Here is a 124,576-nt window from a genome sequence, read left to right as displayed (position 1 = left end):
ATCTAATGGCCAGGCTTCAGACTCACAGGTGAATCAAATTTTACCTTTCTGCCTCCACCTTTCTAGATCCTAGAGATAGAAAAGTCTGTTTGAACTACCTTAGGTCACATCTTGTCAGGGCAGACGTATCCTACTGGCTTACTTCGAAGTATTTTGTCATACGTCTTAATAACAAGGTTAATACCTCACCTAAAAGTACCCTTTGTAATAGTTACTCCACTCTCCTTTACTATGTCAACCAAAATAAGCCCTTTCTTTGTTTGGTAAATTTACACCATTTAAATATTTGCAGACTTCAGCTGTATCTCTCACTCAGCCATTATTTAGCATAATCTTTCCTTTTGTATATTAATTCCCATGTGCTCCTCTCCTTTTCCTTCTAACAACACCTCTCCAGCAAAGATGCGTCCAGAGCTGGACACAATGTTCCTGTACACACCAAAAATCATGAAGGGCAGGTCTACTGCCTCGTTGCTTTGTTCCACAATACATTTACACACACAAAGACTGCACAGAGCTTTTTCTGAGGCACTGTAACACCACAAACTTGTCATACTTGTCCACTGCCATACCTACGTGTATTTGTTTTTTCAGCCCTACTGCCTTCCCAGTACAATATATTAATTTCAAGTTATTAAATGTATTGTTTGCATTTGGCAGTTTGTTGAAGCTCTGAGCAACTGCTCATGAGATGAAATGGTTTCAAGCTTTGGGCTTTCTTGTGCTTCAAACAGCAGGCAGTTGGAAATACTACAGTCATTAGTCCTTCAAAACATGCTTTCCCGAGTCCTCACACAGATACGCAGTGTTGCTCTGTAGCCAAATCTTTAATACAGTGAATCCAAGCAGCTTCTGGTTTCTTGTTCCAAGTGACCCTTTTCTGTTTTGCAAAATCAAAAAGCCCTGCTGCCATAGAAATTATTGCAGTTATTCATTATGTTTAATGTTAATTTCTTTAGCACCCCTACTAATTGGGAAATAAACCCAATACAGACACTTCATACTGAAAATAGCTTCATTTGAATTACAAGGTTATCTCCTAGATAATCTGGAAATTTAGTGAATAATGTCTTTAACTGCACCAGAAGCCAAGCCATTATATAGCTAGTTAAAATCTTCATGAATGGTAGTGTAGAGCTTGATCTACATCAGGCTTGTACCAGGTGCTCATCTCTGTTTCACTCTTTTGCTTCCTGATAATCTCAACAAAGTAGTTTGATCACAAAAATAAATGTAATTTTGCATCTTGCTGACCTCATAAATATCTTCTCAGCAACACCACTTTTTCCCTTTTTATATCTACAAACCAGACGATTATCATTCTGTATTGATGCTTCTATAAGGAGACGGATCATAAATTTCAGTTAACGCCTACCACAGACAATCACTCCGCTTCAGTTGTACTTCCAGCTCTTGTTTGCATAGGAAAAAACCACAATCTAACAAAAACTACAAAAATAGCACCTTGATTTTGTACGAAACCACTTGAACATATACTGATACACTTTCTAAAACCTGGTTTCAAAGGAGGAACACATTTTGTCATTTGATTACTTGGAGACTATTTGAATTAACTGAAGCACTTCTATTCTGTAATCTGAAGACCATTAACAAACTTTGTCAGTTACTACTTTTTGAGAAACTGAACCCCACGTGCTAGTCATGAAGTCTTAAAAAAATTATTTAAAAAATTATTGTAAGATGACCTCCTTTGGTTTGTTTTTTTTAAATTAGTCAGAAAAACTCATTATTACCATCTGGCCACTGGGTGGCACCTCTACATAGATGCCAGATGTGCCCCAACAAACCCATCTTGCCTGTGATAACCACTCCATTCCTCCCAGAGCCAAGTGTTGACATTACAGCAGCTCTGCATATGCAGCCATGTTTGGGAGAGAGCTGAAGTTTATTACTAAAAATTGACTTTGCAAAGTATTCCTGCAATTTTTCATTGTAATTTTTCCACTCCTGACTTTTGGGAAAAACAAAGTTATGTAAAATAACCTGTCAGTGGAAACCTGATTCTTTGAATATCTGTAAGTATCGGCAGCTTTTCAGAAATGTGACAGAGAAGATACATAACGATCTTTGTTTCTTTGTATTAATATAAAACAAATAATGTCTGACATTGCAGTAGCATCCAGGGAGCCCAAGCAAGGTCAAATTCCAGTTTTGGTGTACAATGAAAAAATATACACCACTAACATGCTTGCCCCCAAAGATAGTTTGTTACTATGCTGCACTGGAGTATCTCACTGAGTGTAGAGCTAATCTTGATATTTATATTCTGGCCTAGCTTTAAAGCACTGTATAAATAATAATCATCACATTGACTTAACCTAACAAAGGTAATATCTCATTTTATATAGTAAGAAGCTCAAAGAACTAGATGAAGCTGTTTGACTGAGGAGATGGAAAGCCAGCATCACTCATTTCTTTAAACACATGATGCTTTTCTCCCTTTGTTCATATTGACTCACCATGACTTGATGAACAGAAATACCATGTTACTGCATAATTTTGCTCCTTTCTGTAGGTACATCGAGAGATACAGAAAGGTGTTTCCAAATTCAGGGACAGGAAAATACTTCAGAACATAGACTCACACTTGCAACATGTTCCCCCCTGCTCTTTTATGTGAGTATTAGCATTTGGTTCAAAGTGATAGTTGGAAAAAATCAGCAAAGTTTGTGCTCTCTGCTCTTTGAAGTTTCTTGTGAGCATCTAGCAATCTGCCTTAGACTAGAGTTCCACTTTGAAAAAGTCCCATTCATCTGGGCATCTCTGAATACAGTGCAATTCCAGCGGCAAATAGGAAAGTCTTCAATTCTTAGAAAAAAGTTTCTACCCACAAGAAGGGATGAAACAGGTGCACATGACACCAAGACAGGCATCTCAAGTTCCCACTGGCCAAATGCGAGAAAGCCCATGCAGGATTTCGATTTTTGGCGAGAAAGCCGTGCAGAGGCAGCAGGGAGGGGTGTGCTACCTAAACACACCTTAACACTAGGTCTTGTGCCAGGGCCACATCTTGTCATACAGAAATGACCACAGCGCCAGACTGCACCTGGGAACCACAGCTTACTGGAAGGTCCCTTTCAGCATGAGATCCCCGAAGATTACAGAGCCTTTGAAAAGCCTAATGCTCTGGCTCTCCCCTGCTCCAGCCTCTCCTGCAGTTATCAGGATGGTGAGGGGACCCCCAGGCAGGTCCCGTGACCCGAGCGGTACGTGTGGGGGGTGGACCCCCGACAGCACCGCCTGAGAGAATGAGGAACAGGCCACATGAATGAGATGCATGCAGGACTTGTGAGGTTTGGCTGGTGCTGCATAAACTCATCCATTTATCTATTCATCAAAATCTTAATAAACCACACCCTGCAATTACAGCAAAGGAACTTGCCTGAAATGAGTTGATTTCATGAGCTAAATTAGCCCACTGTCTAGAACAAAGACAACCAACTAGTGTGGTAGCAGCCATTTTACATTTGCATCAATTATGCTAAGCCTAATTGAATCCTGGGCTTTTGGCAACAAAGCACTGAGCCACCTTTTGCTCAGAAAATAACACAGTGGCTTATATTCAGTGGGGATTTGTGATTACAAATTGCATTAATATAAGAGTTTTTATGTAATTTCTGAGTATCAACAATCTAACTACTGAGGAGACCTACAAAAGAGTTCCAAACATGCTACAGAAAAAAAGCAAATATATTTTTTAAAAAGTGGCCCTATAGAGTTAAGAATGTAGACTTGGAAATTTAGTTTTGAAAATTGGCCATTAAAATTTTAGTGAGCTTGAAGCAGAAAGGAAGAACATTTTATTACAATGATTGATGGCAGGAATAGAAAATTGAATTAAAATTATATATTTGCTAAGAAGTAATAGGAAAACATGAAGTTATACTTATGTAAGTCAGCTCATGTAATATGAGGTGTTTTGTTGCTTCCAGACTTAATAATGGACTGTATAATTTCAGGTTTCAAATAATAACTTCATTGCCAAATATATTAATATGGATTTTCTCCTTTGCCTAAAAACATACACCTGCAGAGAATTTAACAAAAATCCCTCCATTTTACTTTTTGGTTTAAGGAACCACTGATTACTCTCATCCAAATTCTCTGCATATTTCTATATGGAACAACTGAGTGAAGTTTGAATCATGTCTTTAAGTAATAGGATGACAATACCCAATCACTATTTATAAATGTGTTCAGCAGGCCAGGTCCATGGCTGTCACATTTTAGAGCAAACAATCTTCATGTTATATGTGTATTTACAGTTACATTTATGAGGAAAAAAACCCACTAAAAATGCTTTAGCACAGACATATTTCAAGATACAACTTTGAAAAATCTATTTTCCTACTTGTTATGGCTTTTCAAGTCATGAGTCCAGCAGAAAAAGTAGTTCAGGGAAATCTTGGGAATCACTAAGCCAGGGGAACAATGGAGAAGGTAAAAAGGTGACTCACCAGCAATATGCGTCAACTGCAGTCACAGATGCAGCATAAAAAGTGGTTTTGTCACAAACTCTAGCACAGCACCAACACGAGACACCATTTCACAGTACATCCTGTAGCCCTACAGATCATCCACAGCACACTTCATTCTTATATTCTTTTGAGAGCAATGAATACATATATTTAAATTGTCAAAAGTTACACATCAAATTAAATACAGGGATGTGGATGGGCTTTCTTCATACCTCCACAGAGGACAGGCTTTCTGCCAGCTCAAACAGACATCATAACATTGATTTACACTGTGAAGTGCTTCTTTGAAGTCATATTGGCTTTTTAGGAAGGACTAATTCACAGAGCAAGTAGCAGCAGACTTCAGGATTCATCCTGGATACGAGCTCGCTGCAAGGCAGCCTACCTGCATCTCTCCATCTTTACAGAGTGAGAAGACCATGGGCTTCATTTTCAGAGCTTCTTTTGCTTCACCTTTGGAGGAATGAGGAATTGTCTCCTGACAGAATTTTTGCCTCTTGTCAAACCCATTTATCACTCCCCTCTTTCACCTCCTCCTGTTTTCCACAGTTATCAAAAGTGACCTTGCAGGCAGTAAGAGAAGGTAAAAGAAAGGATGTAAAAAAAGAAGAGAGGGGGAAATGAAAAACAAGCATGAGAGGATTCTGAGAAAGGAGGGGCAGGCAAACTAGAGAGAATATTTGTTTAACTGGGACACTGACAGCCCAGTTAATTTTGTGAAAGGCTTTGTTATTTAAAATTACAAGCATTTTGTTACAATTCAGTACACTTAATGCTGCTTCCACTTTGCTCATTAGCAGCTCTCTTCTGGATTACTAAACTACAAGGCCTTCAACTATTGGTTATGAACAGCTCATCTTGAGCCTCAATGCTTGTTCATCCAAGGATGCTTAAATACCTCCTGAGCAGGAAACACCTTCACGTTAATTATATTATGTGTCTGGGATGGAGACTGCCAAGCGGTTCTGACCACAGGAAAGCAGGCGGAGACTCTCTGTAATGAGTAAAAACAATATGCTCCTATAATGAGATCATTAATTCAGAAGAAAAATGCTCAGAAAAAAGCTAAGTAAGTTTTTAACTTTGAGGAAGCTGGTTAAGACAAACTCGTTATTTCTATCTCTTGCACTGATCTGTAGCCACACCTCTATGAAAGAAATTCATTTATCTTGCCTCTTAGATTTAACAAAACAGATATAGCCAGAGCAGAGGTGGCTAATCTCAATGCACATGCACTTCTGAGTGAAAACAAGTTCGATTTGTCCACCACAAGCGCTAACGTTCAGCCACACCTACTCTTCTGATTGGGTCAAGTCTATTATTAACGAAAGCTCCCTCTCCACGTGACAAGCAAATTTAGATATAGCCCTCCTTATCTTTGATTAAAGTTGTCATCTATAAAATTATAAGATTACTACAGTTGTGTTTGAAGCTGAATTAAGAAGAAAAACTTAAGGGAGTGAACTTGCTCTTACTAGCCTGCAGCTATAGCATCACATATTCTTACCATGTCTACCTGACCTGGTCTCTACCTAGCAGGAGTAACCTCCATGCTGTTTGCTGAAGGAATTAATTTTCGTGTCTCAGTGTCATACTTCAGTTCTTTTTCATCAAGAAATGAATTCTTTTGGTACGGCATTAAGTGACAAACCGTATTGTTCAAGCATGATTCTGACGCTTTATATACTTTCAGTGTGTATAAGCTCCTGAAAGCTTCTAGTCTTAAAAAGATCACGTGACCATTTAAAAACAAACGAAGGAAAAAAAACACCACATACAAAGTTTTCTGGTGTTCCTTTGGAGCCAGAGGATTTTATACCATCCTATACCATCAGTATGTTAGGTAGCTCAGTTTGGATCTGGGTCTTACGCAAGACACCTAATTAACAGTTGAGTACAAAGAGTAATTAAGTAAACATCTCAAATCACACAAATAATTCTACTACAATTTCAATCACATTTGAATTTTAAAAAGGTTCACACATTAAACTTTATCCTAAAGCATCATTTGGTACAAATGTATTATGAGTCTTGGACTTTACACATGAAATACAAGTCATTCTGGAGCCAGTTCAAAGACTGACTTAAGTCATCTAGGATGTCCTATTTACAACAGCTTACTACAGAGTCATCTGCCAGCAGCTCTGTAGTTACCTGCTAAAACCTTCTATTTTAATTTCTGCATTTGCCTACTTTCAACCCTCTAAGGACTATAACCAGTTTAACAAGGCATTTATCTTGTCATTTGTGTCCCAGATGGGGCAACTCCTTCATAAGGGACAAAGAAATTAGAACCTCCCACAGATAAATCCTTAGGATTTGGGGCCAAAACATTTTTAGTACTGGGTTTTAGACTGCAGAGTATTTTGTCTTGAGGATTTTTCTAAGTATAGCAGAAACCCCTCCTTTCTTAAAAAACTTTGTTCCAGCTAAAGAAGCATAGCTCCTTTTCAAACAGCTAAGAAATCTCCAAAAACGAGGAAGAGTAAATAACTAATCAGAGCTCTGTTACTAGAATCAGTTATGCAAGGGAAAAGAAAGAAAGCGGTCATGTTCTTGTTGTATTGTATACAGAGTGAAACAAGTGACAATTTCAAAATCTTTGGACTCAAGTCTCCAAACTCAGACCTTCAGGCATTCGGAAAGCCTGCTCTACGCTGCTGTGTACAGTACATGCACATTTGAAAATAAGTTATCCTGGCAGCAGACCTTTAGGGCTGCAAAGGTTCTTCCAGCAAAGATACACACTCTGAAATCTCTGTCAAGGGATATTCATTACCCATAATGCAGAATTGTATTTTCTTCTATCTTCATATGAGATAATACTCACTTCAGAGAAGCCAAGGATCAGAAAGAGGCAACCAAGGATGACAAATAATTGCTAAATACTTGAAGTTTATTTTCAAGATCAATCATAGTTTAAATGTTGTAAATTGCTAAATTATAGATGTAAAAATAAAATGGCATGATTTTGATGAAGCATCGTAAAGAAATTACCTTACTAAGAGACTGGATCTGAACTATATTTCCATCAGAAGGCAACACTGTAGCTAGGTCTGTAAGTCTGTTAATTACAAATCTTTCACATAAAAAAATAAATGAAACATATCATTTTCTATTAATGTTTCCATTAATTAATGGAAAAAAAACCAGGAGCTACAGAAACAAGAGGACACCAAGGCCTTGGTTTCACTGATTAAAGCTAGTTCAATGTCATTTGAGTAACTCAGGTTTCACTAATTATATGCAATAACATTTTTAGGAACTTCAGAACAACAGTGGCTGGACCTGTAAGCAAGGCCCTATCGTTCCAGTTGTACAAAATAACATGCCTAGTGCTCTCCTCCCTTAACGATGTGTCACAAGACTGAGGAAAATGGGGGCACTAAACTGGCCTGCATTAAAAGGAGTGTGGCCAGCAGATCGAGAGAGGTTATCCTCCCCCTCTACTCTGCCCTAGTGAGGCCACATCTGCAGTACTGTGTCCAATTTTGGGTCCCCCAGTTTAAGAAGGATATGGAACTGCTTGAACAAGTCCAGTGGAGAACTACGAAGATGATCAGGGGACTCGAGCATCTCCCTTATGAGGGAAGTCTGAGACACATGGGTTTGTTCAGCCTGGACAAGAGAAGACTCGGGGGATTTCATCAATACCTATAAATATCTAAAGGGCAGGTGTCAGGAAGATAGGACTGCACTCTTTTTAATGGTGCCCAGTGCCAGGACAAGGGGCAATAGGTACAAGTTGGAACACAGAAGTTCCACCTCAATATGAGAAAAAACTTCTTTCCTGTGAGGGTGCCAGAGCAGTGGAACAGGCTGCCCAGAGAGGCTGTAGGGTCTCCTTCCATGGAGACATTCAAAACCTGCCTGGACATGGTCCTGTGCCCCCTGCTCTGGGTGTCCCTGGTCAAGCAGGGGGGTTGGACAAGATGATCTCCAGAGGTCCCTTCCAACCCCTACCATTCTGTGAAACATTAATCAAGGTTTATAAATTTCAGCACAAAAATCTGGAATTAACACTTTCATTTTACACACCCATCTCACTATCAACCCAGCTCATTCATTAAAAGTTTACTTTCCTCCCACATAACTCTGTATAATTTGTTACTCTAAATCCCTTTTTATCCTCTCAGTATTGATGTTTGATCAGGAGTCACAAAATATGTTAAAATGCAGTGTCCGTCTCCTAAAATAAAACATACAGCCAAGGTATAGCCAGTATAGCCAAACACCTGTCTATGTTAATTGGCATAATAAAAATTAATAAAAGCAGTTAGTGTCAGTGATGCAGGAAAAAAGACAGAAGCCCTCAACTGGCAGATAAATATAGGAAGGGGCAAACCAAACTGACTGTGTTACCCTCTGTGCTGGTTTTAGCTTCATTCTATGCCCTTAGTCATCCTTTTTTAATGCTCTACTAGGGAAATATTCAAGAGTTGGCTCAAAAAGTAGTTTTGCTATAGAAACCTTGGCAGACACTTAGAAGACTATTTCTGTTAAAAGGCTCTGGTCGTCCCTAGTAAAAGGCATGCAGTTTTCATTAAAGACAAGCTTCGGTTCCCCTTTGCTTTTGCAAGCTGTATACAGCGGTATTTCTGCGCCTCACTCTGTACACAAGTACAACAAAACAAACGAGCACCCTGAAAAGCCCGAGCAGACTGAGCCATAGACCGCAATAACAGAAGACGCAAGATGACTGAAGGGTTTTGTTTTACAGCTAACTTTTGAAACTTGAGCCACCTCTCTTCCTCAACCCTCACCTTCATTATTAAATTGTAATTTGGGCTAGATTAAAGGACAGTGGAGCAGCATAAAAGGAGGGGTGGAAAGCTAACCAAAATAAGCACGTTTGTAAAGAGACTTAAGGGAGACGAATGATAATTGAGCAGATGAAAATAATGAGACTGTTCCAGGCATATGAGACAGAGAAATCAGAGTGGAAGAAGTAAAACACTTCTGAAAATATGAGAGATGAGAAAGGTGCTTCAGGAAAGGAAAAAGAATGGAGGGTAAGGACTTTTTTAGCATTAATAGGAGAAGGTCTCCTCAAGCCATTTTAACCATGTATTTCTTACTCTTGGAGGAAATGGAAAGTAGTTTTAGGAAAAATGAATTTGTATGAACATTAAAAATTGTCTGTACTGATTCAAGCTTCTGCAATTTGTTATTTTCTGTTGCATCCATGCTATGTAGGTACCATGTAAAAACTCAGACCCAAATATTAGGCAATACAATGTAATCAACAGGTAAACCATATTAAAGACAAAAAAGAAGGCATAAGAAGTAAAATCTAGTGTTATTTGCACTGCAATTATGCTGAGAATCTTCAGAGTCTCACTGTGGTAGATCCTGTTCCAAAAAGTGGGTATGGCCAATAAGTGGGAAGGGAGGAGACACAATTAGGCTGAAACATGTGCAATTATCGTAACAGTTTCAGAACAGCAGCTCCTTCACCACCACCAAGACCCAACATCTGACAAGGAAGACTTGTGGCAGGAGGTATCAACACCAGGTAACAGGAGGCATGAACATCAAAGCCAACTGACAGGATGTGAGCAAGCTCCTAAGAGTCATCCGAGATATACGCAACATATGTACCTCTGTGGTTTTTCAAATCAAGATCACAGGACAATAGTGACAGTCACCCAAACCTGATAGCATTTCTAGTACCCTCCAGGATAACAGATGTATCAATGATAGCACTTCATTACCAGGTAAGTAATGATTCAAGACAGCTGGGAATGTCACATTGTGGTAAAATATATCCAGCTTTTTGTTTGGACATGGATTTGTGTTCAAACTCATGTTTACATGGATTAACAAGCACAACCAGATAAGTTCAACAACAAGGCTTCCAAAAAAAAAAAAAGTCTACAGAGGAACAAAGAAAAATTACACAAGAAGAAGTTAGATCATGAAATTATGCTAGATGTGCAAACCTGCATTTCATTAAAGCATTAAAAAGACCATACATATTTAATTTATTGTGTAAATAAAGTGGGGAAAATTTTCCTCTGATTATGCAACAGAGTTAATACTGGGCAAAAATAGTCTTTCCTGTCTTCCCTTGACAATCTTATTAAGCTCTGAAGTCTAGGATTCATTTTTTCTTACTGTAAGCTTACTAACTACAAATTTTTTAATTTGTAAAACTTATCCAGGACTTTTCTAAAACGAAGCTGCAGCATTTGGCCTCATGTGCACCCCAGGCAATTCATTTCAAGAGCTGTCAAAATGCAATTGTAACTTATTCTTCCTTTTAAAAAAAAATCGGCCTTAGATTTCCTCAACTAATTTGATGATTCTTTCATTAAACATTCTGTGTGGGTTTTAAACAGATATGAAACAATATTTTTAATCATATTTTTTAAAGAATAGATTAATATATTTTCACTTTTTCCTTGGTAACTTGGGTTATTTTGTACAGACCTTTCCGGTCTTCAAGTCGCAGCAATTTTATTTTTCTCAGTCTTCCAGAGTATGTATGTGCATAAAACTCATCACACATCTAACTACCATGGTTCTTCCACCAACCTTTTAGTCCAGTCATGCCTTTAGAAAGACAACCCATGAACTGATAAAATAAATACTTCAGTGGACAACAAATTAACTATGGATAAGCACCTAAGAACATCTACTGCGTCTGGCTGGGATGGAGTTAATTTTCTTCATAGCATCCCATATGGTGCTGTGGTTTAGCTCTCCAGCCAAAACCAGCATTGATAACACATTGATGGTTTAGCTATTGCTGAACAGTGCTTGCACAGTGCCAAGGCTTTATCCATTTCTCACATTGCCCCCCCAGCAAGTAGGCTGGGAGGGAACAGCTGACCCAAACTGACCAAAGCTGACCCAAACTGACCATGTAACATCACATGCAGCAATAAAAACCTGTGTGCATGTGTGCTGGGGCATGTCTTTCCAAAGTAGCTGCTGCTCAGAGACTGCCTGGGCATCAATCTGCTGGTGGGAACTGGTGAGTGATTGACTGTGCATCACTTGTTTTGGTTTTTTTCTTCTCCTTTGCTTGTTAAACTATCCTTATCCTTATCTTGACCCATAAGATTTTCTTGCTTTTGCTTTTCCAGTTGCCTCCCCCATCCCACTGGTGGAGGGGAGTGAGCAAGGCACTAGTGGGTCAACCTGTCACAAATACTCAGACCGGATGAGCGTTCTGTAGCAGTACCTATGCATTTGATCTTCTTCATATGTAGTTTAATGTTCTTTGGACCAATGTCATAAAGGGCAGAGCATGCCCAAGATTTCAGCTTCCTCATAAGCATTGTCATGGTTTTAGCTGGGATAGAGTTAATTTTCTTCACTCTAGCTGGTATAGTGCTGTGCTTTGAAATTAGCATGGAAAAAACAACCCTGTTGAGATAACACACAGATGTTTAGGCTGTTGCTGGGTAGCGCTTATACTAGTCAAGGACATGTCTAGTGTCCCATGCTCTGCTGGGTGCACAAGAAGCTGGGAGGGGAGGGGGCACAGCTAAAAGAGCGGATTCAAACTGACCAAAGGGATATTCCATATCATGTAACGTCATGCCCAGTATGTTACCTGGGAGGGGCTGGCCGGGGGAGGGGGGAAGCAATCGCGGCTCGGGGACGGGCAGCGTCAGTTGGCGGGTGGTGAGCGGTTGTATCATTTGTGTTTCTGTGGTTATTTTTTTCCTGTTTTCCCTTTCCCTTCCTTTTCCCTTTTTATTATATTAACATTATTGTCATTATTATCATAATCATTTATCATTATCATTTTACTGTAATCATTAAACTGTGCTTATCTCAACCCACAAGTTCTTTTGCTCGTCCGATTCTCTTCCCCATCCCACAGGGGTGGGGGGGTGAGCGAGCGGCTGCGTGGTGTTCAGTTGCCAGCTGAGGCTGAACCACGACAGCATTCAACCCCAGGTTGCCTCCTCTGTAGAGAGAGTGGTTGCAGAAGGTGCCTATGGACAATGTATCTTCAGGAAAGTGAAATAACACATTAAAAAAAAAATCCTTTTCTCTATTTGTGATTGTCCACAGACACACACATGAATAATTACAAAGGAGTAATCAGTCAACTCAGAGGTGGGAAGTAGAAGGGAAACTTCAAGGACTGTTTTGCTGAATATACCATCAAATCCAGATGACCTGAGAAACCGTATGGTATTTTATGAATGTGCAACTGTAAAACTGTCCTTTGGAATGCTTAAATAAGATGAATACAGTTTCTAACCATGCTGGAGGTGCTACTTCCAGAGCCCTAGCAGTCTTGGTCAGTTTGGCAAATCTGTTATCCAGAGGTCCCTTGTTTATAGGCACAGACACTGTTCCCAAGGCTGCTGAACTTCCTATAATACTGGCTGGCTCTTTGATGTGGTGATATGTTGCCACTCCATCACATCTTAGACCTTAGCTCTGTGAAATCTTTTCACCTGCAGGGTGCTCATCTACAGACAATCACTCCATCCTGAGAGGATGAGCTGGGAACAGGATCTCCAACACCTGTGAACTCAGTCACTGACTTACAATAATCTTCTTGCCCTGGGAACTGCTCCTGGGTGGATGCAGGGATGAAGGGTCCCTCACTGGGTCACTCCATCCACCACAAACACTGGGCACCCCTAAACTGCCCCAGAAATCATCTTTTTCTTTCCAGGATGCACTCACACTGGCAAAGACGGAGAATATTTACACCCATCACATCCTCCTAGATTCCTGCAAATGGCAGAGTCATACAGAAAGGCAACACCCTTCCTCCACAGTGACAGCCTTGGTGCCAAAGGCAGCAGAGAAATCATGTGAACTGAATGCCGTCAGCAACGCGGTTTCAAGTCCTGGAGCATTAGCCAGTGTTACCTGCTGCTCAGATGCCTTGACATATGCTGGGTTCTCTGTCAAATATAACCTGGCTCTCTGGGTTGTGCCAACACTGGTACTGAATGCCACTGTTTAACAAGGATCAGATAACAAGATACCATAGGGAAGATCAGTGTCTGAACTGGTTTTTTATTGCCATTTGCCTGTGATCCAGCCCTGGGAGAGAAGCAGAAGGCAACAGCTGTAGCACAGCACCCACTCCTCGCCCAGGCACTTTGGAAGCAGGTCACCAACATCAGAAGCTGCATGAGCAGCACTGGAAAATATTCACGCTTCCAGTTTGGGAGGTGCTTGCTACTTCGCCAGATGCCCTGATCACTGCTTTGTTTGTTCCTGTGTCCTTCAGCTCTGTGAAATCTGTAATGTGGGACCTAAACCAATGGACCTATTGAAAACTGAAGTTAAAAGCTCCCCAAGAACAAGAAGCTTGCACTAAGGCTGAGGAGTGACTGAAGCACATGAAGACATTTAGCCCTCTATTTCTCTGATATGAAGCCAAAGCGGCAGCAGCAGATCTGCGGATACCTACGGATACCACTAGATTAGAAAGTCCTTATGTTTGAGCACAGTAACCACACACACATTGACACCTGAACATGAATGAGGACCATTGCTCAAAATCAAACCAGCCAATTTAGAATACACGTGTGGAGAAATAAAAGGTTCTGCCAAACCGTCTTTCTGAGGAGCTGTTCATGGCAACTGTTTCTCTCTTTTTGGCCAGTTTCTAACATCTCCTGTAAAAAACTGACCCTAAAGTTCAGAAAACAGAATAATCAAAAGAGTGTCCAAAGTTTCAGTGTTCACAGGCTAAAATTACAAGGAAAGGAGAGGCAAGCAAGGGCGACCCATGGAAGACAGAAATGCTAAATCAAATAAGTCTGTCCACATTTCAGTACCTACTTAGATAGTATTTAATTTCATGACAGTCAATATCCCTCTTTCACAGCTGTCTCCCCTGACGCTCTTTTCATTATAAAATAAAGTTTAGTGTTAAGAAGTAATTCAGTGTGGGAATTTTTTAGTTTTATAAGTGGCATCCAGACCATCATATAAAGTGAGGGGCTTTTTAAAGCAAGTGATACACTAACACTAACAACAATACTACAATTTACTGAGAGAGACGAGTATGCCCATGGAGTTCAAAAGGAGAGCTGGATGTTGTACTGCCTCAGAAATACAGAAGACGTGACTGGAGAGGTAAAGGCAACTGCGTGTGTTCTTCCCACAAACTGAGTAAGATGCTACTTGGAAGAGGATTCAAAACTCTTTCCAAAGGCAGAAATGACTCAGCCACTAGATGGAATATCCCATCGTGAAACAACAAAATATACCCTTGGAGAATCACACCCTGATTACTTTTGAAAGCCAAAAAGTAAGCACGTGTATTTCACGCAGACCATGGCCTGCTACTGCCAACACGTGGCTGGTCACACCTGCTTCATTAGAAGACATGAACAACTAATTTGTCATCAACAGCAAAATTTATTTACAATCATCTCCAAATGTAATGGACGTCTGTAGGGGAATAGACAGGGATCGGCGACCAGAAGATCACGGGATGTGACGGAAAGGTAGACTCCTCCCCATAGGAGTGGCAGGAACAGGAAGCGCAAGAGCTATATAAGCGTGTGACGCAGCCAAATAAATGGACATTTTGTATCCATCATATTGATGTCTGTGCATCACTGTCCCCAGGGTGGGTAGAGCCCTGTGTCCCGGGGATGCGGCCCAAGATAAGTTCTCCCGTAGAAGCGTACAGCAACAGACGTCCTGCTAGTAAGAACGTGCAGTCAATAAACCAAAATGTATATGTTAGAATGAAACAAGTATTATGTGTTGTATATAAAATTGATTTTTATATTATTCATTTACATCCAATAAATCTACTCTACATACCTATGCTGCCATATAGGCTGTAAATCAGTGAGTCTTCTAGACAAAAATATACTTCAAAATTATGAGATAAATAGATCAGATGGTGGACAGCCCAGGGGACTATTATGTCCAGAAGAAGAACTGTAGGAATTGCATGATGGTAAAAAATAAGCAGTATTACTGATGAGAGAGAAATCCATCTGTCTTAGTTTCAGAGATGCACAACCAGGAAATAAACATTGAACTCTCAACACTTACATTCTGTGGAACAAAGTCAGAGCTGATACCTCTCACTGTGGGAAGAAATGAATGCATGGTAATGGCTCATCTTCTTGGCAGCTGTCCCAGGGGAATGACCGGAGGGTTCAACTTCAACTGGAAAAGCAAATCCAATCCATCATTGGAAACAAAGGAATTCCATGGACCATAATAAAGAACAGTGGGAACTGAGAATTTCTGGACTTTGATAAATCTTATGAACTACAAAGAAATGAATTGTCAAAATGTGGAGCCTTCAGAGCATGAAGGACTTGCTTTAAGGTGGATGCAGGAAAAGCATTACTTCTACAGAAAACAGCATGGGGGGGGGGGGGAACATTAACGGAATTACACCAAGAAAATATGCCAAAGGTTGGCAAATAACTCTGATCTAACTTAGAAGAGATTAGACATGTCCAAACAGGTATACAAAGGTTTCTTTTTATTTTAAAACCAAACAAAACCAAGCAAAACAAAACTGTAGAGTATAGCAAGTTGGTCATTTACAACTGTAGTGCTATTAAGGAATCACCCTGATCATATTTAGTAAAATCACACAAAAAAAGAGGAAACAATGCCAAAGGAAACAACTGCTAAATAAACCTAGGATGACAAATTAGACAAAGAAAACGGGCAAGCAGCAGTGAGAATTGATTTAGATACCTTTCCAACAGTAATAAAACACCCCTCATCGACTAATTATATTTTGTAGTTTTCAAAGAAACTTATATTAAAACCTAAATACCCATCACAAAAAACTGATTCAATCAGGCAACACTACAATGTCATAAAAAATACTGTTGTGCTCAGTATTTGAACTTGCTAGAGCTCAGTTAGACACAGAATTTGGGAATTTAAAGTTGCCAGGTTTTTACCGGATACTTCCTGTTCACTTCATCCTCAGCAGTCACAGCGAGCACCCCTGTAACGTATAATCATCACTCAAATACATCCATGTAAACCCTGAACTATTATTACTCCCTCCAATGCTGCCCCACTGGTTTAGCAGCTAGTGGGACATTCTTCCAGCTCCCGACAGGCTCACGCACAGCTTCTGAGCACTGTACTCTGAAGTGGGAAGGAGAGAGAAATACCCTGCTTAAACAGGGTTCATTCGGGAGGCAGAGCATTCGTAAAAATACTCGGGTCTAAACTACTACGTAGTTTCACATATTAGTAAACATTTATAATGGACGTCACTTTTTGCTCACATTTTCAAATTGGAAGTCTTACTATCACATTGTATTTAGTATTTACAGAAAAAAAGGGACTTTTTGCATAACGAAAAAGGCTAGAGCTTATAATCTGGCTACATTTACTTCCACAAAAAAAGTTACATTATGAAGTACGTACTGATTTTCTACTTTTTAATTTATTTATTTATAAAAAACTCTTAGCACACTGGCACACATGTAAAAGTTGTTCAGGATAAGACTCATTTGTTTTGAACTTAGGTTTGTAAGAGTTAAACATTTGCCAAACTATGCTTTGATCCAAACATAGTATGCTTGCATTAACAAATACCTTGAAAGTCAAGATAGTAAGTCAGGTATCTTGACGGAAAAAGCAACTTTTAAGCTTCAGATTTTTTTTCCTTCACTTTGTTAACGGTAATGAGCCAGCAAAGAGTACTGTCATATCTCTACCCTTTTTTTTTTTCATTTCATAGTGAATTATAGTGAAAATATGAAATCTATCCCACAGAATTCAGCTTACTCAAAAATTCAGCTCATACAAAACACTAAATATCCGATGTTAAAACTATTGGCTCTACCTTACCTCAGAGCCTGTATATAGTAAATATTTCTATTTGTCCCAAGCAAGTAAGATACCATCTACATCTTATTGAAGAACTGGTTAGTTCAATTACCAGTCACTCAAAGCAAAAGATACGTGGCATAAGGTAGTGCTAACAATGAGACAGACCCACATGAGTAATAGTACAACTCTGGCTGTCTTTGGATTTCTACTTTACCAGCAGAGAGGACACAAACCTCCATAATTCAGACTTATCAGAACTTTAAAGATGAGCATTTTCCTGAAAACATCAGCAGGTTTCACCCCAAATACCAAAGAGCCTCCCTGAAGCCCTGGCTATGCTCAGTTTCTGACAAATGTGGCAGCAACGGGTATCAAGCTATTCATCAGGAACCAGGCAGCCCATTTCATGTGAATAGACCTATCACCTGCAGGACTGTCACTTATACTGTACTTAAAATACACCTCTGTGGCATGTTTATAGGCCTCTCAGCCTCTTTTGTAATTCTTCACCTCATACACACCCTTTAAATTACACGAGGACTATAAAGTCTGATGAGTTCTACTCTGAAATTGCGAATGATATGTATTCATTCAGAGCTTTTGAAAGGTGCCAACTTTTTTTTTTGTCTTTTGTGCTGTTATTTACTATTTGCATATAGAAGCCATAGTCAAAAGCAGATTCCATTATTCTAGGCATTTGATAAACACATAGCCCAATCCACCACAGCCTGGGAGAGATTACTCGGTAAACTAATGACACAGACAAAAGGTGTGAGAAAAAGATTCCTTACTGCCTAAACTGAAGGCAGACGAGGTTGCCTCCCACTGAATAAGTTAAGGAAACTTAAATCAGAAGAATTCTATGAGATTAACTCAGAAAATGTCTACACGGTGGGTTGAGGCAGATGTGTGTGTTCAGTATGTCCAAGTTTAAATCAGCCAAGTTTAAATCAGCCAGGTTCTAGCTCGCAAGCCGTGTCGCTGTTAGTTAGGTGCTGTGTCTGCACACTTGTCCTTTCAGGCTGACTATGTGAGCTTATTCTCAGTGCTGTAAAAACCAATCAGTCAGCCCAATGGATCAATAGTGTAAGCTACCTGTGTCTATGCTAGCTATACTAGCCCACCTACGTTGCTTCCACAGAGAAGGTACCTTGCTCCTAGGCAACTTTTAACCCAGGAAGACTGAACATGCATAAATCCATACCTCTTTTTGCGGCCTAGTCTGCACAGGTAAGAATACTGAGCTAACACCAAAGGTAACATGAGGTCTGCCATTTCAGCAGCTCCACTAAATTATCTACAGTGTTACTGTCAAACATATTTAGAAAAAACAAACTCAATAATTTCTTCCTCTTTGCCAAGTACACATATGTTCTTCAAACAGAAAGAGCGTAAGCCAGATATCCTTTCATTTCCATTCCTATTATCTACCCTACGGCTTCAGCTTTTGCACATAGTTAAGGGAGGTCACAAAGATGCTTCGAACAGGGGACCACAGGTAAGTTTCAGCATGTACCTACAGGCGTCCTCCTTCCACCACGGAGTACAAATTGTTTGTACTGTATCTGCAAATTGGTAATCACGGGTGAATCATCAAAACACTCTCCTTGAAGATAGAGATGGCACTATAATGTTATAGACTTTTATTAGTACTCACATGGTTTGGGTTTATGCCAAACGTGCTTATACTGTCCCAAAATTCTAAATATACGTTCTGTCACAGAATTACTGGTTGCTCACTAAATGATTCATAAATGGCACAGGATTCCCAGCCAAGGGTAGGAAAACGTGTCAGCACTGATAATCACAGAGTACCTCTGTGGCTGCTGTGGAATGTCCACCGTGAAATGCCAGCTGGTGGTTTCAAGGAAGTAAAATTATGGAAACCAAAGCAAGTAGATCTGTAAAACTTTCTGGAAGTTGAGGAATAAGAAACTGTAGACACTCCCCGCAAAAATCCACAGGTTCACAATGACACTTTGAATTACCTTGCACTTCTCAGTGCTGAGTCTCTGCAAATCCTTACTTTTCACGTTATGAGACATTATCAGCACTGTGTGCCCTTGTGACAATGAAGGCTACTGGTACATCTCCAGTACAAGAAAAGTGCACAAAATGGCATGAGTACAGAGAAGGGCCAGGAAGATGCTTAGGTTTTGGGGTATGAGGTATAAGAGCACCTGGAAGAGTGGAAACTGGCTACGTAATAGGAAGCAACCTCTCCTTGGAGGTGCACAAGGATGGACCAAGAACAGAAGAACAAAAGTTGCAGCGTGAGAAATTCTGATCAGTCCTGAGAACAAAATTTCAGTCTTCACAAAGAAGTTGTGGAGTCTTTGTCCATGCAGATATTCAACACTTGACTAGACAAAGACCTGAGCAACCCAACTTAATTTTGTGGCAGGATCTAATGTCTTAGTTGGCTCTGCTTTCAGTGGGGAGTTGGCCAAAAAGAGCTCCAGAGGTTTCTTCCGACCTAAATCAACCTATTTTGTAACTATGGTACAATGAGGAGAGCATTCTGCTAGTTGTTAGGGATATGCTAACATACAACCTCCTCACTTCCTAAAAAGCAGCCTCTCCTCACAAGTCCACTGATACTAGAGGTTCTCTGCTGCTTTCTCAGCATTAATTAGAAGTCATCTGTGACTCCACATGAGCCCTGAGAGACTGTGTTGTGGCACCTGCTCCTGGCCACAGAAGAAGGGATAAATGGAACTTGCACCTTTTTCTGCTCAGCTGTTTATAGCCTGATCAATCTCTGCGAGCTTGGGCACAGATCCTCACTGATTTGAATGGCGTCAGACAGCATTCCTGACCTTGCCTCAACAGCAGCACCAGAGCTGTGGCACCAGTGACAGTCCAAAACACTCAAGAGCCAATACAATAGTAGCTTACAAAGGTGAAATAACAACTATAAAAAAAGTTGCTTAAAGGATGCGCTGTGGCCCCTCTGTCTGCCTGAAGTTCTTAAAGTACTTATGGAGTGCCTCTAACAGTAGAAGGAGCACTGTAATCAACATAAGGTAACCCTAAAGAGGAAAAACAGATTATTTTTTTTTGTCAAAATAGCAGTTGTGCTTCTGGTGTTGGGCTCTGCCTGAAACATGGGATTTGGGGAATTCATCAAACATGTCTGTTTTACAAATTTTCATCATTCAGGACATTTTTTTAAAACCTAGTTTGGTTGACTTTATAACTGTAAATTCTAGATGAATAAAGGATTCATGTAGCAAAAAGTACTATTTTAGCCAACTGATTCTTTCATTTTAATTTTAGAATGTCCAAGTACAGTTCCAAAGTGAGGCCGATGAAAGATGACAGTACTTTTGCACACTTGGGAATTAAGGATATGGACAAGATAATTTCTTTTCTTTACATGAATACTATGCCTTTTTGCAGAAGGCACCAAAGGAGACAATTAATCCCTTAGATCGATCAGTCTTTGCCTATCTTTCCTTTCTCATCTTCAAGGAGCACTGAATGATGAAATATTTGATGATAGATTGTGTTAGCTCATAGTATGTGGCTGCATGAACAAACATGTGTGAGAAAGAAAACTGTACAGCAGGAAGTTTTCTAGGTGTAAGAAGTGACTAATACAAAAATAGTATATACAAATATACACTGTTATCAGATACTTTACATGTATGCAAACCATTGATGACATTTGTTTCTGTCTGTTTTGAAATCTGAAGAAGGGATTTTTTTTTCCCTTGCACAGGAACCCCTGATTATAAAACAGCTCATCATGTTTTTATTCTGTTTTAAAATGCAAGCTGCTAAAGGAAGAGCTGCCTAGTGTCAACAGTTCCCCATCTTTCCCACTGTAAGATTCTGTTTCCAGCAGCCTTAAACTTTCCTAAGCGTTGTCATTCTGGCTAAAATTCTTCAAATCAGACCCTCAGTCAAGTAGTCTCCTCTCCCTTTTCTCCTGCTTCCCGTTCTCTCTCTGTAATCATCTGTGAAAGGTTTGTTTTCTGCGACTTTCCTGTGACTTTCTTTCCCTAGGAAACAAAGCAGAAGTAGGGATCAACCCCAGTTCCTTGAAAACTCTTAACCACAATCAACTGAATAACACAGAAATTCTGCAGAAAGCGAGTCTTTAAAAGCAGATTGCTTGTGAACAAAGAAGGTGCCTTAAAGTTGCACATAAAAAAATCAGAACATAGTTTTTGAAGCTCATGACTGACTTTGAACTGTAGCATCTCCTGCATGGAAGTATCAGCCTGTGGACTCCCCACTAACAGGTTACATGGATGGAATTCAGCTGCCAAAACTCAAAGGTTGGAGACGTCACCTTCAGGCAGCTTTTAAAGTGAATGAGGAAAAACTGGCACTTCTAAGATGGAATTAACTTAGCCTGTTGTAGACACTCACCTGAGGGTGAGATGAATTGCACACCAGACATACCTATTTGCCCTCCTTGATTATAAAGGGAATAACTAGTTCAGATGTAGATATCTGAAATTAGAGGATATGGATCCCATCTTGTACTTGTATATGAAGTAAGTCAAACTAATTATATTCACCGTTTAATTTCTATCTATAAATTTTGTCCTGCCTGTGCCCTGAGGCCATCAGAGGTACAATAAAGCCTCACTCTTCTGTTTGCTCCATGCAGACAGGAACCCACTAGAGAATGAAGGCTGAACTGCTTGATGCAAATATCAAGAGGATGAAAAGGGAGGGAAAGATGGGACAGAGAGTTGTAGGAGCAAGGGAACATGACAAGGAGAAAAGGTAGAGACAAGAGATAGCAGTGTTAAGAATGAATAGAGTCAAAACTGCTCTTTGCACTTTTAGACAAGTAGTACTCAGTTAATGCTATGCATTCAATATTTAATATTGGTTTTAGCCTTCCATGCATTATTAAGTGCCAACTGTATGTACCTGCATTCAGTATGAACTTTTTGTTTGTGCGCATTCCTGGGTTGTTTCCCCAATGGTGTTTTATAATAATGATTTCTCAGAACACCTTTGTATTTTTGTTTGTCATCATTTCAAAGTGTGGATTTGACACAGTAAAACCAAAGGTGTCAAGACTGGCACCTAGTTTGAGTAGGCTAAAACCTGCTTATTCACAACAATCCTTGTTTTAATAGACATTTAACTATTCAGTACAGAACTCCTGTCACCTCAATGGTACTCAGCACTACTAGGGATCAGATTCACCCGATTGCAGTAGGGTACACCATCCCTCCAAGATAAACATGCAACAAAGGTAGAAGCACCTGAAAAAAAAAAGAAAAATTCCTTGACTGTGAATGGCATGAGTCCATTGACTGACTTTTTTTTTTAAGATCATTTTTTCTAATTTAAGGGAAAAATGAATAAAGTCAGCAATTCTTCTGCAGCATAGAAGTCAGGAATGAGATCCCACCCTTCTCTACCAGGATCTATCCTTCCGCTCACATCCAAGCAGGCTGATCAGGAAGGCACCAGCAGCCTTACTGGTTCAGAATTTTTGGACTGTCATTTGATTTTTTAAAAGGACAAAATGAAAAGGAAAGCATCCTTCGTACTGAAGTTTCACAGCCACTAAACTTGCAAAATCAGCAATGCAGAAACAGTAGCTGATGTTAAACTCATGCAGGACAGACAGACTACTACTTTCATGGCACAGATGTCATTATGTAGGTTTTCACAGGATGGTACTTTTTACCTCTTAAGAATGCAAAGTAAGTGAATGTTTTAGCATGCCATCCCTCTTATCTTAGTATCTTCTAGAAATGTATTTTTTAATAAGCACTGATTTCTTCACTAGGACACAGTATAGATAAAATTTGAGCAAAAAGCTTTCTGCATTTAATCACTTGATCGTGCTAGTTTAAGAGACCTTCTTTACTCTATAAAACAAAATTAAACTAATAAATCTTCATTCCTAAGTACCAAGATTTACACTGCAAACGTTAATTACCCTTTTCCATTTCCACCTCCCATGAAGTGCAACCAGGAACACTTGTAGACATCCACATTCAGTCTTGCAATGAACACAGGTGAACAATTCCATTTCTTCTTTCAACCAGACGACGCACAAATAAGGTACACATAAGGTACGTTGAATTAAGGGTTCATATTTTACTATTTAACACAGGTGACTATATGACAATTTTCTACATTTTGTTCTTGTCGATCAAGCCACTGATGTTCTGTGTTATTAAAAGCTCTATTTTTCACAGGCTGATTCATTTGTTCTTCATCTTTCTGTAAACTGTGATGTTACAGGTGGGCTGTGAGGCACGGTTCCTTCACCTCCTCTAATACAGAAGTCAAAGGAGAGTACCTCAAAGAATAGGAAAGTAGGGAAGAGAGATGAGGTCTTGGTCTCACCGCTACTTTCTCCACTCGCAACACGTTTCTTCACATTCAACATACCTCCTGAATGCATGTGTTCCTCTCTGAGATAAGATGATATTCCACAGTCTAACTTTCCTTGGATGTAGCCTAATGCTGTTTCCCTTTGCTTATTTTTATGTTATTACTGAACCCTAATTCATTTTTGTTCCCTTGCCACATTGTTGTAGAATAACAGTCACATAGGTTTCTTTGCCTTCACGTATTTATCAGGTTGATGAAAAGGAGCTGAATTAAATTTAATCAGGGGAGAGGAAAGTAGTAAAAACAAGGGGTGTTGCTGATGGTAGCTGTCCTAGCATGCTCAATACAAAGGCCAACACCAAACTATCGGTGTTTCTTTAAACCAAGGAAGTAATAAGCAGCAAAAATCTCCTCTTTTTTCATGGTGATTACACTGACGCATTTTGGGGAACAATCTAGCTTCTGTCATTTATGTGTTATCCAACTCATAACTGGACTGAAGTAACTTGTCTGGTCTTGACTATCAAATACCAAAAGCTCCGGATCCATATGGAGTAGCGCATGTTGTAAGAAAGGCTGCTAAACAATCACACCCCAAAGATACACAATTTTGTTTGTCCTGCTGTAGTCAACTTCCTGCTTCAATGTACAAATCCAAGTCATCATCTTAATTTTTAACATTGTCCTTGGCTGAAGATCAATGTCCAGGACCTGGCAACTTTGTAGGAACATGACTTCCAAGGTATCAAGTAAAAATTGGTTTCTTAATATGGTGCAGTTTTCTATGGCATGGTGACAACCGTCATTCTTTTTCATTCTTCTTTTTCACTGCACTTTCCTCTGTGTAGAGGCACCAATTTGTACCTATGTTCTCTGGGAGGGAGACTCTACAAGCTTTTCCTGGAAAAAGAGACCAGAGGTGTTCATCTGGCTTCCCTGATTTAACCCCCAGACTCCCATGAACAGAGGCAGTACAACACAAACTTCATCGAGGCAGGAGAATGCACAGTTGTAGCCTCAAGCCTAAAGGAGTTGGGCTGCTCGTTTGTTTTTTACGGTAAGGTATTTTTTCATGCCAGATCAGCTACTGCTCTTCAAGACAAGTAACCAACAGCAAGGAAAGGTATTGGCTACCTGACCAAAAAGAAAAAAAAACACCAAAGAAACAGTACTTTGCAACAGGAGTTACAACCCTATAATTTCAGAAGCCTTCCAGTTATTAGACACAGAACTTGATAACAAATTTATGCAGCAAAAACATCTTCCAATTTTTTCAGGTGTAAGAACTGAACCCAAAACCCATACAGAATTTCTGTTTTGGTTTGGCAGTGTAGACCTCACAAGGTATCTAGCAGAAAAAGGAACTCGTAGCTAGATGAAGGACCTATCCCCCTCTTCTTGCCATTCATTCAGCCACATCTAGATATTCTGTTCAGTTTTGGGCCCCCTTAACACAAAGCAGGTGTTTGTAAACTGGTGTGGGTTGAGCGTAGGGCCCCAAGATGCTCAGGGGCTGGAGCACTTGCCCTGAGAGGAGAGACTGGGGGAGCGAGGCAGGTTCAGCCCCAGGAGGAGGTGATCTCGGAGGGGACCCAGCACCTGCCTGCCAATATGCACGTGAGGGTCACCAAGAAGAGCCAAGAGGCTCTTCAGTGGTACACGGCAGGAAGAGAAGAGGCCACATATTGAAAGAAGTAATTCTCCAACCTTGCACCAGGAGAAACCTCCTCACATACAAGCAGTGCCGCAGCTTGCCCACAGAAGTTGTGCGCTCTCAGTTCTTGGAAGATTTTAAAATTCAACCACAGTCCTGAGCAACCGGGGTCTGAACTCAGAGCCGACCATGCTTGGGGCTCCCTACCGACCTGAGCTACACTATGATCCCCTTCTGTTTTATCTGGCTTCTGGAAGGCAGAAGAGGGTCTGCTCCTGGTTTAGCTCACCTGCAGCATCACCCTGAGCTTGGCCACTCAACAGGACTGTGAAATACATCATTTCCTAGCTTAAAAGTTCGGAACAGCAGACTTAATTTTTTTTTCCCTACACATATGTAAACATAAGCTTACTTTTTTTCTCTTTTATGAAAGATGTTGGTGTTTAAAGTTTTCAGTAAAACATTTCAATACCAAATGCACGCATCACTAGACTACAGTTAGTCAAGCCTGCACATCTACATGATGTCTATCCTTAGGCAAGTACTAGCATTTTCTGTATAACTTTTATATATATATGAAGTTATATATAACTTTATATTTATATATATAAAAACACAGAACCACTCCTGTAACTTACAGGTTTCTCAGTCTGAACAAAGCACCTCAAAGACCAACAACTTACAGCTCTATTTTTAAGTCCAGGTAGCACTGACATCTTCTTGTTGCCTGGGTCTTGCTGTTCAAACCTGAGCACTATTAACCAAACCGATTCCTGATGTGACCCCGAGTTCATCATACCCTGCTGTGAATTACCTTCACGTCGAAAGGCTCTGCTGCTCCGCAACCCCACAGTCTCACTGAGCTTCCCCATGCCGCGGCCACAGGCTCTCAACAGCCCCCGGGGAATGCCTGTGTCCTCAGGAACTTAGAAGCCAGCGCGCATTAGATGGTCATTACTCATGGGACACTTCGAACCACACTGGGGACCAACAGCTACGGGGAGCGCTGTAGCAAAGCGGCCTCAAGCCCTTCTCCCCTCTCTCCCTCCTTCACTACGTCCGGGAAGAGCGAGCACAGAGCAAGCTATAGCAAGAGCAAAAGCTATTCACACACGCCAGCCCTGCTTTAGGAGGCTGTTTTGGGGCAGGAAGCCTCCCCCTGCTTCGGGCACCGGGTGACTGTTACTTATTCACACCGGCGCTGGTGTTTGTCAACACCGCTTAGGCGCCGCTCCGCCGGAAGGCTGAGGCAAAGCCTGGACGTGAGGGCGGCTGCGAGGCACCCGCTCCCCTCCTCGGGAGGCGAAAAAACCCTGGCCTCCAGCCGTGCCCAGCCCGCCGGCCACAGGCACCGCCGCTCCCACCGGACACCGTCGCCTCCCTCCCGCCCCCCGCGGGGCCGCGCTTACCGGGGTGCCGGGGAGCCGAGGGGCGAGGCGGGCGGAGGGGCCCAGGCGGGAGCGGCACCGCTGCCCCCCCGGGGGTGCTGCTCCTTCCTCTTCGGGCGCCAGTGGGGGAACGCGGGGCGCCGCTTGGGCCCGGCGGCGGCGGAGGCGCAGCGGCACTGCGGGGGGGCGGCGGCCGCCCCCTCGGGCTCCGAGTCCTCCGACTCGCTGCGGCCGAAGAAGCGCTGGAAGCGGCCGCGCCGCGCCATGCCGGGCTCCGTGCCGCCGCGGCGGGCGGCGGGGCTGTGGGCGGCGGGCGGGCCCTCCCGCCGGTGGCAGCCGGGGCAGGAGCGGCAGCGCGGGGAGCGCGGCGCGGCCGGCGGCAGATGCTCGCAGCGCGGCGCTCCCTGCGGCTTCGGGCTCTCCGCGGGCATGGACGGGGCGGCGGTGGCACGCGCTCGCAGCGGTGTATGCGTTTAATAAGGCGATTCCCTCCCTCCCTCCCTCCCTGCCCACCGCCGGCCGCGTCGGTCCCTCCCCGCCGAGGCAGCCGCGCCGCGGCAGGCTCCCCGCCGGTCGCACAGGAAGGGAGCGGCCGGCGTGTGATCCGTGCCCAGGGTGCGCATTAGGGGCCATTATCTTGTTGTTGTTGTTTTCTGCTAACCCTCAGGTGTGCCCCGCGCCCCGGACACTTGTGCAAGGCGCGGGGAAAGGCTCCCCGCACCGCCCCGGGGCCCCGCGTCCCGGCCCGCCGGCGCCGACCTCCCGGGCAGCCGAGGGGGCTCCTCGGGAGGCAGCACGCCCCAACCCCTGCAGCGCTGCTTTTTATCCCGGTGCCCGCGACATTAATTAATTAGCCGCTTATCCCTCTCCCTGGGAATAAATTGGCCGTAACCGTCCCGCCGGTTCGTTATTCCGCCGAGGCGGGCCGAGCAAGGGATGTCGCGGGAAGAGACGGAGCCGTTCCCGCGGGAAGGGCCAGGCTGGGCATGCACCTCTGCAGGCTTGCAACGGCGAGGGTCGTGTCAGGACGTGTCGTGACCAGCCCCTACTGCGACGCGGTGGTCCCGTGTGTCCCGCGGTGCTCTTAGGAATCTTCTCCGAAATGACCCTGAGGTCTTCTCCAGCTTTCCGTGGGAGATTTATACCATCGGTCCTAAATTAGAGCTAACAAGCATGGGTCTGGTATAAGGAGCTTGTAGGGTGTTTTCTTTGTTCTGATTTTGCTTGTTACTGGTGGAACATGGAGGTTATAATTGCTAAAAATGCTAACATGAGATAATAAAAATGTTGGAAGTCTGTATGCTGGAAAAACTTTAAATTCACTGTTATGAAGTGGTCATAATCTGCCAATAACTGATGTGGACATAAATTAATTAATGCTGGGGGTTTTATGGCGGGAGGACAAGTATGTGAGCAAGGCAGAGGGAGACAAAATGCAGAAGGGGTTTGGTTGAGCAGCTGTGCTGGTTTTGGCTGGGATAGGGTTAATTTTCTCCATAGTAGCTAGTATGGGGCTGTGTTTTGGATTTGTGCTGAAAACAGTGTTGATAATATAGGGATGTTTTAGTTATTGCTGAGCAGGGCTTACACAGAGTCAAGATTTTCTGCCTCTCACCCCACCAGCTGCAGGCTGGGGGTGCACAAGAAGCTGGGAGGGGACGTGGCTGGGACAGCTGACCAAAGGGATATCCCACACCGTATGACAACATCCTCAGTATATAAAGCTGTGGGAAGAAGAGGGAAGGAGGGGACATTCAGAGTGATGGTGTTTGTCTTCCCAAGTAACCATTATGCATGATGGAGCCCTGCTTTCCTGGAGACGGCTGAACACCTGCCTGCCCATGGGAAGGAGTAAATGAATTCCTTGTTTTGCTTTGCTTGTGTGTGCGGCTTTTGCTTTACCTATTAATCTGTCTTTACCTCAACCCATGAGTTTTCTCACTTTTACCCTTCCGATTCGCTCCCTATCCCACCACAGGCAGGGTGGCGAGTGAGCAAGTGGCTGTGTGGTGGTTGCTGGCTGACTGGGGTTAAACCGTGACAGCAGCTCAGCCCTACCTACACTACTGTTTTACCCAAAGCAGTATGTACACCTGTTTGGGGGGCAAATTCAGTTGTTTTCCTGAGTGGTGTGTAATTTACTTGGCTAGCGATTAACTAAACAGACTAACCTATGAAGAAAGTGATTTTTCCCCAAATTAAATTCATGTCATGACGAAATCGGGCAGAACTGGAAAGACAGATGGTTGTACTCTCAGGAAATGCATAAGGGACCAAGAAAAAAATGTCTGTTTTGGTAAAGCAATTTATATAAGCATGGAAATCATAGAATCGCAGAATACTTGAGGTGGGGAGGGACCTCTGAAGGTTATCTAGCTGAGGCAGGGTCAGCAAGAGCAGGTTACTCAGGACCATGTCCAGTTGAGTTTTGAGTATCTCCAAGGACAGAGACAGGAGACCTGATGACAGGTAGCATGCTGTCTTTGATGGATGGCTAGGAACAAAGCAGGGGGTCCTGTTTCCTACATCTGGTAGGATTTTTAGACACTGACTGTACACTGTAAAGAACCAAATAGTTATACCTCTTTTCTTATTTTAGCCTAAGATTATTCCTTTCTATTTCCTTGACTAGAGATCCACAACTGGCATAACCGTGGTATTTTATGACATTCACCATTGAAGAAGCCAGATTAATATATTACTAAGTATGTACGTGTACCACATTTCCATTTAGGTCTCAGTTATAATTGGGATTCTGTTGTGCTGGAGCAAAGGTGAATAAATCGGTGTTGGTGAGCCGCTTCAGCTAAACAGCACTGGGGAGGAAGAGAGTGTGGGCCACTTACAGTCCCAGTGTCTCCTCTCTCTGCCACTGTACCCACTAGGTACCTGCAGTTTTTGGCAGGCCAGATGGCCAAGGGTATGTTCAGCAGACCTGCGCTGCTTCATTCCACACCAAAAAAAGACATGTATGGCCTGAAAACATACAGTTTAAATCACAAAACAGAGAAAAGTGCAAGGCGTGCATATTCTCAAATCCTTTTAGATTATCTTGGCAGGGTCTGGATCAGCATTAGCAGCATAGAGTACCTAGAAAATGTGCAGAGTTAAGTACCTCTCTGGAGTGATACATGTAAGAAATTAACATGCAACATGAGCTTTGAGGTATGCAGCATTTGTGCTTTGATGCTAACACATACTACAATATACGAAAGTAGGTGAAGGGTATTTGGTTCATAATACTTGTTCAAACATTGGCCAAAATTGAACTCTGGGTGTTAAATGTGGCAGTATCAGAACAACACGTGATTGCGATCCAAACAGATCTGTGGAGCCTCAGTACTTGTAGCAATACTTGTTCTTAGGCTTATTTAGAAGATTTGGATGTCTTCTTTCAGGAAAGGCGTTTTTAAGGCCATTAGTTAAGATAGAAATTCATTAGAATTAGCCAGACATTTAGGAAACTTTAAAAGATGGTCGTGTTTACGTCAGCAGCCCTGACACATGCAACAGAACAAGTCAGTCTAGCTTTTATCTGAACCAACACAGTTTTGCAACAGTTTATAGTAATTCATATCATAGAAAGATATTATGCAACAAATTATCCTTCTCCTGTTCGGTTTCATTCCAACATGGTGAAAAAGAAGATGATTGGGTATCTAGATTAGACTAGATGTCATATTCATACATGATACCATATATTCATTCATATATTTGTATATTCAATATCATATTCACTATCCACCTAGCTTAACTGCACACTGTCTGAGATTTTAAAAAAAAAACCTAGAAACATGCTAATTTTGGAATTATGATGAAAATCAGACAAATATAGACTCAAAATCTGTGAAGCTGTTACAGAAACTAATAACACACAAGTTGAGATAACCCTATTTATTCAAATCTTTGATCCTCCCTTTTTATTGTTTCAAAACAGAAACACTGTTCTAATATAAAACTGTTCCAACATATGGCACAATATACGTGAAAAAACATAGCCTGTAAGCAAATTATAGAAAAATAGGGATGGGCTATCATCAGCTTTGTCACCAAATATTTTGGCTTCTTTTCCAATACAAAAGAGGTTTGAAATTTCCTCCAGAAACAGTACATGCACATGAACATTTGAGATTTAGGTAATTCACTGTCAGAACATAGGAAGAGCAGTTTGGATTCCTACACTTTAGAGCTGGCCATAAAAGAGCAGTAGAGTACGCAGGGGCCAAAATCTTCCGTGTCCCACATAAACCACGTAAGATCCAAACCATGGTCCTGAAATCCCACATTCATTTGACACCTAACCCTACGGGCACCTAAATTCCAGAGGTGCCTCCCTGTTTGTCTTGAAAGTGCCCAAGGTATGTAGGGATTCACCTCTCCACATGACCAGAACTGCCTCAGTCTTCACAGGACTGAGTGTTGGGTGCCTGCTTCTTGCCTAAGTCTAACAAGAAGCTAAAAACAAGGTATTGTTTGGCCTAAATCTCTGCTGGGACTCCCTGCGGTTGGCCTATTTGGGTCTTCTTTAACACACACAGTAATAGCAGGCTCTGTACGAAATGCTGTACTGGCTTCCATTTTTTCCCAAGGGTTCAAGGTGTGATGTAGAAATAGTGATGGAAATGGTAGCCTTAATTCAGGAATATACTTACAAGGAGACATTCTACCTCACAGTCATATCACCACTAATGTTTTCTTTCTGGCCCAACAAAACTAGAAGTTCGCTGGCTACACCTGAAAAGAGAAGGAGCAAGTCCCACTCCCTGCCTTGAAAAAAAACCACATGTCCTCAGTAAATTAGCAGACCTGGCGGGATGTGGGTGATCATTCCTGGTGGTTAAAGACAGCCTGGAACCAAAATGGAAAATACAACTCAATATTATGACCAGGGAAAGCCAAGGCTATGAACTAAATTACTCAGGAACATCGCGGCCAGAATTGCAGCCGCAGCAATAGGTAGGAAGCCAGGGAAGCCAAACGACCCTTAAAACAAATAGCAGGACAAACCCCATAAAGGTCAGCAAGTCCCTGTCACAGGGAAGGACTTTGCAAAAATAGCAAGCAGAGATCGAATGAGACTAGGACTAAGGAATCTGGAAGGAAGAGACAGGGATTTCAGCTTCAACCAAGAAGTAAATTTGGAAGCCAAGAAGAATTTGTGGGATTGCCTTATGTAACTAGCAGGTGGGGCAAAACATCAATTCAGCCTCAAAGGGCAATCTTTGCTTAGCCAACGTTATTGATGTGCCAGTTGCCATGGCTTGCCCTGGTCCATCTGGCGGCCATATGGCTGGATTGCCTGCGGAGACACACAGGTGAGCATGCAGGTGCTGAAGCTGAAGTAGATGGAGGCACCTCAGGTTCTGAGGGACATTTTGGAGTGGGGATGAATTTACATAACCTCACACTCTAAATTTCTTCTTACTTGTACACACTGCATGATTACTTCAGGCAGTACTTTAGCTTTGTGTGTTGGGATGCTTTTGGTCTCATTTCGAGGTGTCTTCTTCCCATCATGGTCCAATTTGGGATCTTTGGCATTTAACTCCATCTGTGAGCCTCTGTTGAAAGCATGCAATGACTGTCTCTTAGGTATTAGTTCTTGATCAGATCAAGGCAAAAATGCATGTGACCCTTGTCAGGGTCAAGATTTTCACCTTCATCCTTCTGGTACCTTTGGTTTAATTTGTAATCTGGTTATTCATGGATAGTTCTGCCAAACCTCTTGATAGAATCACAGAATCATGGAATCACTGAAATGGAGTGGTCCACAGTAGATCGGAGTGGATAGAATTTGTAATGGAAAATTAGCATGTTAAATTATTCAGTTCAGTATTAGCATGGTTTCTTATTCTTGCTGTAAAACGCAAACAATTTCTCTGAGCCTTTGAGTCGTATGTTTATTTACACAGATGGAAGGTGTTATATAGATCCCCCTGATACCCACACACCTCCTGTCAGCTACTCAAAGAAGAGTCCTGCAACCCATGTTTGGGCCTTTGAAGAGGCTTTTGGATTAGAATCCCACAGTTCAAGGGAAGGAAACAAAATAACTCATGTATATAGTTCATGGGGTTGTGTAACTTCAGCGCTTACCCATTAAAAGTGTCCCGCAACACGGCCAAGGTGTAGCATGTGATCTTTAAATATAACGTGGAGTTTTACAGTGCTATGCACAGCCATCCTATTTTTTTTAATGTGGAAGTGAACCACTTCTGCCTTAGTTACTACCTCCACAAAATACTCCCATCATGGTGCTAACAGTGAGAGTGCTCTGTTTGATTTTAATGCCAACTAGGTACAGCCCATGATTCCAGGCAGATAGCCAAATAGATTTCAGTTACGAAATGTTCAGGAGTTCCCAGTGTAGGGTATCACTTTTATTCTTGCTAATACAACCTTGGTAGTAGTTTTCATTCCTTCTCCAATCAGTTCACAGAAAAAAAACATCTGTCCCACAGAAAACATTTATTTTGGGGCTTCCTTGTTACCTGCTAAGTGCATTTCTCATTCTGTTAATTGCAATCCGATGTTTCTTTTCTCTTAATGATAACTGCCTTTCATTGAAGTGCAGTGTCAGTACAAAGCCAAGACAACACCTACAACCCACTTCAGTTTTGCTCTGATTATCTAAGTATTGCCTTCTTCTGCCCCCTTGTAAAAGATGGATGCTTCCTCTGTACATTTTTTGTCTCATAGTTTCTTCAAAGCTTTCATTCTTTGGATCTGCCAGTTGGCAAAAAGAGTTTGCATAAAGATTCTGTGCCTAAAATCTGCAGAACACTCTATGTATGCTGTGTTTTTCATATTAGCTCCTTTAACAGTAACGTTGGTTCACTGTGGCATTTGTTTGGTATCTGATGTTTTTCAATAAGTAGTTTTTTCCTTCCTGAAACTGTAACAGTGGAAGATAATAGTTATGAGAAAACTGACTCTAAAACTAGACTGAAACAAATGCTGTGGATGCTACTCAGAAGAGAAAACATTCCACACTGTAGCAAGTTTTCTTTTTCTTTCCCATCTTGGTGATTGTGTAGACTGATAGAAACTGAGTGGGAGGTGCTGCTTCTCATGAGGGCAGGATGCCATTGATTGGCAGCACCGTGCCGCTCTGTGCATCGGGGGCTCCAGGCTCCTCTAGAGTTTGATTTTAAAAAAACCAGTATGCTAATTCTAGCACTCTGTTCTCCTGTAGTCACAATTTAAAGATATAGTAATAAGACTACAAATCAATTCAATTAACAAATACCAAAATTAACATCATAATGAGGCATTAGGAATATAATACTGGCAAACTGTTAATTTACTGCTTAATATCAAGATGTGTTTATGTCTTCCTGAGTAGGTATAGCTTTGCTGAAATGTGTATATTTCCAAGTTAATATTTTATGGCTTTGTTTCACTTGCTTTCCAGTTTTCTGCTAGTTAGCGTGCACAGTTTTATGGTTGCCCAAAAGCTAAGCTATGTCTCCTGTTCTTATTTTGTATCCTGACCTAAATTTCAATTATTCTGCAGGTGCAGGTTGAAATTAATTTGGAAACCTGTCACCTTAGAAAATAATTTTTAATTTAAGTTTGCCTGAATCAGCAATGCTATTCTATTGTATTTTCATCATATTCTCATAGAAATCCATCAGCCAGCATGGCTTAAGTTAGGATGGGATCCTTCTCTTTTAGTTTTTAGAAGGAAGGCAGAAACTACCACAAAATTTAGAATTAATTATTTTACAGAGATTCCAAGTATATTAGTTAATCAGTAGCCCTGGAAATTAAATAAATAAATATTGGTTGTTTGTTATTATTTATACTGACTAACAGATGAGCTGGGAAATGTACGCACATGCAGGAAGGCAGGTCTCTGTTTTCAGCAATTTACAGTCTAAAACTAATATGCTAAAGACTGAAGCGTAAGCACAGCTGGTTAAATTGCTATGGGATATGAGTGTTCTGTGACAAATCCAAGAGCTATCCAGTCTTCTGTAACCTGGTTAGGTGCTAAAGAAACTGCAATTAAATGTTAAGCTGACCAGATGTAATTAAAAGCGTAACTGTTCCTATATATCTGCAGATAATACAGGAGCATTACTGGGCAACTGAAACTGTTCATAGTTATGTTTACCAGTCACTTCTTCCTGTCTTCTGTATATTACAAAGCCCTTTCATGTGCGTGAAGACCCTGTGAAATCCATCAGCCAGCACCTCTCTGTGCAGCCATCAGCTCTGTCCTCTTCTCAGACGAATCTAAACCTTGCACTGTCCCATGAAAAGTTATCCAGAAGAGGAGGTGTTGAAACAGCCTGATGAAGCAAACCAGTTATCGGAAGTCCCAGGGAGTAGAAGCATGAAGCAGCAGAGCTGTTCGTCAGCATTTGCTTTTCCCATGATAATCAGTTACGATCACAGAGAATAACGATGTAATATTTAAAACGAGCAAAGAGAGTGACTGTGAAAATGCAGGTCAGTGAATTTCTACTGTCAATAAACAATAATTAGAGAGTTATCTACTAGCTGGTCTACAAAAAAGTAGATGAAGGAGAATGAGTAAGCTGAAATTTGTTGTCTTTATAACCATGCCCTTACCAATACTTATCCAGGAAACTATATACTTATGGGTTGAGAGGAAAAACAGCTGTCATAGACCAACAGAAAGCGTAAGAGTAATCAATACAAGATGAAACAAGCAATGGACTTCCTTAAACATCTCAAATAAGATTGTTCTTATTTAAAATATTTATTGATGAGCTACGACATGTAGCAAGACACTAAAATTTACGTGGGATAGAAAGTTTTGCAGGGTAGCTAAAATTAGAGGGGTTAATGGGAAATTCCAGGGCTGTCCAACAAAAATCCCAAACTGGCTGGAACCAGCACTGTAAGGATGAAGTACAATTACTATCTATTACTGCCTTTGTACTCTTACTGTCTATTTCTGCTTACCCATCTGGCCACAAATGTTGCTGCCAAAAGAGACCTCGAGTGGATCAAAGATGACTGCTGTGCTCTAAGCTGAGGTAAAAGGGGCCAAGATGGTGTTCCTTTTTGATCCTACCAGTCAAGGAAATGGGCTCAGTAGGAGAGGATGTATCTTGCAGATAAAAGCCAGATGTGGCTGGTGCCACAGGCAGGGCCTTTGGCTTCTATGCCCATGGACTGTCTTCCGGGAGCAAGGGCTGGTGGGGAGTCATGGCACCAATGTGAGAAAGAAGCAACAGCATCCTTCCCACCAGTCTTGCTAATCTATTGAGAAAGGCTTTTAAGCAGGTTTGTCAGAGTATGGAGATCAAAGCTTAAAAATAAATGGAGAAACAGGTTGAATTTAAGATGCTAAAGGAAGTGAGGAAGGTACATAGCAGAGTAAAGACCTGGACTTCAGGAGGGTGAACTTCAGCTTGGTCAGGGAGTGGGTAGGCAGGAATCCCTGGGATTTCTGGGAAGAAGGTGGTCGCATTGGAGCTGATCTTCAAATAAAATCTCCTTGAAGCATAAGAACGGCCCAGCATGATTGCACAAGAAGTTGGGCAGATATGGCAGGAGGCCAGGTTGGCTGAAGAGGGAATTTCTAGCTGAGCTCAGACACCGAAAGGAAGTATGCAGGAAGTGGAAGCAGGGACAGGCTAACAGGGAATCTAGCAGCATCACCCAGGCATGCAAGAGTCAAGTTAGGGAAGCCACACATGGCTGGGGTTGAAACCACCAAGGAAAGCAGAGGGCAACAAGAAGGGCTTCTACAGGTAAGCAGCCTTGAAAGAAAGGTGAAGGAAAATATAAGCTTACTGCTAAATAGAGCAGGCAAGCTAAAAAAGACCTAGTGAAAAACTACATAGAAAAGGCTGTCGTACTTAATGCCCTCTTTGCCTTGTTTTTTACTGTCAAGGCCAGGTCTGTGTGCCTAGTAGCAAACTGGGGGGGCGGGAATGAGGTACTACCCACTGTACAGGAGGATTAAGTTAGGGAGAATTTAAGTAATTCTGGATGTGGGACCAGGTGAGATGCATCCACGGAAGCTGAGATGGCTGATGTCTTTGTGAGGCTCCTCTTTATCATCTTTGAAAGGCTGTGGCAACTAGGGGAACTCCCCAGTTGCTGGTAAAAGGCAAATGTTACATCAATATTTTAAAAAAGCCAAGAAGGAAGACCTACAACCTGGTCAGCTCCTAGGAAAACTAAGGAACAAGTCCTTCCCATTTCAGGCACATGACAGAAAAAAGGATGACTAGAATCAGCCAGGAGAGATTTATCGAGGTTAAATCATCCATGACCAACCTGATTGCCTTCTATGATGAAATAGCTGGCTCTGTGGATGAAAGGAGAGTTACAGATGTAGCTTATCTGAAGTAAGACTATCAACACAGTCTTTCACAGTATACTGGTAGCTAAACTGAGGAGATGTGAACTGGATGAGTAGACTGCAAGGTGGGTGAAAAACTGGCTGGACTGCTGGGCTTAGAGTAGTGGTTAATGGTTCAAGGTTGTATTGGGTTTGCGTGGCAAGGTTTTGGTAGCGGGGCAGCCACAGGGGTAGCTAGAAGAAGCTGCTAGAATCTTCTACATGTCCAAGAGAGCCAGTGTCAGCCAGCTCCAACATGGACCTGCCACTGGCCAAGGCTGAGCTCATCAGCAACGGTGGTAGCACTTCTGTAATAACATATTTAAGAAGGGCAAAAAAACCCCTGTGCAACACTAGCAGCAGTCAGAAGAGAGCAGTGAGAATATGTGAGAGGAACAACCCTGCAGACACCCAGGTCAGTGAAGAAGGAGGGAGAGGAGGTGCTCCAGGCACCAGAGCAGAGATTCCCCTGCAGCTTGTGGTGAAGACCATGGTGAGGCAGGCTGTCCCCCTGCAGCCCATGGAGGTCAATGGTGGAGCAGATATCCACCTGCAGCCCATGTAAGATCCCACACTGGAGCACATGGATGCCTGAAGGAAGCTGTGACCCCATGGGAAGCCTGTGCTGGAGCAGGGCTCCTGGCAGGGCCTGAAGACCCATGGAGGGGAGCCCACCCTAGAGCATATTTGCTGGCAGGGCTTGTGACCCCATGGGGGACCCACACTGGAGCAGTCTGTTCCAGAAGGACTGAACCTCATGGAAAGGACCCACGCTGGAGCAGTTTGTGAAGAACTGCAGCCCATGGGAAGGACTCACATTGGAGAAGTTCATCAGGAACTGTCTCCCATGGGAAGCACCCCATGCTGGAGCAGGGGAAGAGTGTGAGGAGTCCACCCCTGAGGAGGGAGGAGTGGCAGAGACAATGTGTGATGAACTGACGACAACCCCCATTCCCTGTCCCCTAGCGCTGCTCAGGGGGAGGAATTAGAGAAATCAGAAGTAAAGTTAAGCCCGGGAAGAAGGGAGGGGTAGAGCAAAGGTGTTTTAAGTTTTATTTTTTATTTCTCATTATCCTACTCTGTTTTTGATTGGCACTAAGTTAAATTAATTTTCCTCAAGTCGAGTCTGCTTTGCTTATGGTGGTAATTAGTGAATGATCTCTCCCTGTCCTTATCTCAACCCATGAGCCTTTTGTTATATTTTCTCTCCCCTGTCCATCTGAGGAAGGGAGTGATAGAGCAGCTTTGGTGGGCATCTGGTATCCTGCCAGGGTCAACTCACCACAAAGGTGTAACCGGAAGCTGGTTACTGGTGGCGTTCCTACAGCATCATTACTAGGGCCAGTGCCATTTAATATTGTTATGGTTGACCTGGGCAATGAGCTGGAACACACATTTGTTGTGTTTTTGGATGATACAAACTAGGGCTGCGGGGGAGTGGTTGTTATGCTGGAGGGCTGAGCTGCCATCCACAGGGATCCCAGCAAATGTGTGGAACAAGCCAGTGGAAAAATCATGGAGTTCAGCAGAGGCAAATGCAAATGCCCGTGCAGCAGCGAAGGCCAAGCATATATTGGGCTACATTAGACACAGTGTGGCCAGTGAGTCAAGGGAATTGATTGTTTCCCCCCTACTCAGCACTGGTGAGGTCACTTCTTATGGAATCAGATAGACTTCAGGATTTTTACTTTTTCCCTATCAATGCTAACATCCACCCTCCTATTTTATATGCATTGTATGCTTACTTTTTTTCCAGAGAAATCAGTGATTTAACAACTAGCTCATGTAACAAACGTTGTACACATGCAACAAAGAGAAAAAAATTAAGAACTCGCATTCAATATGATTTTTAATTCACTAAAAAGTCTTTGTAAATTTAAACCTCCTCAACACACTTCATTAATGAAGAAACAAAGATACATCAGAGCTTCAGAACTGGCGTTATCAAGACTTTATTACTACAAAATTATCAAAGTGAATTTGGAACCACTGGGGAAAATTCTTTCCCTGAGTAAAACTGCTGAAGATCATCTAGTACTACCACAAAAACAATTTTGACTGGAATAGAGAAAACTTCTATTTTACTACAAATCAGAAGTATCTCGTTCAGAAAGCTGAGAAAGAAACCATGGTCTAGGTCAGATGTAACAGACACAGAGGTTTATGGATTATGGAAAATTACTTTTCTGAAGCCACGGTGACCTGTACGGGCAGGGAATCTGGCTTGTTGTACCTATGCCACACTTAGCACTGTGTTATCCATGAACTCCTATGATATTTGATCCTTTATTGCAATAGTATGTCAGGTTTCATAAGCTAGCCAATAGACTAGCTTGTAATGAGTATCTGTGGATGACTGTGTCTATCTCAGAAGCTTGAAATTATGCAATGTAACACAGAAAAGGAATTCAATCCTTATTGAAAGGATTTTAATACAAAGCTGTACAGCAAGAATTCTTACCAAAGTATAAAAGATTACTTGTTGATAAAGAGCAGTTAGTGCTAGTTTCAGTTCTGGGAGTTCCTGAGTACTGGGTGCCACATGGGAGCTTAGCATCTTCTTGTACTGAGGACTGGACTGCCCTTGTCTCAGAAGCTGACATCCCGACACTGTTAACAGGAGGTTTCCTTTCAGATCAAGGGTGAGATGTCTTCTTGTGTAAAAACAAACCTAAAGGCTGTTCCAAGAGCCAAACAGCACAGGATTATTATAGTATCCTCCTTATATTTTTTGTTTCACTTCCTGGCCATGCTGTGGTTCGTCACTAAGTTAGTGGTGATCCTCGGTCATAAACAGCTAAATTTATATATCAAACATAGATGAAGCCAATCCTGTCACATACTGAGATAGTATTGACAAAGCCATTAACCTTTCTTTCAGTATTCTCAACAGAAAAAATGGGAATCTTTGGGAATCATCATCCTACTGACAGGCACTCCTCTTTGATAAGTGACAATACTTGACAGAATAAGTATTACTTAGTTAACATGCAGAGGGGTAAAAATCTAGCTAAGTGAACAAATGGCTGTTGGCACTGTTAATATATTGAAAAGAAAGCTTATGATCTGATTTATGTTCATAAGAAGTCTCCATACATACATATTGTGAAGTTTTTTAAGATGGCATTTCCCTCCCTCCTTACTAAGATGAAGATGTCTTAATGGGACTACGAAAAAGTAGCAAAGAAGAAATTTTGTTCAACATAAATAATAAGCAACTAGGAACTAGGAGTTCCTAATGTCCAGTCACTTGTTTTAGCAATAGAAGGTTATTCTGATAGTCTGAAATATGACTAGGAATTTTAAGTTAAAATTAAAATAGAAACTCAGCAAAGTAAAACAGAGTTAACTACTGTGAGGGAAATCTAGGACAGCTGTCAGCACACTTCTGTTATTTATACGAGAAAGAGTTTATAAACAGTCTAAAATATTTCCAAACCTATTCACCTGTTATAGAAGGTAAGTATTAGTAGATGAAGAGGGCATGAAAGGAGAAGTATATCCAGGTAAGAGAGATTTTTTTTTGCTTCCACAAACATATACATTAAAATTGTGTCTGGAAAACATTAAGTGCCATCAGACGTGGTATTTGTATCTTGTAATATTTCCAGACAGGTCTCAAATGCATGAATCAGCTTCTCATGTAATTAATCAAATTAATTCTTCACTGGGAGTAGGCAACAATGAACTATTTAGCTAGATATAAATAGCAGCATTATGAGCTTCATTTGACTCTTACTCACTGTTGCATGTTAAAAGGTGTACATTAATGATTCTCACAATCTGGTTTTGTTTGCATACTTCAAAAAACAATAGCTAAAAAATTAAAACAAAATAGGTTTTGCTTTCTATTGAAAACTGTTAGGGAAATGAAGGGAAAACATCAGTAGTGATTGCTGAACAGTTCCTAATAAAGCAACACTGGAATAAGTTAAGTTTCACATATCTTTGTGTATTTTTCCATGGATTTAATGGAGTAAGGATTTTACACAAAGAGGAGCGAGGCCTGAATAAAAGGAAATTTTTGCCCACCTGCCAGGTTTCTTTGTCAAATATATGAATGATCCTTACTTTGTGTCTATGTAGGTGCCATAAAAAAAAAAGGCCTTTCTATGAAAGCAGCATTAAATTAATTCCATGTGATCAAAGCAATGAATATCAGTATCATGGTTATAGAAAAATATGCAGGGAAATACTTTTCCACATTTTGTTTCAGGTAACTTTTCAACAACCAAACACTGGCATTATTTGCCTTCACCAACATGATCTAACCTTGTAGCTACTCCTGCTTTGAGAAGGGGTGTTGGCCTAGAGGTCAGGAAAGGACTCCAAAAGTCCCTTCCAACCTAAATTATACAGTGATTCTGTTTACAAATCTTCATCTCCACTACCATTACACAAAAACATAACTGCCCACAAATATGTAAACCATCTGTTCCATTTCTCTTATTTCTGTTAGAATTAATGCATCTTTAATTATAATCTTGCTCTTTACAAGCATCTTCACATTCCATATGTACTCACTAACAGGTGTTTTGATTCAGGTGCCATGAGGCAATGACTCAGTGTGTGCTGTCTGATGACGATGTTTGAAACGGGGGAATACTGCTGGAGGATCTTTGGAATTGGAAATATGTTTGCTGAGCTCTTCCCCTTCCAATTCAGCCTGGTCCATTCTGCCGAGCGATGATGCAGCTCGAAGCATTAGATAACAATGTGGAAAACAAAATGCCAAAGGTGGTAATGCCTCGTTTTATTCTATGTGTTTTGACATTCCATCCTAGCAAGTATTTTTAATGTTTGGATTCAGATTCATTATTTATAGTCACATTAACAGCAAAGTTGGCATTCATTTCAGGTGTACTTTATTTGTTCACTAGTTACATTATATCTCATGTATTTACCTACAACCAAGTTAATCTCAGTAGCAGAGCCTCATTTGCCTATAGAACTATTGTCTTTATAATCTCACAGATTTTAAAATTTATCTTGCTGCATCTGCATCTGGCAACTACATAAGCAGTTTTCTAGGATGTTTAAATAGGAAGATAATCTAAATAGCAAGTTATGTCACTTTATAACTCACTGCGTTTTATTCTCTACTTAGCACCTTGTGTCTAGATCCAGCGAAAGACTTGGGCACTTGACAGTGTTGAATTTTCAGCCTATGGAGTGGAATCCATATGCCTGAGTCAGGTGCCTATGTTTCTTACACTATACATGAGAGAATAATGCAAAAGCAAATGTTTAATCTGTTTGGCAGTTGTCATTAGTAATCAACAGAATGCTGATTACACAGTCTAGCTGACAAGTGGTGTGCTTCAAGAGCTGTAGCAGCAGAGGTTAAGTAAGACCTCAGGAGCTAAGAACAGGCAGTGTCAAGAATGGGTCATATCCTCACTACGAACACTATCAGTATTATTGCTAATAGTGCTGGCAGACTCCTTCCTGCTTGTGAGAGAAAAAACATGAGTGGGAGCAGTTGTGCCAGTGGACGTTTCTGGGCCATTTTCTTCTCAAGGCAAGCTGGCATTATCTTTAGTGACACTGCTACAATGATCAGCCAAACCCTTCAGCACTACTGAAACAACCCTTTCCTATGGAAGAACTCTGAGGAACTCGTAGGTGGAAAGGGCAAAGAATAAAAGTGTGGTTCTCTTTGATTTCCTGTAAGAAAATCCGTGTGTGTCAAGCTTTCTGAAAGGTTGTATGTCTTGTAACCAGGGCAAACTACTTCTTTTTCTTTGCGGTGGTGCTGGCACCTCACAGCGGCTCCACTAATCAATGCATCCTCATCAGACTGGTTTCACAGGACCTGTAGCAGCATTAAGGGGGTTCCTTGCAGAAATCCATGAAGAAGCCTGTAGCGATGACCAGTGCTTGTGGGTTGGATGCCTTTGTAATTGTGGGATCACTTCTGCTCAGGTCTCTATGGAAGTATCCTGCATCCAGAAGTTTCTGCCATTCCAGGTGCACAAGGCAGTGATTTCCACACCATCCATACTAGTTAAACTGCTGGGAGTGCTCAGGGAATCCTTCTGGCAGAACCCCTCCTCTTCCGTCATCTCTGCGTTAGCATGCCCTTTAGAGGTGCTGCCCAATATGTGCACCCAAGGCAAGTGTAAGTTGCCTACATTTAGCAGCATGAGGGAACTGGTCACTTGAGAGCCTAAACCCCTTGCAATACAGCATGTGTCTTTATACATATGTCTTTCCCTATGCCTTGGAGTAGACCATGACAAATATGAAGTTTGCTCCAGGTTTACACCAGTTTACCTGTTTTTTTTTAATTAATGTGTTACAAAACCCCTTGGAGAGCAGATAGGTAAGGTTTCACTGTGTACATCCCGAATGACCGAAGAGCCACAACAAACTTTTTGCTTTTAGAGCACTAACAAAAAAAGGTTTTTCTTCCAGTAATTTATAATAGGGCTTGTGTTCAGAATATTATGTTTTATCAAAAAGAGGTGATCATGACAAGGTTATTTAAACTGGGAAAAATAAAACAAGCTCTTCAGACTTCTCTAATTTTCAGATGGCTGAAAAAATCCTAAAACTCCCCAAACCATACAGCTGAATCAGCAACATACAAATCCATTAAAATGCCAGTCTTTGGGTAAAACCCACAAAAAGTCAGTAATATCTATAGTTCCTGGATTCCTTAAGACACCTTCAGCAGCAGCGGCCGCTGTGTGACATCTGGTGGCCACAAGCCAGTATAGCAGGAACATCCCACTACTGAAATTGTAGCGTGTGCCATACCCATCAGGTAAAAACATATTTTATCAGTTTTCTTTCAAGATGTTAAGTGCCAAGATACCAGCTGTAATAAATTTGCTACGGTTGAACTCCTTGCCACGGAAGAACACAGCTTCGACAACTGCTAGTGTGTGACACACACTAGCAAGGAAACTATGATAAAGGTATCTTCCTTGGAATTACCGAGTTCCCTCCCACCTGAGAAGTGCTGTCCTTCGTTGTAGGACAGGGAAATGGGGATTTGCAGAGTGACAGAATTGTAGGAGATGTTCTTTAAAACGCAGAGGTGGAATTCACTGTGAACTTGCACCCCTTGGGACGACAAAAAACTGATGCAGAATGATGCTTTGGTAGGTAAGAGATGTCCCTGATGGCAGCACATACTCCTTACCCTCCTGGGATCACAGTATAAGATTGCAGTGTATAAAATCTACTATGTAAAGAACAGGAAAATAGAACAATTGTGTGAGAGAGGAGAGAAAGCTTAATCATAGAATCATAGAATCATTAAGGTTGGAAAAGACCTCTAGGATCAAGTCAAACCATCAACCCCACACCACCATGCCTCTTAAACCATGCCCTGAAGTGCCACTTCTACATGTTTTTTGAACACCTCCAGGGATGGCAACTCCACCACCTCTCTGGGCACCATGTTCCAATGCCTGACCACTCCTCCAGTAAAGAAATTCTTCATAATATCCAATCTAAACCTCCCCTGATGCAGCTTGAGACCATTTCCTCTCATACTGTCGCTAGTAACTTGAGAAAAGAGGCCAACACCCGCCTCGCTACAACCTCCTTTCAGGTAGTTTTAGAGAGCGATAAGGTCTCCCCTCAGCCTCCTCTTCTCCAGGTTAAACAACACCAGTTCCCTCAGCTACTCCTCACAATACTTGTTCTCCAGACCCTCCCAACCTTAAGCGGCTACATTGTGCTCGAAGTCCTCAGGAGAGCGTCTACCCCCACGAGTACCGAACACTTTCCACGCTGAGATTCCCCGGCCCCGCCCACAGGCCGCCCTGAGGCCCCGGCCCCGGCCCCGGCCCCGCCCCGGCCCCGCCCCAGCCCCCTTCCCGCCAGGAGACCCCGCCACGCCCCTCCCGCCGGCTGCCCCCTCCTCCCCGGCCCCGCTTCCGGCTTCCGGCGCCGGCTGGGGGCGGTGCAGCGCCGGAGCCGGGCCCACCAGGAGCCGGGCCCACCCGGAGCCGGGCGGAAGCAGTGCGGCGGACTGCGCGTGCGCCTGGGGGCGGGCCCAAGAGGGCGGGCCCAAAGAGGGGCGGAGCCAGGCCGGGGCGGGGGTGGGGCGGCGGGTCAGTTCCTGCCTGGCGCGCCGCTCCCCCCGCGGGCGGCGACCGACCGAGGTAATGGCTGCTTCCCACCCCCCCCCCTACCCCCACCCTCTCTGCTCCCGCACCCCTCCGCCGAGCTGCCCGGGCCGGGCCTTCCGCCGCTCGCCCCCGGCCGGCTGGGGCTGGGGCTGGGGCGGGGCCGCTGCGGTCCGCCTCCCGGCCTTGCCGTTGCCCGGGGAGAGCATGCTGGGGGCCGCCGCTGAAGCACTGTCCCTCGGTTCGGCCCCGTGCGGCGGAGCGATGCCCCTGGGGGAGGGAGTGGGGGGGACACCGCCGGGCCAGGCCGGGCCCGTCCTGGGGCCTCGGTGACTCTCCTCTCCCGGGCCGGCCCGCGGCCCCGCCGGCGAGAGACCTGCTCCCTCGGTCGGCCCTGTCGCCGCCCGCCCTTCTCCCACCGCTCGTCCGCCGCCGGCCCAGCTGGGTGCCCCCGGCCCCGGGCCGTTTCCCCCGGTAAAGCCGGGCCTCGGTCGGGCGCGGGGTGCGGCAGGCTGCAGGGCGGTGACGGGAGGGGTCCCCTCGCCTCCGCGGTTGGGTCGTGATGCTCGGTTGGAAGATGCCCGTTTGCACGTCGCCCGCCGTGTGTCTGTATTTGGGAAAGTGTTAACGCGGAGGCCTTGGCTCGTCCCGTTCTCTGTGCAAACTGGAGCCGTTTATGCCTCGGTGACAGCGCTGGCCGCGCTCGCGGGAGCGTAGATACGGCAGAACCTTTAACAAGATGTGTTTTGTTTGCTGCCGAGCTGACTTGTTTCTTTCTGGGGGAACGGGGTTGCAGTTGTAGCTGAAGAAGCAAACCCCATCTACATGTGCTTCACTGTCCATTGGAAGAATGACAGATGACAAAGATGTACTTCGAGATGTGTGGTTTGGACGAATACCGACCTGTTTCACTTTGTATCAGGATGAAGTAACCGAAAGGGAAGCTGAGCCTTACTATGTGAGTATAACGAAGGTAGTCACGGATAGTCCAATGCCACAGTTATGTCTGTTTCCTTCATTCTTGTTGTGTGCTATTACACGTTGTGAAAAGTAAAACCCAACTCTTCTTATTCCTGCTATGTTCTGAAAGTGAACCATATGACTACTCTGCCTGATTCACCTCTCTTCACAGTGAGTTCAAAACTTCAAGCTTGTTTCACCAGTGAGATAGACTTATCACAAATAATTAATAACTTAAATTATGAAAAGTCAACAACTAGCTAGCTAAAAGGAGGAGGAGGAAGCTCTGCGTGTACTCATGGTGAGTTTGTATGTTCTTAGATAATAATCAGAAGAAGGGAGAGAATTTGTATGTTACCTTGCTACAGAAATAACTTTAGTCAGAGCTTTCTGCAATATCAGTGTTTAAGATCAGTCGCCTGTGTAACACAGACTCATAATGAACTCTGGTTCCAGTATTTCTGTTCACAGACTTTTTCTGCTCATTTTCTTGTCTTTAAATGCTAGCAGCCATGAGAGATCTAGCTTGGATCTAAGAAAAGCAGCTATAATATCGTAACAGTACAGTGTTACTGAACTGGTTTGCCTGCAAATCCTGAACTGGTTTGCTAGGTGATGATAAAAATGAGGGTGAGATGGATGTATTTGGGTTCTAAACTGGAAGGGCCTTCTGCAGTTGTGTGGTATTTATTTATAGTGTGCTCAGCAGTTTTCATCCTTTAAGCACCCAATAGACACTTGTTTGTTAGGGAATGTTAGCTGATTTGGTGAAACTTAAATTTGAAGTGTAGCAAGTATGTGGGAGGTAAATCTTGCACTATGTGTTTTTACGTGATTCTGAAATCCTTAAATCTCGTCATATCTATTTTACTCTTTTTGAAAATACTACTGGATAAAAATTTTTTCTTCTGTATTTAATAGCATCCTTATTTCATCATTTTCTGGTTTACTTGTGTCTTTAGTGGGTTTTTGAAATCTAATAAAGCGTTAAAGCTTTTCATTCAGTGGTGATAGCACTTATCTCTCTATGCTTCAGTTTCACCACTAAAACAGAAGCACTTTGTGTGGTTGACACACTGCCAAATGCATTTGAGCTACCTAGAAGTCTCAGACTTTAAGTTCTATATAATTTTATATGTAAATTATTTAAAATATATTTATATTGTATAAGATTTACATGAAAGGTATGAGTTTATGTATAGAGACTTGCAGTCTTGATCTATTTTACATCAGCATGGAAGCTCTGAAACCATGTTATTGTCATGGTGCAGCCAGCTTTCTAAACCAAGGAGATAGTTTTAAGCTGGTAGGGTTTCTTTTATTCCGCTTAAAGCGCGCACAGAAATTCTCAAGGCTTAATTATTTCTGCAAAGTGTGATTATTCACAGGTCACAATTCTAAAATTTTTTAGCTTCTTCCTTTTTCAGGTCATGCTGGAGCTGATAATATAGCTTTATTTCTTGAAGGGACAAAGGATTTCTAATAGTAAAAGAAGGAATAGAGATCAAGATTTTAAATCATGATTTAGTTCTCATAGTTTCAGAGTGCATCTATGTTAATGTTTTTGTTCAGATCTGGAGTGCATTTTTGAAACAAGTATTCATTCTTTCCACTTACTGTGCCTAGGTTTGCATCACACAGCGGTCTTGAAGCCCACAGGCTGAATCATTTTCACGTGCAGCTGAAGCAGATGAAGTGCTTCAGCTGCTAATGGGCATTTAGTGTATGGAATCAAATCGGAGCTAAATTTAAGTGTTAAACCAAAATTAACCCCCCCCCAAACTGGAGTTAAAAAAGTGAACGTTCCCAGCCCTTAACACCAGCTGTTCAGCTTTACACGCCTCCTTTTATCACATCTCAGTACTTGTTAATGCAGATATAACCTCTGTATTCCAGATAGCCTTCCATAAATGGGAAGGCTGCATGGCAAGGAAGTACCAGCATCATTATATTAATAGGGAGGGGAAAAAATAGCTTCTGAGAAATTTGCATTATGAAGATGAAGACATAGACTGGGAGGGTGAGGGGTCAGAAAAACAGCCTAGAATCTGTGTGATGGATTTTGGTGTGTGGTGAGTGGTGTGGCAGGAGACGCTTGCCTGTTAGATGTATTAGCACAGGACTGGAGTGGTGCATGTGCATATCGCATTGTGGCACTGCATGGGGCTAGCAGAGCTAATTTAAAATGAGCTTGTCTATCTTCTGGAAAGAGTAGTGATATCAAGACTAAGCAGCTCAGGTAAAACACTGTCCTATTTCTTCCTGTAGTCAAGCCAGGTAGGTTTCTGCAGAGTTACACTGGAAGTGGACATGTCAGTTTCTTTGGAGTGTTTTCCTACAGATACTTGTGTTTTGAGTGGAAGCGTAATTAGGAACAGCTAGGTTGAACTACCTTTGCTGAACTATCTGATTTTTCCCTAGTCCTAAAATTATGAGCTTTATTTTGAAATGGTGTACCATCTGTCTCTTGGTATAAACAGTCTTAGATAAAATGTGTACCGGAAGCAGAGTACTCATTGCCTGAGATTTGTTAGGTGTAAAGAACAAAATTACAGCAGAAGGCAATCTTAGAATGATACTCTGCCCAATGGACTAGCCTTACCTGGGCCATTCTTTGTTGCGTTAATGGTAGGAGCCTGAGGAGTGGCTAGGGAGAGATCCTACTGTTGAGTCATGAGGTTCAGACAGGACCCCCTTGCTTTCTAAACTCCTTCGCCGAGAGTAGTGTAGGTGTGGCTAAGTCCAGTCTTAGCCTCAGACTTGGTCAACGGTTTCTTTTCTAAGGATTGTAGAAGTAACCACTCAACAGAGTATTTGTTGTTAGTAGCTAATGTGGCAGATGCCCAGGCCAATCGCATTCAATGAGAACGATCACGGCTAGATTAATGAATAGTACAATTTATTGAAGCAATGGATACACAGGTTCTTTGGGTTACCAGTGATAAAATTGCTGGTTACATGACACAAACAAATACTAAGAAAATGAGTAACACTGCTAGGCTACAAGTGCGTTAAGCAAATATGAAGCGACTCTAATGCATTGGAGATTTAAAGTGAAGCTATATAGAGGGTTCTAAGTTTCCCTGGGAAAACACTTGGTATAACCAAGTGCTCAAACCTTACCCAAAAGGCGTCTCAATGAGGGGGCAGAGAGGCGCAGCTCATCGACTGGTCCCAGGAGTCAGAGTGGTACATGATGGTATCTTCCCTAACACCCTCTTTCTCTTCACACATTTTATACTTTTTTTTCATCTTTCAGGTGGAGTGTGAGTAACTCTAGTCATACATACCTTTATTATGATTGGTGTAAGATTTCCTCATTTTACTTTTGAAGGTAGAAAAACTCAAAGCACATGCCCAGTGAGGGATGGTTGCACCTTAGAGGCAGGTAGCTTTTGGGATGGAGGTGTGTTTTGATATTATATTGACATTATAATGAGCAAAGTTCACCAAAAGGACAGCATTTTGTCAAAAGTATGATGGACTGTTGGCCCAGGGTGGCAAATAAGCAGCATACCAGTTCATGGTAGCCTGTCCGCGATGCATCCACACCGCTCTGCCCTCCGGACAACTCTTCCTAGAGTCAGTAAGCCAAGTTCTCCTGGCATTGCCAACATCTAAGGTTACTAGGGAACTTCTGTGGAATGGATTCCTCCCATATCAGCTGCATTCCACCCTGAAAGCTTCTTCATTGCTGTGCCTTTTCTAAAAACATAAGTTTAATTCCTAAGTCACCTCCAGTAATTATTCCATACTCCTTGAGCTTTCTTAGTATCAAAAAGGTTGTTTTGTTAAGATGTCTATAGTAGTGAGCAATGTGAAGCCATTTCATGATAGGATGCCTTATTTCTTCATCCTGGATGCATTGGTGGTCAGACCAGTCCAGTTCCTGTTAAATCTAGATTTTTTTTCTGTTTTATAATCTGTTGTATATAAAATGGTGTTTAGCTCTGCAAAAAAACCAACTCTGTGGAGAGTTGCTGCTCTTACACAAAGATAAGCATTTACTTAGACATTAGGAGTTCTTTGCATTTCATTTAACCTGTACAGAAGGCATTCCCGGTTGTTATGATTAAATACTGTAGCAATACACAATATGCAACACGAAGGTGTTGCGGTTTGTGTGATTTTTGGGGATGGCGTGTTCTAGCCTACTAGTATTTATTCTGCCTGGCAATGTAGTTGGAGATTTACTTTTGTTTCATTAATTTAATGAGGAGAACTCCTAATCTTATTTGCTTGCCCTACCCCACCCCTGTCAGTTTTCTATAGCTATTTTGGTTCAAGTTGAGCATATATGAATTGTGTGCGTGTCCTTCACAATTTCTTTCAAAGCTAGGGCTAGAAATCCTATCAAAACCAGTTGATTATTGTTATATCTCATTTTTAATCAAGAGCTAGTGCCTGTTTATTTTAGAAGGATTAAATAATTACATTGGATATGGCTGTTGACCTAAGAATATGAATTTTAGTGGTTTTTTTATGTTCTCAAATGGTATTTTTTTAATTGTTAGTACTGAGTGATTTGTTTATCTTGTCTTCATTACTGTTGCAATGGTCAGTCTGATCCCAACAGGTAGTAAACATCTACTTGGCTTTATACCATGTACTCTTCACTACTTTGAGGGAGTTTATGCCAGCTTTTCGTTTTTATACCAAATGGGAGAAAACTTACACAAGTAGTTGCTGGAGGGAATGGCACCCAGCCTCACTTAACTTTCAGGAATCCTTAATCAGTCTTGACACTTAAAAGCAATTCATCCACTGACTGCTTTAGACTTCTGTCTTCTTACAAGTTGGTCCTTTCTGGGGGACAAGACAGATGTGACTCCTTCCAAGCCACAAACCTCAGCTGCCAGTGGGGTTTTTCATCCAGGTTTCTTTGTTAGGCCGCATAGCGAGCGGCAAGCATTTTGCTCCTATGCCATTGATCTGCAGGCAGCATGGCAAATTCAGTTGCCAGACAACTTGCATCAGAACTGGGATTCTCTTCTGTTTAATTCCTTATGTGTTACATCATGCACTTTCCTAGTAGTTGTTTTCTCTCATACACTGTTTAAATTGGTAACTATTGAATCTATGCTAAATCTGCCTTCAGTCTATTAATCAAAAACTTTGATACTACCTTATCTGAGTGTTTGCCCATGTAGTACTGTAGGTCATTTAATTTATGATGGGCATTCTGTCTTTTAGTGTATTACATTGTGATTTATCAGTCTTATATTCAGGTTGCAGTTGTTATGTTACTTGCATTGGTGAATGTGTTTAATTTTCATAGTGTTGTTTAAACCTTTAGCACAAAGACTGCTGACAAAGTTATTTGTCAAAAAAAGAAAAAAGGGCAATTGAGCAATCTGACCCAGTGGAATGAGTTTAACTTGAATTAGTATGTCTTGTCATATGATCATGTGGGTTTTTTCTTAATTAGGCATTACAGCCCTAAACCAAGAATTACTCTTATCACTGAATCATGGCCATTCATTCCCAGCATCTAGAGGTATAGCTGTAGGGTAACCAAAGGCCTCGCTGGCCTGCACGGACTGGTTTAGGGGCCAGTAGCAAAGCGTTTGTGGGAGAGGTGTCATTCTGGTGAACACAGCTTTGTGTAAAAGGAAGGCTCCTTGCCACGTAGCTGAAGTGTTGGGAGAAGCTTGTCAGTGTCTAATAGTCTGAAGATGGAATGCTGTGTAGAATTCTGGTTTTTATAAAGAGGCCTCTATAAAACAATTAATGTGATTCTGCTGTGAGAGAGAATGACTAAAGCCCAGCATATAGTTAAACACATTAAGGGTCTTTTTTTCCTCCTAAATATTTTATAGTAGCTTTCCTCTGGAAATACTTGGTAATAACATTTAAAAATTAGTGGTTTTGGAGTAAAAATGATTTGTGTCAACTGGTGTCTTTCACTGAGTGTAGACAACTGGTGGAGAAGGGATATTAAAAGGGGTAACAAAATGAAAATGTCCTTAAACTATGCATTTAAAGGTATCACTTAACAGATCTAGTGTACTTGTAAATCTCTAGGATAATTAAAGCTAGAAAAGAGATAGAATTGGATCCTTTCATGTCTCCCATGGAAGGGGAAGACTGTAGCAAGGTAGAAGTGGGAAGACTGAAAAACGAGTTCAGTAGGTGCTACAAATGCTCAGCATCTCTGAAAAACAGGCACTCCCTGTTAACCTGTATAACTGTTGGGCTTTGTACTCAAAAGAGGCTCACTGGGAGTGCTGGCCACATTCTGTTAAATTCAGCTAAATGCTGTTTGGTTATTGTCTGTGATCTCTAACTGTGTTGAAATAGAAACTGCATTGTTCTTGCGCTCTACAAACGGAAGTAGAATATTTTACAAAGTTAGTTAGTTGTGCAGTTTAAAGGGTTATGTTATATACTTGCAATCAATAATGCTTTAATGTATTTATCAATTTCTGCGTGGCTGTGCCACATGCAGCAAATTGGCTTTTGTAGGAATCCAAATGGTTCTCAGATCAGAACACACCAGTGCCAATTTAATTGTAAATATCACACAGAAATAATACGGAATTATTACCAAAAATATTTGGGTTTGATTGGAGTGGCCTGGACTATATTGTGTCAGGAACGTTCGGTGTAGATATATGGGATTAGGTTAATGAAGGATAAGATCATATTGCCATTCAAGTTATTGAGGTAACAAACAATTCTTGAGTGTATATGTGACTTCATTGAACTTGAGTTTATTCACCTTTTAAAACTGAAGGCTGTGTTTAATTACCTTGCTGAATTAGTCTTATGAAAGAAGGTAGACACAATATGATGACGGTAGTAAGAGCAGCAAATGAAAAAACCATGTGGTACATAAAAGATTAAGTGTTAACTGACTTGAGGACTGTGATAGTGTGAGTCTTGACCTTTTCTAGGTTTATATAATCCTCAAATTTAATTGTTTCACAGATGTATGCAGATCAGTAACCTAATGTAGTATTATCTAAAGGAAAAATCCATTCTCTTTCGTAAGAACTTACTCTTGATTTACTTTCCATGTTTCTTTGTGAATCTGATACTTGTAAATAAATGCTACTATCATGGCCAAAATATTATCTAATTTAGGTATCAAGGCATGGTCTAATTGTTGGAGATATCAAGTTTTCTGTCAGGGAAGACATATCCGTATATTATTTGGGATGCCTGTGCCACAGACATTCACTTAAGGCCTAGCATTATCTGTATACTATAAAGCAACTATTTTAAGAAACAACACTGATTACAAGGAACACTGGAAAACAAATGTTTCTCTTTAAATATGCAAAATATAATTTAGTTCTATTTATTCCTTAGACTCATCTACTTTAATAATTAGGAAATGAAAAAAACTTTACAGGATTAATTGTTCATTTAAAATGCCTGCTTCAAAGCTAAATGCCATTTTACAGGGAGGTTAATCTTTTCTCATTGGGATACTGGAAGGCATTTTTTGTTAAAGCTAATGGATTGATTAATCTTAAGTAAATGTGCTATACAGTCATCAGTCAGTACACTGATGCAGTCTGCTTAACCACTCTTACTAGGCATGAGAATTTAAAAATAAAAAAACGGGGGAAGGGGGGCTGCAAATAAAAATAACGCGCATTCTGTTTTGTATAGTGCATAACATTACACTTGAGGAAAAAAAGATGGTGCACCAGAAAGCTGTAAGAAGGTGTCTTGTTTCAACTGATAAAATATTGACAGCTTTTCTTTCTGATTTTAGTAGCTTGGCAAAGGTTAAATAGCAGAAGAATCATAGTAGCCTTTACTAACATGTTGAATTGGCAAACCCAGTGCAAAGAAAATGGAAATTGCCAGCTATTGGAAATATAAAATGCACTTGGAAACCAAACCCTTAGGCAGCTAGTTTTCTTTTTGCTTTAATTTTGTAGGAATTTCCATTTTGAAATAATAGCTGATACGCAGTTGCTCATTATATTCAATAAGTTAGAACATGTTCCTACCTGTTTGAAGGTTTTAGCTTTTTTCATACATTCTTTGGCCTGCTTAAGTACAGAAAAGCATAAATTTATTTCCACTCTTTTCCCTCCCAACACGTTGAAAGAATCAAGAACTTATTTTACTACTTTTTGTGTTAATGTGTTGGATACGGCATCTTCTGAGTACATAATTTTATAGCCTTTCATTGACCATTAATAAGTAAACTGTTTAAAAGACATCTTACCTTAAAGGGTGGGGGGGAAGATTGCTGACTGAATTTTGGTTATAAAAATGCATCCTTGTTACAGATTTTTATTAATTTAGTAAATTTTATGTGTACTTAAGGATTCTATAATCTTTTTCTTTCAGTTGCTTTTGCCAAGGATAAGCTACTTGACACTGGTAACAGACAAAGTGAAGAAACACTTTCAGAAAGTTATGAGACAAGAGGAAGTTAGTGAAATATGGTTTGAATACGAAGGTACACCACTGAAATGGTGAGTTTATTTAACTTAGTACCTTTACTTAATTTATCATGTAAAGAGTTTTCACGTCCAACACAGTGTCTGTACTTTTACTAAACTAATAACTCCATTGGGTTTCAAAGATGGCAAAAGAAGAGGCAGGTAAGAAAAGCGTATTGTTTGGGGAAAACAGAAGAAGGTTCACTGTTGGACATATTTTTGATTATTCTGCTTGTACTTAATGTATAAGCCAGAGGTTGTGCTGCACCTATTGCTTTTGTTCTAGTTACTTTAATACAAAGTGTCTATGTTTTTGGCTTTTACGTTTCATGCAGTAGAATCACCAAATAAATCTTTGTTTAGCTTATTGTACCTTCTGAAAAGATGCCTAATACCACAGATAGCAGTGTGAATGCAAATAGGATCTATGCTTAAAGATAATAGAACATGTGTAACCTTCACTTTTCAGTGATCTGATGTGCTTGCACTGTAAAACAGATAATCTACTACTGATACGCAGGCTTTTGTTGAATTAAATTAGTTCAATTTTATTGAACTAATTGCTGTTGATTCTGTTTTTGTTCTGTCATATTAAAAGGGTTTGGTTTTTTCTGAGAGGTTGGGGAATCTGACATTGTCTCATTTACTTAGATTTCATAAATACTGTTTGTCAGATTTTGTTTTTTTCCTATTTCTGCCATAAAGAGTTTTAAAGAAAACATTTTGAGAGCTGCAATGTTTGCTAGCTCTGTATAGGTAGCATCAGCTCTCCAGAAAATATTTAGTATTGTGAATGCTGAAGAGATTCTTATACCTATTTCATGTATTACAATAAGAAAACAAGAAAACTCCCTGTGGCTGTTTTAGCTTCTTGAACCTAGATTGTCTTGTGATTAGCAAGCATCATATCATGGAATCTCTTTAGACTTGGTTGATGCAGTAGATCTAGTCTTCTGTTTCTGTGAGACCAATCTAGTGTAAACCTTGAAAATGTGTATACAGAAAAGCATAAAAACTAGCTTTTTCCACTTTTTTCAAAACTGGCTGGCAAAACCAGCTTTAGACATCGGTTTAAATTACCTGGAATTTAACAATAATTGGCTTCTTGGTGAGCTATACTGATCCTGATTCATGGATGCTGTTTGTTTAAACATAAGATACCAGGTTTGTCCCAGTGTGTTAGTAATCTTAGGTATATAATGGGAGGAAACTTCCTAAGTTTTCGCTGAAGTTGTAACAACTTTCGTCAACAAAAAATTTCATATTTTCTGTAAGTTTTCAAATACAATGATAATTAAACCAGAATTTTAAAGTTAAATTATAGAGTAAAAATATAAATTATAATACTGAAATTAAGTAAAGAGTTAGTAAACTCATTGAACATTGAAATGAAAATGAATAGTGTAACTATGATCTGCTAATTAAGGTTCTGATCTTTCAGAAAATCTAAGCATATTCTGCCTGGAACAATTCCACTGAGATCAGTGAAGCTGCTTTTCAAAGGAGAATGCTGTCTGCAAACCATTATTTTAGGAGAATGGTAGTCCCCTGAATAGCTGAAACTTCTTCCAGGGAAGACACAAGCACCAGAACTGAGAATTAGATTGAGCTAGTAGTTTGTAGAGAAAGAATATTGAGCACTAACACTTAATCTTTTTAAGTATAACTTCTGTATTCAGAATCAAGATATTGCTTATTCTAATTCTTTACTTTGCACTGTGAGGTCATATTGCTTACAGTCTCTGCAGTTTCATACCTGGTTGGGAGGTAGTATATTTCTTTTGAGCTTTCTTTTTGTTTTTCAGTGAGATTTTGGAGGAAGTTTGAAACATAGTTTCAACTTCATGGTCTGCAGCACTGGGGCCAGGCCCCCGAAGGAGGATGAAGCTCTCCAGGTCTGGAGTTACAGGGCCTGAGGCCTCCCAGTGAGGTTGTTGGGGCAGGGGAAGATGGTCTCCTTGCCTGCAAGAGGTGTGTGCTGGGGGAGGGTCTGGTCTGTTTCACCAAGTTAAGGAGCTGCAGGAAGAGGTCATCAGACTGCAGCATCAGAGACTACAAAAGGAAAAGGATCAAATCATCTCTGAGACACTGCAGCTACAGGAGCCTAAACCTACAACTACATTAAAGGAGATGCAGGCAGACTATGTGATTCTTGGATTGGAATATAGTCTCCTAAGATACGGAAGAGCTGGAAGGTTGTGACTTCGGGCAACAAGAGAAAGGCTCCTTCTCCACCTGTGTTTCTGTAACTACAGGATAGGTTCAGTGCTCTGTCCAACGATGCATTTGAGGTGGCTGAGCCTGAACTGTGCAGGGACACCGGGAGGAAGTGGCAAGTGAAATCAAAGGTCTGTGTTCTGTTTTCTCCCCTTTATCATTCTCTCCAGGATCTTGAACTCTACCATTTCATGGTCACTACAGCCAAAGCTGCTACTGATTATCACATCCAGAACTATTTTGTCCTGTCAGTAACAGATTCAGTTGTGGGACAGCTCTAGCCATTCAATGCCTGTGTCAAGAAATCTTGACTACTTGTGTCCCACCATGCTGCTTTTCCAGCAGATGTCAGAGGTTAACAAGAACCAGGGTCTGTGATGCAGAAAATTTGAGTTGTTTAAAGAAGGCTTTATCTGCTTCTGTGCCTGCATTGCATGATCTAAAACAAACTCACCATGATGCTGCCCCTACTAGTCTCTCCTCTGATCCTGAAGCACAGGATCTCACCCAACCAGTTGTCTGTCCTATTAAGTTTAATACATCTAAGCTGCATGGAAGACAACCGTCTTCCCTCATCTGCCCTGCCTGTCTTTCCAGAGCAGCTTGCATCCATCAATCCACAACAGTATTCCAATTGTGCAAGCTGTCTCACTGTGTCTCAGGTAGCCCAAAACTGTCACAGCTATGTCACTGCATATGGAGCTCCAGTTTCTCCTGCTTGTTTCCCAAGCTGTGTGCATTTATGTACATACACTTGTGGTGGACTCTCTTCTACCCTCTATTATAATTTTGAGATCTCCCTTGTAGCTGTCACCTTTCACTTGCTTTCCACCCATGTCAATTAATTTTTACTTGTCCATGGGTTGTTATTCACACCCCTGTTCTTGTGGTCTGAAGCTCTTCTCACCAGGCTGGCCAACCTGAAGGCAAAGATACTGTTGTCTCACTTAGGTGAATTCCATCTCTCCCTTGCAGTCCTTTATCCCCAGAGAGTGTCCTGTGGCAGTAGAAGCCAAGTCCTTGTTGTCACATCAGTTGCACAGCTAGTTATTGACCTGCAGTTATTGCCTAGCACTCTCTGAGCCTTTCTCCTTCAGCGGTGAAATTGTGGAGATGCCACCTTGCCCTGGCCTGTATAGTCACCCTTGATACACTAAGTGCTGCGAGGGAACCTCAACAGTTTGTCCCCACGTGGTTGAACAGCAGGGCTAATAATCCAAGCATGGGACAAACCTTGCCAGTCTGTCTGCAACTTCTTAACAAGCAGCAAACTTCTGCAGGTAACAAGTGAGATTGGCAGATGGGGGAGCGCTCTATCCCCCGTAGGAAGGAGTCTCCTACTGCTGTGACTGCTTCCTTTTGGTGTGGATGTGCCGTTCACGCTGCTCTGATGCTTCCTTACAACGTCCAGCTCCTTGTCTGCCATTGAGGCATTGACTGCAGGTGAAGGAGGAGCCTGCCTTCTCTTGCCAGAGGTTGCAAGACTCCAGTCTTCCCCATCTTGCGAATCTCCATTCACCACTCCAATGACTGCAGACCCTCTTTCTGTGCAGCTGGGAGTTCAGGCTCTTATCTCTGCAAGGTCTCAGTGAAGATGCTGCACAGCCCTCTGACCTCCTGCAGCTCCTTAACTTGGTGACATAGCTCCTCCCCTAACACACCCCTCCTCAAGCTGCCAGGAGAGCTTGGGACCTCTCCTGAGGTCTAGGGCAAGCAGAGGAAGCATGCTTGCCTAGAGACCTGGAGAGCTGCATCCTCTCTCAGGAGCTCTGCCTGCGTGAAGGCCTCTGATGTGCCAGGAGGGTTTCTTCAGCAGATGCTAGGGGGTGATACCCTATAGCTTGTTGCTGCCCTATTTGAGCACTTGCATGTGGCCTTCAGCACAGTTTCTGTCCCCTTTCTGTGGGCTGTGCTTTAGCCCTGGTAGTTGCATAGGTGTCTCTAGTAGCAACTGGATGGATGCTTGACCCTTCCTAATCCGGAATCAGTGGAAGACAGAAGGTCAAAGCACGATTTGATCAGGCATAACTGGCATATTGTTTGAAAATTGTAGTGTTTGCTTAAAAGATCTAAGAATAATTTATTTCTTCCTGAATACTAAAGGAAAAGGTGGAACTATTTCCTTATGCAACCAAAATTTCCTTCGGTGAGACATTTGTTCATAGAAATACATAAACACCAGATTTTGGCCACTTGATACACTTAGTACCTCAGAGTTCTGGAGCATGGGATTTTTTCGTCCTGGATTTATCAGTTCATGTGACACGTCTTCCTGAATTACCACAGGAAATTATTCTGGTCTGAAAACAGCCTACTGACTAATGCTGTCCTTTTCTGTCCTGGGTTCAGAAAGAAACTGATTTTCCTTACTGTCCATCTGTCACTTTCAAAAGGATTTTAAGTATTTAACCTGGTGTTTTCCAGACTTCTCTCACACTCTGAAACCACCTTCTGTATAATAATAAAAGCACTAATAGATTGACAATGGCTGGAAGTCAGGGTCCTGTTACACTTCTATAGACTGAAGACTTTCCAGAACTAATCATTATTCTAGCAAGTATTCTATTAAAATAAGAGATTTGTGGTCTCTTAGACATCTTTTCTTTGATATTTTCCCCATTATTTCATTTGAGAGAGTTCTGCACAGTCTGCCTGTCCTTGGTTCATACTTCAGTTAAGACTAGTTTGATTTCAACAATCCAAGAATAATTTTTCAGAATTATACCTTTCTGGGCTGGACATTTTCCTTAGCTGTTGTTCTGTTTGTTTTCTCTCTTTGTGGTTTGTTTTTGTTGTTGTGGGTTTTTTTTGTGGTCTTTTTTGGGGGAGGGGGGGGAGGTGAGGCAGGTGGGGCAGATCTTTAAAGTCTCTTGTGTTTGAATTTTTTTAAAAAAAAAGTTCTCCTCGTTACTGTAGGCTCTAGAGAGCATTTGTGTGTTTCTTTAACTGCAGTGTTTATTTTTCAAATAGAAGTTCAGAAACAGCATTGCAGCAGGACCACTGGAAGCAAGATCTTTGAGGGAATACAGGCTTATAGCACAAGGTAGATACATGCTTAAGAATGGAGTTAGGGAATGTTGGTTTTTTTTAATTCCACTTACAGATTGACAAGTCTTCTTTTATTCTTCTGGTTTTGTGCCTCCCTTAATTCTCTTTCCTGGTTAAGAAACCTGGTTTTGTTATGAGGGAAATATAAAGAATAGGTTTAGTATTGTTATATGGAGTGCTATCATTTCCAGACTCTTCAAAAATGTTTGTAACTATATCTCAAATATAAACACAGCATTATGTACAGGCATTACTTAAGGCTTCTATTGGCTTCAGATGAAATGCCAGTGTGAGAGAACTGGAATTTGAAGCAGGACATGTCTTATATCTCAGGATTACTTCATTCCTGTTGTGAACTTTACTCTTAATGGAGGGCTGTGCTTCTGAATAGAAAATGATTTCTGTCATGGTCTACTGTCTCCATTAATTTCATGTGTTCTGTTATGCAACAAAATGAATTTAGGGCTGACCTCTTTCAAAATAAAACCCATCTATTAACTGAGCAAAGCACATGGATTTTACTGAAGAAAGCTTGAGACATGAACTTTATTTGGTAATCTAAACTGCATAGAAAGTATAGAGGCAGGCCAAGAACTAATGCACTTCGTTGCTATTTGTTTTGTTGTATAAATTGAAAGTAACTGAAAGTCATTGTTCGGGTTTATCTAATTATCAAAGGAAATCTGACTTTTGTTACCTAGCTCATCTGGAAAACCACTCTTATTGAACTCTCGATGAATCCCTTTCGAAATACTCAAGACATGATTGGCACTTAGTAAAAAATCTTAGTGGTAAAAACTTGAGCATTAGCAGTGAATCGGGATAAATCTTTATATGTGTTATCTATATTCTTTATTCCATTTGTCAGGAAAACACAGTTCTAGATACTTTCTTGGTATTTCCCCCATTCTTTCTTTTAAGAAGTTACAAATGTAGTAGGTAAGTTCAAGTAGTACTGTGTTGTTTTGGTTTTTATTTTGCTGTTGTGGTGACCTTGTCTTAGCTTTGGGGTTAGCTCACCCATAGAGGGTGCTAAAGCACTGTTGTGTGAGAGTTTAGCTAGCGGGTCAGGATATTGGCTTGGCACAGGTGCTTTTAGAGCAATGCTCCCTGTTATTGCTCTCTGGACTTTCAAAACTTGTGTACGTGCTTGGCTCTGCATCCTGTGATCAGTCCCACTGAATTCAGTGAAGTTACTGAGTTTACAGTTAAGCGTGTGTTTACCTCTTCGTAGAATGAAAAGCTAGTAACGCTCTTTTAGCTAAGATTTTTAAAAGATAAGAGAATGGAGCTTGACATGCCAAATGCAAAAAACCCCAAAATTTTATCAAAAATCTTGCCAGTGTCTGCTGGTGAGAAAATTGCAGAAATACCTTTTTACAGTGCCTATGGAAGTTTTGTGTATATGATATACATATTCCTTATATTGCTGGAGACTGTATCTTCTAATGAATTTAAAGGAGACAAAGCTATAAGACAGAAGTGAATATACGGAGGAAGCAGTTTCTTTGTGTAGCTCCTTTAATCCAGAATACTACTGAAATACAAAGCTCCAGTTGATCTTTTTTCTTCTCCCCTTCCATTCTTCTTAATTTGGTAGTAAAGATATAAAGTTCATCTTGATCTATCTTCTTTCAGCCCTTTAACAGATAAACCATTTTTTTACTTTGCAACTTATTCTCCACTGTAACATCAGGCAGGCTGGAGAGGGAAGAGTTGTTAAGGGTCAATGTGGTATAAACCCATGGCATTTAAATATCTGAAACCATGTATGCTTTCCTGTCAGAGCAGCTATTCCTACTATTATCAAGCTTTTTAACTAAAAATACTGTTTTGAAGGATTCCACAGAGCAGCTCTAGGCCACTTACGCTGTTGCAAAACTAGCAGTGTTTTGTGGGCACGGCTTGGAGATCACTGGTTTAGATATTGGATATGCAAATTCCAGACTTGTTTCTGCCAGAAACTCAGTCATTTGTACCAGCCTGTATAACTTTTCTGAATAAGCAATAATAAATGTTAATTATGGGAGTCAAACGGCTATTTTTTTTCCTGTAAATACAGGTATGTTAACTGTTATATGTAGAATTAAATGCGCAACATTTATGTTCATTTACTATATCTTCATTTTTAGGCATTACCCAATTGGTTTGCTGTTTGATCTCCATGCGTCAAATACAGCCCTTCCTTGGAGCATCACGGTGCATTTCAAGGTAAAATTGAAATACACTTTTAGTTGAGAGCAACTGAGTGTGGGATTACATGAAATCTGGAAGCTAGGAAAAGGTTTCATAATTATTTTATAAGTAAGTGAATGGTATGACTTCAAAGGGAGAATGTTCATTCTTCCAGAATCATCTAAAGTTTTCTGTAAATCTACAGCTGTTTTCCATGAGATGGCACGTGCTTTCAAATTACTTTCCTTTGAAAATGAGCTATTATAATCAGAAAATCCAAAACTGTTTTTCGAGGAAAGTTATAAGGCTATGTCAGTGCAATTGAGTGGTTATGAGGGAAGGACTTTCTCTTATGTCTTTTTAATTCAGTCAGCCTGAGTTGACTGAAGATTTGGAAGATTGAGAAGTGTTCATCCTTTTAGGCACATGGGCATGGATATGAGATACTGTAAAAATCCTTGAAGTCAGGGAAGGCTGTTGTACTTCACGTGGGTCCCCTTTAGAGAACTGAGTGAAATGAGTTTGGTCTTGTGACAGCTTACAAGAGAGACTATTTTGATTAGACACTGTAAAACCATTAGGTATGACTTCATAGTACTGCTGATCTTTGCTCAGAAGAGTACTTGCACAGGGTTAGCTTTGGTGCAGGATTCTTTCATACTCTGAAATGCATTGAGACAGTAATCCCAGGTATGTTTTGAAGTCAAAACCCACAACTAGAAATAATGGCATTTAACGTTGAAACTTTAATTTCTCCATTGTAATAGAAACAATGCAATGGGAAAACTGATCCAAAGGAAAATGCTGAGTTAATAGGCTTGACTTTAGTGTGTGAGATTCAAGATGAAATGAGAAACATACTAGGAAGTGGTTGTGTTCAATGTTTTAATTCGAACAGTTCTTCTCTTGAAGGTGTTTTACAAAAGGTCTTACTAACAGGATTAGTCTGGTTCTTTTTGGAAGTGTGCACTGAAGTCATACATTCTTACGATATGCATTTCCATATGTTGAACTTTTAAAATGATTGACTGACTAAATGAATCTGAAGTTGGGGATATTTTTGAAACCATTGTAATTGCTACACTTCTGTCTGATAGATGTCAGATGCAGCTCGGATGAAGAAACTTCCAGAGTGTTTTGAAGAAACTGTTAGGCGTCTAGTTTCATAAATCATGATTTAATTGTTATATTCTGAGACCTCTGGGAGATTAACAGTGGCAGTATGTAGATGTTGCCGTCCCGAAGTAGAGCCATCTTGAGAAATAAGTTTTAGCACCACTGTGCTTTTCAATTTCATATGGTAGTGTAAACTGACTCTAAAGTCCTTAATTGCTGCTTGCTAAAAGATCAGCTAATTAAAGTTTGTGTCAAAGGTGTACATTAAAGATCAGCAGAAATAATTTACTGCTAAAGCAGTATTATTTTAAAAGATGATGTAATTTAGTTTTTAAAAATATAGCACCTTGGATTAAGCACCTGCTTAATCTCTCTTCCTGTTTTTGATGTAATCTGAAAGTTATTTAAATATTTAAATAAGAAGTTATTTACATATTTAACTTTCAGATTAATCCTTAAAGTCAAAACATAACTGCAATATATCAAAGTGTGTCAAATATTGAAGACATTTTCATGTGTTAGTTTCTTACAGCTAAATAGTTTAGGTGTGGGATTCCTGCCTGGGTTATTCTTCTCATTTGTGTGTAGTTCTTCTTCAAAAAGCCATCATTTCTATTTGGCTTAATGGAACAGTGTTAGATTTTTCTGGGGTTTAACTTTTGCTGTGATGTCTTTCTCCTTTCTTTTACCAAAGCATGCAGTCAACAACAGATACCTCGAATATCTGTAAAGGGAGAAAAGTTAAAATCCACTCATCAGTTTACTTTTTTAAAGTTAAAAGCATTAAAAACTTCTGCTGAACATAAATAAACTTTTGAAAGTGGACAGATACTTGTAACCATCCTCCTACGTTATATATGCAGACCAAACAATAAATACACATTGAGTGCATTGAAGAAACAGTTTATTCATTTGTACTTCTGGTATGCAATAAAATAACATGCATTTATATCTCTAGTAAAGTTGAAATACACTTGCCCTAAATAGTAGAAGGATGAGCTTGAACAGAATACTGAAGTGTGAGAATCGTGAGAAGCCGTAGTCTGGGAAGTTCCTTTTGTTACCCAGGTGTGGCTTTACAGGGAGAAGGGAAACCCTAACCCTTCCTGTTAAACTCATCTCATTCTACCCTGTGGCATGCTTAGCACTATTCATGTTCTTAGTGTGGTAACCAACTCTCCAGATTTTGAGCAGTAGATAGGGGTGGGGAACTGCTCTGGAAATGGTAGCAGGAGAGGAAATCGGGTGAGCCAGGGGAGAGGCTAATGTTTTCCCTCTCCTGAAGCCCTTATGTCTTAGTGTCTGCCTTTCTACCCATGACCTGATGTAGGAGGTTATGCATCTGTTTCTGTATAACAGCAGCTGTTGTCTTGGTCTTTTTAGCTCAAAATTGGGTCAGGTGAAGTGAAAAGGAAGTACTTTTACATGTAGCATGTAGATAAATTGTGGAACTGCTAGGAGACATTGTAGAAGCCAGAAGTATGAATGAGGTGTTTTTTTTAAAAATCTTTTTAAAAAAACAGGAACACTGATAGTAACTAACCACAAATACATGGATGCTCCCCCTGTCACTGGATATGTACCTTATGGGTTTTAATGCCATATTATTGGTGTCATTTTCTGCAAACATGGCCTAATGCAACTAGACTGTCACAGTATAAACATGTTTTGTGAACTGGAACTAATAGATAAATATGGGTGGAATGGTGTTATGAAGCCAGTCTGTTGAACTTATCTGCAATGTTTCTGGAAGTTTTATGTGAGAGGTCATTTAGTGCTCCTGTCTGTACGGATGACACCTGCTTCTTTATGACCAAGTTCATGTTCCAAGTGTCTCCTGGTATGTGAAACAAAACCAGTACTATTGGAGCTTTCTAAGAAAATCAGAATCAACTATTAACTTTTCTTTCAAATGTATGGAACATGGAGGGAGTAAGACATCACCAACAAGAATACTTGAATTAAAGCTGCTTATGGGATCTGTTAAAACTTTCTGCAAGTCTCATAGCTGTATAGGTAGGGGTGGCTACAAGCATCTTTACAGCTGTCTCTTTCTTCAGGGAGCTAAATAAAGTTATTTACATTTGATCACTATTTCCTCAAGTAGAAAGGCAACAAGTAGAAGTAAAATAAAAATACAGGCATACATGTTCTGTATTTCAGTATAAAACTTACTATCCCGTGCCTTAGTTTATAAATCTGGGGATGCCAGATTTTTTGTTGGTAGTCTCATGTAGGTGCCACTGTTTCATGTGCCTCTTGTAAACACAGCAGTGTTGTTTTCTAAGTTATTGCTTTCATGTTTAGGTTTTTCAGCTTCTACTCACAGTACTGCATAGAAATGTGTCAGTATTTTCCCTCTAAAGAAAAGAGTTGACAGCGCTGAGATTGTAGGAGTGTTTTGTAGTCTTCCACAGTGTTATCATTCTGAAGCTGGGAAAATGAATCATGCCACACCTTTGTACTACTGTGGCTAGAATCCTTCCACAAGTTTAGCTAGCTTTGACCAGTTTTAAATATCTCTTTGCTATTCTGCAGACCACACTCTGTATGTTGTCTGGAACACATCCCCAGGGAATGATGTTCCCTGTAATTTGAAATGCATCAGAAAAAAGTAATCAGGGAGATGCCTTCCTGTAGAAAGACAGGAATGTCCAAAAAAAGACTCTACATTTCAGTATATTTCAACATATACGTAACAAAACAGCTGTTGTAACAAAACTGTTCTGTTCATAAACTTAGCTAAAACTTCAGCTTTTAACTCTGAAAGGCAATTTCGATTCCTATATTACTTGGCATTAGGTACATTCCACTGCTTCATATTTTTTTGAGGGATGCCAGTGTCTCACTTTGAATTCTTGCATGTAAAGAACTTTTTTGATCTTGAAGTATGCTATTTCTGACTGTTCTTTTTTTCTGGATTGGTTACCAGACTTCACTTTTTTTTTATTTGAGCAAGTAAGTTAAGCTTCTAAAAGTATTTTACAGGCCTATACAGATGTCAGCTTGTAACAATCCCGGTAATGTGTTCCATTCATCTTGGGCCCAATTATGCTGAGACACTGAGCTTTGTAGGGGAGAAAGGGAGTGATGTCTGCCTTAGAAGGAGAACTTTACTTCCTGTTCTGTCCTCTTTAATGTCTTTATACTTGGCCATCCTCATATGAGAAACAAGCTTTATTTCTGTCCTGAGATTTCTAGTCAGCTCTACATACCTCAGTCCTAAGTAACAACAGCACTGCCTTTGTAAGTTCAACACCAAACTGCCTGTGTTTCTGTGGAAAAGATATTAGCAGTCTTCTTTTCCCTTTATACTTCTGGTTTTGGAAGATACTTATCATTTTGGTCCACAGTTTCCAGAGTCTGACTTCACTGTCATAAGGAGGAATCACAATATGAAATTCCATTATTTAGTTTCCAGCTCTATTCAATAACCTAATGAGGAGGGAACTATTGTTCTTGTCCTTAGAATTGCCTTCAGGTAAGGCAATCCCCAGCTCCCTTTCATATTGTCAACTTAGTGGTTCTTGGATATTTTGAGTTCCTGTAGTCTGAAGCAGCCTTCGCTATTTTTCCTGGTTTTATGTGGAGGAGGGAAGGTGTGGGTTTTTCTAGCAGTATGTTGGTCCTGCTGTGACATGTTAACTATGTTGTAAAAGACTTTGAAAAATATCCTGTTATATGTACTTGTATTTCTAAAATGGTTTTGACAGTCCCTCACAAAAGATTTCTTTAAATAGCCAATTTGTGATGGGTTAAGAGGAAAGGTCCTCTTGTGGAATAACAGATGAGAATTAAAGTATAAAATTACATGGCAAGCTCATGTTATGAAGTGGAGTACTAATGATGCCACTGTGGTTTGGCTCTGGGGGTTTGCACTGTTCAGCATGGTCATAAGCAACTGTGAAAAAATGATGTACAAGGAGGGGATAAAAAGTACTGGGTTTTTAAACCTTTGAAGACTAAAGACAATGAATTTGTGATACTGAATGCTTGTATTATTGTAAAATGGCAAGTGATACTACGTGTCGATTTAAGTAAAATTAGAGGAAAAACAACCCCAACTGTATACTTACATGAGGCTGAACTTCTGATTAGTTGATTTCCAAAGAAGTCTTCTTTTTTGTGCCTGAATGAGATTTACTACTATAATTGCTTAATAAATTATTTAGGAAAGGTAATTGTCATTTCCTGGGGGGATAAAAGTTACCTTAGGAGTGGTAACTATGCATCTGCAGTGCTGAATGCAGTGTCCCAACTCTAACAAAAAAAAGGGGGGGGTTATGAAATTAAGTCACACGGGTTAGCAATAGGCACATGTGTTAAGGTAAAGTTGGAGCTGACAAGGATTTCCAGTATCTCTCAGGAAAAATGTTTGTAAGTTGCATATATGCTATAGTTAATATAAGTGGATGATGATACTTGTAGGAAACATTTTTCAAAGGCCTGCGTAGAAATGGGTGCTAAACTGCCATTGAGATTCAATAGGAACTGGGCACTTGTCACTCACTTCTTCCCCTTTTCTCCTGTTCATTGCCAGAAAATTGAACATCTGCTTGAAAACATGTTAAAACTCTTCATTTCCTGAAATTTGGTTGTAAGGGCTTAAATACATCCACTGATGTATTTAAATGTATTTATCAAGCTGAGGTTGGGTGATTTAGACTGGTATCTGGTTTTACAGAAAACTGTCCAACTTTCATTTTTCCCTGAAATGTTTTTCACTGGAAAAAACTTTCTTGTCAGCAGAGTGAGGGAATGGTTGTTACCTTCTTCCGTAAGTGGAAGATTCCAGTGTGCCTCTTTTGTATAAACATAAACCTGATTAAAATTTTCATTTATTCTTCATCTTCTAAGGTGTGTAATAATGCATTTATTTCTCTTGATCTTTCTTTTATCTTTGTAGAATTTTCCAGAAAGGGACCTTCTACACTGCCATTCTAAGGATGTGATTGAAGCCCATTTTATGGCTTGTATAAAAGAAGCAGATGCTTTAAAGCACAAAAGTCAAGTCATCAATGAGATGCAAAAAAAGGATCATAAACAACTGTGGATGGGATTACAGAACGGTAAGTACAATGCATTAAGTATTAATTTTATTTATATCTAGCATGCTAATAAATAATTTCTTCAAACTTTAGTCATGATACAGGGTATAAAATGTCATTGTTCTGCAGAATTTGTCTAATGTCACTGAAAAGATCTTTTTTTTTTTTAAAAGTCACCATTTATGTGATAATCCAAATGGGGCCTGATTTATTTAAGGAACTGAATTGGGTCATGGCTCTGTTTTAAAAAAATAAAACTAGCAACAAAACAAAATAGGTAAATATTTTCTAGTGTACTTTTGTGCAACTGCTGGTCTTCATTTGGGAGAGACCTGGGGTGTAATTGTTGTTCAGTATTAACTATCTTGGACTGTAAAGTAAAAAAGGTGCTCTCCTATAGCTTAAGCTTAAGGACTGTCACTGATAAACAATACAGGTAAACTTTTTTGAAAGTTGCCCAGTAGATTAAAAGTTTTACTTTTGCCTCTGCCAATATTTTTTTTTGGCTGATACTATGATGGTTTTCACAAAGATTTCTGCATAGATAAGTATTGACTTAAAGTCAGCAAAATAATGGCAGAGCAGGATTTTCTAAAATAATTGGTGTTATTACTTTGCACAGATGGCATGAATCAGTATTGCAGTGCAAAATATAACTTCTTTTGATTTTTTTTAGTGTCTCCTCTTTCTTATCATGGTTTTTAGAGGCCTGTAAGTTGAAAAGATTTATGAGTATTTCAGTAACTGCTGTCTGGAATGGGTGGTAACACCACTTTCAGTGGATTTTACTCATCTCCTGAAGCTGTCATCATATTATTACGGGTAAACATATTTTACAGAAGCTGTAAGCATGAAGATGTTTATGCTGAGATACAAAATACTAACCACTTAGAATTAACATCTTCCCACATGATTGTAAGGGAAATTAAATGAAACAGGAGAAGCTTTGAATGCAAGAACACTTGAGGCATGTGTTTGCTTTAGACGGTGAGGTTCCAAATTAGTCTGGGTTTAATGCGTTTGTTTAAAAAGTGTGTGGATTTTCTGATTTTTTTTATTATTGTCTAGTGGTACTGCTTTTCATATTAAAGGTATGTCTGTAATAATTTTGAAGGTTGAATGTTTATTAGAAACTCTGGTTTCTATTTTTTTATTTAATTGGGGAAGAGTTAGAAATTGAGATATTATCTTAATTTGCCGTTTGAGTGGTAAGATCTTGAGGGATGCAGTATATACCTGATAGGTTTAGCAGGTAAGAAATTGCACTTTATCTGGTTCAATTAAAAGTAGTTCTTGAGAGACTGTTTTGTATAGATGTTAGCCAGCAAAATGACTGATAACATATTTGCTTCTGTAGATTGGCAGTAAATAGAGTTCTGGTCCACTGGAAGCCAGAATCAGTATAAAAACAGATGTTTCCCTAGGCTTACATTGTTACAAGTCAATTTAAACAGAAATTTTAATAATTCTGTGGAAAAAGTATTCTGCTGTAATAGCATTTGTCTTGCAAGCAGTTTAGTTTAAGAAGCAAATTGCTGTGCCAGCATAATTTAGTTTTTTATTTCAAGAATTATTTGCTTTATTGCAAAAAGAAATCCTGTTACTTAGTCCTGGTGCTCAGGTGTTCCCAGCAGTGCACTTTAGGTGGCCTTTTTATTAATGCTTTTTAAAATCAAAACTAAAAGACCTCTAACATGAGTTACAGTATAATAACGGCAGAAGAGTTGACTACACAATGAAACAGTATGAGGTAAGGTTCTTCTTTTAACCAGAAGTTAGAGAACCTCGCTACCCTCAATAGGTAAGGTAAGAGAAGAGATATGCAGTGTGGTCTTTCCGTGCTCATCTTGGGCTCTATCTTTTAGTTCATTATTTGTCAAAGAGTGTCTTTGGCTGTAAGGAAACCAGAATTTTACTGTTTTGCTTTATAATGTTAAGAACAGAGGTTGCCTAGCAAGGTTGATTTCAAGAAGGTTTCACTCTACTTAATGAGAAATTGCACCTGTGGAATCTGACACCTAAATGAGAAGTTTAACCAATCTTTTGAATACTTTCAAATGCTAATTTTAATTTCTTAGCTCTTCGTAAAAGAGAAACAAGAAAAGCTTGTGAAACCAAGAAAACTCTTTTTAAGCATGTTGTATCTTTCAGTATGTTTTTATAGGCTTTTGTTTGAGATGTAATAATTTTAAGCCTCTTTGTGAAACAAAATGAATGACCACAAAAAAGAAAAGAAAGTAGCATTTGTGATAACTGCCTTGTAAGTAATGATACATCTGCAGTCTTTTTTTTTTCTGTGAAACTTCAAACAATTTTCTTCAGTTTTTAAATATAGGAATTGTTATTTATTTAAGGAGTGATAGCAGTAGTTACAGGATATTTATTAAATTTAACTTTTGGGGGAAAAAATCCGGTTTTGGTTGTTCGGAGAAATGTAGCTACCAATTACAAGTGTAATTTGGTATAAATGTTTCTGCTAAGAAGGAGGTACTTGAACAGGTAGCACAAGGAACTTTTCAGTTTTAGGGGAAGAGCTGTAATAGTGAATTTGTGGCAAAATCTTGTGCTGGTAACAGCTGGTAGGTATTCATAACCTTTACGTCCCTCCTCATACCATTTCTGGTTTTGTATTAATCTGCTACCAAATCAGGAAGGTAAACATACTTTTCTGTCTTACTGCTTCTGCTGTGGTTTTGCTTGTTCTTCAGGCTTCAGTTAGCCAATTTTTGTCCATAAACCAGGTATTTCTTAGCTAGAACACTTCTCTGGGATGGGTATGTCTGTATTGCCCTAATTTTGACCAGCGTCGTGGATGTCTTTACTGTGGTAGGGAAGCGATAAAGGCAGACTATATAACTATACTGACCTCTACTTTGTAAGAGTTGTTAAAATTCTTTGGTCAGAATTGATGGAAAATGCTACTACTGTTCTTAATTTAATAGTGTTATGGCCATTTTTATAATGGATAAAGAGGATTTTCAAATGGGTGGGTTTTTTTCTTCTTGCCTTTTGTGTGGAAAAATAAAGGCCTTCAGCTTTGAAACATTAAGACTCTGCACCTAGTGATGACTCAGGATCAAATGAAATCTCAATTGTTTTTAGGGGGAGAGCTATATTTTTGCATGGTTCAAAGAATGAATATAACTTCAGTATATAATGGTTCTGATAAAGGAGGTTTTTAGATTGAACACAGCTGCTTTTCATCAGTTGTGGAGAGACATAAGCAACCATGACCTGAAACTTTCACAGGCATCTTTTATAACTGGTGAAGACTAGACTTGGGATTTCTGATACGTGAGTGGGGGAAATAAACAGTAAAAACTCACAGCCGTTTTAAGGCTTCTTTATGTATTATAAAATATAATGAAGTCATTTTACTGAAAATATTATGGAAAAAGAATGTAATGCTCATTCATACTGTAGGGCTTACCAAAAGTTAAGTGGCCATATTGAAGTGTTCTTATTAAAGGAGAAAAATCCTGCAAACATTCAGAATATGCAGTATTTTATCTTTTAATGCCTGTGATCTCTTGCTTGTCTTACTGACAGAATCAGGCCTATGTTTTCTTGCATTTCTTTCTAAATCATATCTAAACCAGTCCTGGGTTACTGAGGGGCAGAGTTGTGGTTTTTTCCTGGGTTATCCCATTCCTGTTTAGAAATGTTTGAACTGCCAAAAAGAAATAGTGTCACACATTATCAGCATCTCTTTTGTGCTGTGTACACATGGCCCGCTTGGGTTTGATGTATATGTTTCTCTTCTTTGTAGAGAGCTTGTAGGAGCAATGCTGTTCTTTGCCTCAGTCCAAGATGGTGAGCATGCTTTGATAGCTGAACAAATCTCTAATCTCAACTGGTTGATCCCCCTAAAACTCGCTTTTGCCTTGTTGCTCTTCCCTGCTGGCCTGGTGCCTGCTTGCATAGCTGCCCTTTGTCACAGTGCAAAGGTGGGGAATTGATGGCAGCCTGAATTCCCCCCTTGGCTTTCTCTGCTCTGCTCTCAACAAGGGGTCAGAGCAGAGCTGCTGCATTTGTGAGGCCAGTGAGAGTTGGTGGGTCTCAAAGGAGGGCATGAACTGCACAAAGGCAGAAAAGGGAGGAAAGCAAAACGTAACCTAGCACTCACAACAGTACTTTATACTGAGGTCTCCCCCATGAGAAGAGGTTGTTTAGAGATAGGTAGACAGAAATAGATACACTTTCTAGTGTTTTCACCAGCTTGTGTTAGATGTCCATGTGTCTAATGAAAACCTTTAAACTCTGAGGGAGCAAGCTTGGAGGTCTCTGCATCATTGGCACAGGCAATCTGCCAACTGTATAATCTATTCATATATATTGAAGACTTTGGATTTATATACCTGTTGCAATTTCAAGGGCTTTGTGTTTTGTCCTCATTTAGACTCTCTTCCTCCCGGAATGTTACCATATCTTCAGAAATACAGCCACCTTCCAGACTTCCTACTGAAGCAGGTGTGCCTTTCATCTTCAGCTCGAATTGCAAATAAGCTGGTTCTCTACCTTCGCTGCTCCCGTCTTCTGTAGTTTGTTCAGATATTTGGTAGGCTTGGATTCAGACTGAGAGAATCTTTGACTGTATTTCTGTAAATCTATTTCACTTAGGTGTAAGTGATGCAGAACCTTTATTTTTTTTACTGCCTCCTGCTTTCCTTCCTCCCCTCCCCCTCAAAATATGTACTTTCCTGAAAGACATGCAAGGTCTTTTCAAAGTTAACTCTCTAAAAAATTACCTTCACTTATAAAATTAACTTTTTTTAGTTGTTGAGGGTTTTTTGCTTTGCAATTTGAAATGCTTTGAAGTTACTTTCTGCTAGTAAACTCCTCAATTTGGCAGATGAATTAATATAAAGGTTCCTTAACTTTTAAGAAAAGCTATATTTTTGAAGAAGCATAATACAGGGAAAGCAAAGTAGGTTAGAGAGTTATACAAAGGTATGCTGCTCTGTTTTCACCTATATAAACAGAGCTTAATCAGAGACCAAGAAGGTATTTAAAATATTCAGGCTCTCTGGACTTGGAGCAGAGAACTGGGGGATGCATAAAAATTGTCAGGAGTCCTCTTCCCTTTGACTTAGTTGGGGAAGTCTGTAACAAGGCCTGCTGCTCTATTCCTACACAACCCGTGGGTTCTGTGTTAAAACTGGATTACACATTTTTGTTAAGTAGTTACCAGAGCTTTCTTTTTAGCTTAAATGACAGTATCTACTGAGATCACCTGCTTTTAGCCAACACAGGAAGCTTAAATCTGGTAGGTATGCATTTTCATATTTCAATAAAGTAGTCCATCTTGATGATTTTCTTCCCCTGAACCTTTTCCAGATAAACTGATGACCTAGAAATGAAGGGAGGTGGTATTAAGGAAACAGTGTACTTAAAGTGAAACTGTTTCATGAGTATGTTTAATAAGTGAAAAGAATGTTGGTAAGGTATGGCTCCCTTGTGTATATTAAAAGAAAATGGGGGGAAGGGTGTTTTTAGATCTGAGAGGTGATCTGAAGAGTAAAGTACTGCTGTGTCATACAGTTTTCAAAATGTCCTGTTAACCGGAACTTAAGCAATATGCTTTTATTTCTTTATCTTCAGAACACTAACTTGCTGTGAAAACTAATGGATAAGTTACAGCGTGAAAGTAAATGTGTTCAATACACTGATCTCAAACCTAACTGTACAGTATTGGGGGAGGGATCCCCCTTTTTTCTTTAGTTCAACTTATAATGTGGCTTATGAATTAATATTTTTTTAAAACTAGAATTTACAGCTAACTATACATAAGGAAGTTTCTTCTAATTGTTCTCTGGTTGTAAACACTGCTTTTGGAAATCTGTTATAGTGCATATAGACAAGCAGAGTTGAGCTGATTTAATTAATTTACACAATAAAGGTACTAAAAAAGGAGTGACAGACCTAGGCATCCAACCTTGAGGCCCATACCACTGTACTTGACTATTATTAGTACTTGAGCTAGTTAGCGTGATGTTTACTTTTGCAGTGATTCCATGTCTTACTTAGCATGGACAGGCCAAGTAAAGCCTATTTGTTCTTTACTTTCAAATTTTATAATCTACTGCTTTCTTGTGATGTTATGTAGTAATACACCAGCTGAATGCAGATTTGGAGGGCACGTAAGATTAACGGGCACAGTATGTGGTAAAGATGTTTCAGGTAATGACTTGTGTAATTACAAGGCAAAATTATGACTGCTTCAGATATATACAATCTTATGTATGTTGTTACTTTGCTATCTGTGATGTGAAGAGTATTTCCACGTATTTCTGTAGTTAGTTTCTGTCACTTAGATTAAGTCAAAACAGTTCCAAGGTCCTATCTCTCCATACCTGATAGTTCCTCATGCCTGAAGATAGCCTGAAAAGACTATAGTAAATTTGTGTTCTGGCTTCAGTTTGGATTTATATTGTATACCGTGATCTGTCAAAATACTGAAGTAACCTAAGCATTTAACAGCAAGAATATCTTAACTGTGGGTGGTAGCACTACGTAAAATAGAAAAGAAAAAAAATCTTATGTTGTAATGATGCCAAACCAGTATTTCAAACTGTGTTCTTAAGAAGGCTGGCACTGAACTGTAGTAGTCAGCAAGAGTCTATGTAGTAGTCAGCAGAACTATGTATGCATATAGAATCTTAGTCTTCTTGGAAACAATGTGGAAGTAGAATTGATCCTAAATTTTGAGAAGACTCCTTTCTGGCTGTAGCAGTTAAATGCAATGCTTGTTAGAGCATGAGTCCATAGAAAATATACTTGCTTTAATGTTAAGAAAGTATACTCTGTATCCTTGACTTGCAGCTGTAGCTCTCTGTACAGCACAGTTTATATGTGGTGGATTAAACTCTTAGTGAGTTTGTTCATGACTAAAAGAAAAAGTTGGTGGGAGCAGCTGATAGACTGGAGGGCAAATCTGCCATTCAGAGAGACCATGATGAGCTAGAGCAGAAGGCAAGCAGGAGCCTCCTGGAGCTTGCAGACTAAGTGCAAAGTTGGGCACCAGGGACAGGAAAAACCCCATACATTGGGGCAGGCTAGGAAATGAATGGGAAGCGGCTTTGTGGAGGTAAGTAATGGTGAACAACAAGCTGAATGAAAAGTCTGTCATGTGGTGTTGCAGAAATTAAGGTTAACCAGGGAGCTGCTTTAGCCCTTGTGCCCCACACAGAATAGAGCCAGATGGTGAGTAATTCTTCCCCTTGGCTCAGTACTTGTAAAGCTGCACTGGGAATGCTGTGTACTCTTTGGGACCCCAGGACAAAAGAAATGTGGGCAAACAGAGGAGAGTCCAGCGGAGTGCTTCTAGGGTGATTAGGGGCTGGAGCATATGCTGTATTAGAACAGTGGGGGAACTGCCTTGTTTAGCCTGAAGACGAGGAGGCTGAAGATGCATCTAATACCTGCTTTCTGCTAGCTAAAAGGCAGGCTCGTAGAGCAGAGGGAGTCAGACTTCTCTCAGACGTGCTCCTGTTGGCAGCGGAGTTGGGCAGTTACGTAACAGAGCAGTTTCGAGTTGTGGCAGGAGGACGTCTGATGGGATGCTAGGGCTGGGGGATTGGAAGCGGCTGAGTGGAAACCGTGGAGATGTCAAAACTTCCCTGAGCAAACTAATTTAACAGTGTAGACAGCTCTTTTTGGGCAGGAGCTTTTATTCCAAAGCTTGCCCACTGACAGCACTTCCAATCTGAAGTTTCTCTATGGTTCTCATACATCAGTTGGAGAGTCTTTGGTCTCTTAGTTAATGCTGTGGTTGGTTCTGCCCAAGTACTTCTAGCTGTGCATAATTTCTATGGTTCATATGGTTATTAGACCGAGGTGAACCACCGAGAAGAGACAAAAGGTTTGTGTTTTTTAAACTCAAGGGTTGGACACATTTTTATGCAAGCTGCAAATTGGTATTGCTTCTAAAGTTAGAGATACAATTCAATTCCAAGCATTTTTTTTTAAATTTATACAGCTAGATGGCTTTAAGAAGAAACCATTAATAGTCCAGACAAAAAATCATGCATATATGCTGCTCTGAGGGCTACACCTGTATCTTCACTTTTTGGACTCTCTAAAATGATATTGGAAAATAAAAGCCATGAATTACCATTCCCTTTTTGAATTTAAACAATCTTTCCCATGTTTTACGTTAATTATTTGTTATTTAAACCTTCTCCACATTCTTCTTGAAATATATTCAATTTTGGAGTCAGTACTCTGATAGCAATTGCATCAGTATCAAATACAGAAACAAACTATATCCTTATTAAGATATTTCTGTCGATAAGTTAAAGATTAGGGTGCATCTTTGGAGTTCTTTTGCCTGCTGTTCTACAGTGGGAATTCCATTCTAACTGGCCGTATGCTGTGACCACTGTGTCCTATTGCAAGTTACTTGTAGATATAATTCCTCATTCTGTGATAATTGGCCATATTCTTTGTGTATGCTGATTTATAGCTATGCTGCATTGAAATGCATATGTTGATAGCAAGGATTTCAGCAGTGCCCTTTACCCTGTCAGTAATCCATCGTGGTTACCATTTTTGTAGAGTCAGGTGGGTGGAAGAGACATATCTAGCATCAAGATCCATGTGAAATTTCAAGTTGTTTGAAGCGTGACAGCTCTTGAGTTTCAGAGAATGACTGTAAGATGCTAGCATGAATGCAACTCATTTTTCTCATTGCTGAAGAACATTGCCCCCTCGTCTCAGCCTCAAAGAGGCCCAGCCTTGAACATTTCAGCGTGGACTAATCCTTAGCTAAAACTGCATAATGTTAAAAGGTTCAGCAGTTACTGCTATTAACAACAAGCTATGACTGGAGCAACTAACAATTTTTTAATGTAAGAGTTATAAATTTACCAATCACTGAAACTTATTCAAAGGATCTCCAGTCTTGCTTAATGGAGGAAATGACAATTCTCCAAGTATTTCCCTGTAACAATTTTTTTTCTTTTAAGCTGTTTTAAAGGACACTTCAAAAGCATGAACAATTTCAGTGATAGATTTCTGATCATTAAATGCATAATGTGGCATGCTCTATTAATTTATGTTTGGGGTTTAATTTGTTGCTTAATTTTGGTACTGAGATTATTGTTACGGATGGCATTAAGTCCTTGTACTTTTGCAAACTCTTACTGATTATGTAAATATGTGTTTTCAAAGTTGCCTTTAGATTCTGTGCAGTTCTGTAGTACTGAAGGCTAATGTCTGGTGTTTGGGCATGTAGTGACTGTGTTTCTAATAAATATTTATAAATATTTAAGTGACTTCACTGATTTTGTTTTTTTTAACTGGATCTCTCCTCCATTATTTGGTTATTAACCTTCCAATCTTTGACATAAAATAAAGGGAGAAAAGTTTTTTATATTTCACTTTAAGCAAAGTTGTATAGCAACCATCCTCTCATTTAAGAAATATTAGTAATCTGAAACTTGTGTACTGTCACTAATGTTGCTTCTGTTTGAACCTTATTGCCACTAATTTAAATATTGTTATTCAGATATGAACATCTGCCTTTTGCAAGTACTGGTTTTTGCTAATACAGAAACTTTTTAACACGTTGGTCAAGCACTTTCTTAAAAACAGATGGATTGTGGAAAACAAAGTAATCAGATTTGACTGTTATGGGAGTTCAGATACCATGTAGGCTGCATAAGCTTTTCATGAGGGAGGGAGACAAGTGTATAAAGTGCTTTTGCACATAGGTAGAGGTCTCTTCTTGTTTACTGGCTTGACAAAAACTCAGTTTTGTTTTGATTGTCAAACTTCCGGCCAGCACCTTCTGTCTTTTAAGTCCTGTCTACCCAAAGCACTAATTTGTTCCTATAGCTCGTCATAGCATTAACAGCTTCCTTAAGTCTGTTTCGCATAAATAGGAGGTACTGACACACAGAAATGGGAGAATGCTGAATTCTTTCACTTATATTTTCAAGGGGATTCGTGGGGGGTGTTGGCTGGTGTTGGGTATTTGTTTGTTCTAGGCTTTGAGTCTTGAGGGTTCCGCAGAAGCAGTTATTTTTGGATTTTGTATTTTGGAGCTTTAGGATTCTGTCATTCAGTTAATGCTCCTGATGCTAATAAAAGCTCTTGCCAGGTCCTATATGTCAGTATGCAAACCGGATAGCCTTTTCTTGCTGCTTGCTTTAAAAATTTGTGTTAATTTTCTTATACCCAATTCGGTTTCCTATAGTAAAAATTTAGCATCCATGTAAAAAGATGTTTGGAGGACAGCAATATAAGATTATGAGAATGAATTAACTTAGATGTCTTCAGACAGTGCTGTACGCATGGTGGAGATGTGTCTTAAGATGTCTGACTCCATTATATCTAGCTAATTTACTAGAAAGTTTTTCATTCCCCGGGTTATCAGGTGGATTGACAGAACATACTTGATTACAAAATGCAAGAAGTTTTATTCAACTGTTGCAGGTTTATTGCTGTTATATTTAAAACTACAGAAACTATTAGAAATATAAAAATCTTTATAAAACAGGTTGTCTTGAGCATTAAGTGTTCAGAGAATAATCTGAGAAGTATAAATTTGTAAATTTACCAGCCTTAAATAAGTTTTTCTGCATGATTTCTGGGAGGTGAGGAAGCTGGAATGAAGAACATATGAGTCAACTGTACATTACCACTGTTTAACTTTTTTTGTCCGTCAGATTTACTTGTTTCCCATATATGCCACAAGGGACAATATACTTAAGCTCCTACCATAAGTCTTGTTACTTGTTCAGAACTTCTTATTCTTTTGATCCATATGATGTTCTGCATCTCTGTTGAGTTTTGAAGACAGTAAGCTGTTTACCCAACTTCCCTAGTAACTGTAATATAAGCATTAAACAAGTAAATGAAATGAAAATTTGTTTTGATTTTGTTCAGGTAGGGTGCCTCCAAATGTGTAGGTTCCTTATTTAAGAGTCTGCTGAAGCTCACTAGCTTAAGTAGGTCTTGAGTGTTTTGTATTGTGTATCACTGTAATTAAGTTTTATCAACTAAGTTTATAGTCAGAAGTGGTAATCAAAGTATAAATCTATTAATGCCTACTGTAGGATGCCTGTCCACACAGTCTGAGGTGAAAGCTGAAAGCTGTAAGCCGTTCTCAACGCTGTCTCCAAGGATGAGGGAAGTACGCTAAATCTTCACCTTCCCACTGATGAGAGTTGGTGAGGAGGATGCAGTCATTCTGAGTGTCAGACGTTGGAAGAGTAAACCCCTGACTCTGTAGGCTGGGGTTCCCAAATGCAGGCTTCCTTGGGTACAGTCAGCTCCAGAGTTGTCACTGTCTTTGCCACCTGCTGAGCTTCCCAGCCTGTGAGCTATGGGGGTAGCACCCTGTGTCCAGGCAGCTCCTGGTCTTAGGCAGGTGCCTGTGAAGTGGTGCTGACTGCAGCTCAGGTAAGTGCCTGTCAAGGGGCACTTGCTGCTAATCAGGAAACAAGGGTGTGGAAGTACTTTGAGATAAGTATCAGGAAATGCTGCTACAGAACACCTGGCAGGAGTTTGTTTACGGTTTCTTGGAAATTCCTGCCTTGTGTCACACTCAGTCTGGAAAAGCAATGTGTTAGAAACCCTGCAACATGTATTAACTATGTCTTTAGTGCACTAACAGGCATCTGGGCTGTATGTTGGAGTGAAGCAAGTCTCACTCTTTCAATTTTCTGTAATTGCTCTAATTGTTATCAGCAGTTTTGGAAGCAGGAGGAACCTTTGGTCTGCAAATAGGATTCTGAATTTTACCTTGCTTCAGGGGGGCTGAATTCTGTAATGGTTATACTGTCAGGCTTTTTGAGAGTCAGCTGAATGTTATGCTGAGGAGGGAAACTTGGAGACACTGTTCCTTCTGAAGAAACATCCCCTCTGTTTAGAGGGGGCCTATAAGGATATTTATCCCTTGCTCTTTCCCATCTAAAGCTGCCTTCTCCAGTAAGGCTAGCAGCAGCTTTATTTATCTTAGCTCTTCGTGTACCTTTCTGTCACTTTTGGTACTGGTTGTTTGCTTGATTGGAATAATTGATTTGTGTGTATAAAAACCTTTACTGCTCTAGACCTATGCTATCCTTAATAATTATAACCACAAGAAACTATTCAGTTCTTGGGATGTCTGAACAGGATGAAATGGTGTGCTGCCTTGGGCTACTTTACGGAACATAGTTACTTGGATAATATTAACAAAAATTTGTTTTAAACGTTTATTTTCAGATTGTGTCATGAAACTGGCAGTACATTTTCTAATCATATCATACTTTTGCAGATTTTTTAAGATTTGCATATCCAAATGTAAACCTCTCAAGAAGTTTTTCTACTGTTTTAGTTTCTCTGTACTTTATACCTATTGTTCATCTATAGCTAAGAACAATTAGACATTTTTAATAAACTGTGAGACAGTGTGAACCAGTAGTGGCAAGGAGTGGAGAAAGAGGCACTGTTAATTGAAGTAATGAAATCTGTAATTTGTGGCCCAGTATTTCCCTAACAGTGAATTACAATATGATTGCAATATTCTTATGGTATGAATTCAAGTTGCTTTCCCTTTCAGTTTGATAAGTTGCCACATCACTGTTTTCATAGGAGAATGCAGATGACTCCTCTTTGGCTTCAGGCTAAATAGGGAAGAGAAATGTGGGGAAGATAAGTTCAAAGAGGTCAAACTTCTGTGAGAGAAGTTTGCATGTTGTTCCAATCATTTCTCATTTGCCTCTTAGCTGAAAAAGAATATATGTTATTAATACTAACAAAATCTAATTTTACCTTCACAGATAAATTTGAGCAGTTTTGGGCAATAAATCGAAAACTCATGGAGTATCCTCCGGAAGATAGTGGATTTCGATACATCCCATTTAGAATTTATCAGGTAGGAGACAATGAAATAAAACCACTTTTACCAAACTCTTCCACTGAGGTGCCATATATCATAATCTGTTTTCAGAATTAAATATTCACTTTTCTAACATTATGGTAAAATCTTGTATGCTCATCTTTGTTGGCCTCTTGAGTTGTGTGAGACAAAATAGACTGTATTTATTATAATAGGTAATTACCATTCATTGTTGTAAGTGTGTAATACTTCAGAATGTGCTATGGCTGATATAGATTGTTTGTTTTAAAAAAGCTAATTATGTCATTAAAAATAACTGCCAACTGTGAAGATTGCTTTGGATGCAAAATGCCCTCTGAAAGGTCTAAGTCAAACACTTCAGGAGCAACACTTTTCCCATTACCACTGTATAGGCTTTTTTTTCTTGTTAGCACTATGAGGTGAAAGTAATGGCATAGATCTTGCATCTAGTTCTTACCTTTGTCTTGCAATTATATACTTTACAATCCAAAACTAGCTTTGAATATTTTTTCTGTTTTAATATATCAGTGCTCTATTTTTCTCAGTAGTTTATTTGGAAACATATTCCTTGTAATCCTTACAATTTTTTAATGTCCCTTTAGTTTTTGTAGCATTAAAGTCACAATGAAGTTTGGAATTAAGTATGGTTAAAAGCTTATACAGAATTCATGTAGCCTCTGCATAAATGAAACAGTTCTGCTCTGTTTTGTTTTTCGAACATTTTCATCTATATACATTTGCTTTGCACCTATAACTATCAGTCCTTTATTCATAGTACTGAGTAGTCTGATACTACTTTATAACAGCCATACAACTTTATAGCGACCATACAAACCTATACAATCTTGCAGTGGGACTGAAGTAACTTTTAGATATAAGACACTTACTGTCATAGTGAAACCTTAGATTGAGAACGGAAGTCAGTTATTTTGTCAGAGATCATAGCAGATGGCAAGGTTTGTATAAGTACAAAAAAGTATGTATCAGGAAAAGTAGTTTACTCACAGTATTTCGTTTGTTCGGTAACTAAGTTGTTTGTTTGTTCTCCGATAGGTGTTTGGGGTTTTTTTAAATCTTTTCACAGAAATCACGTAAATGTGTTTGCGAAATGGAGATTTTGCTGCCTGAATAAGGTACAGACCTTTAAGCCATAAGGGAAATTTTCTATATCACATGATTTCATGCTAGTAAAGCTTTTTTTAAAAAAAAAAAGAGGGGGAATCTAATTCAGTAATATCTATCCCTTTAGCCAGTAGTACTTATCTTGATTCTCATTACCTTTTCAATTGGAAACCCTTACTAGCCATAGTTTAAACCCAAAATATCTAACTAAGAATAGAAGACCAAACACAAATAAAGATGATGCTAAGACAGCCTTTGTGAAGGTTGGTGTGTATTATTTTCAGTAGGGCTGCTCTTATTTCTAAATATTTTCAGTAATGTTCCTCTTTTGAAAGAAGTGGATGCAGGTGTTCCTAGCTTTTTTTGTTTGGTTTGTTGGCTTGTGTACTGATTACCGCTCATCATAAAAGTCTATGTATTTAAATGAATTTTCAGAAAGTGTTAGGAAGGGCAAGATTATAATTTGATTCAAAGCAAGGAGTTAATTCCTGTAGTTTTAACATAATTTTACAGTACTTAGCAACAGACTTGCATATGCTGAAGTAACCAATTCAGAAGTATTATTAAGATGTATTTAACCCTGATTGCATTCAATTTCCATTAGTGCTGATAGAAGTCAGCTTTGCATTCTAATTCATTGCTTGCATATCTCTACATAAATACCTGAAAGCCAATTTTCCCTGGGTTCGTATTACAGTGGATGTTTATTCCCTATGTGTTTTCACATAGTGTGTTTGTAGATCCTTAAGGGTATACAGGTGAATGATAGGAAATCATTAGGCATTGCCTTCAGTGGGGAAAGTACCCCCAAAATTATTAGAAGGAAATTCTGTGAAGTGAACTGCCTAGATTGTGTTTTGGCAGTATGAGGTAGATGGATTTGTTTTCCTTTAAAGAAATGTACTAGATTATGATATCAACTAAAAATCTGTCTTAGCAACAATTAAATGTGGCTGGGAAAAGTTCCTGCAGAAAAAATGCATGCAATAAAGTGATCTGACATGCTTTTCACTGAAGGCCTGATATTTTCAAAACTCAAAGGCTCTTTCAATTATAAAGCTTGTCTATTAAAATACACTTCTAAAGAATAATATGAATCATACCTCGTGTGGTATCCAAATCTGATGGTGTGTGTGGGAGAAAGAAGTAGCAAAAATATGAATGTCATACTTGGGTAAGTCAGAACTAAACTAACCACAGGTAATTTTAAAAGCCCTTGTCCAACACCTCTTCTTTTAAATGTAGCAGCTAAGATTAGACCAGAATCCTGGCATCTACTGTAGAAGATGAAGAAAAAGACTGAGTATTGCTATGGATCAACTCACTTGCAATTTTAAAAGTTAGCTAAGAGATCTTGGAGATTTTATTACCAGCTGTCATAGTCTAAACTGTGTCATATGGAACTTGCACCAAACGAACCTTTGACATAGGTGGAAACTTTTTCTGCCAGAGACAGTTTAAAAGTAGCGATTATATATTTGTGACACTTTTACTTACATGCATCCAAAAAAAAGTACCCCACTTCATCACTTCAGAGATGTAAGCTGCTGTGTCTTCAGTTGACAGTTGCATGAAAACTTTTGCCTGTTTGATAGTACTGTTGAATAGAGTGCTTTTTTCACTTGTTCTTTTGATAGCAAGAGAGAAAATAATGTTTCGAGTATATTATGCATTTAAGTGTTGCTTTTTTTGTACAGTACTAGGGCTAGTTTGACTTGAGGCCTTTTTCCCTATGTTTATAAGACCAGCTGGTTTTGCACTTTCTAATTGAACAAACTACATGGCTGATAGATGGCAGGAAGTTTTCATCAGTCTTTGGCCCCAGGCACTGTGACAGCACATATTAGTCAGGCACCAGAGAAGAGTCTCTACGTGCAGATAGAGACTACCCTGATGAAGTATTGTCTGCTGTCTTATGCTGCAGATGGGAGCACTCTGAATCTCAGTTGTTGTGCACTTAGTTTGTGCTCATCCCTGAATTTTGATATCTTGCTCGCTCCCTGTGTGATGCTCACCCATTTGCTCTTGCGTACTCTCTCCCTGTCTGTCTTCCTCCCTTCGTCTGGAGTCTGCCCTATGAATATATAGGATTTAAAGTTGTAAATGGCATTTCATTCTTGAGAATGAAATTACAAAAATATATTAAATAAAATGCATTAAAAATATGCATAACTAGTTCTTCTGAGCTTTTCTAGAGTTGCATTTGGCTTAAGGCAGGCTGGCTGTTGTGTGTTTGCCAGCCCCAAACGGGATGATCTGGGATTCTTTGTTTGCTTGTTCATTTATTTGGGTACTAGGACGTGCCACAGTACTGGAATGAACATTTCCTTTGCCTCTATTTTCTAAAGGTTTTGATTAGGTTATTAATTTTATTACCTAATTACATAGTAGGCCTTAGCTTTGAACAGGTTTTCCTATTGTAAGTCCCTTAATACATTGTGATTAAATCCTACAGTCACAAATTATGATGTTTATCTGGCTTAGTAACGTGAGTGAAATTCTCCAAACTTAATACATCAGTTAAATCCAACACTCTGCTCTTTCTGTCAAAGTTGCAGTACTGAGATGTCTAAATAGGTTTAAATGTCTACCATGACCTGTTCTCTAAAAATAGGAAAGTGGGAGGGGGAAATTAAATATTGAATACATTATTAATATCTGGCTCAATAAATTAATCAGAAGCCCAAGCATGGCCTTTTCCCAAGCAATGGAAGACCCTTTTATTTGTATTTCCACATTAATTGGCAGAGCTTAAATAATCAATTGCAAAATCCATTACAAGTATGCAAATCAGCATCACAATTTGGCACATATTATAGCTACTCAAACATATGAAAACAGATTGTTTGGAAAGATACTGGGTCCACCTGTAAAGTTTTCAAGTAATATTGAATCAATCCTTTTATGCTAGTAGGCTATTGATATCTTTGTTTTGGGTGGAAAGCTTCCATTGCATTTCAAGGCTGAATTTGCCTGACGTCAATTCCAATTTCTAGATTTTGTTTTGCATTACACCACTTTTAAGGTCATTTGACTTTCTAAACCTCCAAGTTCACTTATGGCCTGATTTCACCAGCTTCAGTTTTCTTTGCTAAGAGGAATCAATTAAACTCTTTTTCAAACACTAGCTGGTATTTTGATAATCCTCAAGATTAGTATTAAAGTTAGGGAGATGTAGAGACCAAAAGTAAAGTTTATTTCTATAGGATTTTAGATCAAAAATACTTCAAGCGTTGGTGGGATATAGAGGTAAAATTAGCTGCTACTTGAAACTGCAAATCTGAACATTTTTATGAAAGAAGTTGAAATGCAATGACTCGTTAAGCAGAACTAGAAAATGCACGTACTGTCTACCTGAAGAGGGCAGCACAACACAAGTTTGAGTGTATTGTTGGCTAGTGCAAAACGCTGTTTGATAGACCTGTGTGTAACACCTTATTTAACTTTTTCTTGTTTATTAAAAACGATGTTTTCACAAAGGACCTGCTGAAAACACATCAATTTATTTCTTAGATTTCATTTTACAAAGGGGAAGTTTGAGTGAAAATAATGTGAAATGATGATTGGCTTGCAAACCAGAGCGGTGCTCACTGAATTTCTGGGCTGCAAGTTAAAAAATGGGCTCTGATACATCATTAATTCAGTACACAGGATGACTTATTCTAATGACCGATGGTTCAGTGCTGAAGAAACACTAGCGCACTTCCACCAGTTTTAAATCACTTCAAAATTAAAGCTCTATGAATGAGAAAGTTTAAAAGCTTTGGTAGGCAAATATTTTTTCTAGGTCCTCATTATTGTGGTGGGAGTGGAGAACCAACCAAAAAAACCCACTCTTCTATCAAGTTTTGCATATGGGCAGCGTGATCCATAGGTTGCTATGAATACTTGTTTTCTGAAATTGATTGCTTAGTTCTGTGCTGAAAGTAATAGTGATTCAACAAGTTGTCACCTTGAGTTGAAGGTCACCACAGTTGAGGGTCCATAATTGCATAAGCTTTTTCTGGTCCATCTAAGTACAAAGTGAAATGGGCTAGCTCAAACCAACGCTGTTAAAGATCACTTTTTAACACATTTTTTATTAAGGAATGTCCATGCAGTTCTTTTAAAAGACGTAAGGACCCCAAGTGCAAGGTCAACCTTGTGCCTTTAAAAATCTCAGCACAGGATGGGGGCTGTCAGAGTTTAAAAGAATAATTCTGAGATTATAAACTGTATTTGTTGTCAGAGATGTCACTAAAGTTTACATAAATATGCCCAAGTTATCTGTAAAACTGTCAATCTACCTAGTTCAAAGCTATTGTAAAAGTTGCGTAGTGCTCAGGGAAGGAGGTGCAGAAGAGATGGGGCTATAAAACCTTGATTTGGGTAGCTTCTCTGAGCCATGGTTGAACTGTTAGCAAGCTGGATAGTTTTAAGCTAGCTCAGGCTTGTCAATAGGGGCTACAGTAATCCTGAGTTGAATGCAGATGTAGCTTGTATACAAAGAATAAAGCAGTTTTGCGTGTATGAAAAATAGTTTGTTGAGATTCTGAATTGCATTATAACCAGTTTAAAACAGTTAAGGGATACAGTGGATTCTGCATAGTGGGGAAAACTGGGTAGTATTTTGTTTTAAATTCTTTTTATCTTATCACATACTCTCAGATCTTAGAAGAATCTAGGTGTATTAAAAACCAGAAGCACCTCAGTAGTTAATATATTAACTTCTGTAAAGAGTTATATAGACTTTTTTGCTAGCAAAAGATAAGTCAAAATATATTTTGAGTTACAATGAAATAACGAACACTTTTGGTGGGGAAAAAATTTTCTGAGCAAATTATTTTTGTATAAAATTAATTTGTCATCTTTTATATGAATTGTCTTATGATAATGAACTTGGATATAAGTAAGTTTATGTAAATGTTCATGCTAGAAGTTTTAATTTAAACCATGAGGTTTGAATTCTTGACTCTATTTCCTGAAACTGTTTAAGATAGTACTCTTGTATATTTATATATCATCCTAAATTTATTGTGAAAGTTAATATATGCATGCAATTTTAAAAAAATTGCACTTTTCACCTCAACCTTGAGTGTTAATTCTTAAGAATATGAATATGTTGAGAAGCTGGGATGAAGACAATGAAGCAGGAATTCAGTTGCATTAGATCTGTGTGGAGTTACCATTAGATCTTGGAATTTAAATGCAGTGCTCTTTAGTATATCGCTGCCTCTCTTTTGATCATTAAAGCTGATCATTTTACTTCTCTGTTTCACTTGGTTTAGTCAACACAAACTCATTTGCCACTTTCACCACATACCTCGTTATGTGGTCAGGTTCTTATTTTGTAGCAAGAGGGATTTTTGCTACCTGAAACTTGCAATCCGGAGCTGTATTCCTCTGAGATTGGCTCTTGCACTCTGATATAACAGCAAAAAAGTCCCCCAGCTGGTTAACTGCTTTGCAGTCAGAAAAAGGGGAGAAGCAGATATGGAATTTTTTTCTCAGAGGGATGAATAATGTAATCATCAAGGGTTACTTCTGTGGCTGTGCAGAATATGCAGTGCCTATTGCTTAGGACTTAAAATAGAACAAAGCCTAGCCTATGATGATGATGCAAAAAGTTAACTCAGCATAGATGAAAGTCACAGCAGTACCTGTTTTGATTTGTGAATATCAGGATGCCATCTTATTTTTCCTTACTTATTTTTAAGTAAAATAGGTAAATAAAGCAGGTTAACTTTTGCACGAAATTGAGGATTAGAAAATACAGAAAATGTTCCCTTTTTTTGAAAGTACCAAGACTTCTATTTGCACTTTCTGGAAGACTGAAAGCAAATTGTACACAGGTAAATGTGGAATGGAACAAACCTATGAGGAAGTGGGATGCAACACCAAGCTCTAGGAATACATTATGAAGTAACAAACAACTTTATGCCATACTGCTATCTATGTTTGACTACAGGAGTTTCTTCTAGTTATTTCTACATTATTTTAGAAAACTAAGGAGAATTATTGGTTTTAATACTCCTAAGTAGACTGAAAGTGTTGTATGAAGTATTGTACTATTCATTGCTCTTAAGCAAATAACACAATGTTTGCTAAAGTTATCTGCTTAATAGGTAGTCAGTACTCAATTGCTTTTGTGAGGCTTAGGTCTGCATATGCATGTAAGACACCACAGCTGTGAAAAGCGCTATTGATTTTTTGTTACTGACTCTTCAGATACCTTGATATTTTATCAATTGCAAATAAGAATCCTCCTCTGGGAAGGAAGTGTAATACTTCAAGGCCATGCTTGTGTTGTAGATGTCTTTGTCTTCCCAGTGCTCAACAAAACTGTCTCTTGGAACTGTTTCTTCTATTTAGCCTCTGTTATTTCTGGCCTTATGACCGTTACCTGCTGTCTGTTCTGTGTGTTATCGCTTGGAACATTGACTTCCTGCTCCTAGGATCTGTAAAACTCGCCTGAGGTTAAGTAATGCAAATTCAGTTGTTCAGAGAATATAGGGCTACTTTCCCTGGGCAAGCAAATTTAATAGATCATTTGAAAGACCACGCTACAGCCAGGATGTGGTTCACCCATGCTCGTTAGGTATTTTGACATGAAAGTGGTTCTGCAACTTTTGGTATGGAACTGGGAATGGAACTTCTGGCAATATATACTCTTGCTAAAAATGACCCACAAGGTATAACAGGACATTTGCTTTGGATAATGTTTGTTCGAGTATGTCCTAAAAAGCAGAGAAGACTCTCTAGTTCTTTCAAGAACAACAAAATTTTTACTTCGTATATGTACAGGTTATAATTTTGACTGCAAGTTTATATTTTCTTGATCATGTAAAGTATGCAAATGTAAGAAAATCAGTTGAAATAGTTTGGATACACACTTCTATAGCAGAAAAATGGTCCACTGAGTAAGTTTGTATGTCCTTCATGTTATGAAATATTCTTTTAACATATATGTTTTCATATCTTATCCTTTCATGTTATTTCAAATCTTAGGAGTAAGAAGTTTTAAAGATGTACATTTATCATGCATCATGCATTTGTCATGACCATGTTAAAGCATAGGTACAGGTAGTCATAGAATTATCTTAAGCTTCAATCTAGTGATATACTTCTGCATTACTAATTTACATGACTGCTGTTAGTGTGAATTAAATGTATAAAGAGTAGCCCGTTTGTTTAATCTTTTTTTCCCTTTGTTTTGTTGCATGCCCCTTAAATACTAGAGAGTGTAAAGTTCCTGTTCATCACCATGAAGACTTTAAACTTCATGAGGAAACCAAAGCTTCCTTCTCACCATATAACTATAGAAATCCTAATACAAACTGAAGAAAAAGCAAAAGGATGCATTTTTTTAATAAGTTGTAATCAGGTATATATTGTAATTTTTGCAGCCACTGAAAGTATGTAATTTATTAGAGCAACTTAAAATGTACTGGGGGAAAAACAAGTCATTTGATTTATTCTATATGTTGACTTTACAGCTAGTCCTGCAACCCACATCACATCCTGTCAGTGAGTCAATTTTTCTGGTAATTCTAGATAGGTGTGTTGAGCATGTTTATACTCCTTTTCAACTTACGGGTTTAGTTACGTATTGGACAGACAAAACCATCACTTAGTTATTTTACTCAAAAAACTTTAATTAGTTCTGTATTGTAATGCGACATAACCTTATTCTCTGAACAGTGATGTGACATTGCAGATAAGCAGTTCAAAGTTCTGAATGCTAACAAAAGCAGTGGCAGCCTTATACAAAGTACATAAAATCATAACTAGAGTATCTGTTAGGTGGAGTTTGCAGAGACTAGTTAAAGAAATACTCGAAATAATCTTTTTATTTTCTTGGAATGTTGTTCCAGTCCTAATGATTTGGAGAGTAAGTAAAATAGAAAAATCAGCAAAGGTATACAATCAAGCAATGGGGTGTCTGGAAGAATCCCTCTGTAGCTTGGAAGATTTGAAGCAGGGGAGAGAGGCAATGGTTACAGGATAAAAACAAATGATGGTGGCATGTTTTATGCCTCTTGTAATAGCTGCTTAAAAAATGCCAATGAAATTTGGAAGGTGACAGATTTCAAGTGGATAAAACAAGAGATCATCCCCTTTTTGTGTATGTGTGTACTTCAGCTTGTTGAGCTAAAAATCAAGGGTGAACTTTCTCTCTTATGAAAGAGATGTTTATAGGTTTTTAATAGATGATTGAGGAAGATCGAGTGTTTCAAGGTTTCTTTCAGTGTGTATATGTCTTTCTTAGTGAGTTTAAATTTTGCCAGTTGTCCCTGATATAGTCACTGACTGCTTGTCATGGGATTTGATTTGGGGAGGGGGAGGGATTGCTTGAAATGCAGAGGAAGTGTGGTGGAACTTTCATTCAGTTTGTTTTACTGGGGCTCTGTGGATGCCTCTTACAACCTACTGTTTTAATACTTCAGATGAAGGCTGGCCGAGGAAAATGGAAGAGAGCAGATACTGTTTTTCAGCTGAGTCTGTAAAGATATAAAAATAAAGGTTAAATCTGAGTAATCAGTTTGTGAGGACTATTGTTGAGAGAGTTTCTTTAGTCCCAACTGCACGAATACACTTTCTAAGAGAATGGTGTGTTCCTTCTAGCAAAGAAATTGGCAAGGATAAATTTTATGTGCTGGCAACAGCGTGACCAGTGCTTCTAAGGAAATTATTTGGATTAAGGGGACTGTGTTCCTGTTAAACAAATAGATGGAGAAAAAAAGAGAGTTTTTTTCAGTGTGTTTCATTTTGATCCTGATCGAGCATTGAGTTTCATGAAGGTAACTTCTCATTTTGTCTGTGGAAAGTTCCACATAACGTGAAATGCTGTGCTGTGGAGCGGCAGAGGCAACCTTGCACTGCTGCTGTAAATTAGGCTTTGTGTAGAAATAAGCTGGGTTTACTTTTTTAAGTGGGACAAGCTTGTAGAAATACCTTATTTCAGTATTCTAGTAGAATAAATATTATCAGCATTTGAATTTCCTCCCTCTTGTGTGTCTATTGTAATCAGAAAGCAGCAATTTGCAAGCAGACACTTAAAGCATTAGTCCAGAGTGTTGCAGGGTCTTGGGCATCGGAGTGATTACAACTTAGTTACTTAGTGTCCATCACAGAATCACATACTCCTCACAAACCAAGCCAAAAAGAAAGGTATGAACTTGAGCTCATCCTTCTCTGAAAGTCTCTGATTTTTCGACTGGAATTGTTTCATTGTAGATGTGTGGGCATAAAAAGTGAGAGAACAGCTTTTCTTGAAACTCCCTGCATTCTGGCAGCTGAAGAGCTTGTACACAATTTTTGGAGGGAACAGAGATAAAAATCAGTTACAATGGTTTAATAACAGAATTACAAACTCCATGCACTCTTCCCGTTCTTCCCCTCTCCCTGGCCTGTGGACTGTTAGCATTGAATTTGATGTGTTGAAGTAAAATAATCACTTAAGTAAATACAGGGGGGTAATTAATACTTCTTAACACAGAAATTCAGATAACTGCTTCAGATTTAATAAACCAATATGAATATTCTAAGCAGCTTATTTACTTAAATTTACATTCTAGAAGTTACCTTTGCTGTTACCACAACGCCTATAAATTGAATTTTATACCTACAGCTTGGAATACATCTGTGATGAATAATACAGTGATTTTAAGGACAGTCATCAAAGTTCATTGAGCACAGAAAAAATACTGGACTAATAAAAAAAAGTAATATTTTAGAGGCATTTATTAAACTAGCATTCTCACACTAGAGTACCTTTTTATTTTTTTAGTCAATATACTAACATTGTATTTTCTCTTGTATACTGTATTCTAGTTGTCTGAGTATGCTGAATGTAATGCATTTATTTCACTTTTATCTTTATCACATTCATATTGGTAAAACACAATGTAAAATTGTATATAATTTAACAAAGAGATATGGTGACTAAAGTAATTTTCCTCCTTCGGAAATCTTCATGATGATAATTTCGGAGTCCATGGGAAGTCTCCCTCTATTTTTAGCAATCCATTTGTATCAGAATTTTCGTTTAAATGGTCTTGCATTTTGCTTCTAGCAGGTAACTTACTTTGAGTATTTTTAAAGTGTAAGATTTCTATATCTTTCATTGAGGTTTTTCAAAGCCAAAGTAAAAAACTGCTGTCTTTGGATCAAATAAATATAAAGTATTATAGTCTGCCTGACACAGTAACCATTTTTGAGTCTTGTTTGCTGTCATACAAGATGTAAAGTAGAAAGACACATATTGCGTCCTCATTTTTTTCTAAACGTGGAATGAAGATGTAGGAATCAAACACTTTTTTGCTTTAAATGTCTTGTATCAGAGAAGAATCTGTTTTTTTCCTTCTGCTTCTCAAACTGCTATTTTTGAATAATAGCAGCTTGTTAAGAAAAGGCTTCCTTCGTTTGCGCTGAAGTGAATAAATGACCTTTCATTGAATTCTTTGGGAAGTAGACACAATTTAAGTTTATTTGTAAGTAACAAGCATGGATTACTTTTATATTTTTTTAAACAAATCTGTAGGTTTGTGGCTAACTTACTGGAACATAGTGTTTGTGTGTAGGTATACTATGCTACAATTCAGTAGTGAAAATGAAGTTACCTTGATGTTGTGTTTTGGCATTTAAATACTGGATTTCAAGTTATGCTGTAACTTGAATCTCTAGTCTTAGAGTATAAGTGTATTATTTCTTAGCACACTTTAAAAATACTGTTTCAAAGTTATTCTGACTGTAGCATGAAGTGATTGCTTATAAAGTAGTCATTGAAGAAGTAAGAGTATAATTTGAAATATTTTTTTAAGTAAAATACAGAGACTCCAGCTGACACACAAAACTTTCAGAATCTTATTTAGAAGGATAAACTGGAAGGTGTCTTGGGAAATAGCAGTGATTGTGAATAAGGAAATATTTTAATCTTAAAAACACAAGTTAAATAAGATCGGACTATATCGAACAAATCAATTTAATAAGTAATGCAGTGTCTCCTGTATTTTGTAATTTGAGATTACAAATGAAAGTGAAAGGGAAAATTTGAAGTTTAACATCACAAGTTTGCACCTAGAGTAGTATTTTCTTCAATACATGCTTGTCTAACTCGTTTGTAAGCTTTTATTAATTGGATATTGAAATAAGAATCATTTACAAGTATCAGTTAAGCAGGATTGACATTTTTAGCTTTAGTCTGTGGTGGATTTTAATTAGGATGTGAGTATCGCACCAGATTCTCCTGTCGTCCTAGCATAAGCTTAAGATGTCTTGATAAGTGGAACATAAATTGATACTTCAAAATACTAAATAGGTTGTATGAGCAAGACATATGCAGGAAAGTGCAAAAAAAAAAAAAGACTGATATTAGCTGCCACTTCCATTTAATCTTTCAATCTGATAACCTGCCTGCCTAGTTTCCAATGAATGGAGTATTTTCTTTAATTAAAAAACCCAAACAAACAAAACCCCAGAAACACTGCCTGTGCCTTTTTCACAATGAAGTACTCAGTGATTCTGGTCTAATATTAAGCAAAAAGAAGCAAAAGATACACACCCAGAAATACCAGCAGAAAAACTGTATTTCAGCACCAGTGAAAGAGCAGTATTTCAGATGGAGCTTTGCAGTATCTTGCTTTCAGACAGACATGGTATTGTGATGGTTCTGTGACTGCAGCAATTTGTCATCTTTTCAATTAGTCAGTTTTTCATTGTGCATTATGATTTTTTAAATTGAAAACATTTCTAAAGAGCAGAAAACAGCTTAGAAAATCTATGGAAAATGTACTTTTGGATAAATATTTAATAAAATTTATATACTTTTCAGGGAGTAGTTCATTTTCCTGTACTTTCATTTTTATATAAAAATCATTATGCAAACTCTTATTATTACTTTTGAAGCTTCTTGGTTGAGTTTAAATCGGTTTAAACAAAATGATAAATTTAAATTAGGAGAGGTTTCTTTTTAGTGTAAAGTGGTTCATTACAAACCAGCACTGACTATGAACTTGACAAGTTATTGAAAATATGATGGAGTATGTAGGGAAGTCTCAAGTTTTATGGCTTTAGGCTGCCAGCTTATGCACATGTGGGAATTGGGAGGAATTCTTTTTTTACTTTGTGGGTTCAATATGTATAGTAACTTTTATTTGTTTGAATACTGTCAGAGAAGCAGCAGAGTGTTTAGGCAGAAAATCCAAGTCCTTTCCTCTAGATGAAAATACTGGTAACTCCATGATTTTTTCGAGATTAAAACCCAGCATTTAATGAGTCGTATGTTTTTCATTTCAACATGCATCCTGTATAAAATATCTAATTAAACTGTGGATTTCATGCCATGTTTCATGTTCTGTTGATTCTGAAAAGGACCAGTAAGCTGACTACACTTTTTTTTTTTTTGGCAGGATGATAGGGAAGAGTGAGTTATAGTTGCTAGCACAACATGTAACTATATAGCTCTGATCCTGTGAGGCTTTATGCTGCCTTATAGTGCCTCTTAAAACTTTCCCTCACCTGTAACTCAATGCCAGTATACCTGAATAGGTAATTTTAATCTATATTTTTCTCACTGTAGTATAATTCTGTTTTCACTGTCGCTTTCCTATCACTGTTATTGCAACTGAAATATCTCATTCTATATTAATATATAGCACCACAAATTGGTGCTTTGCAGAACACTTGAAGACTTAACTCTTTTTAAAGAAAGTTTAAACAAGTCCTACTATCTATAAAATGTTAACTTAGAGTTGAATATTTGCTTTCATAAAGGTTTGATTTCATACTAAATGGTGGACATGATCAGTGCAAAATGCACTGCAAATTTTGGTTCAGGTGATTGTTTTCATATGTTCATGTACTTGAAGGTGTTTCCTATGTAGATCTGTTGTCGGCAATTCTGACTCTCACCTGTTGTATCCTGCGAATACATCCAGCACCTTTTGAACAGCTCACAGCTACATTGGGGCTAGACTGTAAAAGAATTTAAAAAGCACTATATTCTCTTGAAGCTGTGGTAATCTTCATAGGAAAAATGATGGATACTGTACAAATACATGGTTTAGGCCTGAAGTAGATTATTTAAAGTAATTGTCAGTTAACAGTTATGTAGTGCTATCTCTGTGGATTAGATTATGGATAGTACTGTTTTACATTATTTATTAAGCAAATATTGTACAAAACACAACATTATGTAAGCAATTACGCTGGCTATTCCTTCATGTGTTGTTATAGTAAATACTAGAGTAGAAAGCTGTAGTCAAGTTGGGCTTACATTACTAGCTACCACACTTCAAAAGGGGTGATGGTACAATTTTTCTAAAATTATTTATGCTCCTATATGACTTAAAGAATTGGAAAAGTTATCCAATAAACATTGTAGATTGTAGGATGGGACTTTTCTTTTGACTCTTTTAATGCATAAAGCATCAGCTGCAAGGCAGGGAAGAAGCCATGAGCATGTTGGGGTAATATTCTGCCTGTAGGATTATATTTGTGAACCACAATCTTTGTATAAACAATGTGCATTTTTATCATTTTAGCATTGATAAAGGCCAGTGATTTTTATTTATGTTACCACATCTTTATTGCTCAACACTTAAGAGGTACAATTTAATTAATTTTCTGTAAGGTTTCATGATAGCAGCTGAAGATATTGCTTAGCAGCAGTTAGCAACTATGTGGAAGACTTTAGAAAATACATCTTTGGCTTTTCCCTCTTGGAATTAAATTATGAAGACTAGGAAAATTAGTGTAATTTATTAATAAAAAAATAGAAACTGCACTACGTGCTTGAGAAATTCTTATCTTAAAAGTCTCTTGATGATAATCACCTTTGCCTGCATCTTCCTTCTGTTGTTTATTTCCACTTTAGTTACTCCAAGCGATAAGCACTTGGGAGCTGTGATTTAGACTCCTGTGAATAATTGATTGTTATTTTAAAATAAACTTGATAGAAAACTGTTTTGCCTATAACAATGTTGTAGGGGTTTTGTCCTTTTTTGTTTGTGTTTTGGGGCTACACTTCTTTAGTATAATGTGCCACAGTTCACTTCTCAAGTGCGGATCTGTCTGAGGTGGATCCTGCTGCCTGTGCACCTCCCATAATTTTTCAAATATTCAGTATCTCATTAGTGTTGTTTGTATCCACATTCTGCTACCCTGAGGATATAGAGAATTGACTACAGCAGCTAGTCAGCTCCTTCTGATCAGTCTTCACAGGAAAAAACTGAAAAAGACTATTTCTCCATTTTTGGAGACTGCTGGCAAGAAGTAACAAGTAGCTGTGTGTCAACAGTTCTGCACTGTACTGCCCTGGAATTACTTTGAGGTAGTGTCCCACTTATGAAAAAGACTCCTTACCCTGCTGTTCCAGGTGAATGACAATTAAGTGTCATGGTTAATCTACTGCTTGCAGCTTTTCATGTAGGTAGGTGGCAGAGAACACACCATAATTTCCTTTTAAAATTAAATATAACTTCCAAATTTTTTACTATTCTTGGTAATTTTTTTCCAAAAACCTCCACCAGGAGATAAAATACTTCTTGATGTTGAGCTGTGTTGTTTTGTTTCTAATTTTTAACTACTGTAGTAGGATAAGAACCACTTCTGAGTGGTAGGAAACTAAATTTGGAAGGGGCAGTGGCTTGTATTGCTTTTTCTATTTAAGATAGTATGTGATTAAAGTGTAAGTTACTGGAGCCCAGTCAGCTGTAATGCAGGTGACGTTAGCTGCTAGCAGAAATTTGTCCGCAACAATTCAGAGCTTGAGTAAAATTTTTGGGTTGGTTGAATATGAGGTTTTTAACTTCTGTTTTTTGGCTCAGGTGCCCAGTTCAGTGGGGAGCGGTCAGGTTGTCAGGAAAAAGAGTTTTTCCTGTCCTTTCAATATTAGATGGTTGCTGACCCTGGGGTTGCTTATACAGATATTCAAAGAACAGCATTACCTTAACATAACCACAGTTCTTCAATAAGTGCATCTGTAGATCCCATAAGCTACTTGCTGCTTCTACAGCGTTGTGATGCCTATGCTGTGGACAGTGACTGGCAGTAGTAACTGCCAGTCAGTTTACGTTTTTTTGTCTCCAAAAGACACTATGATGATGTGCAAGATCTAACAGGACCCATCGTTGAAATCATTCTGAGTTCCTGTGTATATCTGCGGCAGAAGTGGGGAATATATGTTCCTTATGTCTGACTAATTCTTTTAGTAGGCAGAAGTCTCTAGGCTGTCTGTCAAAGCACAACTGTTTTTTAATTGTTCTCTCTTTCTTGTGGCTGACAGAGTTTGAATTTTTCAACATAAAATCTAGTGGAAAAAACCTCTATCTGGCTTGAGCTATAAGAGTACTTGTTTGCCATTGAAAGTGCTTAATGTGTTTCTAAAAGGAGGAAGACAGACTATTGCAGAAGGTGTTGGATATTTGTTACAGTATTACTTTGACTTGGCAAAACAGAGGTGTATGCTGAGCTCCTAAGTTTGTGCTCTCTGCTTGTTTTACTTAAATTAAGATGATATTGAAATGTTTTGTTCACGCAGATCCTACTCCCATAACAGGAGGGCTTTTTTAAATTAAAAAAAAAAAATCACGCTTTCACATCTGTGACACTGTTTAGAAATTATCTTCAGTTTTCTGGAGTGTCAACTTTCAATTGTTAACAAACAAAAACTCCCCTGCATTTCATGATATGAATGGAAAGCAAAGGAAGGAAAAAAAAAGAAATGGAAATGCTGGATATTTCTTCTGCTGCAGCCTCTTGTTTTGTCCTATCTCTTGCCAGTCTCAAATAGTAATACTACATATTTGCATGGTCTTTAAATTGTTGTTTTTGCTAATTTTGTTGTTAAAACAGACAACAACAGAGAGACCCTATATACAGAAGCTATTTCGACCAATTGCTTCAGGAGGACAGTTGCATACTTTGGGAGATCTGCTCAAAGATGTGTGTCCTAGTGCTATCACCCCTGGAGGTACTGTAGAAATAACTTTTGTCCAATAAGATAATTTTTTCTGTTGATCTATTGTGGGTTTTGTGTTTGGTTTGGTTTTTTTTTTAATATGGGGATTTTGAGGTAGAACTATGTCTTAGTACCAGAGTTTCAGTTTTCACTCCTTCCTGGCCCTTTAGTGTGTCCATTATACATAATTTGTGGTGTTCAGAGAAGATAAGATTGAATCCTTAGGCATTCCTGAAAAATCAATCTCTGGAAGTTTTATTTTAAAATTTGTGTACTCCTTTGCCATCACACTGTTCTTAAAAACATTCCCATGTTATTTTCTGCATTTTTAAAAAATTCTTAAAGAAATGTCACAAGTTTTAAGTTACCTTTAATTTTGTATCGTGTAAACTTTTCATATGTAAAACTCCAAAATTAATAGAAATTGACGATGTTTTCAGAATACTTTTTTCCCTGTTGAAGCCCAACCTTTAAAAATGTACCAGAAAAGAAAAAGATTGTTTTAAGTATGTTATAGTTTATGTATGGTTACCAGGTAGTATTCTGTGATGAGATAACAATTAGTTCATGTAGCATTATATCATTTCATACAACAGCATTTGTTGATCAGCACTTACTCAGAAAATTAAGCATTTCTGGATGTTATTTTAGCCTCAGAGATTACAACTATTGGAACTCCAGTGTACTTTTTAGGTGGGATAAATGTAAAAGTTATACACTCTGCAAATAAAGATCAAAATTATTGAATATGTAATGTTCTTCATCTTGTTCTTGCTGTTGTCTTACCAGTACCTGTAAACGGGTAACTTTAAGTCAGTAAGTTGTGATTTATTTTGAGAAATGTCTGATATTCTAGAGCAGATCTTGGCACAGAATTTACTGGTGTAGTATCAGCACCTTTTGACAGTAAAGCACTAAATTTGAAGTCAGTGTAAAAATATAAGATGTTGTGTAATTCAAAATAAAACAGTTGTCATGGATTTCTTTAAGTACAGTGATCTTAGAAATCGACTGAAATCTCGAAGTACTTTTTCTACCCCTGTTTAATACTTGTTAGCACATGGAAACAATTTCCAAAAATAACAAGGGGTAGGAAAAATATGGAATGTTTCTAGCCATGCGTCCATTTTTCCTAAAGCTACTATAAATTTTAGAGCGTAATTTTAGGTAACGCTTTCAACTAACTGTCCAAAAGATAAAGCAAGATGCAAATAGGTGCTTGAATGTTAACATAAGCAAGTTTAACCATCTTTAAGTACTTAACTGTGATGACCCTACAGACACTAGTGAAAAGGTACAAAGTGAATTTCAAAAAAAGAGTAAGAAGGATGATGCATTTTCACTTGGAAGGCAGTCAAGCACAAATTATATGAAAAAAAACTCAGAAAGCATTTATGCAAAAGTTATTCCAGGATGTAATGGATGATTATTTTTATGTGGGTTTGCTAAAGCTGCAGATGGGGAATGTGGTAGTAACTGCCTTCATTAAAAGCGTGAATGTAATGTAATTTTATCTGAGTACCAGTGACTTGATGCTTCCTGTTAGTAGGCCTTCTTTTCAGATGTCGACAAATGTGCCAACCTTTAACAGCAGAACAGACATGTGCTGTGCTGATTGCTTGTTTCATTTTTAAGGTCTAAAAAAAAAAAAAGCCCTATACTGTTTACTCAGTGGGGCCAAAAAATGTTTATTATTTGGAAGTAAAGAAACTAAAATAGGTTCTATCCTTACACTCAGGAGAGGCCTTTTGAAATTTGGCGGAAGGATTTCCTTCTGTTGGAATATACTTGTCTGTTCTCTATAAATCTGCTTAAATTTGGCCTAGTTTTGATCCTTAAGATTCTACTGAGCAAATGCAAACTTAGAGCTTAAGTTTGATCTTTCACATGGGTGTGAGCTATCTAGGATTCAGCAGAATCTCTCCTGTATTGCAGCTTTGTATTGTTGTTCAGTGGTTCCTCCTATATTCTGGGTGTTCTCTTCCTCTTCTGGTAGGTAACAGAAGGAAAGCTGTCTGAGCTAAATGCAGAAAATAATGTGAACTCTTGAGGAGATATGGGGGTAGACTGATACATAGAGCCAGTGGAGGGGAAGGCAGACTGAACAAGTAATTTGGAAGAAACCGACAGATCTGGGAGTCATTAAATGTGATGGGGAGAGCAACTATCAATAATGTGGCAGGATGAAAGAGAATGAGGCAAAAGCCAAAGACTGGCTTGGTAACTCTGAACACCTGGACAGAGTAAATGGGATAGGAGATGATAGAAGGATGAGGGAGAAACAAATATATTGCATGTGGATCATACACTGAGATTGTGCAAGGCATCAGTGAAAGAATGGGAGTGGAAGTTCTGCTGGCAAAGTGATTCAGATGGTCTGGAAACCTGTTTGGAGAAACAAATGGAATAAAAAGTTGAAAAGAAGGGCAGTTTGCACTGGCAGAACAAGAAGATGCAGGTGGATAAGTGGTCAGGTGGAACTGGAGATACTCAGATAAGGGACTGGGGAAACCTTATTCAGGGTTTGTAGTACAAGTAGACCGCACCCCAGACAGGAGTACAAAGTAGAAAATTAAGCATGGCAACATGGAAAGAAAAAGGCCTTGAAGATGGATCAGGAAGAAGCAGAACTAGGACAAAATGGAGGGGTGACAGGGAAAGGATCAGGCTTACGGAAAATGACCTGAAAAGATGGATGCGCGTGACAGCAGTGATTCTCACTGCTGAGGAACATGCCCTAGGTAAGGTCAGTTCAGTTGAGGTATAAAGAGCAGCACTGGTTTAGGCTTGACCACTTCAGTTCATCATACTCCGTTCACTGATGATTCAGCTTCACCAGTTCTCTTGCTTGACTTAATCCACTCATCTCATTCACTGTTCAAATGTAATATGCACCATATTAAGTGTTCATGCTCTAATACAGCTTTGAGCTATTAAAAAAAAAAAACCCGGTAACTCACCAGACTGCATAGTGCCATTTTTGAGTTTTGCCTATAGAAATGCTAGCAGCCATAATGAGAACATACTTCTCCCTTTCCCAGCAAGTGTACTAGACTCCTGAGACAACAGAACCTCAGCATGTCTGTGCTGCTGAAGTCTCTATGAACCCTACTTAGTCAACTCACTTTCTCCCTGCTGCTGGTTCACTGAGAGTTTAACAAGCTTCCTCTGCCAATAGATGCTCCATCAGTTCAAAATGCAGAGGAGATGGTAGAGCTGAGTTTCTGTCCATTTTTATGGGCGTATGAGATTTTAATGAGCAAGCATTTTCTGGAAACCTGGGAAACTACGCATAAATGGTTTTGAAATTTAGGATGCATCAGAGTTAGTTTCCATACACGTGCACATTGATCATTATACAGCTTATCACCCTCCACCTTACATCTCACTTTGTTTTCTGTGAGACTTTTGTCTTCCTGCACAGGTTGGGCGTGTTTTAGTGTGAGGGCTGTGTAGTGAAAAGACATCGTCCTGATTGTTGAAATCATGGATTGGGGTATGAATGTACTTCAGGAAGTATTATTATTTAGGCAGCTGAATACTGCCTTTGGGAACTGAATTCCATTCTTTCTCCCCTAGGGAGTTCATTAATGTGTGCTACTAGGCAACCTGAGTGTTACAAAACCACCCATTTTATATAGAGGAGCACCAGAAAAATCCAGTATCAGCATGAGTGATCTGCTGAACAGCATGCTTGCTTGTACTTCAGATCAGCAAGAGCTCTGGGGCTTTGAGTGTACAAACACCAGGCAGACTCTGAAGTCAAATTCTAGACCCCTCATTACTCTTCTTCTGTCCCACCCTCCAATAAATCGATACTTCTGGCCATAATGTCTCTGACTTCCGTATGTAGTCTATAAAATAATGATAATACAGTCTCCACAGGAAAATCTTAATGAAGCAGTTTCTGAAGGAAAAATAGCTTGTGGTCAAGACTGTTTGAATTTCATTATATTGAAAATTGTCCTCTTTGGACCTCTTCTGTTATCTTCTAATATTTTTTTTTGTAAACTTACGTTTTGTCTTAATCTACAATTGATATTTATTCTGGTCAAGGCATTAAAATAATGTTGTAACAAAATAGAATACATTATCAAAGGTATATTAGAAAATGATGGCAAACTCTTTTCCACATCTGAATTTTCAGACTTTATTCAGCATTACCAAAGTTTAGATCTACTTGAATTTTCTGAACAAAAGGGGAAAAAAAGTAGTATTTCATCAAAGATATGCTTAAAGACACAACAGATATTGAAGCAAATTGTTTTCAACCTTTTTAACTCCTGTTTTCAAAAAGTAATTTAGATACTTTTCCAAGACTGTTCTTTAACCCCCCTCTTTAGTGAATTAATGCATTGGTGACATTAGCTGCATCTTTTTGTCAGTGCAACATAATCAATATAAGCTTCTTTCTGGTTTTCTCCATTTGAACTTTATTTTTTCCTTTTTCCTCTAATGGTGTTCCCTTTTCCAATGACTTTTCATTCAACTGGAAGCTTCATGGTAATTATGGTGACTTCTTGTCTATGGTGACATCCGTAACTGAGCTTTGTGCCGTGGGAACACAGAGAATATATGATTTTCAGACTCAGCATTGTAGCCATGTATGTGAGCTGTTCCTGCTGCCAGATACTTAGGGACCACCACAAGAAGAGGGAGGGAAGGGTTTCAAGAACCACCCACAGTGTCTATATGCCTTTGCTTTAGGAAACATGGATATAATTAAGTCTTTCTTTTAACTGTGCTGAGAAAAAATATTTCAATGAAAAAAATGTATTTGTATATATGTGGATTGAATATATATGTTGATTACTAACTCTTGAAAACAAGATGTAAAGAACGTTGTCCGAAGTAGAACAGGTTGAATAATGACATTAGAACACTGATAGTGAAAATGTTTTTTGTAAAATATTGTGTCTGTATTACTTTGGACTGTTACAGACTGTGGGTAACTGTTTAGATACTGCATTTTATTTAAATTAGCTTATGAAACTATTTATTCAAGGCTTTTATTGTTGAAGGGCTTTTAAAAAAACAAATTTGAGCAGTTATTATCCCAACCCATACTTCCCTGTCTCTCCTCAAACTGGTCCTTCATTCAATGATTTATATATTATCCTGCTTAATAAATGCTATACAGTGCTCACCTTTCTGGATTGCTATATAGTTTCATCTCATTCAACTGTTCTTCAGAGGAAAACTAATGGATAAAAGTTAAAAGCTTTTTGTCATGGGCACTGTTAGACCAAAGGAACGAGTGGCTTCTACTTAAGAGCCTGTCCTTGAACTCTTCAGACTGCAAGGATTGTTAGCTTGATCTTTTTTTGTCCTTAATCATTGCAGTGAAGTTGTTGCAGAGAGTATAGCTGTTTGGAACCCATTTGTCAGAATGCATATCAAGCAATTTATACATTACTAGTAATGATCAGAAAGTGTGAATTAAAACAGTACTTTGAATTAGAACAAGCACTAAGAATCTGGTGTAGTTCCTAAAACTTTTAGCAATTACATTCATTCTCTTGACTGTAAAGGATACCCTGTTCTTTCAGAACAACAAGAATAGCTACCTTTATTAGTAGCAAACATCTTTAAGAGTAGTACAGTGTTGACAGAACCTTTAGAGAAGATGCTCTTTTTCACCTTACAGTGCTCCTACTGTGGTACTGTACAGTACTTTCTTCCAGAAGACTAGGTTAGAACCAATCTAGGTTATATTAGATTTATTCTTCTGTCTAAATGAGTATTTAGACAGAAATGTGTTAAATCAGATATTTTCTCATTAGCCGAGTAGTTTTTCTTTTTCCTTGGTGCCTATTTAGCCATTTCACAGGCAGAGGTTGTGCTTATGTGGCAACAGAAATAGTAAGACCAAGTCATCACATAATGTGCATCACCTTCCATTTAATATTGATGCATTTCATTTGTTTCAATTTTTTCCTTTGTTCTGATCCTCCTGTGTTGACATGAAGTTTGAGAGGCAGTGAAGTCCTACTTGTCATGTTTAATATTAAAATTAATTTTCTCAAACACAAATTAATCCAGTAATCACTTCCTCTGTATTACAGCATACTGTTATCTCTTCAAGGCATGTTTATTATGTGTTTTTTAGTTATTGCAATAGTAAATTTTAATTTCAGTTACACAGTGGTTCATAAATGACAGACAGACACCTCAGTCTGAAATTTTACTATGGGTAAACCTATGCTGTGTATTAGTACATTTTTTTATTTACTATATTTCCATAATTATTGTTTACTTGATTTCATCTAAAGGCTGCCTGCAACTGAAATAGAACTTGGGAGTTCTGTGGTTGTACAGCTAAGGCTTAGCTTGCTGTTCATGGACTACAATTCCTGACATCCCAGACTTACTGGGAATCCTTACTCAAAGATGTGCAAATTCATTTCAGTTTTCAGTCTTTTAAAGTAAAACTTCACAAGTTCTGCAATTTGAGCATATTTAAACCGTGTTTAGTTCTCAGTTGTGATCATATCCTGTTGGTGGGGGGCGTGCTTGGTTTTGTTTTTGCATTTGTTCCTCCCTAGTTGCTCATACGTAAAACTGAGGCAAGCTGGTCATTTAGGTTTTGGGCAATGTTTAATTATCCCTGATCTTGATACCAGCATCATGGAAGAACGGCACTTATTTTTCAGTTCTTTTCTCAACTTGTGCTGACCCATCTTATTTTCTCTCATGTCAGTGGCTCTACAGCTGTTTCCTTTTTCTCCTGCATCATGTTCCTTCAACACCTCTATTCTAGTCATATGTGACTCTTGCTGTCCTTTGTTGCTTTTTTAGTATCTGCTTTGCATCCTTTAAAATTGGCTCTTCTACTTCTTTGACTAAGCTCACCATAATTTGTATAACTATTTTTTGTAGTTTTTTAAACCTTAGTTGATTTCCTTACGGAAATAGATCTAGATCTTCAGGGAAGTAGTTGGTCAATGTCACTTCTGCTTTAGTTCTTATTGCTTTTCATCCTTTTGTCCTGTGGTGTTCCATTAGCTACATTTCTACTTCAGTTTCCTTGAGTTTTCCAACATTTTTTTTGTAGAATTGGATATGAAAATCTAAAAGAGAGAGACATGGTCCCTAGGTATCAACATTCTTCCATTTCCCAGCTTAGATCTCTTGGTTTTCAGATGTCCTCCAAGAAGACAAATGTCGTGGTTACTCAGGGAGGTCCAGAATAAAATTGTCCAATGTCCCCCTTTTCATTCACCATTTTACACTCCTGAAACTGTATAAAGATCCTTTCTAGCCAACAGTCCAAATTTCTAGTTTTACTTCTTATAGACTGTGCATCATGTAATTTTGAATCTAAGCTCATGACAGATGTCTCTTTTATTTTAATATGAAACACCCGTTCATGAGGACTCCAGGGTTAGAATCAGATTATTCTGATTATTCATGGTACAGCTTGTAAACTGGTTGTCTGATCTTTTTTTCCTATGCTTGTGGATGCCACTTGCACAGAGAAAAGTCGATCCTTTAATTGGACAATCCTTGTGTGGTAAAGTGGAATTGTCAGCAGTAGTTCCAGTTCCAGAAAATTAGGTGGTCTTTTAAATAACTAGAGAGTTATTACTATTTGTGAGAAGATTTAGTGTATTATGGAGGAGCGTGCTAAGGTGAAGCTTGATATTGCTTGTGGTCTCTTAGAATGCATAGTTATACTTTCTATGCAGGTAAAGAGAGAAGATGTTAAGACCATGTTGTTGCCTGCAAAGCATAAGGTCACATAGATGATATGGTAGAACACATTACTTATGGGTATTCGTCCCAAAACTGCTGAATAACAACATCAATTATCTGTGCCTGAACAACATAACACCGTGACTGTTTTTCCCTACTGTCTAATAACCTCTGTCTTACTGAGATTAGGCTACCTGCTTACAGCAGTACTGTCATTTATGACAGGTAAATAAAATTGTTATCTGTTGCTGCTAGAGAGGTCATGCTGCATTTCACCACGGTTTTATGCATCTGATGATAGGTGCTCCTGTTGCCAATTAAGGGGTCTTTATTCCCAGAAGTAGTGATATCAGTCCTGAACTTGAGAGTTTATCAAATTTGAAGAAAACATGTCAGTAATTCACAGCAATTAAAAAAATTGTTTAGTAGACATTTATGAGGTTCCTGTAAAAGAACATACCGATATTGTAAACCATTCAGAAATGGTGACTCATCTTACTAGGAGAATGCGATGAACATAGTATGGTCTTACATAACTGCAGCACAACAACTGCAAGAGGAAACAGTGAGTTCAACAGAATCTTTGAAGAGGCAAAGGGCTGTTCTGGGGGAGGGAAAGACTTCTTCCCTCTTCCACATCAGAAATTTAAGACATTGTGCACAATGCAAAGATAAAAATTATATAATGCAGAAGGAAACAGTTTTCTTCCACTGCTATCATGTTTAAACAATTCTGGATACAATTTTAATTTGCCAGTGTTGTTGAAGTCTTCATAAAACTTGTTTTGATTTTTGTCTCATGCTTCCTTGAAGACTCAAATGGTAAACATTTGGACATAATGACGCAAACAGTAGGCTATCAATCAATCCCAGTTTTCACAGCATTGTTGTTCATTCAGAAAAGCTGTGTGAACTGACCTCTTTCTACAGCAGTGTCATTAGTTCTTTCAGAAATAAAACAAGGATCAAAAAGACTTCCAGGATTTTTCTCTTAAGACTTGCTGTACTGAATGATTTTGTGAAATTAGGGATCAACTGTTTTCAATTAACTCTCAGCTTTTTTCAATGCATATTGTATGAGAGACTACATATTAATTGGTTTTGTTCTCCCTCAGTTTTCTAAGCATAGACTTCCAGTAAATTATTCAAACAGAAAATTGAATTTAGATTAGGTTTGCCGTGTAGGCTCCTAATTTTGATGCAAGTGATAAATAGCGCAATAGAAGGAGGTATATGTATGTAGTGTGAATGTCTCTTGGATGGACGTGGAATAGAACCGGGCCTGCTCTGTCTGAAGTCAGAATTAGCTGGACCTGTGGTTTACAATGGAAGCTGCATGGCAAGGAGAGGAGCAACACAGCACCATCCCAGTCCTTGGTGCTCTGGTGGTAAGCAAACTTAGGAAGCTTTTATTCCCCACATCTAGCTAGTAAGTCTGCTTGTGCTCTCTACAGGCTAGTCTGCATTTCAGTGCTGTAGAGGTACAGTGTTGAAATACTTTTCCAGGCCACCTAAATTTAGAAATATAACTAGCCCTGATCAGTTTCAGTCAGTTTATTAGCCACACTTTCATCCCTTGTGGATATGAGAGTATTATGAAGGGTTAGAGGTCTTGTAGTGTGCAGGCATACTAGAAGATGATTAAAAGCTCACCAGTGATATGAATTCTAGTCCACTGTCTCCTCTACTGTGGGAGTAGAGGTCAGGTCAGAACTGAACTTCAGACCATTACTTAAGTGATTCTGCCCTCCCAGTGTCCTTGACTCAATGGTGTTCTCCATGTTAGAGGAGGTCTTCATATATGTCTCCCTTCATTATTTGTGAGTCACTATTTGTGCCTGTTATCTTTTCCTAGTCAGGCCATCTGCTTGGATTATCCTTCTGCATCTGCCTTTCATATGTCTGACTTCTGGCTCTTACTTTTTTAAACCCGCACACCTCTACCTGCCCCAGTTGCTGCCTTTTTTTTAAGTTGAAGTGGAAAGATTACCTTTATTACTGTGTTGAAATTGCATTCTTCTTAATTTAATAGTTCTTTTTGATCAAAAGGTGTGGAAGTCCAGAGGCTGTCTTGAAATTATAGAATTAATAGTCATGGCTACAAAATTAATTAATATGGAAATAACTTGTCATGACTACACAAAAAGGTGCTGAGAGTTAATAGTGTGGCAGCTGTGCTGTTGGCTTCTTGTTAGCCATCTTCATTTCTAAACAAGGTTTTTACATAACCAGGGCTTCTCTGTAGGCAGAACATTCTGGCTTGTTCTCAAAAGAAAAGAAAAACTCATGGTGGGAATCTAGGGCTGGTTGTCATCTTTCTGCACAAAATTTCTCAGGAAACAGTAACCATGACTTGGTTTTAAGGATTGCTCTAACTTTACCTCAATCAACTCTAAAAGGATTATCTGTTTGGTAGCTTGTGAGCCCTCTGGCCCTTTCCTAGAGGCAAGTGGGATGAATTTTAATAAGTCTAAATGCCAGACTCTGCACCTAGGACAGAGTAACACGCGGCACAAGTATAAACTGGGAGAGGAGTGCCTGGAGAGCAGCCCTGCAGAAAGGGTTCTGGGGGTGCTGGTCTCCAGCAGGCTCAATATCAGTAAGCAGTGTGGCCTGGCAGCCAAGAGGGCAAACCGCGTCTGGGGTGCATCAAACACCATATAACCAGCCAGTCAAAGGAGGTGATTTTCCAGCTGTATTCAGCATTGGTGTGGCCTCACCTTGAATATTGTGTGCAGTTCTGGGCCCCACAATTTAAGAATGGTGTTAAGGTACTTGAATGTGTCCAGAGGATGGCAACAACACTGGTGACAGGGCTGGAAGGAATTTCCTATGAGGAGTGGCTGACGACTTTGGGTTTGTCTAGTTTGGAGAAAAGGAGGCTGAGGCATAACCTCACTGCTGTCTACAACTTCCTGAGGAGGGAAAGTGGGGAGGAAGGTGCTGATCTCTTCTCCCTGGTATCCAGTGATAGGACACGTGGGAATGGCTCAAAGCTGTGCCCAGGGAGGTTTAGACTGCACATTAGGAAGCATTTCTTCACCTGAGAGGGTGGTCAAACACTGGAACAGGCTTCCTAGAGAGGTGGTGGTTGTCCCAAATCTGTCAGTGTTTAAGAGGCATTTGGACAATGCCCTTAACATGCTTTAGCTTTTGGTCAGCCCTGAATTGGTCAGGCAGTTGGACTAGATGATCATTGTAGGTCCCTTCCAACTGAAATAGTCTATTCTAGTCTTCCATCCAGCAACTTTTCTAATATCACAAGAGTCATGTGCTTTTTCTTTGTGTCTTAGAAGTGGTTTCTGGGCATGCACATGCATGCACATTCAAACAGGTAGAATGTAGGAAGAGGTACAGCAAATAGGGAAATAATCCTGTTTCTCGGACAAGCCTTTGGAAATTTGTTCTGCTTCAGCTAAATTTGTTCTGTCGGCCACCCAATAAGTTTTATTAGTGTCAGACTCCAGACTATTCTCTTTAAATTTGTCAGAAGGCCAATGACTTTATTCAGGCACAACAAAGTTTAAGTCTATTATTAACAGTAGTAGTATGGAATGGAGAAAGTAAAATCCTCCAGAGAGCAAAATAACTTTTTCAAAATTTAGCTTACTCTGTTTGGAAATCACAAGCCAGAACTTCTAAAATTCTCTGCAGAAGAGAGGTGGGAATTTTCATCCTAGAGCAGTCTGATTCCTGGGCTGCAGTAGAGCTGCCCTTTCTGGGACCATCAGTGTCCTACCCTCAAACCCCTGATGGAATGCTGTAGAACTGAAAATCTAAGCAGTTGAGAAAAAATTGTGGAAAATTACTAGAAATTGGGCAAGTTTTCTGTCAGTAATCTGCTAGCCATATGAGTTTTAGGAAAACTGCTAGAATCAAAGCATCTTGACAAAATGTTTTGGTTGTGGTGAATTTTCAGTCTTAAAAGGAATATTTTTTGTGTTTTAGGAGACAACCTCAGGTTCTTTATGGGCTGTACAGACATTGCAATATGTTGCCACAGAATTTATCACTTAGACAAAAGATGAGTGGAGAGAGACAAAAAGGAAGGAGAAATTAGAGGCACAGAGGGGTGATGTGGCTTGCACCTGGTCACAGAGGTCAGTTAGCAGAGTTAAGAATTAGATTTTTTTTTTTAATCCTGATCTAAATCAGTCTGTCTTACCCCAAGGAGATCACAGAGGTCACTCAGTATGACTGAGCCATCAGAAACTTCACAGAAAAAAAAACCCAAAACAAACCTTTCTTCTAGTTTCTCCTATATTCTTGCTCATAGAAACAAGCATGACAGCAACAGCTGAAGTACACAAAGTATATAGACTTACAGGATATTTCTTACGGTTAGTTTCATAGAAAATGTGAGAATGCTTCAGAATTATTTTTTTCAGTAGCGGTCATCATCCTGTTAACTTCCATATGCTGTATAATCACGACTGCCTTTAGTGCTGTAACTGGTGCAGGTGTAACTGGAGACTTCAGTGGGTCTACCAGTGCTTTCAGGAGACAGAAGTAAACCTCTGTGAGGACTTGCAATGTGAAGTTCTCATCCAGGATGCTGCAGTCCACAACCAGATTTAGACATTGTGGTGTCAGTGTTTTTATTTATACTAGTAAACAGAAGAGGGCTAGAACATGTATTGTTTCTGCTGTATGACTATTAGCAGTTCTCTGGCATAACATTGGTCTAGACCAATTAATACTCTCCCAGAAATATGAGCAGTGTTCATGGATTAACAGTCTGGGGACTAGTCTTAGTAAGCAATATGGAGGGGGAGATAACTTAGCTGAATAGTCATGAGCTGTTCTCTGGCACTTGCCCTGAGGTCCAGAGAGTGGTTTCTGGTCTGTTTTATGAGCTACAGTATATAATGTAATTTAAAGGTATAGAGGTATCTTTAGTGGGAGGGCTGAGTGAAATCATTCCTGTCTTCCTTGCTTCTCTCTTGCAGTCTTGTTCTAGTCTGCCTTGATGCATATAGGCATAACATGATTTTCCCAGGAGATAAAGATTGTACAGGTCTGAAAAAAACCTGCAAAACTAAAGGACCTACAGAAAATAATTAGGAGAAAAATAGCAGTCTTACCAATAATGTAAAGAGTAATCCACTAATAAATACTATTTACTGTATCCTGCTCTCTTCTCTAAGGATTCAGCAACACATGCTGATAGTAGTTGTCCCCTTCTTGAATACCTCATTTTAACAAGAGATTTTCATACTTTCTGTCTTATTTGGCACCTGTAGCAATTTGGAGAATATTTGTAAGAAATTAGAGGTAAAACCTTTCCTTATGTCAAAGCCATTTTTATGCAGCGGCCTATGTGCACAGAGGTGCTATAGTCACTGAAGATTTGAATGCCTCTTGTGCTCCTTGGCCTTTTTCCTGATCTCCATCACCACACTTACAATGGCAAAATGTATCAGGTGTCTACACGTTGGGAAACTTTGCTAAGTCCAGTATCTTAAGCAAACTGTTACTCACTGGCAATTTAAGCAGATGTACGGACCAGATACACACACAGATGCCATTCTGCCACTTTTGATGTTGAGGAGCAGTATCCTCAGATAGAAGGGTCGTTGCAAAGCCACCTAACTGCAAACTAATACAGCAAAATTAGCTGTAACTCAGTTCAGAGCTATGTACCTGCAGTGTATTTTCTGCATAGCTAATCATTCCTAGAAATATTGGTAACTAATTAATGATATTAACTTATCAAAATCTGTTTGTAAATGCTATATGTATGCATTATAAGTTTTATGGATCTACTTTTCTGCTGTTAAGTGGAAAAAATACTTTCTGAACTCTAAAATTAAAAAAAAGTTACTAGACAAACTCTCTTTAAACATAAAGATTGTATAATTATTAGCTTTGAAGCTAACTCTCTTGGTATTTTGGAATGGAAAAAAATGAACTTGTGATGAAAATTTACTTCTGACCTGAAAAGGTAGCTGTTTGGTGGGGGGAGGGTATCTATTTTATTACTATCTTTTTAAAGTTACTGCCCTTTAGGTATTCCGTTACTCCTGTATCCACTCTTTCCTGAATTTTTCAAGACTAAATTATTTAATATTACTGCGGTAGAGGTCTCTAAATACTTGAATCTACTAGCTGTTCGAAAGAACTTGCACTACCTGTATAGAAAAAGATATTTCATGTATGCAAACTCTATTGTCTGCTCATTAAAGAATTATTTTTCAATGATTAAGGGCCCGGAAGAAGCTAATGTAAGTATTTTAGCAAGGGTTTGTATTTCTCTGATAAACAGCACTCCCCTTCTGTTTGTGATCACAGGATGAAAGCTCTCTAAGCTTGTATATGTACATTTTTACTGCTACATCATGTAGTGTGCTCTTAAGATTGAGATCTCATTCCCCAGGAAGCATTTCTGTCTAAGATTAATTGCCCTTTTAAAATCAGTGTTTGATGTATTCCTTTGGCTATATCCTGACTCACTTTAACCCTCTTTGACCTGACCCCACTGACTATTACCGCCATGGCTGAAGCAGAAATCCTTCAGCTTGATGTATGCAGTACAGACTTGAGCCTGTGGTTTTTCACATCGATGGATTCAATTAGCCAAGTTTTTACTGATCAACTTAGCAGAGATGGGAGAATTTGTCAGACATGGAACAAAACTGTCCATGCGTTGGGACTAATTGAATATCTCATCTCCATTTTCATTTATAGTTTGCTTGTGAAGTTGTTTATTTTGTTAAACATCATAATAATATTGCTGGAAGTAGCATTTAAAAGGCAAAACCAGTTTATTTTTCTCCAGCTAAATGGGGGAAGGTACAAAACATGAAATAGCAACCATTAAGCCTTTGAAGTGTAGATGTCACTTATCGCTTTTCAGGCAAATACTTTTAAACTGTAATTATGTCCAAGTGTCCACTTTTTAATTTATTAAACTGGGCAGGTAAACTAACAATTAGCATTATGGCTTAATGAAAACAAGTAAATGTGCTGGTCTCCTCTGTATTGACAATGATTTCAGAGCAACAGTAATCCTTCTTTGCTTTGCCTTGATAAGAATAGTTCGTCATTTGATTAGCTGAAAAGTTCATTATAAAAGATGGACGGCCATTAGAATTGAAGAATATTTGCAGGCATGATGTGAATTATAGTAACTTGAAAATGAGGTAAAATAGAGGTTGAAAGTTCAGGAATGCCATTAAAAACCTTTAAAACTGTATGAATGTGCATATGCATAGGGAATATATAATATTATTGTATAGAGAATTTGCTATTTAATTGTTTGGCATAACAGTATTTGGAAAACAATGACATTATAAAAGTTCTCACAAACTATTAGCCACAAGAGGTCTTTTACAGCAAATTGGTTTGCTTTATACCAATCTTTATAGCGAAAAATCTCTCAAATGTTTCTTCCCCCCCCGCCCAAGAACCATATTGATCGCATTTAGGTCCCTAGCTGTACAGAGCGAGCCTTAATTTCTGAAGGTTGGTTGTACACAGTTTAGAAGGGAAACATCAAATCTAATTAAGGGCATAGCATATGAAAGGGTTAACTTAACTGTAAGTCAAGCTGCCTGCTGTTTAAAAAAGCTACACAACTCCTAAAAGTGATTTAGCGCTCTCTCAACAATGGAGAACATATCATGGATGAGTTGGGCTCAATTTCTCATGCATTCAAGTGCTTATCTTTTAACACACACCTTCCCCGTTCCTTGTATATATAAATGTATCATGTGCTTGCTGGTTACATGGAACAGCAGCATGATTTGCGTTGAACTTTGCCACTTTGTTCACATGTGCATAGCCAAACTTAAATGGATTGCAGAAAATTGTTTTATACATGTCAGTTGCTAACCCCAGTCTTTTATAAACTAGGACAGCTTTATTGCTGGTTCAGGGCTGAGCCTAAGGCACTGATGCTAAGGAAGAAGAGGTATAAGAATATGTCCTGGGAGTTACATCATATAAATTTTTTTTTTTCCTGCCTGAAGCTAGATGTTTGATGGGAAGCATCTCAGGTTGAGTCATTGTAAGGTGTTCTAAAACCTTTTAACTACTAAAATGTTAGATGTTTAAGAAAAGCATTTTAGGGTTCTGTCATAAATTAGTTTAGGACTTAATACAACCACCCCATTAAAAAGCTTCTATTAAATATACAAAAATAAAAAATTAAAAAAAAAAAAAACCAAACCAAAGTTTAGTTAAGTAAAGCTTTCATTTCCATTAAGCTACATGAGCTGCCTTTACAGAAGGAAAAATCCCCTTGGTTGACTTAGATGGCATTACTGTCAGTGCTAACTGTTTTGGACTGCATGGAGAATTGTTAAAAATGGTCTGCTCAGGCAACCTGGACTTACCGGTGTTGGAGGCCAAATTCACTTTCTCTTAAAAACTTTTTCAGTGGAATAGAAAAAAAGGTTTTCTAGTTTGTTTACATACTTTCTGGCTGCTATGAGATTAGAAGTGTAACCCCAGTTCTCATATGCTGCTCCAATGTGTAATAAACTTTTGCTTGTGGTGATTAGTTTAATCCACATTTTTATTATGTTTCAGCAATGTGGCTATCTGACCTGAGGATAGACTTGAGGTAGACGAAGAGAGGAAAAATTGCATGGGGACGAAAATGATGAATAGGGGTGATGCCAAATATTTCATTTTATATCAGTATTTAATGATACTTCTGTAGATTATAATGTTGCATATTCATCTGCTTTCGTTTTGGTGTTAGAGAAAGCTAGGACTGAGTTGGAATATAATCCAGGGAATCTAATCATACGAAGAACTGTGACAAAGAAGCTTTTTCCTCTCCTTTAATTCACAAATGTCTAAACTCAGGTAGGAGATGATTATGCCATGAGAAGATCGTGCCACGAGAAGGTCGTGCAGAGATCAGCCAACTGACCTGTGTCAAAACCATGTAAAGAAATACAGCAGTAATTAAAGCTAAATCAGTGAATATGGACTTCATGACAGTGTCGCAATGGAGGAATACTTGATATCTTGCCTGGAGTTAGGCTTTTGTAGTCAAGTAGCTTACAAGAACAGAATTCACTGAGGTTGATACAGATCTAGTTCTTTCATGGCATTTTGGACTAAGAAGCAGTAGTTCTTATGAGGGGCTTTGGTAAGATGGCATCAAGGTGCTGTAAGGGTGAAACTGAGACACTTAATATGAATGACAAAACACTCCAGGAAGGAGAGAGACTGACATTTTGAACTGTTTATTTTGGAGAACTTGATCTATCTTTTCTAACTCATTATTTTGATTTTTTTTAAGCAAAGGAAGCAATCGTTCAGTAAACTTATTAAAAATTAACTTTCCTTTTAAAAGATATTTTTAAACTAAATACAAAGTTGTAGATTTTATTTACCATTAGTTGTCTTTGATGCCAGGAACTTGCCATGGTTAAAAGCTCTCTGGGATACCTGTGTAATTATCAAGAATATCCAGAGCTGAGAACCTATGTTCAGTTTGAGCAACTGAACTCATGTTACTACCAGCGGTTAAAGTGAGAGATGCTCTCTTGTTGCTGGCAGCTAACCAGATCTACCTGATTGTTAATTTAGATTCATATTGGGCAGTTGTGTTATACCCAGGAAGTGAAGTTCTTATTCTCTAAACCACATCTTGTGTTGCAACAGTGTTTATTCCAGATACAGAATCATTTTGAGGAAAAAGACTTATTTTGAATGATGCATTGACCATGTATTTCTGTGTGTGAGTTCTTCACCTGAAATCAGCATCAGTGGCTTTTCCCAGGGCTGGTGGGATATGTAGGCAGGAAGGAAAAGTTCATCATGTGCTTTCATGTCATACATAGGCCTCTAAATTTTTGAGGTAAGAGGAACCTTTTGTTGTGGCTAGGCTATTTTAGAGTCAGCTTTGCAGAATTTTGTGTTCTTGCTCTTGGTCAGAGGATACTGAACAGCATAGCTTGCTGATTGTGATCCAATGTATCATCTATGTTTCTGTTTAAACTGCTAATTATTCCAAATTAGGGGAGAGGAAGGGAGTAAGGATTTTGGTAGTTTATGTGTGATTATAGTGAGGCAAAAAGTATGTAAAGATTGCTGTGGAAAATGAGTCACTTCTAGCAATGGAGCCTGCTACTGTGACGAGCAGGGTCCTTGTTGCAATAAGGTGGAATTCACAGAAAAGCAAGGAAAGCCTGGTATATGATGGCTGAAATAGGCTTGTGGGGAGCTTCTGAAAACTCATACTAAGACTTTATTCCTGGTTTAAAAATTTTAACTAAAAAAATCCCCTGCTCAATAGAATGTGTAGTAACCTTAGACCTTGAAGCTATCATTTCTTCAATACAAAATTTTGTATCAGTAAAGAGAACTTAAGTCTTCACTCTCTTAAGTACTTGTGCTGAGTTCATTCAAAGAGTAAGTGATCATTTGGTCAAGAGATTTCACAAAGCTCAACTTTCTTTGTATGTACTTCTCACAAAATTGCATAGGTATTGAGCACCTGTTAGTACTCGGCTGAGTAGGTAAGATTTGTTTAAAATACAAGTTTGGTTTTCTCTTTGAGACCCTTATATTGAGGTCATCATTACTGTGGAATCTGAACATCTCGCCATATTTCTATACTTCAGTTGCTGTTACACTCACATGCTAGAAACTAATTGCAAAAATATTCCAGTTAGATTTGAGTTTATGAATGGAAAAGCCTGAAATAATGTGTTTTAACTTCTAATATTTTTTTAAAGATACTTTAGAAAAGCAAAGCATGATTATTTGATTTATAGATAGGTTGAATTAATTCTGTAGCTAAGCTTGCTCACTGAGCAAAGAAATATTTTGCCATAAAAGATATGTTATCTGGCTAAAGTAAATATTACAAAAGTGATGTGAAAATGTTCATAAATACCCCTTAGCTTAATTTTTAAGTTTCTCAATATTTTAGGAGCAGATGTGATTTTTGTAGCACGTGCAATGAAAATAATTGTGAAGCTTGTTTTGTTGTAAATGGTATCCAGTCATTGTCAGTTTTAATATCGGACATTGGAGCTGGTTTCAGTTTTGGACAGGTTGCTGTTGAAGAGCTAGATGCTATGCATCAGTTTCAGTGCTAGCAGTTGAAATGTCCCTGTATCAAACTGAACCATTACTGACAATATTGAGGGTTTTTTTTCTTTTTTAGGGATGTTACCTACTTAAAAGTGAAAAAAGTGAAGTATGTTCATCAAATGCTTTTTTATTTATATTCTACTACTGGTGCAGAAGTCACTTGAGTACTACTTCTTTAGATTGAGGCTTGTCTGGGGCTGTCTCTTCTCTGGATGTCCTAGAATATCCAACCTGAGGTGCCTAGAGAAGGGGAAGGATAACTTCAACCGCTGTCCAGTTTTTTCTCACCACCTGTGGTTACAGGTTAGAGCACACTCTTTGAATTTGCTTGCTAATATAGTGTACTCTTTTGTAAATAATTACACTTAGTTTCATATGTGGTCCTCTGTGCTAGACCAGAAGTCTAGCTTTCAAGAGGGAAATTTTCACCTTTGTTTGCCAGGGACCCACCCAGCTTTGGCTTTGGGCGTTAAAAATTGAGTCAGCAATATCTGTCAGTAACAAACTTAGCGGGTGCACCTCCATGTGAAGCACGTTACTGAAAGCTATGTATCTGTAAGTAATTTCCTAAGAGATCATAAAGAGGTAGATGAAAATCCTCCTGGTGAAGTTTGTGTGTGTCTTCAGATTCAGAGATGTCCGAGGCAGCAGCTGCTGAGCACATGCTGTCAAGGAGCGCTATGGCTGCTTCAAGGTACATGCACCTAAAGGCCTGTCCGCCTGGTAATCTGAATAGCAGGAGGCATGGAAAGGAAAGCAGCCACACCGCAGCCACAGAGGGAGAATTCTGCTCATTGTAAGGCTGACCCAAGACGAGTTTTCCTACAGTGTGATATAACCTATTCTCAGGAGTACCTTTAGTATCATCTAATGCAGAACATATTCTGAAGATAAGCAAGCAAATGTTTATGGCCCACTTCACAGCTGAAAAAGCTGGAAACTAGTTCTGTTACATTATTGATAAGGCTGCCACTGCATGACACTTTCCTTGGTTATATTTACTCATTACATTTTTTAGTATCCTTGTCCAATGTAGTCCCGTGCCCTTGTATCATGCAAGAAGTACATTGTTTGCTCCTAGTTTGGAGCACAGGGCTTTATTTCCCCTTCTTAGGGTTTTAAAGACAATTTTTGTAAGTGGTGCTGCCCTGAGTAAGAAGCTGTAGTTTCTGTATTGTCCATTTTGATGACCACAGGCAGGTTCTGGGACTTACTATGAAGAGGACTTGCATACGCAGGGTTCTAATTGAAGTACTCCAGGGACACTTTTGCTAAATCCTGAATATCTTGTATTGTCTATCAGTGAAAGAATTTAAGTCAGCTAAATTGCCCTGACAGGTGATTGCTAGAGGCCACAAATCAGAAGGGGAGGTATTTTATCCCACTAAAGAATTTTAAGCAGTGCATCGCAGATGTAGTCTGGCTAGAGAAACCGATTTTGTGTAGGTGAAAGGGAGAACGCAGCTGCAGCATTGGTGAGTGTTGGGGTGCTAATCTGAGGGGAAAATGGCTGAAATACATCCATTTGCCAGAAGTAGTGCCCTTTCACTATTCTGCTCGTAGGCGCTTGAATCTATCTCAAAAACAATCTTTTTTTTTCCCCTCCATCTTTAATTCTTCCTTTCTAAATAAAAAGATAATTCAGTAGAAAAATATATTTAGATTGCATCAGGGTATGTGTAACGATCATTAAATAATTTTGTTTCCTAATACTGAGTGGTTTACTTTGCAAGCAATAACTTATAGCTTAAGGACCGAGAAGAATTTACTATGTGATACCATGACATTGCAGATCTTCCTGCCTTCTCTGAAGACTACAGATTTTCTCTTCTGTGTTCTTTCTCTGTTTCTCACTGATTCTTGAACATTGAGGGGTTTTAGAGGAAGCTTGGGATTAGCAACAGCAAATATCATAGTAGTGAGGGCATTCCCCTTGAAGGAGAGAAGAGTGGGCTCAAGCTGCCTGAGACTGAGAAGGGCTATGAAGCTCTGCCTCAAGGACTGTGAGATGCAAGAGCTGCTATCTCCTGCTTCCTTCCAGCAGATGCCTATCTGCAAAGGAGAGTCCTTTGCTGATACTTTCTTTGCCTGAATCAAGGTGGTTTCCAGATCAGGAACACTGAGGCACCTTATAGATGATAGAGAAGCAGACCTCTTCTTAGACCCTTCACTTCAGAGCTGCCTGTTTCTCTCCGTTTTCTGTACAGAGTTGGAAAACTCTTCTGACTTTATATGGTATGATTTATTAGGCTGAGTTAGTGTTGAAATTAAGTGATCTGAAATGTCTCAAAAATGTCTTGGTACACAACATGTAAGCATAGTTGTTTGCCTTCTGGAGACAGAATATTGTTTTAACAAAAAGCTTTATAATCTGTGCTTATCACTAGAGACTTTCAGGTGCTATAGTGCCTTCTGTGTTCATGGATTTCCACAAGAAAAGCAAAGTCAAGTCGTTTAATCCCAGACAACCACTCTGATAGATCACTTAATTGGTTTTGAGGTTTTTTTGTAAATGCCAAAACACTACTTATTATTTGTGCATTGCTTCAGTAATATAAAAGTACTCTGATTTTAAGTAAATAGTTACTCTGTACACACATTGTAAAATCATCCTACGAAACCTGTATTGCTATGCTTTTATTTTTCTGATATTTCTACTTTGTCTTCTTCCTGAGATTAATTTGCAACAAAGTAAAAGAAACTATCTTTAGGTCATATGATGATACCTAACATGTAGCTCAGTTCTATCATGATTTTAAAAGGAAAAAAAAAGGTGAGGTGACCTCACCTTTTGAGGAAATCCTGTTTATCTACTACATTACTGAATACTGTAAAATGGGTGTTGACAGTAATTATGATATTGGGCCTGGACCCTGTGCACTACAGACGAGCAGTTATTTGTCCTAATTTTTATAGGCCTTGTCCAATGACATAGAATGGCATTAATCTTCTCTAAGTCATTTACATCTTACACCACTCATTTAAATATATGTTGTGTTTAGCAACTTCTACACTTTTATAGAGGCATTTTGTCAGTCTAAAAAATACTTTTTACTGTCATAGAGTATGGGGTGGGGAAGAAGAGTACAGCACTTGGTGTGTCAAGATGCATACAAAATAAGCTACAACTCTTAAGAATACGAACAATAATGGGAGGAAAAATATTATTTAAATCTATTATATCTATAAAGCAGGTAGATGAAGTTTTTGTGGTAGCTAGCAAATAATCTAGAACCCAGATCACAGTGGTAATGGTGGATATGACTTAGCTAAGAAACAAGAATATTTTCCAGTAATTTTCATAGTATATTTGCTGTTGACAACTTTTTGCTACATAAAGCAGAGGAGCCATCTATAGGAGAGGGCTCTACATGACTCAGAATGGGGAAGTTACTGAAAACATGGAAGTTGAGGAAAGTTTGGGTAAATGTGACTTAAGTGAGAGTTTATGGTCCCTAGTAACAAAAGGAGGGAAGAATGCTAAAAACAATGGATTTTGTGAAAGAAGGCTACAGTAAATACAGAATTAGTAGATAAGATCTCTTCAGTCAAGCCTCAAGGGGAAAAGGAATGAAGGAGAAGTGATGCTTTGTCAGAGATAATACTAAAGCACAAACAATGCTAATGCAGAGATTTAGGCTTTAATTAAACTGTAAATTCTTCATTGACCTCTGAGACTTTCTCAGTTGCTGAGGAACAGAATAAAAGATTTGTATAAGGCAGGGACAGAGTTGGGTAGGAGCAGGGAATGGGGACACCCAGACTAAGTGCATTTCACTTTTAAGCAAGAGCATCAAGTTAGTACGCACATGCACACACATCCAAAAATGTTCTGTCACACAGTTAAAGAGCCGAAGAAAGTGTTTATCTCATATAAGCCTTTCCCGCAATGACAAGAAAACGATACTGAGATTCTAAAGCTTTAATCTATTTTTTGTGCATTTTTGCTATGAAGAGTCACCTGGATATAGGTGGCTATCACAGTACTAATGCTGAAACAGCATTCTGCCATGTGTATGCAAATTAGTTGTTTCTGAAAACTTAATAATATTACAAAATGTAAATAAATGTCACCAACTTGGTGGCAAATTTATGGAATACCATAGATAGATTTTAATTTGAAAGTGTTAAATACTTATATTTGGGGGTTACTTTAATATTAAAAAAACATTTACATGTTCCTTAATTTCTCAGTGTAAAAACTTGGTTTCTGAGATTTTCTTCTGGAGTTTATACTCTTGACAATCTGACTGCTAATGTTTCAGTCCAATAAATACCTACTTTGGTTGGAAATATCAGAAGTTTAGTTTTAAATTATGTGCTGCATTCTTCTGACCTGTCTGCAACAAAACCAGAAACCAGCAATTGTTTGTTTAATTTGGTCTGGTCGTGGGTATAAGATGCCATTTAGAGAATCAAGCTTTATAGACTTTATCAAGAACTTGTACAGAATATGATACCATACGTATGTAACATGTAACTAATGTATAATGCTTTTAGCCACACATAACTGTCTGATTCTGTAGGAAGAATTATTACTAGCATAAAGTCAACAGCATATTCAAGGATGATACTTCCTAGTCTAACTGAGCCTGTGCTGGCGTCGATACATGGTTATAATACCAACTTCTTCAGGCAGCTGTTACATCATTTTGGTTATCAAACAAGTAAGATTTTATCTATATTATAAAATAGGAATTATGCTACAACTGGGGGAGCTGAATGAAAGAGCCAGTAATGGTACCTTCACTTCTAGATTCTGCTCTCTTCCATGCAACTCTTGGGCAGCACGGAGGTTTGTTCTGTAGTATAGACAGTTGGAGGGGGGGAATAAAATGCCAGTTAGAGAAGGCAGTGATATTTTTGAGCACCGAATGTGGATTTCACTGTGGTAGGTCTATGTGAGAATGCCAAAGTATGGTATAAAAACAGTAAAAGGTCACTGCCTGCTTTTTTTTTTCCCCTGAACCATTAATTGGAGCGTATTTCAGATGCTCTTCTCATCTCAAGGCTCTGAAATAAGTTTTCATTTTTGGGGTTTTTTTTAGTTAATTTCATGACAGTTAAGTCAGTTGCTTTAGCTGGTTCCCATCATTTGGATCAAAGGATCAAAGTACTGGCATCCTCTGGGACAAGTATAAATAAAAAGAATTGAAATATTCTTAGAAAATATTCTTGTCATACTGGGAACCATTTGCTAACTTAGCTTTTCCAAGAGATGAAACCTAGTGAGGAAAAAGCTGGTGCCAACTCAGCCTTCTGAGTAACTGAAATATTGCTAGAGACTTAAGCAAATTATTCTTAGCAAAACAAAAGTAGTTCAGGAATATTACATGTATTATATGTGTGACATATTACACATAGTCCAGCTCTTTCAGGCAATCACAGTATTAAGAATACAACTTTATTGCTATATTTTAGGAAGCTCAACATCTTAAGCGTGATCTGTGTAAAATTCATATGGCTTATAGCCAGGTGAGATGGATATGCTTTAACTGTGTTGACACCAAGCTGTGATCACTGTAGGTGAAAAAAAACAAAACAAAACAAAAAAACTTGCAACTAATAAAAGAGAGTGGCACTTTCATTAAGTTTCATTTTAACCCGATTTTCTCTTGGAATTAATTTCAGCTCAAAGTTTCTGGTTTAGATGATAGAAATCTCAGCTTTTTCCATACCAATATTTCCTGCTTTTTTTGTTCTGTTAAATGTTAAACTCTGTAACACCAATTAAATGTACTGTAAATTAAGTATAAGTAAATGTTTAATCTTTCTGTGAACTTTGAATGGTATACTAGTGGTTTCTCTCTTTCTTTGAATTAGATGGAGAGCAGAAGACTCAAGTGATGATTCATGGAATTGAGCCAATGCTGGAAACGCCCATACAGTGGCTAAGTGAACATATGAGCTATCCAGATAATTTTCTCCACATTAGTATCATTCCCCGACCTACTGATTGAAACTCAACTGTATTGGTATGAGGATCATACTCAAGCTGGAATTACAAGGGCATGTCAACTTCTTGCTTCTGTCAGTCTTGACACAGAGGCAGCCTGACCAGAAAAAAAACCAACAAAAAACCGAAACAAAACAAGAAGCCCTCACTGTTGCAAGCCAAACAGGAAGAGAGATCCTATCATCAGATAAGGGCAATTCGGCTGATCTTATTTTGCATCATCGCTGCTTTTCTTCACCACTGTAATTAAATCAGTTGCGATATGAAAGAATTTACAGGACCTCTGCAAGTCTGCTGTTTTCTTGTAAAATATAATGAAGCTGAAACTGTCAGCTGAAGAGCAAATGGAAATATGCCACTTGATTGTATTTCTGATTAACAAATAAACAGGGCTGTTTCCTAAAGTGGTAGTGTTTCAACTTTGAGAGTGGAAACATTGGTTTAATTTTCTAGAAAGTTAGACACTGAGAGATTCAGTTACAAATAGCTTTTTGTAAAAGATCAAATTACTGTAAACCCATCTTTCCTTAATGAGAAGTCCATGTTTACAGTATGTGTATTGGTATGCAAATGATCTTTTAACTTTGATAACAGCAGTGAGAGATTTTAAAGTGAACCCATGAGCATGTTTTGTCACTTGAAAACATGCACAGCTTAATAATTTACAAATACTTTTAATTTGTATGCTGTCACTGAATACTCCAGTATGTTTATTATTCAAACCAGTTTTCATAGACTAGCAATGATGTAGGATAATTTGTCTCAGGATTTGTCATGGAATTTCTTTGTGCTCATCTGAATTCTTTTTTTCTGTAAGAATATTTTCTTAATTTAGGTTAAAAAGTTTAAAAAAAAAAGTAAACGGATGTTGCAAACGATTGTATCCTGCTGTTTATTCCCATACACTAGAAAACAGTTAAATCACAGAATGATGAACAGATGTATTGCTTTTTAACAATTCTGAATTTTGGAAAGCTGAGGCTTTTCCAAGCTAATAATTCCTTACATCTGAGTTTAGTTTTCTACTGTGGTCCCTGAGCAATCAGTCTGAAGTTTGGAAGCTTCTAATCTCATTGCACAGATTTTTCCTTAGTTTAGCAGATGTATTTTTAGGTTATTGGATCGCTTTGGTTCTAAATGTTTGTTACCACTGCAGCTGCTACTAGGACTCTACCATTTTTCTGTGTTACGCTGAATTCATCAAACTGTGTGCTGTATTGCTTTGTCTGCAGTTTGTGGCTGTTGGTGGCACAAGGCTATGTTCATAGTAGACGTATTATCAAATATGTCAAATATTATCGACTATAAAGAAAGCATAACATTTTTCTTTCAAAAATGGTAGCTGTGGAAGTTCCTACTCTAAGTCTTGGCTTGCAAATGTCCCGGTAACTCCCAGCGCTGTTCCCATTCTGCTTTGTTCTGTGCTCCCTTTATGGTAGGGTACTTACCTGTATCTGGAAAAAGAAGAAAATGAAAATCAATCACACAAACAAAAACCTCTTTAAGAAGCAAGAGGGGAAGGATCTCCTTGGGTGAGGATAGAATTGAGGCTAAAAAAAGCCCCTAAGGGCAGGAAAAAGTCAGTAGACAAATTAGGCAGTGTTTTAAATGTAAATGAGGAAATAGCATTAAGGAAATAAAAGGGAAAAGGTAGTAGTGAAGTAAACCTATGCTGTATTCTGTGGGTCTCAAAGAATTTTTAAAACAAAACAAACCATGCTGAGCTGTATTTATGCAGATTTGAAATATAATATTCTTATAGTGGGATGATTTGGTTGAGTTATTCTAATTTCCAGTTCTGTTTGGAATTTGTGTTACAGTGTTGGATTGGCATTTCTAAACTTCTTTAGGCAGACACATCTAAATGTTCTGGAGAACTTCAAAGTCCTGCCAATGGATAAAGCAAATATTTCTTAGAGTCTTCGTATTTAAAAAAAAAAAAACTTTT

At 39.0% G+C, this 124,576-nt stretch overlaps 1 protein-coding gene across 1 annotated transcript; it reads left to right on the top strand.

Moving 5' to 3' along the window:
• Positions 1–44,975: 44,975 nt before the first annotated feature.
• Positions 44,976–123,506, top strand: ATG5 (autophagy related 5). The gene is made up of 8 exons (XM_075087378.1): positions 44,976–45,074; positions 45,835–45,996; positions 54,312–54,439; positions 61,804–61,882; positions 67,869–68,031; positions 80,778–80,872; positions 97,814–97,931; positions 122,496–123,506. The coding sequence occupies exons 2-8, from the start codon at positions 45,889–45,891 to the stop codon at positions 122,630–122,632; spliced, it is 828 nt and encodes a 275-aa protein (XP_074943479.1). The 5' UTR covers positions 44,976–45,074; positions 45,835–45,888; the 3' UTR covers positions 122,633–123,506.
• Positions 123,507–124,576: the final 1,070 nt, after the last annotated feature.

The sequence above is a fragment of the Phalacrocorax aristotelis genome, chromosome 3 (genome assembly GCF_949628215.1).
Source record: "Phalacrocorax aristotelis chromosome 3, bGulAri2.1, whole genome shotgun sequence".
Classification (NCBI taxonomy): Eukaryota; Metazoa; Chordata; class Aves; order Suliformes; family Phalacrocoracidae; genus Phalacrocorax; species Phalacrocorax aristotelis.
Note: the sequence above shows the minus strand (reverse complement) of the source record. Positions and strands in the feature narration are given on the sequence as shown.

What these genes read in the sequence shown, in the direction of transcription:
- ATG5 (XM_075087378.1), top strand. Translation starts at nt 45,889, where the DNA reads ATGACAGATGACAAAGATGTACTTCGAGATGTGTGGTTTGGACGAATA. An exon ending in GGGAAGCTGAGCCTTACTAT is followed by an intron (nt 45,997 to 54,311) that starts GTGAGTATAACG and finishes TTTTTCTTTCAG; the next exon opens with TTGCTTTTGCCAAGGATAAG. An exon ending in GAAGGTACACCACTGAAATG is followed by an intron (nt 54,440 to 61,803) that starts GTGAGTTTATTT and finishes CTTCATTTTTAG; the next exon opens with GCATTACCCAATTGGTTTGC.